We start from the raw sequence: 137,166 nt of genomic DNA on the forward strand, positions 1-137,166 counted from the left end.
CTGGAGAATGGCTGAGCCGGGGTGCATGGAAGAGGGAATCATTTTTCCCTGTTTGTGAGTAGAGGGACTTAACGGGGGAAGGAGGCGGAGGCTGTGTCATGGACGTGGGCCCTGGGAACATAAAAATCTGGGCCGTTACCACACCCGTGTGGCCTCTCGATGAAATGTTAAACACAGACTGCACCGATGGCCTGTGCTAGGAGCATTCAGGTCAGAGGTACTGACCTGAAGGTCATGGGTACTTATACACCTTACAAATATGAAGCAATGCTGCCTGCCTTTTGGGGTCGGGAGGGGAAGGGAAGCTTCTTTGAAAGCAGCAGGTCGCACAGGGCTTGTGCTGCCCTGGGTTTCGTACAGAAGTGTATTTATCGCAGTGTGGCCAGCAGAACACAATCTCCATCCACCACGAGTGGCAAAGCCGCTTCTTTTTCCCTTTGCTTTTGAACCCAAAGGGGTCGCTCATCCCATGCCAAGCAGCCCTTTGGCTCTCCGTCTCCTTCTTACACCACCGGGCCAACCTGGCACCCTGCGTGGCGTGGCTGCCCCCCTCGGGAGCTGCTTCCCCATAGCCCTGAGGGGGTCCCTGCCCCGCGGGGATCGCAGCAAGGAGCCCCTCGCCACCCTGGCGGTCCCCGGGGGGCCACCCCTGGCCCCGGCCATCTCGGCACAAGGAGCACAGAGGCCGCCAGGGGGCCCCCGAAGCCGCCATGGGGCGCCCGCTGCCCCCCGAGCCCGCGCCGGCCCTGAGGGAGCCGCCATGTCGGGCGGGGGGCTGAGGGGACAGGGCGGGGAGGGTGGCACAGGGAGCGGGGAGAGGGTCCCCCCGGTGCCTTCCTGACCGGCAGGACAGGGGGAGTGCCGAAGGGGAGGGTTAAATGAGGATACCGGGGTGCCTGAGTGCATGCCGATCTGCTTTGGAGCCATAAGATACCTCAGAGATACTGCCCTTTACAGAGACATTTTGGGTTCCCAGTGATGAGCTGTGTTAGGAAACAAACTGAGCCTCGTCTGGCCTGCCTGGGTGTCAAAGAAACACATACACATAAGTAAGACGTGCCCCCAGTAGCCGCTTACCTCCACATCACTTCATTGCCAGGACGTGATCAGCTAGGCTGGACGTCGTTTTTTACATTTTATCCTTAGGCTGCCCTTTCCAAGGGTTATCACCCTCCGTGGGGACCTGCAGCGCTGCAGACCCACAGAGCAGCGAGAAACTGGCATTAAACAAATAGGAATAGTTGTCTGGCATTAAACCCAGCAGCACCTGAAAGCAGAGCCCACCCCCAGCAGCATCCTGCTATTTGCTGGGAATCCGCAAGCTGTTTGATTCGCTGTTAAATCAATAAGGGGAGAGGGGGGTGTCTGCAAAATGTGTTCGGTGTCTGTGAGCTTAGCGGATAGTTTCGTGGTTCACATGGTGCTGGCTTGCAGGATTTAAACTGGAAAGGTCATTTTATGAAGTAGTAACTAGGTGTCAGGCTTGGGGAAACTAGGCAAGAGCAAGAAAGGCTTCGACCTTTCACTGGGTCTCACTAACCCGTAGCCCTTCAGCTCAAGGGGGCTGCAACCAGGCACGACCAGGAGGGATAGATATATGTTAGTGGAAGCTGTATGGCAACGTGCTTTCCCTTCTGACAGAAGGGAAATTTTATAAAGCCATTGACCTTGTCTGCAAGACATTTTCGCCTACTGTGTTCATTGCTGCTGGATGAGATTTTCAGAGCCATGCCAAGGGTGTATGTAGCTGTACATCTCCTGTGGAAACGGGTGGAATACGTCCATCTGGCGTTTCTTTTACAAGTTTCAGTCGCTGATCCTGTTCCTCGCTTCTTCGTCAGGGAAAAAGTCCGTCGCCCACTCTGCCACCGCGTGGGGGACTCGAGCAGTACAGCGCCAGGGAAGGGCACCCGAAACCCTGCATGGCAGGGGGGTAGCAGGGGATGGGAGGCCAAGAAGGCTCAGGTATAGCTGAGATGGGATGGATTTTTTCAGAGCTCCTGACAATTGCAGGTCTCTAAATCTGAAGAAAATAAAAATCCTTTTCTTAACTTTGCTTTCCTGTAAGAGGCTTTTCTAACTAGCTGAATACAAGCCTGGAAGAAAGGTGAACATTACTGTGCCCCTGGGCTTGGGCCTTGTAATTATGGCCCGTTTGGAGAGAAATCCTGACCCTTCCAGACAGATGGGCTATCTGCAAGTGTACCGATCAGACAACTGGGATGACTATCAGCAGACAGATCCATAAAAGCTTATGGGGAATAAATTTCAAGAAGTCATGATCAAAACTGTCAGGAGCCATAACTGCATCCAGATGGGGAATAGCTCAGAAGAACTTCCCATTGCCACATCAGAGATCTGGAAGCTTGGAAAATGTTGAAAGTTGACTGTAATATGAGGTTCAAAGCTAATAGGCTGGGTTGTCTGCAGTGTTGTATTATGGCTGTAATCTCAGCAACGCATCAGGCGCCCTGGCTGGCTGATAGGAAGCCTTCTACTCCAGAGGCAAGCTGATTCCTAGCCCTCCAACAACATGCAGAGTATTAGTGCTCATTGCTAGCCTCTCGCTCTTTCGCATCCAAACATTTGGAGTGCCAAATGCTTTGTCATGCATGATCTGTGAGACAGCTTGAGCCCCGTGACGGCATGCTTCCAGTCACATCTGATGAGCTATCCTCCAGATTTATGGCTTCTTCAGCAGAATCCAGCCTGATCCAAAGATGGCAGGAAGGTACCAGACAACAAATGGCATTGTTCAGCAGTGTTTCTCTGACTTTCTGATATTTTATCTTCTGCATGCTTGGCTGGCCGTGTACTGTCTGGCCCTGAGGGTGCTACCAGGTGCCCAGTCCTGCCCCAGCTGAGCTGCAGCTGTACTCATCTCATGTGCTGCTGGCCCTGGCTCACCCCCTCACCTGGCTGGGGCTGTCAATGGGTCCTTTTAGCAGCTCTGTCTCTGCTCACTGCCTTCAGACCCTGCAGGATGGCATCCGTGAGTGAGGGCACTGCCTGCACTGGGGTCACCCTTTCCTCCCAGCTCTCCATTATTTAGGGATCAGCTGGCCCATCCTGTTCCCTGGTAGATACCCTGAATAACAAAAGTCACAGCTAACATTAAAAAGTCCAGCAAATGACACCTTACATCAATAACAGACATTTGAGTAAAAGTCCAGCTATCTTTCCTGGCATGTGTTTTTTAGCTGAAAATACACCACAATTAGCACTCATGGGCTCTGCTGAGAGGTCTGCAGAGAGGTTGAGGGCTTACCAGACGTGGTGGCTAAATGCTTTATGAGGCAGAGTAACAGTACCAAACCAAGGAAGCTTCTACTGCTTTTGGCCAGGTTTGCTTGTCTCCAGAGTCATCAAACATCCCCTTTTGCAAGAGTTAATATGCAATTTAAAGTAAGATTTATGAAATCCTAGAAAAGTATATAGAGGTACACATTAGCAGTCATAACATGGTAATGAAAGGAAGTTGTGGTCTTCATGCAACATGGTTTTGGCTGGTTGGAATGGGAAACATAATATTCAAGTATCCTGAATTTAGTGCTAATATTTATGTGGAGCAGTTGAAAGACACATGAGAGTAGCCTCTAGTATTCAGAGGAACCTAAGTAAAACAGGCACAATGAGATCTTCCCACCCAATTTCCCAAGAGCCTTGCCTTTGCTGTTTGAAAGCGTATGCCCAGAGGTAACTATCAGTGTTGTTTCTGATAAGCATTGGGCTAAGGAAAGGCAGAACTTTCTACTTCCCTTTCTGGGTGACTTGGCAGGGTGTCTGCAGAAGAAATTTTAAAGTAAGGGCTCTTGCTGAACCCCTGATGCCCCTTGTCTGAAGCGCTGGTACAGATCAAATCCTCCAAAACAACATGCTGACACCCTACCAGCCAATACTGTAAGGCAGGTTGCATTTCTTTTAGTAGTCTTCTTTGGATGCTGTGTTTCATTGTCATGTTTAACTTGTAAGACTATTGTCTGTGCGTGAAAGCAGGTGTATATTCTTTGGCTTGACCTACGCCTTGCAAAAGAAGTTGTGCAGTAAAATATTAAATGAGTGTATTTTCTCAAGGCTACATGTTTTCACAGGAGAGAAGACATTTTTTTCTGGTAGGAAAAAAAAAAATCACCTCCTGCATACTGATATTTCATCCCTCTCTCGTTTAGATGTACCCCAATATATAGTTAACTAGGTATCTCAGAATTATTCATGCATTTATCTTCATTGCTCTCCTGGGCGTTAAATAGGCAAAAACTGTAATTTTAAATGCTGTAAATTCAGACAGCTGCATAATAACTAGGAGCAAATCTTGCCAGTGGCCAGAGCCATACTGGATGCAGGCCTGGGCAGCTCCTTCGTCGGGAGGTTGCAAAAGTGCTGAGGTTTCTACACGGAAATGCTGCTGACCTGAGCCACCTGTACAGCACCAGAAAGGGCCCCTGGCTGTGCAGCCCTGTTTGTAAATGTGTTGTCAGGAGACTTTTTTTGCCATTTGACAAACGTCAACTTTGCTTTAACAGAGGGCCTGAAGGAGAGAGCAATTGTCTCACTAGCTCAAGGAAATTAAAAAAAAAAAAACACAACTGAGGAGTCCTCCACTGACTTCTGGTAGAGACGAGGGGAGATAAATGAAACGAGCCGATGGGCAGGCCTGAGACATGTTTGTTTTGCATCTGTTATTTTATTATGTTTGGGAGGCATTTCTGGTAAAAAGAGGAGCCTAATTAAGTGGAGGAATGTTTGTAATCGTAACCAGGGATAGAAGTCAGAGCCAAGCAGCTACACTTCAGCGTCCCTGGGGTGCGTTGGTCACCCACACCAGGGCAATAGCTTCCAGAACTGGAATGCAAAAGTTGTAGCCTCAAAAAAATGAAACAGCAAACCAAAACCAAAAGGGCAGAGAGGCAAGTGAAAAAGGCTTTGATTTAAAGTTTTCTTTACAGGTTAATGCAGGGCAGAATCCGTTTAGGAGCCTTCTCCGAAGTGAGAGACAGGAATGGGGTGAAGGGTTTCCTGAATGCACATGGACAGGGGTAACCCAAGGTGTTGCATGCAGTCCAGCCCCAAGAGCTGGAAAAACAGACACTGTAAGCAACACCAGCTTGCAAAGTGAGTACTGACCAGAGGGAATGGAGCCCACAGCCTGGATCAGACTTTGCTGCTGAGCACGTTTTTACAGACATTGGGATATTACTGCAGGGGGGTGGGAAGCAACAGAGCCTCAGCATCTGAGAGCCTTTGAGAGCTGAGCTGACCAGCTTCACCAAAAAAAAAGGATAAATGTGAAATAGTAATACTACCATACCAGGAGCTAAATACTGTCTCTTACGCTGTTTATATACCTCTCTTTTCTCTCATTAATAAAGCATTATTTATGAAGTCAACTGACTCATGTTTGCAAATAAAGAGAATTAGCTCGCTGAGCACCAGAAAGTTGAGTTTTCATTTTTCCAAGCTTCTGGATGGGCATCTGAGTTTAGAAGTGACCCCTGGGATCTGAACTCAGCCCTTGCTGCCTGTCAAGCCCTGGCAGAAAGGTTATACAAGTAAATGAATTTTATCCTTCCTCTCCCTGCCCAAGGCCTCAAACAGCAGCTTCAGTTACATCCAGGCCGTGTGGTGTCCTGTCAAAACAATTCACTAGTCTCTTTCTTGTGGTTTCCTTAGCCAAAAGCACAGCCAAAACCTGTCCGTACTCAGATCTGACCATTCGCCCTAGCTTTTGTTTCAGGAGACTGCCAAAAAACAGGAGGCAGGATCACGCTGAAACGTTGGCTCACCTGAGGGAGTCACAAGTGGCAGATGAAAGGCTGACAAAAGAGCCACTGAAACCATTCGGAGGAAGATGGAGCCAGATGTGATGCTGTTTGTTTAGACTCAGCCTTGAACGAATTCTGAGTGAGGAGATTTAGGCAGGGTGAATTCTTCAGAATTAAGCTACGGGGTGTCCCTCCTCAAAGAGAACTGGGTCACGGGCATCCCCCAGGGTGGCTTAGCGGTCTTACCTTCAGCAAGAAGACCAGCCCTCTCCCCAGCTGTGTATTACAACACGGTTTTGGGGTGATGGTGTCAAAGAAGAGAGCTGTGCTCTGTTCCAAGCACTGCTCTCAGCCCTTTCTTCTTGTTTGGGGAACCTCACCTGGACTCCCCATTTCTTCCCCTGTGCCTCAGATGCTCCCCTGCCTGAGAGGGAAAAGCTACTGTTTGTGAAGTGGAGAAGCCCCATTAGACAGCGGGGGAACCCAGTAAGTGGACATAGGGAGTTAGGTACATGCATTCCTTGCAGTGCAGCCCCGTGCCTGGAACAAAAGGCAGACTTTTGCCCAGTCAAACGTCCGTGCTCACTCCAAGCTGCTTCTCTCTCCCCGGTGTAGTTCTGGGGCTCTTCCCCATGTTGCACTGCCTGCATGCTGGGGAAGTACAGCCCAGGGTGTGCTTTTAAGTTCAGACACCACTCTGCTACTGAGAATGCCCCCTGTAGCCTTTTCTCTGGCTTCAGGTGCCTCTGACACAGAGGAGGAAAGCTCTTGGCGATCCCTCCCTGCAAGCTGGGGCAAGCTCTTGAACCAGTGGCACACCGCTCCCGCCCCACCGCTGGCTGCCACAGTCGGGTGATTTAGCCCTGCTTCTGACAGATTTCATCTGGGCCCTTTTCACCCCCACCTCACGTTTCGATTCAGTCCCCAGGAGGCCATGACCGAGTTTGGAGGCTTTGCTATTTATCCAGCTCCTCGCTGTTTGCTGTGCTGGCAGCTGGCGTCACCGGCCTGTTTGAGATCTGGGCTTCCCAAGGAGTGCTCCCAATTCCTTTCTGCACCTTGACGATGCGAAGCCAGGAGATCAGCACTGCTAGCAGTGACCACGCTCGGTCCCAAAGTTTGCACACACGTTTGAGATTCTCCTGTTCAAGCAGCGATGACACCCGCTTAATGTGTTTGCTCAGGCAGAGAAAAGGCTTCTGACGTGGGCAACTCGGTTATTCGAGTCAAAGCAAACCACAGACAGCAGAAGAAGACGCGTGGCCAAATGTCAGAATGCAGGCTGCTGAAGTGGAGCTGGAGATGGCATTTGCTCTCCGGGTAATGAGGAAAGACCAAGTGTTTATAAGGCAGGGGACGGGGTGGTTAGCTTGGCCAGGGAGAACATGCACCTGAAGGAGTTCTGCCAAGCTTTGTAGAAAGGCACCCACCAGACAGTCTCAGGCACCCAGAAGATCCTGTTTGACCACAATGGCAAGCACTGTGCTGGCTGCTATCCTTATCGTTGTGGTCTTTTCAAATGCTTTTCTAGCAGCCGCTTCTCCTGCCATGCCTGCAAAGCCAAAGCTTCCAACAGGTAAGGGCTGCCTCAGTGCAGCATCCCGATGCCGTCCTGCCGTGCATCCCAGGCGCATGCCAGTCTCCTGTCGTGGGTGTAACTGTTTGGTGGGCTGGTTGGAAAGATGTAAATTCACAGACATAACTAAAAAAAAATTAAAAGAAGATTTTTGTATTATGATAGGGATAACTAAGATATGCAGTAAGATATTATCAGGTGGAGTAACCATAGCCCCACTGAGGAAACCAGCTTGCCAAAGATGCTACATTCCTTTTAATAAACCCTTCTTATTATTTAAGAATGCATATTTTTAATTTTAATCATGTGATTATTTACTATAATAATATAATTAATTATCTTTATTTTTAAAATATGTTCAAATAATATATTTTTGTTTTCTGTACTAATGCTGCGCACTTTACAGCTGACTGCCACTAAGCTGAGCTACACTAGAGACCTGTAATTTCAGTAAGTGCTATACTACCTTTTTGAGGTAGACATATATAACCAGGACAATTAGGTGTGAATGCAACCGGGCTGTCAGGATGTAGGTACTATTTTACACGTCCCATTTAAGATCATACCATTTCTTTTTCCTTTTTTGTTTCTCACAAACCAAGCTCAGAGGCAGATGTTGTTGGAGATCCCCGTAGCTGATCAACAAGAAAGGATCCTGAAATTTTTGTCAGCATTTGATCCACAAAAAAGTGCCAGTCCCATAGCAGACGCTAAAATCAGTGGAATCACAGGTAATCATCGAAAAAATATTTGCTCTGAAAATTTGCAAATCTGCTACTAGTTTTGCAAAGACAAAGTGTTTAAATAACTAATTCTGTGAATGACTTTTTCTATAATGCGTGTAAGAATCCTGTAACAAAAAGTGCCAGGTACCTTTATGAATGGGTTAAAAGTATTTTTAATTTATTTGACTGTTTTTGAGTGTGTTTTTCTAAGGAAAGGATAAGACTGGGAATTCTGTGTGTCTGTATATTGGGGCAGAGCTGTTTGGGAAGGAGAGGTGAAACAAGAAAACTGAAGGAAGCTTCAGCCTTGCACATATTCCCTAGCAAAATACCTTGATTTGATTTTAAAAGGAAATGACGACACTTACCTACTTCAAAGACTCTCCCCTAAAAGGTCTTGTAAGCATGCAAGTTTTCAGTGTGTTGGAGAAATCCAAAACTGGAAAGAAAAGCAAGCTGCAAAAAACTTACTGCAAGCTATGTCATTGCAGATGTTTCTGAGTATTTTAATGACACCTCATTTATTGATGTTGGTTTCTGTATATTTTACTTCTCATACAATTTGCAGTGTCATTCAACGCTAGTGACACAGCATGACTCAAATATTGAAGCGAGAATAATAACTGCAGGGCAGAGGTCACATTTCAACATAACTGGAAGCAAAAACACAGGCAGGAAGGTGGAGGGATTTAAACAAGAGGCAAACCCACAAGCCACAGAATTTCCCTTGACATTTATTTGGACCAGTCATCTTTTGCTTTCAAATCTGAGAGGAGATTCAGTTTCTCTTACTGACACTCGTAGGTCATGTTCTAGGTTTGTAGCCTGACTCACGTATACCATTGTTTCATGGTACCAGCGAGTGTTTCCTCAATGCATTCTACTGTGTCAGATCTACCATCTGCCTGGCTCAGATGTTAAACATGGATTTCACTTCAACCATTAACTTGGTGTAAGTTCAACCTCTGTCCATAGTCCTCGCATAAAACTTTTCCACAAAGTAACAGGGAAACCATTTTAACTTAATGAGAGCTGAAAGTGTGCAAATGGAAACAAAGAAGAGGATTTATGCGCACAGTTGATGCGAGCCTTATTGTTAACTGGGCATGTTAGAATGAAGAATGTAAGCCTGTGAGCACTGAACACTGCTCTAAATCATGGCGTGAACGTCCTGCTGTGAGAACCAGCATTGAATTTTACTTGTCCATAAACAATACAAATCCTGTGCAACAAAACCACCCAGCTAAGCCCAAACCAAAGAGAGAGACGTTGGCAGCTTTCTCGGGTCAAATTTAGTACACGTCTTGGTACTAGAGTCTTTTGTCTGAATTTTATGGCTTATCTTTAGGCATATAAAGAGCCTGTCCACTCTGCAGTCAGACAAATTAGGCTGTGGTGATCCTTGTCACTGCCAGAGCTGCTACATTGCCCAACAGGGTTTTCTGACAGATGTATTTATTGTGAGTGGGCAGCTCTGCCTGAACTGATGTGGGTTTCTGCTTGTGGGACACAGATTGTCTTGCAGGTGTTCTTGTACTAGGACAATTTCGGACTCTTCAGGGCATGGAACCACTTTCCTGGAGACTCAAGTCAGCCATGTGTATCTTGAAAGGCAACTTTTGCCTAAGTGAAAAAAGGGGTGAGATTTTACAGTAGCAAGGCAACTGATTCAGCACAGAAAAATACAGCTAGCACCCCTCCAGAGTTGTCCAGATGCTGGAGGTGATGTTCACCTTTGAGGGCTTCATGACAATGCTACATTTATGGAAAACTGAGCTCTGGGAAGAACCAACTCTGCTAATTTTCTGCATGGAAGCACCTCATCAAATGCTGACGTGCAGGGAGCAGAATCATCACCTTCCAGAACAGCTTCTAACTGTCTTCCCCTCTTGCATTTCAGCTTATGACAAGACACATGGAAAGAAAGTCGAAATGGTGAGAACAGGCAGCTGTGTGCTTCCCCTTATTTGTTCCTCTAGTTGTTGTCTAGTACCTGTACAGCTCTCGTCACTGTACGGTAAAGCAAGCTCTGCTGTGTTTTGTGTTCCCTGGATTGCTGGTGTTCTCAGTTTCTAAAGTCTGCCTAACTGACATTGTCCTACCTGTGTATTGTTTTGGACAGGGAGGTGTAAAGGAAGGTCCATCTGATCCTCTGGCTGAACTGAGAAAGGACCTCCCAGCAATAAGTCCTCTACAAGAGAAGAGCTTCTGGATGCCTGCACTGCCAACCTCCTGGAAAATTAAGAGAGGTGGGACTTAAAGAGTGATGCTGTACCTTGTCTATCTTGTTGCTGGGTCATTTTGGTACCATAGCTAGAGTTGCAGAAGGTGCTAGAAGTGCCTAACTAAAAAAAAAGTCTAGTGTAACCCATAGCTTGGTCACTCAGTTTCCCCTAAGATGTACCCACAGGTGAGAAATCAGTTCAGTCTCTAGAGCCATCCAAACTCTGGATTCATGCTAATCATGACAAGTGTTGATGATGCTCACAATAAAGAAGAATCTATCTGGGCCATGAAAACCACTGAACAGAGAGTAGATATTTTAGCCATTATCAAACTGAATCAGATCTGACCTTATATTACCAGAGAGAAGAGCTATACAGCTCCCCATGTTCTTATAACAAAATCTCTTTTGGAAAAGCTCTCCCATGCTTGGGCTTGGAGTGTGAGACCTCGTTTCACCACAGTTTGCCTCATGTCTCTGGACAAGAAACATTTTGTTTGTGGCTCCTTCAGTTCTGTGGGTATGATATGAGAATAACAGCCTTCCTTTTTGACAAGGGTGCTGTGGATGGGAGCATACTTCTGAGACAAACAAACTCCACAGCAATGGGAGTGACATAGAAATCTGTCTAGGAATTAAATATTTTGTCATTTTTGGCATGAAATCTTTGGAGATTGTTTTTTAAAATACATCTAACTTTTAACTGGCTTTCAAATATTTTAAAGTGACACCTCCACAAATGAGATGTTGTTTTTAATCCAGATGAATGATTTTGAATGAACCACCATTCGAATTTATAACAGAATTTCATGGCAAGTTCTTAAACTCAAGAGGGAAGAAGGATGTTCCATTTACAACTTCTCTCACCCCTGTTTTGGTCATGTAACTTCTCACAATATAAAGTGTGGTTCCTGAACACTTATAAGCATATTCTTAAGAGAGACAGATAGACACACAGAGTTTGCATTCTGTCACAAGTAGGAACGCAAAGCCTTTAGGGCACCGTGTATTGTGTGCATGTACAACATTGTTTATACAAGGTACGTGCAGTACAAACACTACCTATTACTCAGAAATAATATCTCCCTCCCCTTGTCTCAGTTTACCTTTTTTAAATTTCATTCTTTCATCTTCTTTTCTACTTCTCTCTCTTCTCCTTGTCCCTCCTGTTTCTTGAGCTTTGGATTTATATATGTGGTAGATGTATAAATCATTAATTTAGTACCTAACTAGCAGTTTATAGCCCTGAGTGGAAGTGAGAATCCCAAATCACATTTTTCTTTTCTATGATTAGTAATTAATGACTAGCCTTCTGCTTGTATCGAAAAGCATGCAAAACAGAAGAGGGAACATTTACCTCTTCAATCTCTCCCAATTTTTAAGTCAGCTCATTTTTTCCAAAGATGTAACCCATGATTTTTGAAGCTGAGAATGATAGCAGTAGATGTACTTCACTTCAACTTTGTATAACACACATCTGAAGTACTGGAAGATTTACAAGCCAAGCAACAAGCAAGGAAAGGCTGTATAAGCTCAAGTGAGCAGAGCTGTGTTTTGGAGCTTGTTATTTATTGATCGCTTTTTCTGCATGCTGGGTACCCCTCACAGTCCTGCCCAAAGCTGTCCTTGGGTGGAATCTCCTGACTCTGGTCCTCTTACAGTAGGGTTCAAGCACAGCAGCCGCCATTCACCTCACTTGCTCATAAAACTGTAGGGACAACTGAATCTGTAGTCACTCTGTCTGTATTTTTGTAGGACCTAGGATTGCATCTAGCTCGAGGTGTGCCCTCAGCCCCAGCTGGCATGAGACCTGCGTGAGCAGCTCCTCAGCATGCCTTAGGTAGAGACTCTGTGCTGCTTATGCCAGGGGCAAGAAACCCACTCCTTGAATGAGGAAAAGGAGGATGCAGACTAAAGCATTCCAGCGTCTTCCCACGTGTACCTAGGAACAACACTTAACTGGGTGAGAACCACCTTGCTGTGGTATTAGGGGTGTGTCTACCCAGTACAAGCAGGCTGTTGTGGATACCTCCACTCACCTTGTGAAGCAGCATGCCCTCACCTACACCATCAGCTTGGTGAAGAAAAAACAGGATAACTTGGGCTCCTGGGACAGCCGAACCAGGTTAGAGTGCCATCACACAAGCCTGAAGAGCCAAGGTGGCTAACCGGCTTCAGGAGGGTGCAGGAATGAGGGGTAGCAGATGTAGCTGCTCTCACCTCTTCAGAAGACACGGTGGAAGCCTGAGCTGGAAGTGCCACCCAACTGGCTGTGTTTCAGCAGACCGACTGGTTTATCAGTCCAGTGGTGCAGTTATCTGGGTGTGCTTTTGCTAAGGCACATGCTTTATCTAGAATGAGATGGCAGAGGGAGGGAGGAGGTGGGGACAGGCCTCCAGTTTAGCTCAAATTACATCCGCAGCGATGGGGGCTTTATCAGAAGAAATTTTGCTGATACCAGCAGAGGAGCAACCTTTAGAAGGAAGTGTACTGATGACAGGGTAGCACTTTGCACCTACACCACAAGGTGTTACAGCCAATATTCATACTCCACGGACATATCCTCGTCATCTTGCATCTTAGCTCAGCTATCCTTAGGCACTGAGGGGCTTGTGACTCTGTTATCTGCTACAGCACAGTTACGTGTGAGGCCCACAGAGCCTTGTGTCAGGGGAGTGACACACAGCATCCTCCTCACAACATGTGTAAGGTCTGGCTCCTTGCAATCTCTCCTGTGAGTATGGCTTCATTACCTGCAGCCATTTACAGCTATTTCAATGTCCTACAGAGGCATGATCTGGAAGAGCTGTCCTGTGGTTATTCCTACAGGCAAAGGAGTAGCAGGGTTTTCACCTTCAGAGACCCTTTCTCTTCGCTGCAGATCATTTGAGCAGAGTGAAACCTAGCAGCTTGGTGCTGATCCTAATGTTTTCAAAATAAAGAACAAGAAGCTGGATGAAAGCAACTTTTCAAGTATTTTTCAACAAAAGAAGAAACAGATTTGGTTTAGGTCTTGTTTTGCTTTTTAGTCTTGAGTTAAAAAACAAGGTTTGGTATTCTGTTGTTTCTTTTTATCTCTATTTCTTTTTTTCTCCTTTTCTCCAGCATTTCTACCTCTTCTTTTCCCCTTTCATCACTGAAGAAAAATAAAATAAAATAAAATAAAATAAAATAAAATAAAATAAAATAAAATAAAATAAAATAAAATAAAATAAAATAAAATAAAATAAAAGGGAATGATAGAAGGAAGAATTCCAAGAAAAATATATGCCCTCAGTTTTTAAAGGGAGAATTTTATTTTATTTATTTATTTTTTGTATTTCAGTTCGTTGGTTTGATTTAATCAAGAAGTTGGATAATTTTCAAATTTTGAAACAAGATTCGTGTTTCCTTTAGTTCATTTCCACAAGAGATCTTTTCTGTTTGCGTTCTGCTCATCAGTAAAAACTTCTTTATCAGTAAGAGTCCAATTTAGGCCAGGACCTGGAAAACACTTGCTCCTGCCCTCCTTTGCAGTTCCCTCATGAAGGAAAATTGAATGCTGATCTGAGCCATGTGTTAGGAAATCCACAAGGTTGCTTTACCCCACAGCTCAGAAGCAGGGCTACATTTGGACTCTGTCACCTGAGAAAACCAAGAGTATTTCAGGAATATGATGCCAGTTCAGTCTGCTGACTGGAGAATGTAGTAGTGAGCCACATGGTAAAGGTCTACTCTCCAAACCCAGCCATGTATGTAGGACATCTCACCAGGAAACTCAGTTTTTAGGGCAGCAGCTCCCATGTGTGAGCATGAAGGTCATGGTGAGTGTCTACAGAACCACTGTGAGCCTTTGGATAGCTTTTAAGGGTCCATGGGGTGCCTCTGGGGAGCTGAGAGCGACTAGGTGGTAACAGCACTTGGGGTGGCTGGTTTGGAGGGAAGTTTGCTAACCTAGTCAAAGTTCTACCACGCTTTGGGTAGTTTCTGTTGATTTGGCCTTTCAGGGTCATGCCTCACCTTAGCAGTTGATTACTGGTTCTTGACAGCTTAGAAATAACCAGCGGGTGTGGCTTTTAAGCTAAACTTCAGCCAGTTGTAAGGAGCTCATGAGAATTTGATGTTTGCTTATACTGAAACAAATAGCATGTTGATACGGCTGACGGATACCAACTTGCTTTCATGAGGTTTGGTTTTCAATTGCTTTGAAGCAATTTCAAAAATAGAATGCATTGGGGGAAATATGTTACAGTTAGTTACCCTACATTTGATTTTATTTCAGCTTGCTTTTGGAAATACTGCATTGAGCGCAAGTAGTGTTTAACCTTCAAGTTGACGGGTCATTCTGCAGGCTGTATCTAGGAAGCTGACAATGAAATCTTCAAAACCTGAAGAATTTTCTACGCGAGTGCCTGAAGAACAAATAATAAAGTAACTGCCTGAGTATATATGCCTTGCATATAATAGATGTTTAAAAGGGAAATGTAAACATTTGTATTTGAAATGATAAAATAATAAACAGATTTTGTACAAGCAACGCCACGGAGAAGACTACTTGTGCTAGTAAGCATTTGGAAATCAGTAGCTCTGTCTCCACAAACGTGCCTTAAACTAATGGAACATAATCTCAGCCCTGGCATGGGATCAGGCACTACAAATCTGTGTCTGGATATTTCATCCTTGTCCAAGCCACTCTGACAGGTGGTAATATTGTTAACACTGCAACTTGCTTTCTCTTGCTCTTTATCTCATCTAATTTATTCTCTGGCAAATTGTTTTTAAAAATATTTCTATGGCCTTTTAAGATAGAATAACTTGAATGTGGGAAAAGTCTTTTTCTTAAAACACGTTCTGTAAGAAGGTCTGGAATCAGACCCTCAAAACATGTAGTGGATATGGCTTCACGTGTCATGGGATTGTTCAGGCACTTTAGCTCACCCCATCCCAGGGCAAATGAGGTAAGTGCAGTTTTCTGATATGCTGGATCATTTCTGTGACATCTCTACCCACATTTTCTTCCTGTGTTGCCTGAAATACGCAAACACCAACCATAAGGTGCTGGTTTAGGTAGCACCATGTGCCCAGCAATACATTGTGGAAGGCTGGAGCCATTAACAGCTTTTGCATGACTAAGAGGAATAAGGAAACCACAAAACATCAGATTTCAAAACTTTCAGTGGCCACAAGCCTTCAATCAAATATCCTTCCAAACAACAACAGACTTGAAGGGGGAAAAACCCCTCTCCTGTTTGCATATATTTCACTCTTTTCTCTCACCAACGTCCAAGCATGATTTGGAGATAGGTGCCATACCCCACAACTAGTGTGACCACCCTCTTTCCAGAAGGCAAAAATGTGGATGTGAAGCAGATGTTGCTACATGCTCTCAGGGCCAGAGAATAGCCCAGGCTCTGTTTCATTTATTGATGGTAAACAGCCATAGCTGCATTTATACAGAGAAGTAAGAGGCCAGGAGCAAGCCTGCGTGCTTTGACCTATGCTAGAGGCACTGAGCAGCGTGGACAGCCTCTGGCTGCTTGGATTGTCCTAATTTGACCTTTCCCAAACCAAATCATTACACGTGTGGCCAGCCCCAACCAGAGGGGATGTGGTTTGTGCCTGGTGGCCCTGAGGTCAGGGATCATGCACTGGCCCTTGCTATGTTATTGAGCAGCGATGGGCACAGTCAGTTTGCATTGCTCCCTAGGTATGTGACTGCAGGTCTGTGACACAATTCCTCCAACACAAACCAAAGCTGGGCTACATTTTGCCTCTTAAAAAACAGGCCACTGCTGCAAAGCAACTCGTCAGCAAACTGCTAAGGAAATAAAGACAGAACACTGCTCAAATTATTTATGAATTTGTATATTTTCTATTTAAATTTGTAAGGCATATGAAAAGAGTATACAGATTTTATATTTTATATATATCATACGTATATATGTATGTATTTGGAAATACAAAGTAAGTTAGTAATATGTGATGAGTGACTGCTCAGCTACCGACCCCAGCATGTAAATTCACAATTGAGATTGGGAGGGGAAAGGTCTTGTGCCTGCTTTCTCTACAGAGAAGCTAAAGAAACCAGAGAAGTTAAAAATGTGTACTTAACACTGCTTACAAATAACTGTGATAGGACAACTGCCTAAGAACTGTGTAGTGTGAAAGAAGAAGCCACCCAGACACAATACACCTGACTCCTATTATTACCCTAAATAATGCATTATTAGAAAACAAGCATAGGTTTGACACGGGCAAAGATGAACGACTATTTTGTACCGGCCTTTTGTGGATATAGGTGCTACAGAGGCTACTTTTAGCCGTTTTCACATCTATTTTGTACATACAGGCAAAACCCATCAGAAGGAGACTTCCAGGTGACCTGTGACTACAGCACTGCACCCTCTTGCTGAGAGCCTGCTCAGCAGGAAGCAGCCGTGGATGTAAGTTTACACAGTCCACACATCTCCAGCAGTGTGCTCCCTGATGCCAGCCTGGAGGGTATTTCTCACCAGCACTGGTCACCACGAACGCAGACTCATGTGAGGCTGGAAGGGTTCCTCCAATCCATCCCCCACCCCAGGCAAGAGTCTCTCGTAGCTGAGAGACACCCCTCCGACCAGCTGGAAAGCTCTCAGCAAAAAGTCATCACAACTGCCTGAGAAAATCCAATACCCAGGAGCACAACCCAGAAAGGGAAGTGTAAAAGGACTAATCCTTCCTTACACCCTCACCTCCTCTGCTTTCAAAAACCAAAAGGGGGTCACAGAAGGCATCCAACACTAGTAGCAAGGGAAAGATGTTTGCTCTTGTGTCTTGTGACAACCAAATCTCTCCCTTATCAAGTATTTATTATCAGATAGTCCACAGGCCCGTGAGACTGTGTTCCCCTCTTTGTCTGGGAGCACGAGGAGTGGAGAAGTACGATGGGTTATGCAGCCCTGAGAAAGGATTTATTCATTTATTTGCTTTTTTTTTTTTTTAAATTAATTCTTTTCAATACCAAAGACAATTCAGGCAATCTGAGAACAAGTCGTTCTTTGCTGACCTGCCCTGCAGGTCTCTAGCACAGAGGAGAGGGCTTCTGGGAAGCCAGGTGTGGTCCCACCTCCAGGCTGGCCTTTCTCCTGGATTAACCAGGGTGCCGCCTGCCTGCCAGCTGCTGGCGCGCAGCCCTCCCAGGCTTGCGGGGAAGCAAACAGAAACCCTCCCAGTAACTGCAAAGTTTGGCAACAGCTGTGAAACACAGAACAGAGGCAGCAGTAACGACAGGTTAAATGTGTGTCAGAAACAGGGCTATTTTTTTCCTTAAAATTCAGTCATTTAGCGTAAGTCACTAGTCTGTAACATTGCTATAATTGTGTGACCTACTCTGTTTCCCTAAGCTCAACGAAGTATTGGCTGATGCCTTTAACCTGGAATGCAGAACACACATTCATGTGTACATACGTCTGTACAGACACACACACATATATATACAATTTAAGAATGAACAAATAATGCTACGCAATTATTATAAAAGATGGATTGGCCAATAACAGAACTTAAAATTACACTGCAGAATGTACGCTGGCTTTTTTCTTTTTTTTCCCCATCTTGGCTGGTGCCCATCTAAGTCTCCGTAGCAATGAAGAATGGAGACATCTTCTGTTTACTTCATTCTCTTTGCAACATCCAAATATGCATACTCAATTTCTTGATCCGCAGGACAAGTGTTTGTAAATTCATCTCTTGCATATGCATTGTTCAAGTATCTTGAAATCCCTGTCATTTCAGGTGGAAAATCAAAATTTCTGTATTTCTTTGCAACAACCTTTTATTAAAAAAAAAAAAAAAGAAAAAGAAAAATATTATTACACACATGATCTGCAAATAACTAAATCTACTCTTTGTGAACTTTTTTTTTTTTCTTTTCAGGATGCAACAGTGTCTTTATACAGTGTGGGAAGGGAAGGCAAGAGAGCTAACAATCTAACTCATTTAAAAGGATTTATTTCGTATAAATATGCAGAGCTATGTGGACCAGCAGACAACACCTGGAAGACATGCAGCATAAAATATCATAAACCTGAATCAACAGAGTAATCTTGCAGTAATAAACTTTCTCACACTTGGAAACTTTCACTGCAACGGAAAGGGAAAACTGGAATTACAATATTAGATTTCAAATGGCTGGGGAAAACTACTGGATGACACCTAATACCTCCTGGTGAGTCAGCAAGGATGGTTTGACATGCATCCTCCATCAGCCCTCACGGCAGTTCTCCTTGCAGTGGCTCTGCTGACCCCTGCTACCTCTCACGTGTCGCTTTATGCATGTGCCCGAGCTGTGATGGAGCAGGAAAGGCTTTCTCCCTTGCTGCTGTTGCTGGAATAGTTTCAACCAGGACACCTCTTGGGAAAGTTTTCACTTCTGGAGGTGTTTGAAAATGATTCAATCCACTCTAACAAAATAATAGTCAAGGAGGAAAGTTTCTGAAGTAACTTTATTTGCACAGAAACCAGGTAAGTTTCCAATGTGGCCATTTCCCTTTCAGAGGCTGGTTGGCTCTAGGGCAGCCTAGGGACAGGCGGTAACAATGCCCAGACATCTCAGTCACCAGGACTCTTAAAGGTGGGAGAGACAGAGTTAAATTTCAGCTTTTGCTGGCTTCTTGAATTAGCATAGACAAGATCATTTAAGCTTACTGGTCCATGGCACTTCGCGTGTGAAATGCAAACAGAAATACCTCCCTACAATGCTGAATATAGTACTCGTTTAATACTTGTGAGAGGCTTAGAGAGAGAAGTCACAGCCCAAATATGAAAGCAGATATTCTAGCTCGTCATCAATTTGAGGATCTGCCCAGCTGTGCTGTAATGAAACAGCCTTGTGTATTAGCACTCCAGCTACTGTGTGGCTTCAGAAAAGATACACAAATCTCTCTCTTTTAGAAAAGAACCTGAGCTTCTACGTTGCCCTTCTTTTCAGGAAGCTGAAAAGCAAATGCAAACCTTAATTATGTGGAGCTTTGGTAGGAGGTTGCAATCCGCTAAGGTGAGCTCATCTCCATCCAGGAATTTCCGGCTGGAAACAGTGATCTCCTCGGTGCTGTAAGCATCAATTTCATCAGGCAAGGGGCTATTTAAATAGTTGTCCAGCTTCCTCAGGGCCTTAAGCAAAGATTTTTCCAAATCTAGGTTAAGACAATAAAAAGGTCATTCAAGCCTGTACCAAGGTCTCTCTGACACCAAGCAGAAAGTCGACTCCTGCATCCTGTCTGCTGGCACCAGCCCAGCCCGCAGATACCCAGCCATGCCAACTCCTGCAATTCCTTTATCCTAAGCTTAAAACTTAATGCTGGGATAAGAGCTCTAAGGAGCTAAAGGGGAGTCTGAGAAAAACCAAACCGGGTCTGCGTTACCAGAAACAGCCAGGGTCAGCAAGGGCTGGCTGCAGTGTGCACAGGAGGGTGGTGCAGGAATGCATCTGCGGAGAGGGAGCTGGAGGACAGAGGAGATGAGTTACTGCATGTTTGTGAGGCTCTTGCTCTACAGAGGTGTGTGGCAAGGTAAAGCCACGGGGCTGGAGGCTTCAGCATTTACACCAATGGAGGAGAAAGGCAGCAGGAGGACAGCAGGTGGCAGACCTGAAGCCAGGGTCTCGGTTCCAGCAGGCTGTGCTCCCCAGGGGCATGGGAAGGTGCAGTGTTGTGGGCCTGGGAGCTCAACAAACCGGGAGGAGCTGGAGTCAGCACTCCCATGCCAACAGTGGTACCTGCCCAGTTTTGGGAATCCCCAGATAAGAGACTGAAAGGGCGCATGTTTCCAAAGCCTTCATGCTCTGGAAAAGGACTGCTTAACCTCAGATGTAACTGGCACGTCTGCAGCACGGTGTGCTGGAGTTGTACAACTCTACTTTCTCACGGTGGCTGCCAGGGCTAGTGGAAGGGCCATAGCACCTACTTTCATTAGCATCTTTTCTTGGGTTCTTTATGAAGGCAGAGAATTTTGCAAAGACGTCATTTCCTGCGGAGTTAGACTCGGGGTGTTTTGGTGCAAGTTTGGGATACCTGAGGAGTTAAAAGAAACAAGAGGAAGTTATGGACTAGCCTTTATTTTTATCACCACTAATTATTTCATATACTCTATTTAAAATGCAGCGTCGTAATATATGGCTACACAGGACTTTCAAAGGGAACCTCCCTAAGCTATAAACCAGTTAGCAAGTGTGAATTTCCACCCTATCTAAACGATGTGGCTCTCCTCCTTCTCCTGAGGCAGACGGGAGATGACTGTTTGTGCTGCAAACACCATCCAAGCAACCTGGTGCCTTTTCGAGGCTGCCTCCACCAGCGGTGAGGCTGAACGGAGCCTGGCTCCTGCCACAAGGAGGAGCGGAGGAAAAGTCCCTGCTAGCATCAGCTGCTGCTCCTCCCGGCCTCCTCGCCTGTCCTGCTCATGCATGAGCAAGCTTGGAGTGGCCGGGCCAGCTGCTCTTGTTGCCAAAGGCAGAGAGGAGGGAAAAAGTGCAAGGGAGCAGCTGTTCACGTAGTTTATGTCAGGTTTGGCTGCTCGAGACAGGAGCACTGCAGAGGGCAGCTGCTGTCCTGGGGGGCAGAAGGTGCCTGGGTGGGGGGCACGATGCTGCTGGTGGTGGGCTTGGGGAGAGGTGGGGATGGCTCCTTTAGTGGGAAGGACAGATAGAAAACCCAGCCACCAGCACACATGGAGATTATCCCACCCGAACGCTCAGAAAGAGCTCTGACATTCTTTGACCCAGGACTCCTGCAGCGCGGGAGGCTTTCACTGCTGCTTCCTTTTAGCTACCTGCTCCTGGTAAGCCGAATTATTTGTACAGTCTGAGGAGGGAAACCTCAAGCAAACACGAGTAGAGGAAAAGAGGTCAGGTTTCTGCAGCGGTATGCAGGTTTCTGCATATACTTGCTGCAGGAGGGCGGATTTCATGCCTTGGGAATGACTGTAGTGGCACAAGAGTAAACCCGGGGTGAAGGCAAAGGCAGTGAGAAGTGCACAGACGGCATCTCAGGGCTACCCCAGGACATCCACCGTGCACTGCCAGGCCTCCCCAGCTTTCACCCAGACCGGAGGCACCAGTCCTACCACACGTTGTCACAGCTGGGGCTACAAGAAGGAGAAGGGGACAGGAATACAGTACCGGGGCGGCGCTAGCTTTTCTTCCAAGAACTCCTCGATCTTATTGACATCAGTTTTGACTTCGCCGTCGAACGTCATGAAAGGGGGGTTCGTCCCTGGGGCAAGGTTCTGCAGGTCAGCAGGTTTCCTAGTGGGAGGAAGGAGGCTGGGTTAATTGCAGCGGGAACCATGCTTTCAACTCCTACACTTACTGCAATGAACTGCTTCGACTTCAGGTTAACAAGCTAATATATGTCTTGCAAAACACTACATGGCCAGCTGCCTCACAGCAGTGGTGTGAGGATCAGCTAGCCCTTATCTGAATGCTCCCTGAAATGCTACAAATTCAGGTTTGTGTTACAGAGACCTACTGCAAAAGAGATTCAAATCTCAAATGCTTCAAAGGAGTTGGTCCACTTCATATCAGTGAACCTGAAAGAGGCATCAGGCATACAGCCTGTTAGCACAACGCCGAGTCACAGCATAAGTAATGTGCACTAACTTGCGTGTGTGCACGCCAAATCAAAGACATTCTTCCTTGTAAATCACCATTTTGGTAAAGCTGTTCTGAAAATGAGAACTCGTATTATGATCTCACCTTTTCAAGTCCACAGTTGTGACATTAAATATGACACCCTTTAGCCACAGGATCATAAAGAGACGCTGAGAAAACGGGCAATTTCCAATACTTTCCCCATCACTGCCAGCCTACAATTACAAAAAAAAAAAAAAAAAAAAAAAAAGTATGCATACATCTGTGATAGCAAATTCTGATAACAGATGTAATAGGGAAGCAGAAAATGCAGATCTGGTCTAAGAACATATAGCATGTTACTCATGTCTGCTAATGCATATTTTCATGCAAAGTTTCTTTATATCCTTCTCCAAACATGCACGTAGGTATAATGAAGACTCCTGTCATCCTGGAGATGTATTTTTTCATTAAAGTGCATAATTATAGTGCCACAAGTTAGAAAACGAACTTGAAATTGCAGCAGTCCTTCCAGAGGAAATAGTCTCCACCTCATTTGTCGGTGTGAGCATAAATCTACCTGAGTCACTGCAAGATTAAAACAGGCTTAAATCAGTTTATGATCACAGGAAACAAGCGCAGAAAGATTTACCTGTGTAAATTGAGATGTAACGTCCAAAGCACTTAAGGGAATAAACAGAATAAATCAAATAATTAAGAGTTTCCAACTCAACAATCGCGGGGGCCCAGGGGAAGGAAAGGAAGCCGCCAAGCAGCCGACCCCGGGGGTCTCCACACTTTGCTGAACCGGGGGCTAGCGAAGCCCAAAGGCTGCACACCTCGGGCTGACACAGCATGGGGACGAGCACACCGTGGTGGCATGGGCCTTCTCCTCGCTACCAACCTGGGGCTTTAATGCCTCAGTGTGTCCCCAGCTGAGTCACGCAGCCGTGCCTGCCTCTCCCAGCCCTTTTTCGTTCCCCCTGTGTGTCATGGCACTGTGAGAGGTTTGCCAAGCTTGCATGGCTGCTGGGCACACCAGGCTTCACAACACGCTGCTGCTGGAGGAGCTTGGAGGCCTAGTCCTTACGCCTTTCGTACTGTCCTCCTGAAGTGCAGTTTAAAAAACCTAGCTTAAACATTAAGGGTACAGAAATAAAAATGCAAGCACATCATTTACTCAGTTAATAGGTTAGTTCACGAATGTTTGTTGACCATCTTTTATAACCAAACAACGCACAGACATGAAACCAGTTCTGCCTGCTCCTTCACCCCTCTCAATGCTATCAAATCAATCTCAAACATAGCAAAAAGCTTTCCACACACACACACACACACTGCTGCTGGATTGCTTCAGGCCCCTCACCTTCACGAAGAGCTCTATGTCTGGAAAGGAGCACCTGGTCTGGAGCAGGCAGATCTCTGCCCCGCAGCTCGCGGGATGCATGAGGAGCGATGCTCCCGCGGCTCGGCCCGCACAGTGGGTCGCCATTTCAGCCTGTGGGATCCTCCTCTGGTCACCCTCAGCCTCTGGTACTGCGACAACTGGCAGTTTTCTCAGCAACGAGAAACAAAATAGCCCATTGCCTCGCACGCTGCCAGAGAACAAAACCTTTTGGAAATGCTAAAACAGCTGGGCCACAGTGTTGGATGGGTCCTGTTTTGTAGGTGGCAAAAATGAAAGCTGGTCAAAAGCTACTATTGTGTTTTCCGTCCTACACGGAGCACTGCTTTCCAGCACTGCACAGCTCACAACAAGAACAACATTTGACTGAAAACTACTGTGCCCTTCTTCAGAAGGCCAGCAAGACCCCACAGTGCCTGCAGTGGTACCCCTACCTTCAGCCAGCAGAGGGGGGATATCATTTCAGAGCACTGCCATGACCCCTTCGCACAGTTCCTACAACAGTTTTGATATTTTTATTCATCCTTTGATAAGAAAAAAAATAAATTATCCCACCAGGGTTCGTGCAGCCTTCAGAAAACTTTCCAGAGGGCCATGTGGTCAAGGAGAGCTGTGTGACCAAGACTGGCAGTAGGTGAACTTTACCTGATCAGTTACTGTCTTCTGCTGGCCGTTAAATACTGAAATTTCCGCTCCCTCTAACTTTGCTGGAGCTAAGGAAACAAGCTTGTTGCTCTGCGTTGTCCCACATCACCTCGGTGAGACCAAATTTCAGGGAGTCGGACAGCAGCCCCAGCCTGCTTTTGTGGGGAAACATCCATGAGGTGCAGCCAGTGATGCAGACAGACACATTACCATGACAAATGCAGAAGCAAAGCCCTGAGTCCAGTTTGTCATTAACTGGAATGACAGAAAGGCCACCAGGAAGCTGAGGGACTGGCAGCCTTGGAGATGTTACAGAACCAACCTCCTGCCTTGCTTCTAAGTGCAAACTTGTTAACTTCCCTGCCTACGTGTGAAGAAAATTTACTACATTGCTTCAAGTTTTTCTATTTCACAGTGGATAAAACTAACAAAGCACTGAGGAACTGAATAAAACAAGGGATTAAGCACTGCTGATTACAGCAATGATAACTATAACCACCAAGACAATTGCTTGCTCATTTGGTACTTTCTGACTACTTCTGCAAGTTGGTTGTGATGGTGCTAAACACGCTGATGAAGTCCAACAGGCTGCTGATTTTCACATTTGGTGCTTTCCGTCCTCTCACGCTGCCCACAAGGGATGCTAACAGTGCACTGCTATCTTAGCTGTATTTTGTGCAGTGCAGGTACCACAGCCTCTAGTGAAGCACTGCTGGGTTTGCCCAGCTGTGCCATCTCCTGTGGTTATGGTAAGCACTTTGCTTTTACAGCGGAAAATAAATTCATAGAAATGATGATGTTTCCCCATTTCTGATGTGGCTGTGACACAGGGGTGTGTCCCCAAGGGTTGCTGTGTCCACACTGAGGATGGCAGGCAGATTTTTGTGAGCTGCTCAGTCAAAAGCCTCAGTTGCTGAAGTGCCATGGCAAGGGAGGCTGCAGACATTTGGGTAGGCACAGCTGGGAAGTTGGCATGTCACATCTGGCCTTTGGAAATTGAAATTCATTTAGTCCCAAGAGCCTTCAGTTCCAGGTACCAGGTGAAGGGAGGGCATATCTCTAGGCTCCAGCCCAGCCATGTCACAGCTGATGGGGAATACCTATCATTTTCTTTCAGTTCTACAGAGCTGGAGGCAAGTGACAGTAAGATTACAGTAGCCCACACAATAGCACAAGCAGTTATTAAACCTTTTCCTGCTGTAGCAGCAACAGGCAGTCTGAGATGACTGCAAGACCCTGAAAACTAAATCTGATTCAGAACCTGACACAGTTTGACCTGGCATCTCAAAGACACTACAATTTCCTATAACCTTAGCTGAAAGCCCAGAACATGAATATTTTGGCCCACTGAGGAAACTAGGGTGAATACAACTAGCTAAAATGACTTCAGATATGTCAACTTGCATTTGGAGCTACAACTCCTACTGGACAAAAAAGCACCAGAGACACATGCCAAAGGCGTTTGTTCAAGTTCCCAAAGAGAGAGTCTGCCACGTTGACTCAAAAATCATGAGTCAGGACACTGAAATAGCTTTATTGCCACCTATCAAGGAACACAACAATAGCTGAGCCATGCCATCATTGCACAATAATGTACTTTCCAACAAAGGGTGGCGGTGAGACAGGGTCAATATCTCACCTTGCAGGAACACGATACAGGAGTGGGTGCCCACAGATTAATACAAACAAGGCAACAGCACAGCTAGGAGCACTGCAGCCCCACAGCAAAACTCCATGAATTTTTCTCCACAACACAGTCAGGGATGCATTACTCTGTGCTAGGTCTACTACGGGATTTAATTACACTCCCCGACTGCTATGCTCTTGGATGACGCAGAGTGAAATCCTAACTCCAGCAAAGTCAGCAGGAGCCTGGCTGCTGTTTCAATGGACGACTGTGTTTCCAGACTGGTTATAACCTTAATAACCAGGCAAATGCCAGTGTAATTGCAGGTAATGCCACACATTTGCCTCCACATGCAACTGTTGTGACACTCTGCTAACATCCACATCCTGCTGGATTTGGGGCTATCCTGCTGCTTAAGCAGATGTCTAACCAGAGCCTAGAGTAAGTGGCATTTATGCTTTAATTGTGATCAGTCAGGAGGTCAACATGCCTTTTCGAGTAATGCTGAGATTTAATGAGTTCATTAATCAAACAATTATGACAGACATTGCTGCAGAGGAGAAAATTTCCAAGCTGTGCATAGCAGCTTTCATTCAGAGCCCTAGGCAGCAATTGTATATTGTAGCCGTATCAACTTATTACAGCTCTGCATAATCCCATAACCATGTGCCATTACTTAATGGGATTATTAGCTGACACTCCCTATTTTCATTCATTTTTCACTGTTTCACACTCTGTTGAGTCTTTTTTTTGTGTGTTGTGTTTGTTTTTGTTTGTTTTGCGTACTGAGTCTTACTCAAAGAAGCTGGGAAAGGGAAGAGCTCTCCACACCCTCCTTTTCCCCAAGCTTAAACCCTAAAATAGGAGCATCATCATGCCACAAGCTGATTTCCCTAGGCAGCAGGACCTCATGCAAAAAATATTAGAAAGAGTTGAAGAACTACACTACCTTGATCCAGCAGTTTTGCTTTTCTGAGCAGCCTTGAAAAGGTCACTTGCCTCTGCATCCTCCTCTTTATCAAGAGAATAATCACAGTGACTTTACCGAGAAGTCACACACAACGTCCTTCATAAACCAGTAGTTTGGGCCCTCCCTGAGCTGCAGTTGCTCTGCCCCTGGAGCTGCTGTAAGAATTCCTTTCCTAACAGTTTTTGTCCAAACATCTTGGGAACGATGGTTGTGAAGGTACTTCTATTGACCTCAAATGTCCTGTGCCTCCAAAATCTTGACGAGTGGAATTTGTTTTTCCTGGACTTTTTGTTTCCTGTTGAAGGTTAAGCATGGAAGAAACAGCTCAGAAGGAGCAGAGATGAGTTTTATTTTGCTTGTTTTTATATAACTCTATAATCCCTTTGAAGCTACAATAAAAAGGAGAACAGCGAGCAGAGCTTTTGTTTTCCCTGAAAGCTGAACTCCAACTCTATTTTTCCTTCTGCACGAGGGAGCTTCGTTACCCCTGGCCTGCAGTGATGCTGGCTGAGAAGCAGGCTCACCCAGCGAGCAGGGCAGGACCACCGCCAGCCAGGAGACATGGAGCTGTCTGCCTGGGGCCAGCGCCCCACATCTGCCCCTGCCCTCCCTGCCACAACTCCCCCGCATGTTTTTGGCCTCTAACCCCAGTTATCAGACAGTTCTGGATGCTCTTCCTTCTCATACCATGCTAACAACCCCCCTCTCCTTTTTCACAACACATTTGGTGTCCCCTCAAAGGATGAGAACCGGAGGCACCAGGCTCCAACTACAACGCGTTGGGCCCAGCGTGGGAAGCAGCTGTGAGGAGGGTGCGACCTCGGAGAACAACAGCCATTTAGCTTTAATTCCTTCCACAGACTCGCTTGTTCTGCCCTGGCAGGGATTAAGCGAGCCCAGCGCATTCCTAGGGCCGGCTCTTGGTCTGTGCTGAGCGCCGCCGTGCCAGCCTCACGGCCACGCTGTGCTGAGGGCTCTGCAGATGCAGTGGCAGGGCAGGCAAGGCCCCTGCCATGGCAAGCTCTGCCTCCCACCCTGCTGCACTGCCGGGACAGTGACTAACTTGGCTGCAGGACAGCCAAGGAGGAAGGGGAGGAGGAATGCCAGTGCTTTCTGCTCCTCCAGAGAGGAAATCCCACTGCCCGCTGGACCTCCATGGAGGGCCCGAGCCTGGGCAGAGCTTCAGGGCAGGGGCAAACATCCTTCCACTCGAGCTGCTCTGCTAACCTAAAACCTATTCACACCAAAGCACGGGTAGAAGCTGAAATCATCCACCTTTCTTTCCTTGTTTACACTGCTTCAAAGCAAGTCAACCTCTGATATCATCTCACATTATCCTGAACTGACAACACCCACTGTTGGTTAGGTCACCAAAGACCATTTGCAAGGCAACTTCACCAGCAGCGATGTCCACAGACCTTGGGAAACAAAGCTGCCCGGAGCACAGGCAGAAGGATGGAAGAAAGCAGTGTGACAAGGAAAGCAGCGAGACCATGCTCCCATACTCCCACTAGCGCAAGACCTGGCAATAACTACTGTGATACCTATAATACCTACTACAATACCCAGTACACAGGCTTGACTGCAGCGCAGCTTGCTACCATTTATCTAGAAGAAGAACCGGGTTGAGACATACCCATGTTTTGCTGTCATTCTGACAGATATATTGTTTTAATTTTTAAAAAGTGTATCTGCTCCTTGAGAGTACAAAGCATGGTTTCTGCTTTTGATGCCTGCTGCAGTAGTACTGCAATTCTGAAAAAGGCAACATTTGAAATATTGCTCTGGTAAGAGTGCCATAAAAGTACAGTTACAAGTCAGTCTGGTTCAAGTCTGAAGGCAACTCTAATACACTAAGGTAACACATACCATACACTGTGATGTGCACAGAAACACCACAGGCATGTCGTTTGGATAAGCTCGTGTTCAAACCAAAGTTTTTTGTGAGGAAGAGACAGATTACCTGGAATCTTCTCTATTTAAACACTGCGTTCACTTTGTGCCCCAGGGCTAGGGGACAAGCATCCAAACACTGAACTTTACAGAACTGTTTTGATGCCACCTACTAGACTTGAAATGAAAGTCTTGACTTGCTCTTGGAGCGATGAGGAGAAGCAGCAGCCTCAGACGTTGTTAGCACATCACCTCTGCAGCAAGATTCCTTGCTTTTTGCTTATGGCACTCTTGAGATCCCTTGAGATGCTGAAATCGTATTTGTACGATAAGTTTTAAAACAAAGCATCTGTAATTTAAAATAATTTCCATTGTAATAGGAAAAAATAAAACTTTTGCCGCTAATTATTCCAGTACTTTTAAATAGTCACGTAGCTCTGCCTATCTGCTATCCAACACTTAAAACGGATGTTTCCAGACATTGTTTAATTTCTCAACCAAATAGCAGAAATATGTGTATTTAAAGTGCAGCCATTAGTTGAAATTCCTGCACAAATTGTATTTTTGGTACTCACCAGGGTAGACTTGTGTGCGACATCCCCAACAGTGAAACTCAATGAGGAAGTTGTGTTAAACAGCAACTGGATGCTTTAGGAAAGAGACTTATTTCCCCTTTCCTTTCTCATTTAAGAGCAAAATGAGCATCTTCATTATCCAAAGTATGCCGTACTTTTTTTTTTTTTTTTTTTTAATAAATGTATCTTATTTTATATTTAGAAATATTATAGATGCGTATCTTTCATCTTGAACAGTATTACAGGGTTCAGACAACACACAACGTACTTAAAGGATTACAACCATGAATACGCAAGTTCAACAACACACTTTGTACTAAACCCTAATTAAGCTTTTGGGTTAAGGAGGCAACAGTAAGTGCAACTACAAGCGATCTGCTAAAAATAGCTTTGTTCTCCTTTTTTCTTTTTGTGCTATAGAAAGAAGAAAAAAAAAAAAAACACAACACACAGGATAAGGAGGGAGCAAGTAAAATAAGTAAAGCTTTCTCTAAAGAACAAAAGGGTGTTTTGATTTTCCCTATCGTCTTCTTCAGTGTTACTTGTGAGATCCCTTTTTCCTGCTGAAGCCTGCCCTGGCTGACTTAATTGCAGCAGGGAGCAAATATGAGTGTTCCCCTTCCAATACAAATGACTTCTAGTACTGCATCAGAAGAAGAGTGTTTGTTGTGAAGTCCACTTTGGCAGGTAGCATGGCCCATTTCCACGTGAGCAGGAATGATCCCCTTCTCAACCCACTGCCTTGCACAAGGTAGAACAATTTAGGGCTATGAAGACCATCAGAGATGCAGCCTTCAGCTAATTGTAAGACAAGACCCTGCTCTACACCACCCCCGGAGTGTGTGTTTGGGTGGTTCAAGATATCATAGTGAGATCGTTAAATGCAAGACAGAAATAATCCCCATGACCACCCATCCAAACTAAACCATGCTGACATGGGGCAATAAGATCCCACAGAGCAGGCAAAATTAGTAATTTGGACAACCAGCTTAAAAGCAGACCCTGTGGCCTCTAGAGGTCTTCCTCCTTCTCCCCTTTCTCCTACTTCTCTCTCAAATCACGCTCAGCCAGTGTATTTAGGTTTCCCTTTAATTTTTAAACAAGCAAATTGGCTGCAAATAGGGCAGGTCCTTTAAGTATTGTCTCTGCTAAACATCCTCTTGAATGACAACCTGAAGTGCAGCTAGCTACATAGGATCAAGAAGATTTAATTTTGTTGTCAGAATAAAGCAGTCTTTTTCATTTTAAGTCCTCTGCACTCAGCAGGGGAGGAGAAATGACAAAGTAAAGCATCAACTGACTTAACATCTCAATGATCCAGTCTGCTAATTGGCCCACTTTGGGAAGCGTTTGAATGTGTTAAAAAGGGTAGGTGACCAGATTAGCAAAATGCACAAACCCTGAAGACACTCCTAGACAGAACTGCAGGAAGGAAATCTGGAGGAGGAAGCAGCAATGTGGTAGGAGGCAGCTCTGGGCATCCAACTACTTGAGCTTCTACTACCCTGGAGGGAAGAGCCTGGTTTTGTCAGACATTAAACCCTCTCCATTCTGGTCAATGGATGCCACACACTACAGTGCAGAGAGTCCCATAGCATAGAACGTGGTATGATAAACCAAAACCCAAGTGTCTTCTAGAGCACCAACGCAGCTGAAGGTGATTTGAACCACTGGGTGTGCTGACTTCCCTATTCCCTCCCCCTCACAAAAATGAACACTTGCACTAGTCCAGGAGGGAGCCTTGAAGGTCCTGTCAGGCATTTCAACAAAACGTAAGGGTGAGTTTCAACCAGAAAGATGGTGGAGAACAATCTGATGATAAAACACAGCCTGCTGATGGAGCCCACTGCCCACCAGTGCTTTTTGGAATAGACACAATACCCCACAAGCTAATAACCCTGAGCACTGGGATAATGGAAAGGAAATAAAAAAGGGTATAAACTGTACAGCTGTTACATGCTAAAGCTGGAAGCCACCTCACACAGAGTCAGCCAGAAAAAAATAGGTCTGGTCAGTGGAGACAGAGAGAGTCACTCCTCAAGGCTGATTCATCCTGCCTGTCTCAAACACCCACCCACTTGGAATGACATGCCCTTTGGCAGCACTGCTTTCTCAAACTACAGCCCTAAACAGCCCCTTATAGTTTGGACATCTAATTTAACTTACATGAACTGAAATCCACTCTGAGACTACTTACCAGCTTCAGATAACTGCTGCTGCAATAGCAACACCAGAGCAAAATCACTGTTTTGTCTCAAGATGAGACTGCACCCCCTTCAAGAGGGGCTCAGACTTACTCTCCACTGGGACCTCAATGTTTCTTCACCCTCAGCATGGACATCACTCCAAGAACAGGACAATAGCAAGTGTCATTCATGCCACTGAACACATCTTAGTGATGATGTAGCTAACTCTAGGGCAATGATGGAAGGGAAAGCTACTGCTCAGTAAACAGCAGCTGTTATCCCAAAGAGCGTTTATATTCCAAAATAACTAAATGTTTCTTTGGAAATGGAAATAGATTGTGGCTATGGTATGTCTAATAGTGAGATCCAGCCTATCCAACTGGATGTCAGGCATGATAGGATGCTATTGGCAATGAAGTAAGTCCATGTATTAAGAACAGGCAGACAAGCAAACAATGCCAGAAGTTACCTTCTTCTGTGGAAGAAGAGAGCAGTTACTGCAAAATGCCATTTTATTTAAAGTGGATTGAGCAAATCACTGCAAATCTAAGTGCTGACACTGAATGTTTGATATACACTTACAACAATGGTGGACACATGGTAATACAGGCCAATATTTACCCACTGCCCAGGTAAGCCCAACTCAGAGGAAACAAGGAGCACTACTAAGATCCCATCAATAGCAACTGAAAATCCACACGTCAGCCCAGTAGTCACACACTGAGATGGCAAAAGGCAACAGAGTCTGAGTCTGCAAGGGGACACAAGCCTTGAGGCACCTCCAGGATCCAAACAAACCCCAGGATGGCTGCAGCAGCAGCGTCCTCACCAACAGCAAGCATGCCCAAGCAGCAACCCAGACCAGGAGGGCTCAGAAGGCTCACTATATAAAATGCTGTGTGGATGAAAGCTTTTACCCAAGGCTAGGCCAAAAAGAGACGCCAAGTGAAAAAGAATGAAAGGAAATGAGGGTAGGTGAAAGAAGGTAAAAGGAATTAACTTCTCACCCGCACAGCTCCAACCAACCGCAGGACGCAATTAAACTGGGTTTTGTTACCACAGAGCGTAAGCAGTAGGCTACAGATTGAGCCTACCTAGGAACAGGACAATTCAGATTTATACTTCTACTGTGTTTTTAATGATGCAGCTGTACATTAGTGATTAGCTAATTATGAGCTATCCAGCCATTATTACTGATAATACAGGATGGCTTGTGTCCTGGAGCAGGGCTCTTCTGGCATTAATGTGAGTTCGTGCTGAGCTCCACCTGCAAAAGCCATGAAAGCCTTCCTACCTCATATTTGAGCATCCAAAGCCTGGGCAAGGTTCATGTCTCATGGACTGGCTACCTGTTAGCATTTCATAACATCTAACAACAACGTCATTATTACGGCTCTTTTCCTTCTGTCAGGTTTCTGAAATCATAGTAGTTAGATCTTTCTTTCCTTCAGTATTTGCATTACTTTACTGACTTCTTTGTCTTATTGGATTTCCTAATTTAGGTACTTGGTAGGGCTCCTTCAGAATGAGCTTTCCAAAATGCCTTGCTTTTTGCTGGAAGTGGTTCTCTGAAGTCTTTTGGTCCCGAGTTCACGCTGAGGGATTAACGGTGCTCTGGAGTTTCTTAGCAGGGCATTTGCCTCCATCCTGCTTTTACGTAGCGAACAGCAGTCACAGCTTAAAGGGGCTGTATACATCAGGAAGCTCTAATCCTCTCTAGATGGCAGAAAGGAAAAGAGGTCTGAAATTGCTGCAATTTCCTTTGGTTTCTGTTCTCTCTTCCCCACTGTGTGCCAGCAGCCATTTTGGGACAGAGAAAGCCTCCATTATTCTAACTTTTAATACTTTATTTACTTACTCATGGTCCGCTGGTTAAGTAATTGCTGCTGAAATTAACTTAATTACTTAGTAAGTAATTAAATGCTTTTGATGCATAGACAGAAATTTTCCTTCATTAAGAAGTACCTTTGTGGCAATAAACTTTTTACCTTTGTCAAGTTGTTAGGAATAATTAGACCAATGTAACAGGTCTGAAAAACACTAAAAACAATGCAGCCCCCTTTTCCATTTTAATAACTGCATCTACAAAACTGATTAAGTGATAATGGAGGTATTAACCAAATTATATTTAAAAATAAATAGATTAAACAGAAGCTGTTTCAACTCAAAGGTTAACATTGTTCCAAGAAGTTACAGGCATCAATTTACAAGAACTTATAATGACAATAACTCCAGAACCACTATTAAGTACAGAATGTGCCACTCAATTTTAAGGAGCCAAATTATTAGACCTTTCATTATTACTGTTTTAGAAATGAAAGGCCTAAACTCATTCCTGTTATTTACATGAAACACTCACTTTTGATTTTGCTACTCACAAGCTGCCCAGTATATCTACCGAGCAGCAGGTCTGCCAGCACTCAGGCCTTCCAGTTCTGACCGAGTTCATAAATAAATGAACCATTAAACAATAATTCTGTAAAATAAACAACACAGGAGACTACAAATGAAAATTAAAATGCACATTATCCTGTGATACATTTATGGAGACTGTGCTTTTACTAATATTAACTCCTATTCAAATGAAAGGGTTTAAAGATTAAGCCTGTGTATGTATGCCTTCTTAGAAGGGGGAAGTATGAAACAATCCTGCAGTGTTCCTGCTAGCCTTGGACAGACCTGTAACGCTGTCAAAGGCATTTTCAACAGCAACTGTGGCTCTCTACAGGGCAGTGAGAGGCAGCCAACAGGTACACTCCAACAATTCCTAAAATCCAATGAAATTACATAGGAAAAATGCAAATTACGGATTTATTTCCTCATGTTTTACAGCTACCTGTGCCAGGTCTGCAAATAAAGCCACTGTGGTAGCCACGGCACTCAGCATAACCCGAGACAGTGTTGTGTCTGCTTTCGGGGTGAAACCACCAGCACGTCTTGTGAAGAGAAGGCAACTAACTAAACATAAAGGACGCCTGCACCTAGCTACCTGGAATCCACAGCACAGTAAGTGTGTTGTAACAGCACAAAAGCAAGCAGCAACCAGGAATCCACCACTTTGTTAGATCAACAAGGTAAAAATAAATAGGAACATTAATGTGTGACTAGCAAAGACTGAAAGTCTTGGGCTACAAATTAGTAGGGCTTAAATGAATCTTGCCCAATTTAGGAATAACATTATCCTACACAAGTAATTGTCATGTTGCATTAGCTATTCGTTATGTCTCATTCAGGATATCATTACTTTCAGTTATCATGTACTATAATAATGATGGTACTGAGTTATATGGGTATTACTTGTGTGGAGTGACTGAAATTTTTCAAAGCTTTGAAAGTAATTGTTGCCACTCCTCCTAAATGGAAACCGTCTCATTTTAATGGCAGATGTGACAAAACCTCCATTTATTTTTTTTAAACATTTTTACAAGCAAAAATAATAATAAAACGGGTGTTCTATTGAGAAGAGGTTTTAAGCAGGGGCAAAGGGCAGCAGCTGCAGGGGTGCCCCCATCCCATTTCCCTCTGAAGTGAGGAGAGGGAATTCCATCGTCTGTTAACCACAACAGAAACACACTGGGTAATTAATAACAACAAAAAAAAAAAATACACAGCCCTCAGAAAGATCACTCCTCCTAATCCTTGCCCACTCTCACTTTAAGATTCTTACCCATAGTTTCAAACAGCCCCAGTAGCATAAGAAAACTGGGGGCTTTGAACTGAAGGCAGGTGAGCACCTGAGCTGCTGAGCCCTGGAGAAGGCTGCCTGCCCACGGGCAGCAGCTGGCACCCTACACCTTATACCAAGCAGCTCAAGCCCAAATTTCTTCTTTTCTTGCTACGAGTTTTGCCTGCAGAGTTCTTTCTGTCTGCGTGTAACAGGAACACTACCAGGTCACAAGTACACAAGCAACAAACCAAATGCTCTTAGCTATTTATCCTGTTACAAGAATTATGTTTAAATACCTCAATGCTATTTCTAATCCGTATTTAATAACATGGCAAGATGCCGGTTGAACATTCTACATTGAGACAAAAATCTTATATCCTTTTTAAATTCTTACAGGGAATTACTGCAACAAAAGAGCATTATATTCTCAAACACATTATAGGTCTGGGAAAAACAGATTAACTGGTATTTCAGTGACACATCCTGTTTTACACTTCACTGTAGGATACTTACCAACACAGCCCTGCTTTTTCAATCTAAATGCAAAACACATACATACATACAAAGTATCTGTAATTTGTACTGTAAGCAAATAAGTAAATAAATAAGAAATAACCAAAACAAATAAGTTACTTTACGCAACTCGAGGAAGTAGGTGGATGAAGGCTTGGTGGAAAGTGCTTGAGAAAATAATTTTCCGCTGGTGTTCCTAATTCTGATGCTTAAACCAGAGGTGAAGGTGAAATGAGGGATTTATTTATGTGGTGTTTTCTTCCCTCTCCCCTCCCTTTTTAACAGTATTTTATGTTTTGGCCCAAGTAGAAAAATGATTCAAATGACCAGGTAAAATATTACATAGAAATGCCAGTTCCTGTGGAAACTGGCAAAACTGGGTCCCATAAGAGCAGCAAAACACTGGGCACCAGTAACAGCAAAAACGCAGGGGCTCCATCACAAGGACTAGACTCTGCTCCCTCCTTTCCCAGTAGAAACCCAAATTCAAAGCCTATCCTCATCCTGCTTTCCTTACCACCTCATTTCCATTCCCAGCCCTCTGGAAACTGTGAGAAACACAGCACTGCTAATCCAAATACAGTTTTTAAATGTATACTGCATGCACCATACTGCAAAACAATCAGCCCCAGTACCTACACAGTGCCTTGCTCTGAGGGATGTCAGCACACACCCCTACATTTTTAAGCCTTCAGGGCATATTCAGATCCTGTTCCAAGTTTTATCTCCCACCATTTTACTTTTTCAGCTCAGATTCAGTAATAGCTTTTAAAAGTAATTTCACAGAATTAATTACCACATAAATGTCAATGATTCTCCAAGGCACAAAGGACAGCTTTTCTGCAACCTGAGTAAATGGTTAACTATTCCATTTTAGTAATTTAGTAATAAAGGACATGCATTTGTGATTCCAATCCTTCTGCCATTTACTTCATTCCGTCACAATTATATTTCTAGTCTAAGTATTTAAATATATGTTGAAATTTCAGCATATGAAGAGGAAAAAAAGTGGGAAGTATCACCTTTGCACCTCTGCCTGTGTCCTTTCACAATAATCACCTCTCTAGGAGGGGAAAAAAAGGAGAAAGGTAACTCTTCCTACAAAGCCAGCCCCCTCACTGGGGCAAACACCACTTCATGTATCTCCTTTGTGCAGAGCTGCTCGAGAAGCATCATCCCAAGGATGGGCTCCCGCAGCCTTTTCAGACAGCACACAGCACAAGCTGCCACTGCTTGGTTTGCGAAGCTAAGGATTTTTATTAGGGAATTAAAACAATTTCCCTCAGCGCCCGTGTTATTGAAAGCAACTGTAATGTAATCACTCCTCTTGCTCAGTCTTTTATCAGTAAATAATCAGACACTGCAAATGGAAATGCATACAACTCCTTATCACTGCGTGACATTTTATTATCTGGGCAAGAAAATAATCATGCAACCTTCACACGGCATTGACTTACACCCCACGGTCGGAGCCCAAGGAGCGAGCAATTCCTTGCTTTTTAAAAGAGGCAGTAGGATCTGTTTTGGGTGAGAAACCAGGAAACTGAATGCAGTCAGTGATGGACCACGAGCAAGTCTGCTTGCTTCAGTTCCCCGTCTATAAAATATACAATATTTCCTTTTCCTGCCTTACTCCCTACTATTTCTGATGAGGAGGGTCTTTCTTCTGCAAAAAAAAAAAAAAAAAAAAAAAAAAAAAAAAAAAAAGCATACAACCACCAATTCAAAGTGACTTTATCTGAGATAAACGTCCTAAAAAAAGTGTAGCTGTATTAGTAATTTCCATTATCACTTCCCCTTAAATACATATATATATTTATTTTTTTAATAACCTTAAATATAACCTTGCATGGATCCATACAATAAATAGCACAAGGCTGTAAGAAAGGCCAAAGCACCAAGCAGGCAGCAAGAGAAGTCCCAAGCACGGAGGCATGATAGCACATCAGGCAGTGATCACCTCATTTCCAAAGAAGGGTGGAGCCATTTCACAGGATTTATGAGCCAAAGGCTCACTTTGACAATCAGGGACAAGGAAAACTTCCAGCTCTGCCCTGGTCCAGGAGACAGGTATCATCAGCCTTACTATGATGGCAAAGCTTAGGGAGAAGAGGCATGGCTGGATCTTGGGCAGCAGGCTTACCTCATCACAAATTTCTGCTGATTTCAGAGAACAAGAAATACAGGACGGACCTGTAGCCTGAATCAAGAAAAAGTGACCTCTGGCTAGCAAAAGGCTTAAGTGGCACGCGATTTTAAACCTATATTTAAAGAAAACACATGGTGAGGTACTTTACTGAACCAGTGTACTGAGAATAAATACAAATATGAAAAGATCTAGAAATGTAGCTTTGAATGCATTTTATTTTTTCAAGCTTTATATATATATATATATAAATAAAATATATATATTTTACATAAAGCAAACTTGCAAACAGCAGAGATCTGCAATTGCACTGAAAATAGATGCTTACAGCTTGTACGATATTATGCGCACATAAAGCTTCAGGATTTCAACACAGACAAAAAGGGGGCTCTAAGAAGTCTGGCTAGATCACACCATAAAAAAAAAATATCAAAAATTAGATGCAAAATCATAACTATGATCTGCTGGACTGTGTTTTTGTAGAACAGGATTTGTACTAAAAGTTGTAGACATGACTGCTCCGGCCAGCATATCTCCAAGAGCACGGTAGCAACAGGGATTTTGGTATGGTCTATTCTAAAGTCAGCAGCTCCAAGGATCTTTGTTTCTTTGCAGCAGCCTAAGCCCTACAAAGGTGACAACCCAAACTGCCAAAAAAGGAAAAGCATGAGAAGTAACTATGAGAAAGACTGAATTAGGAGAGTGTGCATAGCTCTTTTGGAGAAAGAAAAAAAAAAAAAAAAAAAAAAAGATTGATAATATTGCCTTTTTAACAAAAGTCTATGAAGCACAACTTTTACTGAAAGACTGCTGAACAAATACTCAGATCCCAGAAAAACAAGTGTAGGTGCACAGAGGGTAGACACAGTAAATGAAATGAAGAGTTGCGAAAGAAATTCATAATGTTGCGTCCTCTTAAGCTGCATCAGGGAACCCTGATTTGACACATTCCAGCTGGGAAATGAAAAGAAAAAGGTAACTGAGAAAAGGCAAATGCCCCTGGGAAGCCAGCCAGTTTCGTGCTTTGTAAGACACTCCCGGAAACAGCACCGCCCCGCGTGTGTTACCAAGCACACCTCCTGACCTGCGCTGGTACTTGGTGTACTGCTGGATATATTCAGAGTCAAAAATTGTCCTACAAACAGCAAACCAGCCAGCAACCGGGAAATTGGGACCGTTCTGGTTCGGCTTGGTCTCGGCCAGCTCCAGCCAGATGCTGCTTTCGGCACACCGTGCTCCTGCCCTGCTTCACCACACCGGCTTTCTTCCGAACCCCTTCTCCCTCTGGTTTTAGGATAGCTTTCCTTACTCCTCGGTTACAGAAGCTGACAGGTCCCATAGCCAGCTGTATCAAAAAGGATGGTGGGGGGGAAACAACGTAAAAGCTCCTGCTTTCTGAGGAAGGTGCACAAGATGCGGCTTGGGAAGGATGAGAACTGAGTGAGGAGAAAGCAGTGGGTGTGCTCATTGAGGAAAATAGGGCATGGTTTTGACAGAAGGTGAAAAGCTGGTAGGGATGGGAGGAAAGAAGGGAAGGAGCAGCAGTCTGGTTCTACTACTGCCCAAACCTCATCAAACGTTTCCCTGTTCATTACCCAGCAATTTATCTTACCGTAGCATTTCACCAGTCCAATGCAGTCATTTTTGGCAAGATTTGGGCAAAGGGCTCTTATCCCTTTGCTTGGATAAATATGCACCATCTCATTTTCCCCCAAAACCTCGTTTAATCCATAAATAAGGATGAAGCATAACTTCCCACATACACATCTTTACTTTCATCCTCCTGAGTCCATTTAAATCCTGACTTGCTACAGCGAATCTACATTAAGAAGGCAGTATTTTCTCCTTGATATTTTCACTTTGATAGAGGATATCAGCCATTCTCCTTATAAACAATACCTATCCAACTTACAGACTCATTACACTGATGAGCAAAAACCAAAATCTTAAGTACCTACTCAGTAATTATACTGTAACTGCTTACATCAGGTACAGAACAGAGTCTACTGAATGGGCATAAAGGCTATGATTTTTTTTCAGGGACCTGAGCTCCTGCTGTCTATGGACTTCTTGAGTTTTAGGACAGCCATTTTGTACTTTAAATTGAATTTATATATGAGCTACAGGTCCACCACATCACAGAAAATGGGGTTGGTTCTTCCCTAGCACATAACACACTGCCCCTCAAGTCGGATACGTCAACTGTGGTGCCTGGAGGCACGGATGGAGGCACTTGCTATTTCCTCTGTCTCCAGTCACGTCAAGGCTTCTGGCACTTTAACTTTCTGGTTTATCAGAAATTTTGATAATTCAGCACATCTCTAAGCGTGTTTGACTGACCCGACATATCTCAAGGAATGGTGCAAGGAAATTTGGTATCAGTGAAGTAACCTCACTCCCTGCTAGGGATAAAATAACTCTCTGAATGAAAATAAATGACTTTGATTTAGAGGCCAAGAATGTCACAAAAACTGGGTGAAGCTTATTACTTTTTGTTGGATAAAATCTATTACCTTAGGCTCAGGGGCAGCTTTTACTACAAAAAATTTAGCCCTGAAGCTAAACAAAAACTGTTTTGGAAGAGTAATCTCAGAGAAGACCTTGTGCTCAAGCCGGCTTGTCTGGTTGCTTGTGCTCAGCACTTACAGCAGAATTAGTATCCCCAGAAATCTTTGGCATGATGAAATCTGTAGTTGTGATTCTGGTGTTTAAGTTGTCTATCTGTAAGAAAATTTTAAATTGATTGGTAGATAAGCTTGCAGGTTTTTGGTGGTGGTGTTTTTTGTTCCTTTAATTTAGAAATAGACTCTTAAACCCTACATGGATTTTTAGATTGCTTAAAAATAACTGAATATTTCAATAAATTCAAATGGAAAGATAAATATATGTCATTTTTTGACAAATAAAGGGCTCTTGCCATGGAGTGGGGAAGGGGAAGAGAACATACACATGCTTACTCTTAGAAGACCAGTGTCCTACCCAACCAGAAAATATATCTGAATGCCCTTCGCAAACACTTGCCTTTGAAAGCCATCAAACATCACTATCTAAAGGAAACACACGGTACGTGCTGTTTCATGGGAAAGTGGAAATCAAATAAGTACCTGGAGAAATGCTTCGATACGGTGTTACCCTTACAGCCAAGGAGTCTTTTGCTGTTCAGCTTCATTAAAGGCATGGTCTGGTTGCCTAAAGACAAACAAGTATCTGCTGTCTTTGGGGATGCCTTACAGTAGCCTGTCTGGCACCTAGCTGCTGGTCCAGAAAGACATCGTCTTCCACAAAGGCTGCTAACCCTGCTAAGTGCTCTGGTATGAGATCTCTGCATTGAACTGTCCAAGTTCAAACTAAACAGCATCACATAGCAACCCAAATCAGCTTAAAAGCACAGTTCCCAACACCCATTCTTGTGGAGCTGGCAGGAACTTTACCGCCCACCTCGCAGGGGGAGGCACGGGACAGCACAATCGTCACGATATTCAAACATGCAGGCAAAATGGGAGCGAACCCATGCAAAGCAGCAGGAAGCAGGCAAGGAAAAGGCCTCCACAGTTGAAAGAACAAGCTCATGATCAGCAATGGTACAAACGGGAAGCAAATGCTGTGACTAGTCATCTCACAGTCGGATCTGAAAAAGACCCGCTTACTTTCTGACAGTGATGCTTCCGTTTGTTACTCTCAAAGCTTTATTACCGAAAGAGGAGCAAGAAATTTAATGTCAGCCACATCTGGTATAATGCTCCCTAGCAGGGAAACTGAGGATCATTTCAAAGTCACTATCACTTATATTTTTTTCTTCATTTTTCTCCTATTATGGGGCTTGCTTTTAACATTATTCTCTATTTGTGTTGTGCTATCACATGATGGCACAGACCTCCTATCTCAAGCACTGTGCGTGCAGGCACAGATAGCACACAGACAACATCTTGACCACTTACACATAAGCCAAAACTCAGCAGGCAGATGAGCAGAAATAGCGACAACAAAGGAACTAGGACCATATTTAACTGGACAGACAACAATCCCGCTATCTTGAACAGCCAAATCGCTGCCCAGTTCCTACGAGCAGAAAAATAGGGAGCAGAAGGGCGAAAGAGGTCAGCGGCACTTGCAAAGCAGAAGTGGGTGACAACACCTCAAAAGCATTTTGAAATAACAGACAGGCATGTAACACTGATTTAATAGAGCATGAGCAGCGGGGTGGCAGGTGTATTAGAAACATGCATGTGAAGGGAAGCATTTCAGGCTGGAAATTAACATTTGCATTCATTTTGGATCATCACCTCACTTCCTTAACTTTGGGGTTTTAGGAGTTGCTCAGGAAGGAGCATCACACCTGTGGACCAACTGCTGTGGTCAGGTATAAGGACACCAGAACAGACACATGCAATAGTTCATGCTGTCTCACTTTGGAAACCACTTTTCTTCTTTCTCCTGTCAAAATTCAGCAGCAGCTACTAAAGCATAATATTGTGCACATGCTCCTAAAACACTTCAAGCTAGTACAGAGAGTTTCCAGTCCTTTTATACCTCCTTTCCTTTTAGCAAAAGATGGTGAGAGCATCTCCAGGTGACAGCAAAAGCAGCAGGAATTCCCCCACAAAAGCATAAGAGAAAACTGCTTCCCATTTCCCAGCACTGACAGCCCTGCACATTTTGGTCAGCAGGGAGATGCTGAGCTCTCCCATAGGGTTTGTTTCTTTTTTTCCCTTAGATGTAACTGGAAAAAGCTTGTGCTGGTATTAAACTAAAAAAGTTTAGCTCCCAGATGAGGTAAAATTTTCAAACTTTGTGACACTTTTCCACATTAGAAAAATATCATTAGAAAAGCAGCTGCAGTGTTCTCAAGGCATCTGTGAGTTACTAATGCTACAGCAATCATGAAAATGCTCCTCTCGTTTTTGTTCATTCACAAATATTTATAAAAACATCCTTAATCCTAATTTTGGGGACTGCAGAGTCACAACATTTACTCTTATCCTTATCAGAGCCTGCTCTCTAATTTTGGCCATGTTCTCCATAAAGAGTGCACCCAGGTCCACCAGCACACACACAGCCATCATGACTTTCGCCCTCTGCCACGCACCAGCATTCACTGATGGGCATGCGGGTATGAAACAGGCACAAGGGCGATACGCAGGCGAGCACAAAGTCACTTCAGCCAGGCTGAGCAGTGGCAGCTCCTGCTGCTTGACACACAAGCACAGAGCTCAGCCCCTGCTACTGCCCAGAAAGGCACCTATATGCCACAGCATCCCAGCCTGGGCTCCAAGGGCTTGCCTAAACCAGGCAGCACGTTCACCAACATCAACCATCACCGTTACTCATTTTTCCAGTACATGAAAATGGCAGAAATTATTTTAAAGACCATCACAATTTATTTATTTTTGGTCTATTTTCCTCTAACCCTGTCCAGACACATGCAAATTGGACAACTGAAAGGGATGTAACGTTGCTGGGCACTTTATTGACCTTGTGAATCCCAAACTGTCCAGCCTGGGGGCAGAGGAGGCTCTCCCAGTCCACCAGAACTGAGATCTTTGTGTACCCTTTCCATTTAAACCTAAAGAAACCTCAAGTAACGCAGCACGGGGCTCAGCAGGGGAAACTCTGGGGGAAGCCACCTTGCAGTCAGGTCTGTGCCAGTGGGATCATGCAGTCCCACAGCTTGTGGGGCTGGGGATGAGGGCACCGTGACCGAGTGGGGAGCCTGGTCCTGTCCACACCAACGCACAGGAGGAACGAGGGGTCAGAGGCAGGTGTATTTAGGGCGTTCATCACCAAATCACCTTGCTCTGCCAGATTTAAACGCAGGAGCTGCCCGCGGGGTCCTGGTGAAGGGAAGGGTCACCAACCCTGCTGAGATGCACCCCACCAGCCCCCCACGCCCTACCTTGACGAAGAGGGAGATGTCGTGCTCCTGCTTCTCCTCCTCTTCTTCCTCCTGCTCCAGCGCTGCCGGTGAGCCCGTCCCATCCTCCTCATCCTCCGCGCGGCCCCGCACCCCGTTCAGCCGCAGCCCCGCCGCCTCCTCGCCGCCTCCCCCTGCCCCGGGGGCTTCGGCTCCGCTCCCAGCCTCCGGCCGGGGCTCAGCTCCGTCCTCGCCGTCCAGCCCCGCGCCCTCCGCCTCCCCGGGGCTCTCGGGAGCCTCCTCGGGCCCGGCCGGAGCCTCCCCGGGGCTCTCCCCCGACGGAGCCTCCTCCGCGGCCGCCTGGGGGCTCGCCCCCGACGGGGCTTCCTCCCGCTCCCCATCCTCGGGCTCCGGCCCTAGCGGGGCCTCGTCCCTCTCCTTCTCTTCGGGGGCTCCCCCCTGCACCTCCTCTCCCAAATCTCTCCCCGCCGCTTCCTCCTCGGGCTCCGTTCCCCCAGCCTCAGCCTCCAGCACCGCATCCTCGGAGCCCGGCCCCGTCGGGGCCGCCGCTGCCGCCTCTTCGGGGCCCGTGGGCAGCGGGGCCGCCTCCTCTGCCTCCTCCGCTGCCCCCTCGGCCAGCACCGAGCCCTCCGCTCCCCCCCCGGGCAGCGCAGCACCGTCCCCGACGGGCTCCGGCTCCTCTGCCCCCGACGGCGGCTGCTGCTCCTCGCCGGGGGTCTCCTCCCGTCCCCCGGGGGAGCCTCCCTCGGGGGGCTCCGCGCTCCCGGCCGGCTCCTGTCCCGCCCCGCCGTCGGGGGGGACACCCGGGGGTCCCTCGGAGGGCTCCGCAGCCCTTTCAGGGGGCAGCTCCGGCTTCCCCGCCGCCGCCGCGGCTTCCTCGCCGCCCCCTGGCCGCGGGAGGTCGCTCCCCGACGGCTGCCCCGGGCTCTCCGCCATGGCACCGGGACCGAGACCGGGACCGGGACGGTGCCGCCGAGCCTGGGAGCAGCGCCGGGCACCGGGGGGGGGCCGCGCCTGCGCTGCAGCCCCGGGGGCGGCCAGGGGGCGGCAGCCGCAGGTGTGTGCGCTCCTCCCCCGGCTTTCAGCCCTGCCCGCCCCGCTGAAACGCTCCGGGGATGCGGGGGGGACACGGGGCAGCGCTGCTGGCCGCCGCCCCAAAGCCGCCCCGACCCCATCCCGGGCATGGAGCCCATAGCTGGGGTGGCGGGCAGCTTGTCGCCCTCGAGGAGTGGCTAGTGGTGCTCGGTGAGCTGAAAACATCCCTCCTTTGCTACTGGTAGAGAAAAGAGGGGATGGGAAAGTTAGCAGAAAAGATTAAGGTAGCATCTTTAAAAAACGAGCTTCTGTGTACGTGTATCCAAAACCACGGCGTGGGGCTGAAGGCGGGATTTTGGAGTCGGCACACAGAAGATGCAGCCGACAGGAGGTGGGCAACGCTGTGAAATAAATAATTCAGTCAAATAAATGCTTGCTCTGATAAAAATAAGCAAGCAGGTAAATGAATAAATCCTCCTGCAACTGCTTTACATAGAAGCTATGCCGGCCCAGAGGCGATTTCCCAGCCAGACAAAAGAATGGGGAGATACAGACTGGCTTGCTGGGCAGCCGCGATCGGAGGGGGTGCTTCTTGGAGGTTTGGGCATTTTGGAATGAAAGCCTGGCCTTTGGCAATGGGCGTCTGGCAGCTGGACCCGTAATAAGGCAATTATTTCACTTCCCTGACATGAACAGAGACTGACACATCTCAGTCATCTCTATCGCTACCCAGATAATCCCGTGCCTGGATCTGCATCACTTCTCCAAGTCCCTCTGCTGGTCTCAGTTTCAGTTTTCGTTAAGGTATGAGCCTGACATGGGACTTGCATCATCATGCTGTCTGATGGAGCTACGTGAGCAGTGACTGTCTCTCCCCAGTACTCAATCCCTGGACAACACCAGTCCTCTGGTTTTGTCCATCACCTGCTCTGTGGCTCTAAATGCAAAATAAAATAAGGATTTCAATGGCAGCAAAAATAAAAAAAAAAAAAATCTGTCAGTGATAATTCCTGCCTCAGGAGTTGCTTACTGCTGCCTGCTCTGCTTATGCCATGACTTCCATGTGCCAGCAAGAGAGACAAAATAGGAAGAGTCGGGGGACAGGGTAAAGAGGGGCGAGGTGGGCATAGCTCAGAGAAGAGGCAGCCAGGTGGCACTTTTGGAAATATGCCATGAAAATTAGCTCTGTCCCAGCGAAGCCCCGGAGCTTCAGATCTCTGTTGCCCTGTGCTCTATGCATCCAACACTTCCCCTCTCAATTACTCAACAATTACTTAACAATTAATCTCCCCCGCTTCACACTCCTTTACGCTGTCTTCAAGCTCTTTATGTCCCATCTGTTTCTAAAACAGGCCCCCAGCTAATAAATATTATTTTCTCGGTTCAGCTCCAGCAAGGATTACTGCACACCTTCTTCGCCTAAAAGCTGAGTGCAGGCAATTAAATATCGCATATGTGAGACATTAGTGGACAGCACCAAGATCCCTTTACAGCCTGTTGGTGAACACGTTGCATCCCTGGGGGTTATCAATTAGGCTCTACTTGATTATTGTCACTTCCTCTCCTTCCCTGAATGTACAGTGAGTTGCGGATCCGGGTTACTGTTTTGCAGCCTAAAGGGAAAAAAATGCCTTTTGCATTACAAGGGAGCTGCCAAATACACAACTGCCAAATATTTAATGGTTCACCCTAACACAATGAGCAGAGAACTGGGGTAACGGAGCCAGCAAGGCGTTTTTGCTCACACAGCAGCCTGCTCTGCCTGTTTTCACTGCTGGCTCTGGCTGGGGTTGTGCTGTTTTGCCGGGTGGGCTCGTCCACATGTACCACGTTTCACAAGGGAAGATGTGCATCCCCAGGGCAAAACCTGTCTGCACAGAGGATTTGGATTCTGCTCATTTCTGCCAGATGCTGAGTAACCAATGTTGCACTGCACTCGGTAGGAAATACAGGTGAGTCCAGAAATGGGGTGTTAAAAATGGTGTTGGAAGACGATGATTTTTAGCACTTTCAAAATCCATTTATGTCTCTCTGTTCTTTCTGACACTGGTTCCTTAAGCTTTTGTCCAGAAGCCGATGGAGCTCTCTGCTGCTTTGTGCTCAGCAGGCTGCTCCGTCTGCCCCAGCAAAATTCAGAGCGGGAGACACCTCTCTGGAAATGGCAGCGGCGTGGTGTGTTCTGGGGGGATGCCATCTGCATGCTCTGAGCTTCCTGGCCCTAAGCTGCTTAGGGGCGATCGGCTCCCTCCCCAGCTGCTTACCCGCAGCCTGCTGGGGAAGGAGCTGGGTATTTATACGTGCAGGGGGGACAGCCTACATGCAGGGGCAGAGACAGCCTGCTGCTAATATTGCCACAAAACAAGCAGCGAGGCCAGCTGAACCCTCACCTTGCTGCTGACAGCATGTCTTGAGCAAACCCAGGACCTGCTCTCATTCTGGGCTACTTGGGGCCTCTGCCCATGTTTTGTTTGGGAAACCCCAGGCAAACTTATTTCACTGAACTCCTTCTCCCTCCTCACTTCCAATGCCTTTCAGCCATGGCCATGCCCGGCCTCATGTGCCATTACTTAGGGCATGCACACACCACTATTTAAAGGACCGTCACGATTTGCACGTGATTCAATAGGATTAGAGAAATGTTTAAAGCTAAGAGTCTTTGTGAGGATCTGGGTCTTATTAAGTAACTGTGATTTCATTATTGTCACCCGCATCGTTCCTCCTTCTGTTTTCTGACGCACTGACTGTGGCACTGGATTTGGGGTGTGAGTTTTCCAAAGTGATGAACTGTCCCAGCTTCAGCTAAATTTCTTCTGCTGAAGGCATCTGAAAACTAGTCAGTAAAATATAAGTTATTTGGAGAAGAAAATATGCCCTTACTTGTCTTGCAAAGCACCCGGGATGTATTACTGCCCCAAACTCAATGAATAGACTACATGTGGTATTCCTAAAGTTTCTGTTATAAATGCTACTTTTCTCACACTGTCCTGCTTTATGAAATGGTATATGAAGCCCTAACCAGATCCATCAGAACACTTAACCCAAAGTTTCTTCTAAAGTCCTCCTTCACTATTAATAACCTATCTAGAATTTCTTGACCTTTCTACTACTTTCATTCGTATTACATTAACCTGTTACTTATTCTATAGTTTCCTTTTTTATTATGACCAAAGTGTCTTGGAATAATTTCTTAGAATGTAATCCCTAATCATGATTCATTTGATCTTTTCATACTCTTTCTTGTGTTTTAAATTTCAGTTAACCTTTTATGGCTCTTAGCAGCTTTTTTCCCCATGTAAAACAGGATCACATTCTGTACAATTTCCACTTGCATTTGGCCTTTAATGGGTTCCTTCTTTGCAAATCTGAGAGTTGTTTTTTTTTTTTTTTTTTAATAATAATAGGTTTTAGAGTATTTATAGATTTGGGAATAAAACAGAATATTACAAAATACCAAGCTGATATAAAAGTAAGTTACATGTGCAATTGAGAGAGACACTTATCATGATTAGTGAACAGTAATTGCACATTGACTGTTACACTTACTGTTAAATTACTCTATTCATTAGAAAAACACATCTCATCTATATGTAGCTCTCTACAAATTAACGTATAGCTTTCACTTCAGCAGAATTTTCAGAAACGTTTTTATGCACTCTGATAGCCTTAAAAATATTTTTTCATATAATCAGGAAAGATTTTTTTTTGCTTTTGCAACCTTGTAGTGAGAAGAACAGGTGATCTCCAGAGGTCTTATTTTTCTTCTGCTTCATTCCAAAGTGGAATTCCCATGACATCTATGCAGCTTTTTAATTATTATTATTTATTTATTTATTTTAAAGGAATGTTTAGTGAAGCTGGTTTGGGCATTTAATCCCCTAAAAGCCATAATAAAGGGTAGAAAATCATAGAAAAAGACATGCACAATCTGCCTTGGGGCAGAATTACACACAGTTTGCTCTGTATGAGTCCCAGTCCATTTTTAACTAATATCCATTTTATTTGCATGCAGTAGTTTTGCCACAATCATTCTCTTCTTTTTCTTTTTTTCTTTTTTCTTTTTCTTGTTTTCCCCAAATTAGGGACTGAACCTCAATCTTTCTGCTAAAAAATTTGATATGAGTTTTGTTGTTATTGTATTGTATTTATTGTTTCTTTTCAGAAGTTCTTCCCCACAAAACCCATTTGTTCTACGGCACTTGTAACCGAGCTCTGCTGTAAATCAGTAACCAGGCTTCTTATTACCGATTGCTCCTGAAATAAATGGCTCATTTACCTCTACAATGTATTGCTCTTTTCTACCTAATTTGGGAGTCGACTTACTGGAGCACAGTTCAAAAATCAGTAAGAGGTACAGGGTAACCTGCTGCGATAGTATAACGAAGAGCACACCATTGTTAGATCTGGGGCACACCCAAAGGTGGCAGCGACCTTGGGAGTCGATCTGTGCCAGGCACGGTGCAAATCCAGGCACCTCACTGTCTCACCGAGGAAGGGTGGCAGGAAGGGAGCATAACGAACCAGGGGAGAAGAGGGAGATATGTGTGAAAGAGAAGAGATTGTGCTGATAGACATTTAACAAAGCAACTGATCTGAATCAGTTGAATGTGCTTTGCATTACCTACAGCTTCAAAGGCTCCCTAACAAGCCTTACCTCCTGCACTGCGGATTTGTTCGTAGCCTCCCCCCAACATCAAGGTAAAGAAGCCTTAGCTTCACTTCATTTATCTTATTTAATGACACTTTATTTGTATGTTTTTTTCTCTGCCCTGGGACAATTCCTACTCTTTCAAACACTAGTGGGACTGAAAAACACTCCAGCTGATTCTGCTTCTCTTTCAGGCAGAAGGAAAATAAAAACATTAAAATAACATTACACAGTGTTCTATAAAAAACATTACACAATGTGGGACAGGGAGGCTGTGGCCCTGCTTTCTCATTCTCACCACTGTGGTTTCAACCTGAAGAAGATCAGTCTGCACAAGTTAAAGAAGAAAAAATGAAAATGGATGGTGTGTTGTTACCTACTTTGGTGCTTAAAAGTTACTGGTGAATGCAGTGAACTAACGTACTGTCAGAAATAACTCCCTAGGTTGTGTTGTTAAAGATGTTTTGCTACGAGAGCCAGATTCAGACACTGCATGGTAGTGTCAGGAGCTTTGCAAGCAGCACTGATGGCATCCAGACCCTCATGGCCTGATGCTCTAGAAAAGGGGATCCTTTCCCAAGTCAAGGGAAGGAAAGGGAGCACGCTGAGGAGCACCACGGACCAGGCGTGAAACCCCTTCGGCAACCCCAAAAGGAGTTCTACCTCCTGAGAGATTTGCAGGGCTGGATCTGCTTAGCTGAGCAAGAAGAATAGTGAGGAGGGACTCCAATATAAAACACCAAGTACTGGGAGAGGTTTTTATTACAGCAAAGAAAAACATAGCAAGAACAAGCGGTTATGAGGGAGAATCAGGCAAGTTTAAGCTACAAATTAAACATACCTCCAACAGCATTTAACATCAGAACAAATTGTTATATAAGGGAACTTTCTTTACCTCTACTTTCTCCTTGGGGCATATGGTTTGCTCAAGCTGAACTTAAAGCAAAAGCAGTGAGGGTTTGTGTGCTTTATATGTTCGCTTTAACATAACTGGCTTGCTTTAACGAGGCTCAGATCTCACTCTGTCTGTGGGAGGCTGTTTGAAGGGGAACATGTCTATATATAAGAAAGTAACTGAGAGGGGCTGCTCAGCAGATAACGAGCGCTTGAAAGAAGTAAATTGGAGACTTCACTGAGGTGGATTTTAGCAAAACCTCCTAAAGAACATGGGCTCCAAGAGAGCTGCAGGAAATATGGGAGGTAAAGCTCATGAAGCAGTTTGTGAAGGAGCTGCCAATGAGTGTAAGATTCTCCTAGCTGTGGGGAGGAAGCAGCGATGGGCATTTCACTTCTGACAAATGAACTGGATTTGGAGCAAACAGACTGAAAAGTGACGGGCACACCTCAGGTATGAGGGATTGAGAACCCCTTCCTCCAACCTCACTGATAAAGAAGACCCCCACAAGTCAGTGTTGTTGGATCAGTTGAGCTTTTATGAAGTTCATATGATCTAACAAGGGAAATTAAGTAAATATATAAATACCACACACTGGTGTGTCATCCTTGACTGTGGGCAAATTGCGAATATGTATCAGGTTCTTTTGACCATGTTTTATATTCAATCAGGATGACTGGGTTGATTTGTACTTTGAAGTCTCTAGACACATTGGACATTTATTATTGTAAGTCTAGGTGGTTATTTGGACAAGGTTTAAGAAGTCAAGATTTTCAAAAACAAACATGAGCAAATAGCTGGTAGTACAAGTTTTTTAACGTCAGTGTAAGCAAGAAATTGAGGATATGGGCTTTTACTTTCAGGATACTTGCAGTATATGGGAGTAATAAAAAACATTTTAATGAAAATAAAACTGTGTTATTGATAGCCAAAATTAATGTTGAATATATATGCATATATTAGACATGGATACCATTTTTAAAGTCTACAGCCAATGAATGATTGCAGTATCATGTTGTGAATAGGCTTCTATCCAGGAAAAATAAATCTAAGTCTTCCAATGTACTGTCACTGACACCAATACCATGTGTTTAAACTGCTAACTACACCTGTCTATATGCAGCTGCTCAATAGGTGCAATGAAAATCTGCTCTGTGGAATATTAAACAAGCCAGTGGTTTGCATTAGTTTTCAGGAAGTAAAGTCACCCACAAGCCGCATGTTCAGTCCTTCTTCGAACAATCTGTTTTTTTTTTTTTTTTTTTTTTCTTTTTTCTTTTTTTCATGCTGGTTAGATAACTTCTGTTCACTTGAGAAGTGAGGATTTCATTATGCAGATACATGTAATAAAAATAGCCCTTTTGAGATGTTTTGGGCCTCTCTTTCTACCACTAGATGGTAGTGTGCGTTGTTTAAAACACCTGAACAGCACTGTTCAAGTGTATATTTAGTGATTTGTTCCAGGAACCTCTTTTTTTTTTTTTTTTTTTCCTGTGTGTAAAGAAATCACTACCATTAATCACTGTCACTCACATTAAATATGTGCTCCATTCTCAGGGTTGAGCATTGTGGTTAAGATCTCATTTCTCTTGGCCATATATTGCATTCTCTTCACACCTAACAGAAAGAGGGGAGGAATCCATCATTAAACATTAGGATTAGGGAGAGTGAGGTTTAATTTTTCTTCTGAAGTTCACAACTGAATTAATGATGGGGCGGTGGTGGTGGTCACTTCATATTGGTGTTTGCTGTATTTCTAGAATGCCGGCAATGCTTGCTTTCTCTGAATTGTCTGCCTGAACTTTTCATCTCTTTGGGCAGATAGGTCCTGAGACTGCAGTGCTTGGAACAATGTGATAGTGATCTCAGTTGAGCTTTGGGTGTTATTATGATACAAATATAATTAATGACTTATTTTCATCCACAAATCTGACACCTGGTTGCAATTACCAGCTGGTGGTGGTTTATGCCACTAGACCAGTAGTGGCCAGTTTTATGATTTTGAATGGCTTTCATAACAGTAAAATGGCAAGCGGCAATCACAGGAATTTGTTGCTGGCAGGTTTTGCTTCTTCTGTGAGAGCTTTTAAATACTTATAACAGAAGATTTTTGTTCAGGTTCCTCAGGTGAGGTTTCTGTAGAGGGCTAGGACTCTTGAAACAGAGAGTGCAGATACTTGCTCCTTTGAGAAGCTATCACTACTCACATCAGGAAGCAAATCTGAGAGCATAGAATAAGATTTAAAATTATATTAGCTTATCTAAAGGTTGAAATGTTAGCTCTAAAATGTTTCAGCAAGTTCATATACGTGACCTTTTCTATAAGATACCATTTGTTTGGATGTTTGTGAAAATATAAACAGACTTACATGACTTAGAGCAACCAGTCACGAAAATATGCTGTACGTAAGATGTGTCTCTCTCTGAGAAAGGCTTGAATGGATTACAACAGACAGATTACAGAGTCTGAAAAAAAAAAAATGTAGGAGGGAGGGAGAAGGCAAATGAGTATCTCTTTGCCTGGTATTTTTTGCCTTGTTGTATCCTGCAAGATCTCATTAAAATTGACTGAGACCAGTAATTCGTCATTTTAAAGTCCTTGATCTGTTGGGAAAAAAAAGTCAGCAATGCTAACTAAAGATAACAGTAGTTATCTCAAGTACAGGGGTTGTTGTCTCTGCTGTAAACTTTGCACAATGCAAATTAGTAGGTAGCACATAATTTTCAACCCTCAAAATTGTTTCTTCAGAGGTTCTTTACACCACCAAAATATTGCTGCATTTTGGAAGAAAAGATCAGTAAAAATATGTTACTTTGAACATCATTAAAAATATTTGCCATACCACATTTTAAATCATTTATTAATGTTGCTCAACAAGTGACCCATTGTAGTCTGTATCAATATGTTTATATGTTACAAAATCCAGTCCTGTGTGCGGCATGGTAATTTTTTTCCAAGTGCATGCTAACACATGTTATCTACAAAGATATAGTTTAAATTGCAGTCTAGAACACCAGACATTCTGAATTGAAACAGTTTTTTTTGAGCCTCTGGATAGATGACGCCTGCTGACAAGATCAGTGTGTGATGACATACTGCTTTCTAAGTCCTGGGACTGAGATGTAATATAAATGACAGGTGCTTCCTCACTCACGTCTGTGAGAAGTTTCTTGGAAATTGAACATGAGAATAGGATTAGCACCTCAGCTTGCTAAAAGTGGTGTTCTTGTGGTAGCCCTCTTTTGGTCTTGGTGAGAAAACAGCTTTTGGAGGGATTGCACTTCCCACTTTCAGACCTCCTGCTTTCTTACTCAGCCCTGTGGAGGTCGAAGATTGAGTTAGAATTTTGCCAGCTATCATCCAACATCTTTTCACTCCTTATTACCTTTAACTCTTCTGTGCTACTCTTCTACAAGGATAGGATATTTGGGGTTGATACATGAATATCACAGTAACTTCATATATATATATATATATATATATAAAAAAGCATGTCATATGAAGTTCACTCTAAGGTCTCACGCTAAAATGTGTTGCTGTATATACATGTATGTAAGAAAAGTGTTTGTCTAGGTCAGTTACGTTGGACTAAGCAGCTCAGCACAAATAGATAAGCTTTTGGCATCTGCAGAATGTCTGACACAAGCAGCTCCTTGAGCTTAGCTAAGAAAGGTGCAGCTGTCCCTTATAGACTTTCATCACTAGGGAAAAAAAAAAAAAAAAAAAGGCTTTAAGAATATAATATGCCTCCTTCAGGTCCAAGGTAAGGGAGAAGCGACAAAAACACCACACGACACAACTCTCCCAACAGGCTTTTTATTCCCCTTGACTCTGGAAAACCATGAAACCCTTTGCAGAACATCAGGAGCTACATCAGGCAGTTTTGGGGACAGACAAGAGAAACACGAGGCACTGAGCGGTGTCTTCCTAAACCACCCCTTTTTTATTCCCTTTTAACGCCCCTCAGGGCGGCGCTGCCCTCACTCAAGATGGCGCCGGGCAGCGCCGCGCTGCCGCGGGCCACCTGTTGCGGCAGCACCCGCCGCCTATAGGGCTTGCGCGCGGGGCGGGGGGGGGGGGGGGCAGGAAAGCGACGGTTAAACGGCCGCGGGGGGGGGACCAACGGCCGCCGCCTCAGCCGCGCTCCGCCCCACAGCGGGGGCTCCCCTCGCCGCCGGCCATGGAGAGCGGCAGCGGCGGGAGGGGCTCAGCGGAGCCGTCGCCCCGGGAAGGAGACGAAGAGGAGGAGGAGGAGGAAGAGGAGGCGCTGCCGGCCGAGGCGGCCTGGAGCTTGGTGGACGGCGCGATGGAGGCGGAGGCGCTGGCGGACCTGCCCACCGCCACCATCGCCTGCAACCTCGACCCGCGCGTCTTCCAGGAGGGGCCGTGCCGGGTGAGGGCCGCGCCGCCCCGGGGGGGGAGCGGGGAGGGACGGGGGAGGCAGCCCGAGGGGCGTGGGGCTGCCCTGAGGGCAGGGGGAGGGAGCGGCTGGGCAGCTGAGTGGGGCTGTGGTGCCCGGCTGGGCTTAAAAGGGCTGCACGCCGCTCTGACAGGGCAGGGCAGGGTGACAGCAGGTGTCGGAGGGATGTCACACGCTGCCTGAGACATCCAGGTCTAATAAATTGATATAAACGCTTCAGGATTGCTGCTCACCTCGTCCCTGGCTTTCCTGATGGAACTTGAATTCAAGTCGAGCTTGCCTCCCCTTACCTGTGGCACCGCTGCCCAGAATTAAAGAATGAGTGAAGCCAGCATTTCTCTCTCTTATTTTTACCCTCCTTTTTGCCATCAAGCTCCTACTTCCTTTGATACTGAAAGAGACGCTCATTTCTTAAAAAAAATCAAAATGAAACCTACTTGAAAAATTAGGCAATAAGCGTACTGGTTTAAAATCCTATTACAATAATCGGCTGTCTCTGTGAAAAACAATTTAGAGTAGATACAGCAGAGGTCCAACAGCTGAAGGCTACGAACAGTTGCAATGCATTAAAAATGAGCTGGAGGTTGGAGTACAATATAGCTGCACTATCTCTATTACTTTCTAAAATTATGTAACTTTTAACAGCAGTGTAATCCTGTATCACACAGGGCACCTGCTGCTAGGAAGGGAATGGCACCTTCACAGGGATTTACCCTCTCTAATTCAAGTTCACTCCAAATGTACTTAGCAAAACGTAATCAGTTCCAGTATCTTCAGTTGCTGGTGGTAATAGTATTTTTCGTAGGTGAATTCTATAACCTGAAAGGGTGTATTTTGAAAACACATATGCACATACATAAATGCACGATTACACAGAAGATTGGGAAGTGTCTAAACACTTAAGCCATTTTTCCGTCTTTCTGTTTTAATTCCAAAGGCTCTCAGTCTCCACATACTAAGCTTAGATCAGAACCAAGTCTTATGCATTACTGAAATGACAATCTTTTCTTATTCATTCTACTTATTTTTTCCTTGCCAAGAGTTGCAGCAGGTAGGAATGCAGATTAATTGCAAGTTTATTTCCTATTGTTTTAATTAATCGTCTTGGTGTAAATAAACTGTCTTGCCTTAAACAGGGATGACAGTATGCATGGTTACTGCAGCATAGCTGTTGCTCTTAATTCTTCTCTGCCTTAGGGATTTAATTTTATTTTGAACCTGAATTAATATGGTGTTTGTGCCCAACAGGGAAGAGGAATCTTTCTGGAAGTTTTATAAAGAACGTTGAGGCAGTTGGTAGGTGTACACAGACTTCTAATAGATTAAAGAACAGTTCTCTCTTGGCAAACTGGACCTCTGCCACTGAAGTGATTCACTGAAGAGAAGAGGTGACATGAGGCACTAAGGCTGGGATCCTGGTCTGCTTGGATTGGTGAAAGGTGGATTCATTGTGCTGCTGTTAGTTAATATGAGAAGAGTAAGGTTGTATTAAAATGCACCTTGTGTGCATGCATCCAGTTTTACATTAGGAGTTAGTAATTCTGGTACCCAAGAAAATGAAGGTGATTTTGATTTAGTATCTGCAACAAATTATAAGATGATAACCATACTATACTTAAGGAGCTATTTTTAAGAAAACTCAGTTTACAGAAAAGTCAAATTTGCTCTTAAAGGACTTGCAAGCAATTGCATTTAATTTATTCTGTCATAAAGGAATGAGTAAAGGTATTGTAAAATATAGCAAAATATAGACATATTATTTTTATAAATAATCTATTACTTTTGATGAGTTGAGTGTGTTTTTGAGAGTAAAAAGGTAAGAAATAAGGTGTATACAACAGTCTTAAAATACCTTTTCTGCAGAGTTGAGTTTCCTCTTCTCTTTGGTAGGCCCCTTTGTAATCCTGGATTGCCCTATTTGAGGAGGGCTGATCCAATCAAAGGTGAGATAGGAGACGGCTGCCAACTATTTCCATTTTGCCCTCCCTAGTCAGTGATTCCTGCTTGTGTCAAACTCCTTCCTCCTCAGCTAGGGGTGAGGTAGGGCTGTGGCTACAGCATTTCCTTAGATTACAGTTGCCACCAAACTGTTCAGGCAGAGATGTTTTTAAAAGTTAGAATGCTTGGAGCAGGTTCCCTAAAATCAGTGATTTGCTCTCAGAATGCGTCAATGGGCCAGGGTATTCTATTTATATTTGTGGGTTTTCTCTTTTGGTGTTCTTGCCATGTTGAAGTTTCACAGTTCCTCTGGTCAGAAAAGTATTGAAATAAACACTCAACAGTGAAATCTTTTTTTTTTTTTTTTTTTTTTTTTTAATGATAAGAGTGGCACAACAAAGATGAAAGTACAGAATTTTAAGACTTGGAAATGTTGTTTGTATGTCTTTGGCTTTGCTCTTTCTTTTTTTTTTTCAGTTGAAATCTGATTTTGTTTTTTTATTGGTTTTGATATAAATCTCTTTTAAAATATACCATCTTCTCAGGTAAGGTAATAGTACTAGTAAGTGATTCTTTCTTATGTGAATACAGCAGAAAATAAACTATCTGACGTTTTGGAAAGCCATCCATAAGGTATTTAAGTATCACTTCCAAAATCTTCCCTAGAATGCTGAAATACATACTCTCAGGCTTTTTCTAACTCCCAGTTGAAGAAATTCCTATAGACTCTGTATCCCCTTACCTCTGCCTTCACAGATGTGTATGGTAAATGATCTGAAGTAAAAACACTTCATCTGATCTTCAGGTTGGCTAATTACCTCAGAAACAAATTCTATTCTGACTTCCTGAAGTGTCTTGTACTCCTTCCCTTGGCTTTTTAGCAGTTCTAATATTGACTTTATGCTTGAGCAATTGTATTTTTTCTTAAAGTGATATTTATTCATGCAATATGTAGATGAGTTTGATCTGCTGTAAGTGTACTATTACTGATTTTAAAATGAGCCTGTGTACTCATTTTTAAAGTGTCAGTAGCTAATTACCAGAGCAAGCATTTTTTTTAATTTTCCCATTTCCATCTTCCTTAGCTGGTATTCAATTTTTTTGTCTTTTTTTTTGTGTGTGTGTGTCAGTGGAGGACACTTGGGTGTTTTAATAGGACTTCCACTGAGAAATAGCAAGTGCAGAAGGTAATAGCTTGCTTGTGTTTTGTAATCCTGGAGGGATGTGGCATACTTCACTGATGATTTTAAACTTCAGTGCACGGCCACCGGGGGGCTAAATAACTTCATTTATGCCCCAGTAGTCTCTTGCTAAGTAGGTTACCTGGGTCTGCACTGTCAGGTTTCCATTTCAGCTTAATTGTAGACAAGTATCACTCATTTAATTTGAGGGGATTAAAAGAGGAATGTAAAGTTTCTAGAAAGAACTCAGCTTTGGGCTACTGAGGAACTAGTTTTGGTGGGTTGTATTGTGGCATTTTTAATGGGGCAGGGACAGACTTTGGATACAGCTGTTTTCCTTAGGGCAGGTTGAACTCCTTGCATTACTTTAAGGTACCTATAATTGCCTTAGTCTACTAAATCTCCCAAGTTATTGCTAAGTAATGAATGTAGCAGGTTTCCCTTAATTAATGGAAAACCCGCATTCATAGATAACAGGCTGTTAAATCGCAATAATAGTTTTTCTCCAGAGCTTGCTAGAGAAAACTTCCCTGAAAGCTGAATTTTTTTTAAAGGAACTTAGCTTGATTGCTTTCCAGTGCATTAGTAGGAGGGAGCTGGTCTCCTGCTACCCTAGGAGAGCACATCTGAGTCCTCATGTAACCTCCAGTGGCGAGCACGGGTAGAACTGGCTGTGAAACAGCGCCTGATTATTTTAAATAAATCATAGTTGTGTTTGAAGATAAGGCCTGAAAAGGTCAGAATTCTCTGCGGTAGTATAACCAAGAGTAAAAACAGCAATGGCAGATATATTGCATCTTGTTAATGATTATCATAGCCTTAAAAGTCTAGTCTTCCTTTAGCTTTGTATAGGTTTAATATGGAAAAACTTGTTTGTGAATTGATCTGAAAATAAACTCATTGTTAAATGAGCCATGCCTCTGGAAACTTTTAATTGACTTTCAGCCTACTGAAATAATCATGAGATGTTGAATGTATTTTGTATTAAATACTTAAAGAATTACTTCTGCTTTACAGGAAGTTGGTCAAATTTCTCAGGAGTATTCACAAAACCTTCCTTACAGAATAGTGCTTGGGTTTTCTGGTAATCTCTTCCTGTCTCAGTCACATGCCTCATTAATCCTTTTACTTAAAGTTTGTCAATCCTCTTAGGTCACATTTAAAAAAAAAAAAAGCTTATATTTTTGTGACTACAGCACTGGTTTTGGTGAAACATTCCCTTAATGGGAACTGTATGAAATCCGTATTTTTCTGTGTGTGTTTTTGAAGTCTTTCATTCTTCCTGTGCTGGTGCTTTTCCTCAAATCACTTTTGTGACAATGTTTATAAATCTATTTTGTTGCTTTCCAAAAAAAAGCTAAGGGTTAAGATTGTTGTTCAAAATCCTATCCCAATGACATGTTTTTACATTGAACAGTGAAATGGCTAAGGATGGTTCAAAAAAACCCAAAATCTTCCAGCATGAAAATTCTTGCAGTAAAATTAAATTTTCAAAGTTATTTAGCTGTTGTACGTTGAGATGATAGAGGTTCCTTCTGCAGCTGTTAACAGGTTAAGGCAGACTTTTGAGTGACTTGCAGTCTGGAGACCATATAACTGTAGTGCTATGGCTGACGTAATAATTTCTGATGTTACAGTGGAGCATAATACCATGCTAATGCAGTTTTATGGCTTCTGGGATGCATCCAGTCAGCTAAGTGCATAGGCAGAACTTGTTCATATCTTGGCATCTGAGGACAAACGTGAACTCCTGAGAGTTATTGGGATGTCTCACCTCCACAGCTCCTGAGGGTCTTTGGAAAAACTGTGTCTAAAAAGCTGGCATACTTTATTCATAATATGAACATTTTATACTAAATGCATGGTCTGTATGGAAACTTTAGCAACAGTCATGAAGAAGTGGAATATTCAGTGTGTCTGTTTCGTTTAAGGCTGATGTCTTCGGTCTTCCCACTTGAGTAGCTTTTTCTGGCCTGTGAGCCCAGAGAAGGTTTTCTAGTTGCTCTTCTCAGTGCTCATGTGGGATGTTGCTTTCTTTGTCATCACAAAGACTATTTGAATAAATCACCTTTTGAGCTGAGTACTCTTCATCTTCAGCTGGCATAGAAGGGTCTGAAGAGACTATAAAGCATAAAGAAGTTTGCTCAAGCAGTCCTTGACTGCTTTTTTCATAGACTTGGACTTTGAGGCATTGAACAGCAATTTGGGTGGCTTCCTTCCATATTTATCTTTCTTGTGAAAGTTCAGATAAAGCCATGAAACAGCAGAAAGGGTGATTTCACAGGAGGAGGAAGAATTATTTTCATTTCTGTAGGTTTTTGTCCTCAAGGCATCTCTGAGTGCATCATACGTGAATACAAGTCAAAGTTTTAACATAAGTGAGTTACTAACAAGAAAGCCCTTGTGCTGCAGCTTTCTGTGTCATGGTCTTGAGAGGAGGGATTTGGGAGCAGTCTCAGTTCTATATCACACTGGGAACATTCTGTAGGTCTTCTAGGTCACATGGAAAGCATAAAATACTTACTTCTACATCCAAAGTCCTGGTACTAGTTAAGTCCTTAAAGTACAGAGATCATCCATTTTATTTCTACATATAAAAGGATTTGCACTGTTTGCTTGAAGAATGGGAAGTATGTCGCTTATATAATATGTTAAGGAAAGTCATACATACAGGGTGAAAATAAGGGTAAGCAACATTCAGATTTGGCATGTTTGGCTATAAATGGAAACAGTTTCAGTAATGCTGCCTGAGATGGCTGTTAAGTAGCTTAAAAATACTTTTGCAAAGTAAAAATAAATACTGTAAAATGGCCATTAATAGCATAGGTGTTGTAGGTAATAAAGAAAAAAATATTCCTGTATGATCTAATACTCTAATCATTAACCCCAGGTCATTAAAAAAGACTAGGAAAAATTTGTGATACAAGCTTAAAAGCTTTAATTTCCCTGGAGAATCTCATGGAAATTTGGAAGAGCTTTGTCTGGTTTAAATCACTGTGCTCCAGTCATACCAACAAGTCCAGTGTACATTAAAATGCTGTGGAGGAGATTTCCTTATGTTCTTTGTTATCTGTGTCTTTCAGGAACAAATTAAGGTCCGTTCTCCAGAAATACCAGCACAGATGTGCCCATGTAAAAATAACTACAGAATTTGGATGTGATGCAAACTCAAAACTCACTACAAAAACCTCTTGACATTATAATATTTGCTGGTGTAAGCATTAATGGTTATGTTAATTGGTAATGGCCAAACTGTCCTATGCAAAATAGGTTTAAAATGGTAATAAAAGATTTTTATTTTTTTTTGACAGCAGTCCTAGAGAAAGCTTAGGCCTCCAGTAGTTTGTCAGTGAAAATGGTTGTTCAGTTGGTCACATTCTGATTAAAAATGTTTGTAAATGTCTATTTTTTGTCTAATATTGGTCTTTTAGGGTCATAAGTTAGTGTCAGAACTGAAAATGAAAAAATGAGTAAAATATTTGAAAACAGGTACACTGTTAAACTCATATATAGCACATAATAGAAATAATGTTGTATTGTTTATTATAGTGAAAAAATACTGTAGATCCTCATGTGCATGCGTTGTTTTTATATTTTTAAATTTGTGTTCTAACAGGCAACTGGGATGCTAGGTAGCTTCAGGTGGGATTGGTTTGATTTTTAACTCTTGCTCTAAGCACTACCAGGTGTAAAGAGTGTTTCCATACTTTAAGCTTTACGTGGAGATGCTTCTCAAGTTAGTGAGGGGGGAAAACAAAATTGTTGCCATTACTGCATCTTCTGATTTAAAAAAAAAAAAATAAAAAAAAAAATCCATGAGCTGTTTGACACCAATGTGTCAAGTAAAACTGAATGTGAAAGAACGGTTTGTGAAGCTTGTTAATGTTTTCTGTGGATTACTTTATAAAAATATAAAAGTCCTATTTTTCAGTGAGACTTCAGATTGATGAAACACAAGTCTAAAAACCATGATGTGGAGATTCTGGGTTGTTGCGTTGTTTTTTGTTTTTTTTTTTTCCTCAAGACTTGATGCAACTGATGATAGTAGTACCTCAGAGATGGACCCAGCTGAGACTCTTGTCAGGAGCACAAGGACTTCACTTTGTCTGTGACAGAAGCTTTCTAGACACCTCTGGCCTGAAGCAACTAGGAATGGCTTTGTAATTAGTTACAGGTTTTTCCATTGAGATAGCCAGAATGTGCCCCCACCCCCAATGGAAACTGTATTTTTTAAGGCTATAGAGATCATTCATGCAGTATTAGTTATTGTAACTTGGTATTCCTGAAGGATTTGCAGGCTTGTTTAAAAAAAAGAAAACGTGGGCTCCATCAAATTCTGCAACCACAGTTTGAAGGGTAAAGGCTTCTTGTTTCCATGAGAGAGGGGAGGTGTGGGAGTGAGCCATCCTGTGGAATATTTCCAGTGTAGAACATATGCTGGAAATACATTAGTGAAGCTGAAATATCCAGCTGTCTTCAGTGAACCTGAAGTTGGGAATGGGGTCTCAAATACAGCTTTGTGTGTGTGTGTGTAATGCATAATTAAACTGGGGATCTCATTACCCTAGTATGTTAGGGAAGCCAGAAGCCTAACATTAAGAAAGGGGTGTTACAGATTCATGGGTGCCGTTGAGCACTGTGATTAGGGTATATCTTGATCCCCAAAGTTTGTGACTTGCTATGGCAATGATTAAGTGTGAGACGTTGATATTTACCTGCTCTTACACCTTCTTTCTCTTTCTGCAAGCAATTGTTACAGCCAGAGATAACTAGGAGGGCTTTCTTCTTACTTTATTAACTACATGAGTTACTTATTACTGGTACCACTCATAAAAGCAGAGTTATTGATACTTAGTGTGTGCACTGGATTTCATTTATTTTAAAAAATATTCTCATTGTCTAAGATAAACTTCACTTTGTAGATTCTCAGATAGTTCAGGAGCTAATAATTGGATTGGACACAGGTAATTGTTTTTCCTTTTTTTGAGGTTTTCTTTTCTGGAGTTATTTTGATGTTGGCAGACTTCCTGGAAGGAGAACATACTCCTAGCTACTGAGCTGAGTACATTGCAAACCTCATGAGTTGGATTTCAGTTGCTTGTTGTTCCTGAAGTACAAAAGATATTACAGAAGTACAAAAGCCACTAGAAACAGTGAGGCAATGTATCGTTCTGATGAAGCTGTGGTTTTAGGAGGGGTAACTGTGACCAAACTGCCCTATTAAGAGAATGAAGTCAGAGTTAAGAGTACTGTGATTACTTTTTCCTATCTGTATTTAGCGTGGCTGAAGGGTGTTTGACTGGATAAACTTGAGTCATTTGGCAGAACACTGGCAAGGAGAAAATTAAGGTGCTTTTGGCACTTCTGTCTTGAAAGCTACATTGTAGTTGGCCTATTGAGAAGCTGCAGAGAGCTCTCCTGAGGTATACATAGAAACTATCATAAAAGCTTAATGCTGTAATGGGTGTGCGTCCTGTATTTCAGCTGCAAATAGCTGCGCTGGATTGGATGTTAGCTTTGTGCAGAGATAATGGCGAGATAAGTATTGTTTGGTCACTGGATTTATTTGTGTATGTGCATCACATGCTTAATGATGATAATCTTGGTATCCTTAGAACAAAGTCAGACTTTGACAAGAAATACCTTTTTAAATGCTGTACAGGCGAGTAAAAGAATCACTTCTCTATTTCATCAATGAAAGAAAATATTCTGGAAGCTTCTGGGAAGGCTTGGACTTGCTTTCAAAACAAGGGACTGTCTGGATGCAAAGTACTTCTAAAGATTGGGCTGCTTTCCAAACAAATACTGGCTGAAAGGCATGGAAAATTGTTCTTTTTTTCTTTCATAGAGGTACTGTTTCCGTTCTCTGTAGAGATAGGAAGCTAATGTAACAGGGCTGGTGAACTGCCAGTAGACTCAAGTTGTATTGTTATAAGAAATTGGTTTTATCCTGTTTCTGATTTTGTAGGTGAAGAAGGTGTTCATAATCCATATGGTTAAATAAAAGACATTTGTGAGATAATTTATCAAGGCCCCATCCCTGGAAGTGTTCAAGGCCAGGCTGGATGGGGCTTTGGGCAACCTGGTCTGGTGGGAGGTGTCCCTGCCCATGGCAGGGGGGTTGGAACAATCTTTAAGGTCCCTTCCAACTCAAACCATTCTGTGAGAATAAGAAAAGGAGGGCAACCCAGCAAGTGTAGTTGTTGTTATGAATTGTATTAATGAACAACTTCCATCTATGAGAGAAATTTGATAATTTGTTAAGAACTGGTGGCTTTGCAGCAGTGAGTTGCCCATTGCTGCAGAAAGCTGAAGCTTCTTGTTGTCTAAAGTGGGAATATGTATGTGGTAGACTGGTTTGCCCAGTTTGGGGAGCAGGGTGAAATGAAACATGCAAAGAAAGAAAAGATGAGGTAAGAATTAGAATATGTACATCCTGCAGATTGGGATCTTATTAAAGAAGCGAAGTATTCTCACATCAAGCGGGACGTACATACTTGAAGGAATGTGCACAAAGCTTGTGTGCATGGCTTGTGTATGCTTGAAGGAATCAATGGGAACCCATTTAGTGGTGTTTGTCCAACTTCTGATGTATGTGGCTGCTTCTTTGCAGGATAGTTTTTTAATCAATTTCCTGTAGTTAGACTTCTTGGCACTTCGGCCGTATCACTTCAAGCTGATAGCAAAGATCTGTTGGCTAATGGAAATAGTGATTAAGGGCTTGAATTTTCCTGAGGCTCCAGGGTGATAGTGAAACAGCTGCTGTTGCAGGCAGTGGAAAGTATGAATAACTCTTGCCTGGGGTTGTATAACCAAAAGAATAATCGGATCAGAGACTAGGTTAAATCATTGTGACTTCTGACTGTTAAAAATGCTGTTAGCCATGTGTTCACGCCTCGTTACAACATATAATTTAACGACACTAAACAGAGCCCACCTATTAGGCATGAATAGATAGTCTTTGCATCGGGAGTCAGATACTTTCCACTTGAGAAATCGAGTGTGGGAGAAGGTCATTTTCCTGAGAGGTGTGTAATAACCTCAAACAAATTTTGAGTTTCTTTGGTATATGTCAAGCAAGTTTTAAAAGCGATATTAGTAACCTAGTCGATAGCAGATTAAGTGCATTAATTCTTGACAGGAGATGCTTGGGGGAGAAATTGTTCCCTAATTAACTACTTGAGATGCAGCTATGTCTCTTGTTTCTTCCTTGGGAAGCTGCCAAAATAAAAAACTGTGCTCTTATCAATACTGGAGTACAACGTTGAAGTTTTCATCTCCCCTGCTGAGAAAAAGTGAAAGCTACATACTTCCAAAGCTACAGGGGAAGCAGTCTTCTGAAATGCATGAACTGTATTTGTTTTTAGCAATGTTATTTGAAGCAGAAATTTATAAACAAAAGCTGTGGCCTTGAATATTCAGGAAGTCAAAACGGTTTCAGGAGTTATTTTCCGATAAGTCTTTTCCCCCTTCATCTAAAGCAGGTGTGTGTTTCCCATAAAAACAAAAGTAACATCCTAAAAGCTCTATTGTTAGGCACTGCAAAAGCTTTAAATGGCAGTGGTTTTTTGTTACCAGTAGTGTTTCAATAGCAAAATTACCATGAGGCATGAAAGGTTAGGTCAGATGGTCGAAGGTATTTTGCATGTTCTTATTGCCAAGATATTTCCATAAACAGTTGAAGTAATACAGCCCTTGTGTTGCTACCATATGCCTGCTGCAGTAAAAGGGTTAGTTACATAGGAAGCTTCACAAGCTTTGCAGACAGGCTATTTGGCTGGTAAAAAGCTGTAATCGACATTCAGTATGTTCAGAAATACAGGTTATATAACTTATCACACTCTGTAGCATGTCACTAACTTAACATGTCTGAGAAAATCAGAATATTAGACACTAAGCTTACCAAAAATGCATTTGATTTAAGATAAAAATCCAGCCTCTTCTGTGGCTCGTTCTGTTATCTTTATCAGAATATTTTAAAAATGCTTTTGAAACTTCTGGGTACGCTTAGTGTGTTCTTAGAAATACAATCGCTAATTGCAATTGTATTGTTCTTCTACTACCCACCCAGAACATTCTTTAAAAATATTTTGAAACCATCTTCCATTCTTCCTTCCCTGACTCCAGTGGAAAATTTCATTCTTCAAAGTTCACAAAATAGCAGCCTGCTTCTCAACAGCTCTGTGGTTTTCTAAAGACTCCTGAGTATAACCTTTTTCCCCTGACTCTTATTTTTCCCTTGTTCACAGAGAACATAGTAAAAGAGTGGGCAGATGAATGCTGTAGAATACATAACTTGTACTTGGCTTTGATAATATCTTTCATCTTTAAGTTAAACAAATACTGCTGTCTTTCTGTTAAAGTCCTTAAAGCCCTAGAATCCATGCTGTTTTCATATGGTTTAGTCCTCTTCTTCCCCCTACCTTCCTCCTAATTCAAGTAGTAGTTTTGGCATGGAAGTTACATCTTTTTTAATGTTAATGAGACTTCTCTGCTTAACTTTATTAAATATAATCAAGATTATGGTCTTCAGGGAGTATTACAGAGCTCACATAACTGGGGAGTGGAGGGGAGATAACTTCAGGGGGAAAAAAGATTTTATGGGACAAAACCTATTTTTACTTGTTGGAAGTGACAGCTTAAGACAGAAATAAGTGACTAAAATAACACTGAACACTTAAAAAAAAAAAAAATAAAAAAATCTTGAATTCAAGGTAACATATAGATTTAGCTTCACCTGTTAACAGTATTAGTCTTTTAAAGCATAAGTTGTTACTTAGGTAAAATCTGGCACGTGAAAGTGACAGAATTGTAAATATAAGGTATGTTAAGTGTATCAGAATGATAACTGACAACAGGCAGCAAAGAATACTTGTATAAACAGAAATGCTCCAAATGACAGCTAACTTCAATTTGCTACCTGAAAATTATCTTCTTACTACTACAATAATCCTCTGACCCCTTAGATGATGCAGTCCTGAAGGTGCATTTAAGGCCTAAAAGATAAGATATATATATTTGCTAGTCAAAGGGGATGAAATAGTATAAAATTCTGTGTAAGATTCTTAAATACTGATGAGAATCCATTTTTCCTTTCCATAATATGCAAAAGTTTAGGTATAACATAATGCCATATTAATTTTGAAGTATTTATCTCTGAAAATGTTCTGAACTAGCTTTTTACTTAAAAAGTGGAGTTTGTGTAATTAAAAATATTTCAGGGACCATCACATTATAGATTCTCACAGACAAAGTTGGTGTAGGAAGTAAATGGGAGTAGCGAACAGTCAAACCCAGCTGTAACTTTCAATGCAGAGACTGTGAAGAACCTCAGATGATGTGGCAGGGACCTGAATTGATGCTGTTGAATGTCCTTTGGTCTGGGAAGCTGATGACAACACTGGTATCTGTTTTGGTGGTGGGGAGTTCTTTCCCACAGTTAGTCAGCTATTGAAGCTATTTGTAGTAGATTTGGTCTCTTAATTGCCATGCTACGTAAAGAAGCATAAAGTTTATGATGCTTTAAAAAGTACAATCTAAAATCACTTAAATACAAATCCAAGATCACAGAAGAACCAGACAATGTAAGAGTTAACAACTGATCCCATAGTGGCTAATCATAAATTGAAAAACAGAAGTTACTTAAGTTTGTGAGTCTGTGCTGTCTTTGCTTCCATGTCTGTCTTTCACAGAGTAAGCCTAATTTAAATTCCAGAAGCTCAGTTTGAGACCTATGGTTTAACCATAATTGTTAGGAGTGTAGTTGCTCTGTCACTTAATCCTTAAATGTTGCCCAACTATTTTTACAGTAAATCTGTGCTTTAAAAAGGAGATAAAGGATCTCCTGAAAGCCAAGTAAAAGGAAAAACAAAAAACAGCTGCAAAACTTCAGCACACGATGTAGTACAAGTACTTAAACTCTCATTGGCTTGTGCTAACATAGCCCCTAAGCCCAGATTGTGTCAGGAAAGGATCCTGGGTCCCTTTCAGGCCCCCGATCACTGGGACAGCTCTCAAGCAGGAGAACCTGCTCTGTGTGGCACTGAGGATTTGATAGAGCACTGAATAATCTTTTTTTTTTTTTTTTCTTGGAAGGTCAGCCATGTTCTTCATGAGCAGTTGGACACTCCTAGTAGGAGAGAAGGCTGAGAAGTTTGTGTGATACCCCATGAGAATCTGGGGGAAATAGTACTTGGAACTGTAAATCTAATCGAGGTGCTTGAGCGGGTGCAGAGAAGGGCAACGAAGCTGGTGAGGGGCCTGGAGAACAAGTGCTACGAGGAGCGGCTGAGGGAGCTGGGCTTGTTCAGCCTGGAGAAGAGGAGGCTCAGGGGCGACCTTATCGCTCTCTATAGGTACCTCAAGGGAGGCTGTAGCGAGGTGGGGGTTGGCCTGTTCTCCCACGTGCCTGGTGACAGGACGAGGGGGAATGGGCTTAAGTTGAGCCAGGGGAGTTTTAGGTTAGATGTTAGGAAGAACTTCTTCACTGAAAGGGTTGTGAGGCATTGGAACAGGCTGCCCAGGGAAGTGGTGGAGTCACCATCCCTGGAGGTCTTTAAAAGACGTTTAGATGTAGAGCTTAGGGAAATGGTTTAGTGGGGACTGTTAGCATTAGGTCAGAGGTTGGGCTCGATGACCTTGAGGTCTCTTCCAACCTAGAAAATTCTGTGATTCTGTAATACCAAAGTATGACCACTGGGTAGTAAGTGCTATAAAAGGCTTAACATGGCAACCCAACCAAGTTATCCTAATTCTCCATTCTTGAAGAGGATAATCTTATTTTTTTATTTTTTTTTTAATAGATTGGATGTGGAACACCAAAGCTTATTTCTGAACAGACAGATCTGATTGCATTTATTTTATTGGAGCTTCATCCATCTCAGACAAAAGGAGTTGCTGTAATTGCTACATCCTGCACTTGTTATGTGGTTACAGGTGAAACAGCTCGCAGTGGAGGAATTTAAAAGAATTTTCCCTGGTTTAGCAGTGTGATGTTTTTTTTTTTTTCCTCCCTCTCCTATAAGGAAAATCATTAAAGATAAATCAGCTTGCAGTATAAAACTTTCCAGGGTATGTAACTAGTAGTTTCTGAGCCCTAGAACAGGCGGCAGACTTTCTTATAGCTGACAGTGTGGTATCTCTTGTAAATTCACAAGACAGTGGTTTCTTAAGAGAATTGCTAACATTTTTTCCCCCCACATCTTTTTTCCAACCCCTATCTGTGCTCATTATTGTTTAATCCCTCCTGCTTGTTTTAAGTATCACTTTATTGTGCTGACTGCTCTGGTGAGTACTTTGCATTGCATATTGTCTAATTTGAAGATTGTGTAATTATTTTGAATTTAAATCTACAAAAACTTTGTAACATTCAGGTTGCATAATGCAGAACTGGAAATGCTTGTAGGCTTACTGTTCTTGACAGCTTTTGAATGTCAGCTAAAATTTTCCTGGTTGGCTTTACAAACAACCAAGGTAGTGCTTTTCTTTAGAGGCTGTCAAAATTAAGTGACTTTGAGAAATGACCCATGCTTAAAAATAGCATTTATGAAACTGTGACTCCTAAAAGAGTATCTATTAATTGTGCACAAAGCAATTTAATGAAGAATGAGTACGTTAGGTGTTTTCACTCACAAATTGTGTGCAATAAAACACTTCATCTCCAAAAAAGCTTTTTGCACAAGTACTCCAATCAAAACAATTCATCTGGAAAAAGTGATAAGCCTTAGCTGTTCACATGGGACAGATGTCTTTATTTCTGTATTTATTGAAATGCTAAGTACGCAATCCTAGTCTTTCCTTCGACTAGGACTTTATTGTTGCAGTAACTTAATGAAGTTCCTCAGAAATACCTTGGAGAGTGGCAGTAATAGCAAACAGCCTAAGAATAGCTTAGGGCAGCACCCTGAAGGGAGCTGTCTGCCTTTCTTCCTTGGCCCGATAAAAGGCTTCATGGCTGTATTTTCCATAAAAGTGTTTGGGGAACTATGAAAGCAGGTAAACAACGAATTTCAAAGCAGTATAGAAACCTGAGGAGTTACCTCCATGTTGAATATCCTGCTGAAATTTCAATATTGTTTAACTTTCAGAGGGAAGTAAGTTTCCAGCACTATAAGATTATTCCTATTTTGATAGCACTTTTATTTAGATGGGTGGTATCGTGTGTTTCTAAAACTGATAAAAACGAATCAAGCTTAGAGCCTAAACATTTCTGCTAATTTCAAAGAAGGGCTTAATGGAAAGTCCGATGAAACCTGCCTGAAGCAAGTAGTGTAAAGTTCTCATAAAAATGAAATTTGTAAGTCAAACGCAAGCCAGAAGCAATGTGAGCAGTGCTGTGTCAGACTGTCTGGGAAGGGAGGAACTGGGTAATCGATTGTCCTGTTGCACAGTGGAGAATGTCTGGTGAGGAAAACCAACCTGTTGCACAGACACAGCAACCCACATCTAAATGGGAAACGAGGTTACATGTCATTTCACTATACGCAGGGCTTATCTGCATACTAAACAGAGCTACAGTCCCTTAAATTCCTTAATGATCATGGGAGAAGGTGAGGGTCCTGGGAACTACTTTGAAGGCACATTTGTTTAAGTAGTACCCTCCAGACTCAGGCTTGACCAGAGGAACCAGAACTTTGATCAGGTACTGAAGTCAGCCCCACTGGTGTGTAATGTGTTGAACTGACACCAGGAGGGATTTTAGGAACCAGTCTGGCAAGCAGCTTCAGAGAACTTGTAATTATTTTACAGTCCCTCTATGTAAACAAATTATTTGTAATCTTGTGACTTCCAAGAAAAGAACAAACTTGTGATTGAAGATGTGAGTATTCAGGGAGGCTCTTTCTAAATTTCCTTACAAAACAAAAAAGTTTCCTTGGGCATATGTGACTGGAGTTCCTGTAAATGAGATTAATTAAAATTGAGTGAAGTACATATACAATTTCTTATAACATTTTTGAAGAAAATAAGCATTTAGTTGTGCATTAAAATTATTTTAATCAAATTACTGCTATCCCCCTTCCTAGTTCCTCTAGGCAGGTCTCAGAGGGTTTTATAGGGAATGTTTCCACAGAGATACTCCTCTTAAGGGGCTGCACAAATTTACCTTCTTGTGCAACATCCTTTTCTCCTTAATCTTGAGAGAGGTCAGTGTTTGTAATTACCACACTTCTATATGGAAGTAAGAAAAAATATTGGGGAAACTTCAATATCTCTCGTGTGTGTCTATGGATTCGGGATTCACTTGTATGTACTCGACTCCTTGTTTTTTCCCTCCCACATGTACTGTGATAGAGGATAACGTGTCCTGCTGTTTAAACACAGCAGCCCTTGCTGGGTCAATGGAGATGGCATTAGGTCTCCTGACAGCTCTGTTCTTCTTTGAGGCTTTTTTTTTTTTTTTTTTTTTTTTTTTTTTTTTTTTTTGCAGGCACTGTTTGTATTTTCACTGGTACTGACCAGCCTCTGGCTTTTGAGGTTGCCCTGAAATCAACTGTCAACCTGTCTTCAGTCTTGCCTTCAGTGGTATTAAACAGTTAAATTCCTATTTATTGATAGTTTGTGTTCCACCCCCATCTCCCTGTAATTTTGGTGGTGACATCTAAATAGCGATAAATCCCTATTAAGAGGAGCTTACAGATAAGGACTTGATCCTCCTTTCATTTGGGAAAGTGGCAATGTTACGGCATTAACTTTAATTGGGAACAGAATTGGCATAAAATAGTGATGCCAGGATCAGGACAGGCAAGAGAGGATAAAATGTGCTATTAAAGGATGTACTAAGTCTGGTTACATGTATAAGTAGAACTGTGTGTAAGCCTAGAGTAACTTGTCAGAAAAACAAGTGCGTACACATTTCCTGTGAGAGCCGGCATCCTGGGTATAGGAGTGCTTGAGTTAACAAAAGTGTATTTGGTAGGATGAACTCATTAAAAAATGCTGTTTGCTTTTAAGGAGTCTTGAAAATCCACAAAATCCACAGTTAGAAACTAGACAATGAAAATACACTACTTTACATACTGTACAGACTTGGTGAAATGTTTTCCAGGAAAGCAGAGTACAGCCATGAATCACTTATGGAAAACCCAGTGGAATGAATTAGTCAAATAAATATTTGAGTGACCAGTCTTTGCCTTATGCTATCAGGAAATAGTGCAACTTTCCATGATTTTATACAAATCATGGGGCACAAATGAGAAGCTATAGTTAGAATAGCAAGCATTTAAAGTTTCTGCTCTTTGACTTTCTTATGGCATTTCTAAAAATGCTTATTTTGAACTAAACTTAGTATCAGGCAGAAGGTGTGGATATTTCTGAGAAATCTTCAAATATTTACAATGCTCAGAGAATTCCTCTACTTTCTTCCACAAACTTCCTTCTTTACCTGTGTTTCTCCATTGGCATAATTTAAGATGGGGGCCCACTGTTGCTCTCTCCCAAAACTGTTACTTATCTTCTCTCCTTAGGCTTTGAGGATAACAACTAAGCAAAGCCAAAATCTGTACAGTTGGAACAACCGTGGAAATGAAATCTTTCTTCCGCATCAGTACTCAACAAGTTTGATAACGTACCCTCACCTCCGAGTTGATTAGTGTTCTTAGTGCTGTTCAAAGAACCGTCTAAAATTAGCACCCTCATACTTTGTTGGCCAAAAGTTCCTCTGCTGGATGGTGGTGAATATTTGTCTTAATGTTATCACTGTAACTTTCAGCCAACTTCCACAGTCTTTCACCTGTGCACAGGCATCAAGCGTGTGAGTTTTCAGTTTTTGCCCTGGCAAGTGTGATCAGAACAGTGCTAGTGATTACAGCATTACAGTACCAAAAAGGGTATATCAGAAATGCCAGAAAAAAAGTGCACGTGGTGAGGAAGTACGGCTTTCAGGCTTCCTTGGAGCAAATCCTGCAGCAGGTTTTGTGACTGTGCTTACTGATCCACCCGCCTGTTGGGAGCTGCTGGTGTTGGGAAGGGAGTTGCTTGGAGTAACCAACACCTTTGCACAGGTGTGAAGCTGTGAGTGTTGGCTGACTGACAAGTCTCCCTCCTTGCTGCTTCCTCCAGCTTGACAAGAGCTGGTTCTGCCAAAGGTGATTGCATCCTAGTTCTTTCAGGGGGCTGCATGGGAATTGTTTGTTTTGTCAGCAGCATCTTGTGCCTGGATATATTCTTGGTTATTCCAGTTTGGCCTAGTGGAATATGTTCAGTGTCTTGTTGTTTAGTAAGTTAAAGCTGTTGTGTTAACTCTTGAGGTAAATACACCTGGAGAAATTTAATGATAAGAAAGTTAAATCCTTTTTCAGAGCCCTGTTAGCAGTGCAAGATAGCATTGCATTGAACACTGAAAACAAATTCCACCCTGTCTTTGTGTAGAGAAAAAAAAAAATTGATGCTATCACTGCACTTCTCCATCTATTTGGATTCTTTTTTTCTACTAAATTTTTGTATGCTTGACCAGATAGCCACTCCTAATTCTTTCTGTCCTTTCTGGCCTTTGTTCTTTTGTAAGACCCAAAGCACACACGCTATGCTAAATGCACTTTTCAGATCATCACTTACTCACTGTGCATCTCAGTCTTTATATGCAGTCTCAGCTCATTTTTGTTTCGAGCTCTGGAAACTCAACAAAAGACAAGACATTATTTTTTCCTGAGATAAACTTAGTGGTTTTACTTAATTTTTATAGTGTATGGATTAAAGAAGGCCCTAACGCTTGCAAATTCCTCTGTATACTAAGCACGTTACACAGATTGCAGAACAAATGTCTGTCTTACTCTGCATGTGTGTTCTTGGCTGTCACCTTCTACAAAGTTCTGAATCCTCCTGTCTTTGTGTGCCATGGCATACGCTGGTACTTGTTCTAGCTTGTCTGGAAGCTCACAAGAGCTGCCTGCTTGACTTGTGCCAAGCTGAATAGCTAACAACTAAGTTTTGCATGCTTCTTCCTTGGTCTTCCAGCTCTCTCCTGTCCCTGGTATTCACACACATCTTTTTTTATCACAAATGCTGTCCTTTAAGCCTTCATCCCTGTATCGTACTTGATTAAAACTTACTAGGAGGCTCAAGAGAGTCCGTTTATTTGACCTACTGTCTGATGACTTTGAGAAAACTCTCCCTATCAGTTTAAAGGACATGTTTCTTCTCTAGATTTGTCCTTGCGTGAAGGAACTCTGGAGGGGAAAAAAAAAGGCATTGTTTATTGTGTGTTTTTTTAAACCTTGAAAGATCATTCTTTAAAGGACTGAGTAATCTCCTGAGGAGATTATCCCTGAATGGTCTCTGAATATAGGGTTATAGACCCTTAGCAGTTTTCCTAGTGAATGTAGAGTACTCTTCAGAAATTCCTACCCTTTATGATGCTGTTTGCTAATGACTGTTTCCTGCTTTCCAGGTGAGAGCAAGCTTTGTGAACTTTCTGGTACCTCCTAGGTGTACAGCAGCCATAAATATTCCTTGCCCTGCTCTTCTGTTTCCCGAAGAGACACCAGCTACTTCAGACTACATGGTTTGTAGCTCCCAGGTGCTGGTTGGCTTTGAGGTGCAGATGAGTGGGATGGCATTCTGGTGCTGATCAGGCTTTTTGGCAGCCTTATGTGAACTGGTGATAACTGCATGTCCTGGTTGCTCAGTTCAGATTAACACCTTCATTCCATAAATATCACTTCAAAAACAAAGTAGGGGAGTTCTTGTAGATTTTTCTGTTGAAGGATCTGTTCTCTCCTCAGCAGGTTTATTCATGACCACTTCAGTGGTGCTGCACAGGAGTTAAAGCATTGGAATAGCTTGTTTGTATAAGCCATCCATATGGACTGACAGAATGCAACACAGATCTTATTTACTTCTGATTTTGTTTCTTATTCATTACAAATACTTTTTTCAATGAAACAAAATTAAACAGAAGTTGTTTATCTCAGAGTACTTGCTATGTATAAGATCCTAAGATACTTTTTTTTTTTTAATAAGTCCACTATTCTGTTCAGTCTTGCAGTTTTGCAGATTTTTAAATGTTAGTTTTCAGCACATCAAAGTCACTTTTCAAAGCAGAATAATGTTTTTAATATGAATAGCAAAATAGTTACCAGTGAATATATTGTATGAAAAATGTTTTTCTTTCAGAACAGTTGAATGAGGGCAAAATTGCAATCCATTTACAATGGATTGAGTAAATTCCTTGCAGGAGTACAAATAGGTTGCAAAAAGCTTTTAAATTTTGGAATATAGTTGCTATATTAAAGTTTTCGAAGTGAGTGTAGCTGGTTACTCAAGTACTCTGTTGTGGAATTTCCAAATTACGGCTTTTATGTTACCCGTCAGTGAACAGGAATTTAGTGTTTAATGATTGGAAATGGAAGTGTAAGTCATGGATTTTTCCAAGGAAGGAATAAGCACACTGTAGGTATTTATTTTTCTGATGGTTGGCTGGAAAACTGTCACACACTTGATCTGTAAATAGCCCCTCTGTGATACAGCACAGCTCTATATATTCTGTTTGAACATATGTAGGCTACAGAATGTAAGCATGACAATTCACGTATTTTAAGCTCCTCTTAAAAAATGTTGTAAGAGTCTATCCAGTTAAAACCACTACTCTCCTTCTTGGCAATGCTTTTGGAATCTGCGTTTAAATAAAAAAAAAAAAAAAGAACACATTAGTGGGTTATATGACTTTTTATTCTTCAGTGGAGCAACTGTGGAATGGATAGCTTCTGTGTGCAGACAAATGGCTGAATTCAGCACTTGGCCTTGTAGAAACCTTGCTGACGTCTATAGGTGATGCTCACTTCTGTGGTCAAAACTTTAGATTCATAGGTATAATGGCTTTCTGCTGGAAGGGCATACAGCTTCAGGGTACAATCTGTAGTTTCAGACTTCAAATGCATGCTTGTAATTCTTTTAAGAACTCATTTGAGTGGGATTTCTTCTTTATTCTCCTTTTGAAACAATAGAAATAGATGCGGGCAACCTTCGGTGGAATTTTCTTCTGCCACGTAACAAGTTATTGAATTAAAATCAAGAAAAGCAGTTAGTTGACAGGCATTCACTGAAGCCAGATTGGGTTGCAATTCACATATCTTTAAAAGGTAAAATTTTTAAATGAAGGGAGAAGAAAGAGTTGTTTCTTTCAAGAATTATTGATTAAACAGTATACAAAACTGTTTAAGATTTTGGAGATATTGAGGGGAGACTGATTGTTCCAAACTTCTCTCTGCAACTTTTAAATTCAAACAAAAGCACTCTAAAGGTAATCAGACTGTAGGCAAGCCAGTAGGCTACTTCATCAAATGTCATCAAAGAATAATAATAGCTCTTGAAGATTTTGCATCAGCTGTACTCCATCTGTGAGGGGGAGTATACATAATGACACCTGTGTATTATCTTTGGATGTAAGGCTATACCCAAATTCTCAACAATCCACAGGCATAGCACTGAGGAAACATCTTCATGATCCCTCTTCCCAGCTCACAGGTTGAATGGAGGTAGCACCTTGCTGTGTGGGGGGGGTGGGAGAGCAAACAGAATGCTGCTTGCAGCATGGCCCAAGCTGCCTTTTTGTACTTTCATTAGCCTTGGAGTATGTGCTTGGTTTTGGAGTATCGCCAGGCTGCAGAACTTATCGACTTCTTTTCAATAAGAAAATGCAGGTGGAACTGAAGTTAAAGCACTGTTTAACCAGCCATGGTGAACTGATTTGATCTCCCCAGTGTGATAATGGAAGTTTCATTGCAGCTTGAAAGGCCCGGTTCAGTTTGAGTGTCATCAGATAAGAATGACTGGGTTTTGTTTTCCACCATCAGATGTCACTTGTGAAATTTTCACTTAATATGTGGTAAGATATGTCATCTTGCAACATACTCTGAAATTGAGGAGTAAGGTAGTGGTGTAAGTCCTACTAAAACAGAGGTTGGTGGCATGCTATTAGCTTCCAAAATGATCAATAGAAATGACAACTGGCTTCAGAGTTTTCTTGCACTAAAGAACTTTGGAACTCTGTCCAACTAGTTGAGGAGAAATAGCCATCATAGAGATCCTTGCTCATTGGTTCAGAAACCACTAAAAAAGCTATCTGGCTGTGCCAGAACAGATTTGAAAACTAGATTCAGCCTTGGTTGCTCAAAGAAAAGTAGTTAGGCTTCTTAAATTGGTTTATCTGAAGCTTTAATATGCAGTGATTCATGCTTTATAATGGTAACTCTTGATTTAGATGTTGAGTAGGGAGAAAAAGATAAGCTGACAGATTCATTCCTTCTGCTTTTTCTCCTCAGTATTGACCTTTTGTGATTACCTCCTTCATTATATAGAATGTGCAAAGTGAGATAAAAATATCTTGGGTTCTTTGGTCTGTTTAGAAAAGTTTCAATGGATATCGTTGGATATTGCATCAGCAGTGCTATTGTCCTTGTCATCCTGATGTGGTGGTCAGTGTGTTTCGTAAAACCAGAGAGCCAGACAAATGTTCAATATTTTGTTCTTTTAAATATTGCTTGAGATCAAGATTTTATTCTGATGAATGTATTGTTGAAGAAAAAAACAACAAAAAAAAAAAAACACTAAAAGACCACCTTTGACATTTGAATCTGGATCATAGCTGCCCAATTATCTTAGGATTCAGTTTTTCAAAGTTCCTGTTTTTATAAGATATATCATGTTTTAATGTATTCATAAGTTTACTTATCCAAACAGAGTTGGGCTTTTAAAATCATAAATGAAATTGAGGTTTGGTATTCTGTTGGCAGTTTTCATTTATGCCTCTTCCAGCTCCAGGATGGTAGGCACATGCTACCAGGACACCTGGATGTTGGACAGCTTTGACCACACTGGCTTCAGTTTTATAGGGTTTGAGTAAAATATTCTGAGTTGTGGGACCAAGCTGTATTACTCTTGGATCCACTACTAGTATTTCCCCCCGTCTTCAGCGTGAGACGTTTGGAGAACCTGGTTCCTGCGTCTTTGGCTACCTCCTTTCTTTCTCATAAGCTGTCACAACTTGATTATCTATATGCATGAACTTCATTCCTCGTCACGTCTTGTCCTGGTTGCTGGTTTTACTTGCATCACTATCAAAATTTGCATATGTCAAGGCTAGCACTAAAGGTTCATTTCCTCAAAATTTGGTCTCTAGTATCTAAAAGCTAACTCGTTTGAAGGCTAATGTACAAGCCCAGCACCAAGATGCCCTCTAATGCCCCTCAGCTCACTCTGTTGCGTGGGTGACGTGTAGAGGCAGCATCAGAGTGCACCACTCCAGCTGTGGTTACTGTCAGGGTATGTTTGACATGTTTAAAGAATGCATGAATCCAACACTAAGCATGTGCCCTATCCCCTGGACCTCTCCCTCAACTGAATCTGGCTTATAAATAGCTTTACAGCTGTTCCATCTTTACAAAACAGAGCTCATCTTCAGAAGGTGCCCCCTCACAAGAAATAATGAACTGAAAACCTGTTTTTTTTTGTTTTAGTAGCTGACTTGTATAGCATGTCTGAAATAATTCAAGAGAGCACGAGACATCTTGCAAATGCACCTATCCATTAATTACTGTATCTCTTTTTCCCACACTAGTATTCAAATAAATAACCTTGAGAAGGACAGACTGATGATGGCTTTCCTATTTTTACTGGTAGGAAGAACACCTCGTGCTTCCTTTATTTCATAGTTACGTGGTACTTAGAGATATTACTTCATAAATTGGGGAATGGGGGGGCAGGTGGGTGGGCTTATTTTTACAAGCAACTTCCTACAGTTCTGCAGTAAATTGTTTACAGATGCTTTTCCTAGAGTATGCAAAAATGAACTTAAACAGATTGCTTTAAAAGCCCTTCTATTTCAGTTGATAACAGATGTAGATGATCTCTGGAGAATTTTCCTTTTCTTTTTTTTCTTTATCTCCACTCTGAGGAAAGGATTAATATAGATACCTATATTTATAGAAGCCTTCAAAAAGTTTAAGGAGAAAGGGAAGAGTAGTTTAAGGATTTCCTTCCCTTTCCATAGTTAGCTTTTTCTAGTGAAGCATGTGCATCACTTCCATGAGTTAGATTGTAGCATTGTCCCCACCACCATCTCTTCCCCTTGCTTTTGTACAGTTGGCACTCCATCCCCATCTGGCCATGGGAATGATTGTATTCACATTTGGCTTGGTTAAAGAAAGATTATCATGGTGGTCTTTCAATTGTCTTTTAACTTTGATTTTTTTTTTTTCTTTTATCACCCTATCTCCAAACATGGAATGGATTGGCCTGTAGTATTGCAGAACAGTCCTTCCTAGGCATTTTCATCCACTTCTAAGCAGCAGCTTGTCTTCATGAAGGTGTTTTTTGAAACCAGACTTTCTCTTGGTATGGGGAGGGGAGGAAGGCGGAGGCAGGGGATGATGGAAGAAGTCTTTATAATTGACCTCACAGTAACTTTTTCCTTCTTCTCAGCCCACCTGCCCAAATGCTGCAAAAGGACTTCTTGTTTCACAATACATTCTTTCTAGTGTATGGACTTAAAATGAGTGAGTTTGTGAATTTATACAGAATAAATTTGGAGAAATAGTGGAGTTCTCTGAAAACTCATTTTGATTGGCTTTTGTCCTTCTATAATTTTAGGTATGTAAAGTTGTTTGTCTTGATTTTTTTTTTATTTTTTTTTTTAAGCACATAATGATGCCGAATCTTCATAGCTTTTCTGCTTGCTTTTACGTAAGCTCTTCTTAACATTTTAAAAAATGGTCACTTGTCCCTCTGCTATGTTTTGCTGTTTGGAAGAAGAAAAGATTTTATTGGAACAGCTAAGTCCAAAACAGATACCACACCCCATGCATGTGGCCTTTGGTTTTTATTGTCAATTGAGCCTAGCCCTGTCTATCTGCGAGAAGTATCTACTGACACACCAAATACGCTGTTGATCATTGCATTGAACTAGTGCTCTTAGACAAGTTTTCAAGCTTAATTTCTGAAAAGTTGCTTTTTATATCTGGAAATATTGTCCAACAATTCAGTTTTATAGCCACTGAATATCTTTTTTTTAAAGACGTTCCTATATGGTGCTTGGCATAACTTGTAGTACAGACAAATAGGCTTTTCCCTTGTGTACCCGCCTGTATGGCATCAGATGCTTACATTTTAAAGCTGCATGGATTTTTGTCTCTACTTTTATGGCTGGAAATTGTGACTAAAATACTTGTTCGCATATGAAATAGTCAATGGTCATGTGTCTGCCGTTCCACATTATAAACAAAGTTAATGAGAGGAGTTGATGATGACAGTCTTAACTCCGTGCTTCATGCCCCTTTTTCCATTTTGTCATTGTGTGGGTGTTACCTTGACTTAACACACTGCACGTAGCTCTGTATAATTTGGAAAACCAGTCTGCGTACTTGCATTGCTCTGCTCTCTGATTTCTTTACTGTAAATACATTTGCAGATGTTCTTGTACAGCTTATTCTCTGATACCAAAGACTTGTTTTTTACTTGCGGAGGACTTCTCTGCTAAATGTACTAACACACTGTGTATACTTCCTTGTAATATCTTTTTGATAATCTTAGGAATGAGCAGAACAATGAGTGCTCAGCTCCACAAAAGAAGAAGAAACTGTCCATTAACCTTTTCAGCTGTATGATAACTCTCCCATATGCTCCCTGCCTTTCTCATACGTTGTATTTGTGTTTCTGATCGGTATTCCCCTGGCTTGAAAGAAGATTGTACAGCTATGTTGAGGGCTGTGTTACTGCCTGACTGCATAAGGAGGTGTGCAGCCATTTCACTGTTCTGCATTGGGTGTGAAGGTTGTCTGTCTCCCAGTGCCCAGCCTAATGTGAAGATTTTAAGGAGAAAAAGCAACAAGTGTGACTGATCTGCCAGTTGTTTTCACTTGATAATAAATCTCACCAGACTTGCAAAAATAATGTCCATTTTTTCCTTTGTCTTCATGTGGGGGGAGATCTTTTTTTGTTCAGAGGGGAGAGGTTGGATTCTTTTTCATTTTGACTAGTAAAATGTGGCTGTGTTACTGTACGGATATTTTAAGTCAAGTGACCTAACTCACTGCCCTCACTCGGCTTTTTGAGTGAGTCTGTTGACGTTGTGACTTCCCTTGCTCATCGAGTAAGCTTCCAAGCAAGCCAACCAAAAAAAAAAAGCACAACACAAAAAGCCTCTACAGCAAAACAACCTACCTCTTGAATCCCAAGGGCAGGAACTGAAGTTTTTCTAACAATAGAGAATGTTACTGTTTCCTGACTGCTCTGTTAGTTTGTGGAGCACCCTAAAAGGTAGTTGAGAAAAACACACAGTCAAGGACGTGTGCTCACTACTTCTTTCAATGGGTCTCATTTTGAGACTTAAACTTTTTGGTTTTGCCTGAATGAATTTTCAAGTCAACCTGAGATTAGTGTTAAGTTGCAGAAAGCATCACTTAGTAAATTTTCACATTCTTTCCTTCAGCACAGCTGTCACATGCTGATATCTAGATGTCCTGCTCCTGCATTGGCAAAACAGTGTAGGCTAGTAGGTCAGTCTGCTCTGCGTGCACTAACACACACCTGAAGTTTAACTTCCTAAACCTAGACATGCATGGGTAGGTCTGGAAGTTGTTTGTAGCTTACTGTCTGCCCCCCCTTCTCCTTTCCCAACCACTAGGAAAAAGAAACCAGTAAGCATGATTATTCATTCTAGATAACTTCAAGGTGTTTATCCCTGCCCTAAATAAGGGCAAAGGCAAGATAATTAATGTGAAGACAGAAATAGAAACTGTATCTTTGATAGCAGAAGATCAGCAAGCATATATAGTGGGAGTGCAGGGACTCCAAAAGGAGCACCCGCCAAGGGTAATTGTAGAAGTATGCCAGTGATGAGAGAGAAGAATGGACTCCGTTCTGATTTATAGCTCTTACAGTGGTTGTTTTAATAACTTACAGAATTACCAACATGCTTCGCTTCATCTTAATTTTCTTTCTTGGTTTGTTAGCTTTGATGTAGATAGATATTGACAACATAATCATTTTTTTGTGAATTGCCTTTTTTCTGCTTCTGCGGTCTCATTTCCTCCGCTGTGCCTTACCTATCTTATTGCAAGTAGAGATTAAATTATAGAGTAAGTAATGACGCTTGATCATTTTGTGTTCGCACTGTTCCAAATGTCCATTTGACTCCTTATTCTTCCTTTCCCTCTCCCCAGAAAAGCAACCTCAAAGGGGTCTGTTAAATTTCTGCCTGGGACGTGCTACTAATGGAGCATCTGTCAGGAGCTATTGAGGTTAGGGAATATTTAGTGAGCAACTCCTCTGCAATTTTTAGAGGCAGAGCTCAAATCTTAAAAATGAAGCTCCAGAATCCGTACCCTTCAACAGAAAGGTGAACTGTGAGAAACAAGGTCAACTGTGTTGTCACCTCACCTGAATCTTACTCATGTAGTTTCTCGTAGCTGAGTTCAGCAGCATCCTATTGCACTGAAGAAGTATCAGCCATTGTTACCCAGATGAAGGCATAGATCTTTAAGCAGGTCATCTCCTTACCCTTGGTCTCTTTTCCGTGTCATGTGGTCAGTAGGGAGTCTCAAAGAAAGAGAGAAGCAGCAAACTCTCTGAAGATGAGAGAGGAGGGAAAAAAAAAAAGCCTACTCTGATAGTATCAGAATGATGAATCCACGGTGCTGATTGTCATGCAGTGTTCTTGTTCCAGGTAGTTCATTGTGACTAGCAAACGTTACAGGGCTTGATCACCACAGAAGAAACATTGCAACACTGGCAGAATTTTGTAATAGCGCTTTTGTAACTTTGGCTTCTACAACAGATCTCAGGGGTCTCAACTTAGTGCTGCTGTGTTGTTTAATTGAATGAAATGGGTACTGAGAGTGAGAATATGCTTCTTTTTTTTTTTTTTTTTCTTTGAATGAAGGAACCCTTTTGTTTTGTTTTTAAGCATTCAAGGTAATTTATTTAATCCAATAATTGAAACATTGTAGACTGCACTGTTCTAACAAAGCATAGCATTAAGGGTATTAGGTTTTACTTCACAGTGTTCTTTTTCAGGTTACTGGTTCTGTTTATTCTGTATTGTGAACGGGGCTTCAATGTGTAGTCATTATCAATTTTTTTTAACCTGAGTTGTATCTTTGAGTGACTGGTGACACCACCTTACCAAAAAGTAATAATAACAACGCATAAGTGGGGCAGACTACAACTGGCTTATTTTCTTTGCTCTTGAAACTGATAAAGTAAAATTCTACTGTGTATCAGTGGAAGAGCCAATGTTTATTTTAAATTCAGTGAAAAGTGTGAAAAACTTGTCTTCTGAGATGTTACATGTTCTCGGAACTGGTTGGTGTCTTTAGAGCCAGCACAGTAATACCAGTAATGGTCCTGTTTCAAACAATAAAGTTAGATCTGAAAAATGGCTGTAGGAAGACTTGTGAAGTCATTTTCCATGCACCTTATCCCTCGGTAAGATATAAGTGCCCTTGAGGATAATAGCAATCAAGTGTTTTCATTCTTTGTGGGATTTGGACCTAAATGTAAGTTGAGTTACAAAGGGATTTACGTACCTAGAACCTACCTGCCCTACTTTAAGCTGAGTCCAAAATAGGGCTTTAGCAGACCTTTACAACCACTGGGCTGATAGGAAGCTTTGACATGCTCAGCTATATAAAGGTGTGCAGCGAGGTTGCCAGAGGCTTCGTTCTGTTGGGTAGCTGGAGAACAGCCTCATGTGTCGGCCCTGTGAGGCTTTAGGAGCAACATCCTTTCCACCTGTCACCCACAAGTCACCCAGGTAGCCTCAGAGTGCACCAGGTGACTCTGACTCAGCAGCAGGTTATAGGGGGACCTTTACTTTCTTATCAGTAGCTGTAGCATTCACATAGGATGTGGGAAGCCAGTTTTCAGTTTCCATTTGTGCCCAAATGATTCATGGCCATGCTTTCCAGGTGAGCATCCAGACCACTGGCCCACAGAGTCATACTTGGCGCTTCCACTTCCGAAGTCTTTCAGACGCTTGATGACCTGACACTTGATGACCTAATTCTAGGGCAAGAGCAGGATCCAAGACATACCCTGCATGATTTTCCATGTTAGCTCAGGTGGTTTGCTGCTCAGCATGATGGCTTTTTATGAGTATCTGCCTTCCTGGGTGCAGGCAGTGATCCTGAGAACTCAAACCAGTTCTTGCCGTATATGTGCCAAGTGAAACCTCAGAAGTATTTGGTTGATACTGCAGTTCCTGCCCAACGCTCACCAGAAGGGATGCGGCACTGGTTGCTTCTCCCACCCTTTCTGTCCTTCAGGCACTTGGTACGCTAGGTGCTCCTGGAGCGATGGAGCCTTGTTATCTGCTACTTCCTTCTAGGCATTGAGTTTAATCACACTGACAGCATCTACACCAGTTGTCGCGTTGTCCTTCCAACCAGCTCTTTTACTGGAGCGGAGCTTATTTTAAAGTACCTTCAAGCAGAGGTACTAGGAAGTAGGTCTTGAGTGGTCTTTCACACTAAAGCAATTTATATGCCAAGGTAACTTTGCAGCAGCAGAGAGTTTGACTACTAAATGGGAATTTGTGCCTGTGGCACAGTCGGCATCCTTAACTTCCAGCAAGCAAGTAGAGCCTATGGAAATCAAGAAGGCTATTGATGTGAATAGTTACACAGGATTAAACACTTATGAAGTAAGGGTTTCAATTAATGACTGTTTATTGTTTGTGAGAGTTTCATAAAAATTGATGATTCTGTGATAGCCTCATTTTATAGTCAAATGAACTAAACGCACTTAGAAATTTGACTTCATTATGAATTTTGATCTCAAGCTGTGTGGGAAGTTTCCAAGTAGTCTGGAAATTCATTAAGCTTCAGCTTAAATGTAATGAATTACTTTAAAATGGTAATGATATTTTTTTTTTGTGAATTGTTTTTGATACTTCTTGGGAAATGTTCTGAAACTAGGATACAAATCCACGAACCAGTCCACGTTCAAAACTGTAGGTTTCATAGCTCGTCACTGCCATTGATAGTTCAGGTTGTCTCTTAAAACCCTGCCAGTCAATTTCTGATGAAGCTGTGTTTATTTAAATAAATAAAGAAGTTTGCTTATGGGGCTCATGCTGGGTTCTTAATGAAGTGGGGATGGAAGTTAAATCCATCTAGTTGCATTGGAGAAAGCTTCAAAATGAATTCTCACTGTGATGGGAAAAAAGTATTTTCATAGATCAATGCCTCTTACTCTCCAAATTTCAGCCTGTGTATTTTTTCCAAAAAATTACTGAAAGCTATTGACCTGAGGGATTTGTTTTCCGTTCCAAAGTCTTGAAATTTTCCTCCTGGCTAATTACAGCCTATTACTCTAGACTTTGGTCCTTTAGCAGTAACATTTTCCATCTTAAGATGGGTTGTCCCATTCCAGTGAAGAGCATGTTGTCTGAGTGCTGAATGGAATTACTACCAGTGGAAACTATGCTGCAAGAGGCTTGATAAAGCAGCTGCTGTGCAAACCTCAGCTGCTTTTTCCATCCTCCCGAGCGCTGGTAATTAGCATAGGGAAGCTGACTAATGTGCTGACGTCACCTCTTTCCAGTAGAAGCTTACATTTTGTTCCTGACTGCCTCAAAGCATGCAGGACTTTGTTCAGGAATTCGCTGTCACATACAGGATGCTCTGAAACCTTTCCTTTTTTCTTTCTTTTTTTTTTTTTTTTTTTTTCTCTGAGGGGCCGGACTTGTTTCCCTTATAAACACTGCCTGCAGAGCCAGCGGCTTCCTTAAAAGTAATTGGTTTCTGCTGGACGGCAAGTATCGCCTTAGCGAAGCACAAAATGCATTTTAGAAATTTTAACTACAGTTTTAGTTCTCTGATTGCCTGTGTGGCAGATAGCGATGTCTTCAATCAAGCAGAAACAAGGGTATGCTTTATCTTTTGCTTTATTTATACAGACTGCTGGGATGTTAAAAGTCTAGAGGTGCTGTACAAAACTGTTCAGAATACAGCTTACCTCGGTAGCTTCTTGACTTACAAGGAAAAGCCAGTTTAATGTGAAGGTGTTGGGTCTTACAGGTCTGCAGCAGTACGCTCTGATGTGAATGAATCTCACTGTGGAAATAGTTAGATCTTAAGCTATGTGTTTCTGGAAAAAGATCAGAAGTTTACCTTGGATGTTTCTTGTCTCTGTAGCGTATTCTTCACTTTCATGCATGTTTTCAGCAATGTTGAGATTATAATTTTGGTAGTAAGATTCTTGTAACTTATACTATATACCTTTTTTGGTAGTTTTGTTGTTTGTTTTTTTTTTTGGTTGGCTCTATAGTTGTTAATAACAATGTTAGAACTGTAAGTTCTCTCAGATTTGTATTTCCCTGATTAGAATTAGTATTGTGTAAGTAATCCAGTCCTGATACAGGCAGTTGTTGATTGCTAAGATCCCTGAAGTACAAAAATAATACTTTGTTCGTTATCATACTGTTACCGTGATATTTATGACCTATGTAATTTGCGCACACAAAAAACTACAGATATTGCACAACTCTTGCGGGCACTCTGAGTTTAAATGTTGAATGTGAACTTTGAAATGCAATTCAGCATGGATTTCTTTTTTTTTTTCATATGACACATGACTAAGACTTTTACAAATGCAGGCTTAGTTTTCATGGTTTCATCCAGCTTTCTTTCCAGTACAGTAGGCTAACAAATACAGGCTTCTGTGCAGAGGGTTCTGTTCTTGTCTCAGATTTCATTTTGAAGCTTAGATGTGGCTCAGCAAGAAGCAGGACAGCAGTGGTTTTGAAATATCTTTGAAATATACTGGTTACATATATAGCTGACAAGTTTGTGAAACAGCTCTTCAGAAAGGAAAATAAAATTTTGAAGTAATCACTGCTGCCTTAGATAATCTCTGTTGCTTTCCCTACTAATGCAAAATTAGCATAAAAAAATGCATGCAGTTCTATATATCTCCATATTTTTACTTCATATTCAGCTTCCAGTAAATTTTGATGAAGATATCTGAAATACTAGCATGCTTGGTCTGTCTCCATCTCTGAAATAAGGCTTGTAACTGATTACTGTGTCCTAATGTGAGCCTGAAACACTTTGCAAGAGCATGCTGACTTCACAGCTTCCTGCTTTTTCTCTTCCTTTTCTCTGGTGTCCTCAAGTAAGAGTGCAAGTACACTTTATTTAGAAATAAAAAATAATAATAATAAAAAAAAATCTGTCTGGTTTGCGTAGATGCCCCAGGACCACAAACATTAAATGCATCATGGAGATTACCAGCTGTTGGTAAATGTGCTTTAGTCTTTTCACACAGTCAGGGCAGCAAAGTAACTCAGCTGCAGATCTATGAAGGTATGAGGCTTTGGTCCAGTTCCTACACTTACCACACGGTCAAAACAGAAAGTGTGTCAAAGGCCTTTCAGAAGCTATATGGTTAGTGCTTAGGGCTTTTTAGAAGAGCCAGTGGGAGCCTTCTTAGAATTCAGTTCCAGAAACAAGAGGCTATTAAAGTAGTGTTCAGTAATATATTTTCTTACCATGCATTTTCCTAAGTGAAAGTAGCAGCTATTAAAAAAGGCGATGTTCATGAACTTTATTATGCATGCTGAGTCACTGAAGAAAATTGCTTTTAACTTGCAAATAAGCTTTTTTCATTTTTCTCTATTAAAACTGTTGTGTTGGTTTCCTTGAAAATTACTCACTTAGACAAAGGCATGCTTGGCATACTTTTTTTTAAGGCCTTTGGTTATTAATTTTGTAAAACAAGCGTTTCTTTTCAGTATCGTACCAACACCATTAACTAATATTTCTATGTCATCTAATCAGATGCTTCTTGTTGATAACTTTGCTGATTAAGATGTAAAAAGCTTCCATAGAGGAAAAAAGAACAAACAAGTAATAGGTTAGAAAAGTTTTAAAATAAATAAAAAGATACCTGAGCTATAATGAATACGCCAGTACTCAAGTGTTGATCTCCCCCTCCTGACAACTGTAATTTCTGTATTTCTTTAGAGAAAATATACAGTGCTGTGTTGACTTTATTTGGTCCTTTCTTTTCAGGCCAAATTTGAGTCGCTGTTTAGAACATACGACAGAGATATCACCTTTCAGTATTTTAAGAGCTTCAAAAGAGTACGAATAAATTTCAGTAACCCTTTATCTGCGGCAGATGCTAGAGTCCAGCTGCACAAGACAGAATTCCTTGGAAAGGAAATAAAACTGTATTTTGCTCAGGTAGGTCTCTGTGATTATTCTTGCAAGGTACTAAAGTGTAACTTATTAGTGGTAAGCTTCCACAGGTCTCCTGTCATGCTAATGAACACTTACTTTTTCATTTTGGTTAGAGAATCACAGGTTGGTCCAAAGCTACACGTATGTGGAGGCTCTTGCATATTTTGCATGTCTCCTTTTGTATTGCTTAGATTCCTTTGGGGAAAGAGTAGATGATAGTGATCAACATAGTCAAAGATAGAATTTACGGGGTGGGGAAAGCCAAGCGTGTTGGCCAGCAGTACGCACACAGAAGAAAAGAATGCTCAAACGGTATGTGCGGGACCCCGAAGTGTAGCAGTATGTGCTCAGGACTCTAGCACGCGTTTGTACTTGAAGTTTGCCATCAGTGGAGCTCTCTAGCTAGCTAGCTTCTCCTGCTAAAGATATTAAACTGCCGCAGATTCTGGTAATCTGGGTGCTTTTTGGTAGCTATGGTGTGTATTCCTTCATAAACTCAACGGGAAAATTAATCTCTGTGTCTGTTTCAGATGTCAATAGGGACAGTCCTGAAGGAGCCAGTTTATTTATATACCTTCTAGAATTCTCACCACTCTCGCTTGTGGTAATAAGTTTCAACACCATTTGTCATTAGACCTTAAAACCCATATCTAGCTTCTTCCTACTTCAGTATGTTAAGGACAGATATTTTCTGGTGAAATTTATGTAGAACTCCATAACGAGAAAATGTAGACGTACACACCTCATTGCATGTTTCATCAGAGTTAATGGATGTGGTGGCTCGTCTGTATTTTGTATACGGGGTCTTTCAGATAGCTCTCTCCAATAATACTGTTACATGCTGCCACCTTCAGTGCCTGCTACAGCATAACATCTAGCTGATGTTAAAATTCCTCATTAATGATGAATTCATCAATAATAGTGAAATAACTTTATTTTTTTAATGCTTATTTTTTTCAGACTTTGCACATTGGAAGCTCACATTTGGCACCACCAAATCCAGACAAACAGTTTTTGATTTCACCTCCTGCCTCTCCACCTGTTGGTTGGAAGCAAGTAGAAGATGCTACTCCAGTGATTAACTATGACCTTTTATATGCTATCTCCAAGTTAGGACCAGGTAAACAGGATTAGAAACACCCAAGTTTTGCTCAAGTAATACACCTTTTCAACTGAATTTCTATAATTTTTCAAATGAATTACTGTTCACCAATTAAATTCATAGTATCAGAAAAAGTAAGCTATGCTTTCTTACACGCACAGTAACTCCACAGGATCATTTGAAGGGTCCAGGCCTCAACAATATGATGTTTTGTGATCTATAGAGAACATGAATGTTGCTTCAAAAATACTAGCTTGTTCACCAGAATTTTCACGAAGTAGTTTCCTAAAAATAGAGGAAGTTGAGTAGTGGTATGCCTTCTGCAGAGACAGGAAAGTCCTGTTTCAGATGAGGACATTAAAACAGTTAACAGTTACGTAGCTCTGAACTAGAATTACCTCCATGCACTCTGAGATAGCAGTATGTGTAGGTGGAAGACTATCTCAGTGTCAAGCCGGTTTGAGGCACTAATTTTCTTGTGGAATTAAGAGGAAGAAGTTTCTGCCACTCCCAACTCCTTGGTATTTTCATCTTTTGCAGTTTACTCAGTTATTGGCAGCTTTGAGGTTGCTTCAGCCTGGGAAGGAAAAATTTCCATCCCTCTCTGTCCAAATTAGAGGAGATAACAAGAATGCACACTTATTGTTTATTACCATTCATTTCTAGTGGTATCTTGTCAGTTGCTTGTCGTTTCAGCTGTGTAGGCTGTTGATGCATCTATTTATTAAAAATACATAGCACCACAGATAGGAGAAACAGTTCTACCTGGTCTGTTTTAAACAATACTACTTTGATACAAAGTTCCATTAAACTGAACTAACTCGTATTTTAAGCATGCTTCATGGATTGATATGATCTCATTCCTTGATGTCATTTTATATCTCAGTTAAAACAACTTAATGAGAGTTAATGCAAATTTAATTTTCCACAATTTACAGGTTGTGACTCTGACTTAACCTGTTTGCAACTGTCCTATTAGGTTTAGGAGAGAGAACAAATGAATATATTTAGTAGCAGCATCAAAGAGAACATAAACTGTAGTCTGATTTATTTGGCTGTAATATGTTTACATATCTGCTTGCCTACCAGCTTAGGGAACTTTTATTACATCAGTAGGAAGGGAGTGGAAAAGGGAAAAGGTAGAGGAGAATTTCTACCTCCTCATGTATCAACTATGCAGTAGTATGTTATGGTTGTCTGTGTAACAGCTTATGGCCAACTGTATGCTGGTGAAATCCTCATTTCCTAATGAAAATAATATGTGTCTCAGACGACTAGTGAATTACTCCTACCTGTGAAAATTCATACCTTGCAGTCTGTGGAGGGATAAATATCTATGATTATGCTAGGATAAAAATTGGGGTGAATTACTGTAAGTTTTTAATCAATACTATATTTCATATAGTATGTGAATGATGGGACAATTTATAGGAAACAATTTATAGGAAAAATACTACAGTTAAAATGAAGGTATAAAATAGTGCCAAAATCATTTGTTTATCCAGAAGTGTGTAAACTAAACAGATAAGCCTGATTAGGTCTTTGAAACCATTAATCGAGAATACTCCTGACATAGTAAATATTTTTGTCAAAGACTTTATTTTCCTGAAATCAGTTTTTGAAACAAAAGTCCCATAAGATTACGTTCATTGGAATAAAAGTTGTTTTGGATGAAGGACTTGGAATAAGTAGTGTTACTGCTGCTGATCCTGTGAAAGCTCAGAGCTTGCTTGGTGGGTGCTGGTTTCTTAGCTATAAACTTTCCTTTAAATTGTATCCATACCAAAAATAAATCTCTATGTTTTAAATACTTAAAAGTTTACTAAGTAAAAGCTGGTGGTGTTTCCCCTGCAAGTTCTGTTATTAAGATGCCCTACAGTAAGGTTATTGGCAGATCTGCAATCCCTTTCTCCATGAGATTTTTCACATACGTAGTGAATGTTAAGCCCTATAAAACTCTACCTATTTTCTGTAAGGTTTATTGAAACATGGGCTTAATGACTCAGTACCAAGGAGCCAGGTGCAAGCAAGGGTTACTTAAGCACAGTGGTTTGCATGTTTTAGAAGAATTGTAGGCAAGAGCCTTTTCCTCTGTGGAACTGCTGCTCTTGCCAGTTCCTGCTCCTAAAGTGCTCTGCGAAACAGAGCAGAGACCACTTTAGAGCTTTGGCAGGCTAGGGCGTGCAGCTTGTCACAGGTGTTAGCTCTCAGACAGCTGATCACTGAAGTGGTCTTAGAGAAGACTGTTTTCTCCACTGAGAGGTAAAGAGTATAAAGTAACATGGAAAAAAAAAAAAAAAAAAAAAAACATAAGGAGAGCTCATCAGGTAGAATGTGGTAGAAAGAAATAGTTTGGTTTTCCTGATCTAACATAAGACTAAAATTATTTAACATCTGGTTAGATTTAAAAGCAATTATTAACCTTGTGGTAAAACCAGAGTTCAAATCAGTGGTCAACCAAATTTGTCATAGTACCTCTGCACCCAGACTGTATTATAATCTTCATGTTTCACCTTGTATGTGCGTGATGCTTGCTGTCTAGCTCTTGCTCCACAGAATGCCAGAACAGTTTTAAAACACCTCTGTGCGAGGTGGGTAAAAGTGCATCCAGCTTTCTTAACAGTGAAAGCTTTGGAAGGAAAGGAAGATCCTGTGGTTTTATCATCATTGAGGAAAAATAAGTCTGCATGGTACAGTGAATGGATAGTCTTTCACAGAATCACACAGAATCACAGAATTTGTATGCTTTAAAATGACAAAACAAAAACCGCACACCAGGAAGTCTTATGACAGCTCACATAGAACGCTTTCTTAAATGCCTAGGGTAACTTACTTACTTTCTCATGTAAGAAAGTAGCTGAGCACTGTTGCTTTGGAAATAATACTTAAATACTTCTGGATGGTGAATATGATGGTTCGCAATGCACCTGCCTGTGACATCTGATGCTTTGTGACATCAGGCTTTTAGTCATCAACATATTATACAAGTAGCATTAAAAAGAACAAGTCTTTTCTTTTTAGTCATTTCTTTCATACTTTTCTACAAAATAGATCATTTTTAACCACTTCTGCTAATATTTTAATTTCCAGGAGAAAAGTATGAGCTACATGCTGCAACTGACACTACCCCTAGCGTTGTTGTCCACGTCTGTGAGAGCGACCAGGAAAACGATGTGGAAGAAGAAACAAAGAAACCCAAACCAAAAATAATTCAGACAAGAAGGCCGGATTATACCCCTGCCCATTTAAGTTGAACTGCCATAGTATTTTAACGGTTACAAGTAGGTGTGTTCAAGGGAAACATTTACTATGGAAACGGCAGGTCACAGGTTTGGTGGCAACAGCAGCAGTTGTAGTAGGAGAAATTCCAATGTAAGTTTGCTCAGAAAAAAATACAGGAATTTTCATCCTTGTTTTTGATGCTGCAGGTCGATAGATGTCATGGGTGTATTCCCTGATCACTGGGAATGAAGACAGGCAGAAGACGACATTTTGAGACCTAACAAGACAAACTGTGGGTTTATTTTTTGGGGGTACTGTAAGCTTTTACGTTATAAAGCAACAGGGGGAAGCTTTCTTTGTTCTTTCTCTAATAAATCCTCAAACTAATAGGCTAGTCAATGTGTGGCATACGTAGCGATAACAGAGGTGGTTTTAAAGATAAGACATTGGGAATTGTAAACCTTTTTCTTGTAATAGATTTTGTGCATGTGTATTCTTGGTCTTCTAAAAGTAACTTTGCATTATTTTCTATAGTTTCTCACGTTTTTGGAAATCTGGGAAATTGTTTAAAGTATTTATTATCTCAGCATCCCGGACTTACTACTAGATATGTATATACATATATATTTATATTTGTTTTTATTGGCACTCAGTTTTCAGCAGGCATACAATTGGCACCCTACCTTGGTGCTATGTAACTTGTGCTATTACGATTTTACTCTTTTAAATGCCGATGTAGGATTTTGTCTGGCAAAGTTATAGAAAAAATGTGCAATAGGAAAGTTGTTTAAACAAGTTGATTTTAAATTATTTAAACTTAAATAATTTATATCTTCAATAGCATTTGTTCAGTAATCTCAACTTTCTCATTTGGAAAAAAAAAAAAGTATTCTTAAATGTATAAATAAAGCTAATGTTGCATATTCACAGCAATGTACTTTTCCAGTGAAAAAAATGATAATGAATGGAGAGTAATGAGAGCGCTGCTCAATATGTGAATCTGCATTGCTGTGAACAAAGGTCTAACAGTGATAGAAAAATTGCACACACTGTGTAGAACAGTGAAGCGAGATGGAGTGCCTTTTCCTCATTCATTCCTGATGTGAACTGTTCTACAAGCTGCACACTTGTATCTTTTTCTACTGGCTTTCTATGTTGGTAAGAATATACTTTCTTAGCTTTGCTTCCAAAATAAGCTGGTATTTAGAAATGCTTAATGCCAAGTAACGATGCATACTTAAGTAATGGGTATACATGGGAGAAGCTTTTTTTATATGTTAGTGTTTAAAGACAGTAGCTTATCACATACAAGTTTGGTGGAAGAAAGATGGCAGAAGTGTATTTTCTTATTTGTTTTTTAAAACTGAGATCTTCACTTTGAAATGGGTTTCAGTAATTTTTTTTAAAGACAATAACTGATACCTGTGGGCAAATATCACTTACAATTTTTAGGGGACATTTGAGGGTTTCCGACACGTTTCTAAAATTCAAAAGTTTGCTTCTGTCATTTTATTTTTGCCACAGTTGGTCTGAGGATGAGTTTTGTAGCTGGAGTTAATGTTAAAAAAAAAAAAAATCCATTCAGTGCCATTTGAAGCAAACATTAATTTAAATACCCAGGTTCACACCTCATTTTTAAAATAAAATATTAGTGAAGCAAGTTGCATAATGAAGCCATTCCAAGCTGTGGTGCAGTGTAAACATGGTTTATTGAAGGCATGTCATTATACTAAGTAAAACAGAGATTGATATCCTGTGACCAAAGATAAGAGGAATATATTAAACTTTTAGTTATGACCTTGTTCTGAGTGTTTCAGTTCGCAGGGCATACCGAACACTGACAATTGGTGTCTATCTTGGACCTAACTCAAGTGGCACACTCTCCAACTTAAGGTGCTTAAGGTTATTTTGTTTTTTTTTAAGGTATAACAATCAGCTGGGTACATGTACTGCCTATTAACACCCCAAAATAAATAAAATGGAGAGGAAACTTTGTAAGCTTGCCACAACTGTCTTTAAGCCTTCCCAAGATTTTTTTCCATGTTTCTAAAATTACTACTGGGCTTAGGGTGTTTTACATCATACAGTTTGAAATTGTTGAAATCATTTTTGTCCTATTTCCATCTTTATATGATTACCAGTGAAAGTATTAGTTTTGCATTAGCAACTTAGTTGCTGCTCTGCTTTGTAGCAATACAAAGAAAGCAGTGCTGATTTTCAAGTAAAAGTGAAGAAAGATAAACAAAAACATGATTTTCCCAGTTTATTACACTGCCATCCGCCTCATAAAGCGGGCACTGGGAACCATGGACGGAAGACTTGGGATGGCTACCCTTCTGATGGTGATTGTAAACAAAGATGGTGAGACAGTAACTTGCCTGTTTTTTCTGGTTCTGTATCTCGGCTTGTGCCACCTCCTGTTATCATTACTACAGTATATTGCTTGCTCTGTTTTTTTTAAACATTCAAATGAATGCTTAGTTGGTATTTTATACAATTGTATAGTATGGGGCATATTTAAATTAAAATATTTTGTCTTCTTGTAAATGTTGTGGTGTTTCTCCATGAAACTATTTGAAGATTTTGCACTAAAACATAAACTTAAAGCTTCCAAACACTGTTGATTTGAATAAGGTTAGAATATTAGAATATTGTTCCGTCCTTATCAACAAAATGGATTTATTCACAGTGAAACTCTTCACAGCCTTTTGCTTAAGTGACTTTTGTGATCTCAGTGCAAGTCTGAGGATATACTAGTAAATTAAGTGGTCCAAAATATTCCACTTAAAAACTGATTCTTCTGTGCCTAAAGTTGATGTGCTTCCTAATAACGATATTGATGTTTTACTGTTCTATAATAATCCCTCTGTGGTCATATTATCATTACCAGTTTTCTTCTACAGCATGAATAATTCTATTTTTAAAGCTCTTGGAATATGAAAATATAAATATTTCTTGGGCTTTACCTGGTAATCCTACATCTCTGAGTTGCAAAACGTTATACAAAAATGAATTGAAGGTTTCACTCAATGAAACAGAAATCCTCTCATGGCAGAAAGGAGTTATTGATATTAATGCTGGTCATTCTTCTCAATACTTATGACTGGGAAGTATTGATGTTTTTAAGTAATTGTCCTATACATGGGAATGGTTTGAAGTAGCAGTTCTGTTGCTTATTAATAGCAGGCCCATCCAGGGGAATTCCTGTGTAGGCTAACAGGCATAACTTGATCCTTAAGTGATCTAACAGAGAATACAAGGTATTGTGCAATTTCAAGCAACAGTAATTGAACCATCCTATTTTACACAGAAAATCTCTAATTTCATTTTTTTTTTTTAGATGTTCAACTCACTGTTTTATTACTTGCATTCTGCATAAGGATAGCGTCCATGATCTTATAAATGTGGAAGTAATCCCTAGTTGTCATTTATCAAGACTTGTCAGTTTAGCGATGCACGTTGCTATTATCAGGTTCTGTGTTTATGCATGCATTACTATGTTAATGACCTTACCAAGGTGAATTCAACTACATGTAAGACTGAAGTTTGTTTCTAATCAGGGTGTTGTTTCTCAGAGCAGCAGTAAGTGTAGTAGCTTTGATATTTGAAATACTGGACAAGTGTATTAGTTGTTCATGTGTAGTCCAGACTTGTCAAGGGTGGGGAAGGAATGAACTCGAGCAACTCTCTCATACCATTTTAACAGTTGCAGCATGGGTTTTCCCCTAGGCATAATCACCTGCCTAGTCAAGTTTTGTTTTGTCACACTAGAAAGAACGTCTTGGGGGAAGACCAATTCTTAACTTGAAACTGTGATTTGTATCTGTAAAGCTTGCTTGCTAGCTGTGGTATGTCCAGAGCCATCTCCCACTTCCAAACATGCTGTGGTAGCGAGGGGTGGGCCTTTACTCTAGGCTTGGCCAAGTTCAGAAATTCGCTCAGTAGGCTTAGCTGTTGCACTTTGTCTATCATCTTTGCTTTTATCCTGGATTATGTCCAATGCGCCTTTGAAGCATTTTACAGAAAATTATACCCACTTAACGCTTTCATTAATTCATGTTTTTAACACTTTTATTAATCCATGCTTGGATGTCTAAAAACAAGACTACAGAAGAACCAATAATAATGAAGACAAAATATTCCCCAAGATGCTGTACTCTACCATGAGAAAGCAAGACCAGAAAAGTGACTCAGTTGATAAGTAGTCAATGGGATGGATCTGGCAGGACTGGATTTCTCTTCTCTGACAAAATTTCCATTGATAAGTAATAACTATTCCACTTGAAACCTTTTGTCATTTACCTAGTCTGTGCTTATGTGCATGAATTGCAGCATCTCTGTCACCTTGCTTGTTGTTTTTTTTAGTAGCTGGCAGTTCTTTTTTAGTGTGATACTCTGAGGTATGAAAAAAAAAAAAAAAAGATAGGAGTTTTAGCCTGAAAGATTCAATAGGTGGAGAAATGCTTAAAGTGGCACTTCATCACTTCTTGCAGTTGTGTTGTCACCCGTTCTCTTTGGGACTTTCTCCCTCTGAAAGCCCAGCCCAAGAAGCTGCAGTTCTTCCTAACGTTGTTTCTTGCTCTCAACCACCTTTCTCAAGATGGCATTCCCTGTGTCTCCAAAACACTGAGGGTCTCTGGGTACTTAAAAGGATTTCCTGGGTCTTTCTGAAACACTTTGTTCTGTTTTGAAATCTTTCTTCTACTACACATCTTTTTTGTCCTTCTGCCTACATATTGGAGTTGACTGTACTATCTACCAACCAGGGCCGCTACCTCCTTGGATTTTACGTGTGACTTTGTACCTGCCTTCGTATTCAGTGTATATGTTTTTTTTGCCACAGGTATGCGCCAGGAACTTATTTTATTTGCAGTTTCATTACTGATACGTCCCACTTGCATGAACTTTTCCAACATTCACCTGATGCCCAAGGTGTCTTGTCTTTAGTTAATCCTAATGAAATTGTATCTGTTTTTCTGTCTGATCTGTGTTGCATGTCTACCACTGTCATTTATACATGTTTAACCTTTATTTCTTTTACTGCTGTAAGTTGTTGTGCTCTGTTCTGGTGCTGTGCATCTGTAACTCTGGCCAGCCATAATCAATTCCCAGGATCACATACCTTCAGTAATTATGTAGGCGTGGAAAAAAGGCAGATTCCCATGGGTGCAATTCTGGCTGCTTGGTGCTGTTGTCAAAATCTCTGAAAACTTCGATGTTTTTTGCCCTACTGGTACCACTTCACAAGTCCAGTGAAGAGAAGCTTGTTCAAAGATAAACAAATGTTCAAAGAGCTCTAGAGTATAGACAGGCTTTTGACTCATAGCTCTTCTCTTTTTCCTTCTCTCTCTCTCTCTCTCTCTCTTTCTCTCTCTCTCTCTCTCTCTCTCTCTTTCTCTCTCTTTCCAGCTTTAATTTCCTTTTTAACTTGTTACAGTTTTTAGTCAAAGTAGACTCTTTACATAATGCTCTACTCTGAGTCTTTGCATCTGATATTGAGGATTTCTGTGGGTAACCAGTCACAACTCAGTTGTTTCCATATTTATTTTCTTGAGTGCCCCAGACCCTCACTGCTTTAGTTAAAAGTTTTACCAAAAGGGGCTTAGTAAGCTACTGCAGATCTCTGGAGAAAGAAACAGAAAATGTCTGTCTTTTCTTTTAGTGCTACCTAGAGTTACGTCTCTCCCCTAAAGTGTCAAAGATGAGAACTCACTGAATATTTGGAGCTACTCCAGTATAGGAATACTGGAGAGGAAAATCTGTCCTTAAGTGTCATTCAGGTAGACATCACCATTATTTCACTTGAATTTCCTTTAAGGGAGTGTGTTGAGGTGCCAAGGGATGCCGCTAGATCCATGCCTGTTCTGGAGCTCCTCTTGGAGTTCTCTGTCTCTGTGCATTGAAGTGGTTCAAAGTTTATCCTGTGGCCTCTGCTAAAATCCTTTTGCTGCTTTCCTCTCTCCCTTATGCTAAGCTTGTGTCCCCTGATTCTTAAGATATTTTAAACTTATTATTTGGTAGTTCTTCTAAAGCTATAAAATGCATCCTTCAAATCCTAAAAAGCTTAAATTGATTTGGTGAAATCACCTTCATGTTGTTTCCTTACAGTGTCCATCTCGACAGGAAAATTCAGTGAAATAGTAAATTATCAGAATTATTTTCAAACAATTTTTTTTGTTGTTTGAAAAATTATTGAAATTCAATATTTAGGATAACAGAGTTGGATTTAAATGGGGCATTCACTAGGGATCTCTTGGAAAATAAGGAATTTATCTTGTATATTCTCTAAAAAGAGGTTCTGAATCTGTTTTGGTTTAATTTCCAAGATGCGTTTTTTTGGGTTGCCTCTCTATTCCTTTCTTTTCTGTTCACTTTTTTGCATGCTGTGTGATTTCAGTAAGAACTTGGATCCTAACCTGCATGTAGTTCTCAACAGAATTTTGCATATGCATTTGGGGGAGGGTGGAGTAGGGGGAAACTTGGATGATTAGAGCCTTAAAGCGTAATCAAGTTGTAGTTTAATTTAGACGAATTGAAAGAGGTACGTGGAGGTGCCCAATAGGTGGAGCTAAACATCAAGCAATGCCATTGCGTACTACTGGATAAAATTAAACTAAAAACTCACCTCCAGAAAAGGCCCCCACCATGGCAGCAGATGTGGAAAAGAAGTAACTTCATTACTGGGCTGTGAAAGTACACTGCTCCTTATCTCTGATCCCTTTGGGATGTTGCTTGAAATGTTTCTGTGGTGTATAAAAATTTTTGTAGTGAAATACTTTTAAAGATAAATGTGGTAAATTGCAGTGTGGCACACCTGGTTCCCTGGTGACTTCATTGATACCACTCATGACAAATAGTTCACATAGGCAAAGTGTTTAAATCAGACTCCTAAGAAACCCTAATCCTAAGAAATCCTAATCCTAAGCAATCAGGTGAGAGCAGGTTACCTACTGGAAGTTAGCTAGCCATTAATTCAGCTTGTTAGAAAGCCACAGGGATGCAGCACAGGTTTTGAAGGAATTCATATCATTTATGCACTTTGTGCTTTCTAGAGATTAAACAGCACCAAGTGTACACACCAAGGATGCCATATATCGAGGCAAGGTTGCTTCCAGCACTTGAGTAACTTTGTGCATCTCTGTATGGGTGTCTGTGTATGCAAGTAAGCATGCAGACCGTAAAATGGGATTAGTCCAGGTGATGAAGCATTTTGTATGTTGGCTGTTCATGCTGCGGTGTTGCAGTTCCTGTGGAGAGAAGCTTGTCCCTACAGGGAAAGAGAGCAGAAGTAATTACTGCAATGCACACAACAAGAAAAATGAGTTGTAAAAGGCTAGCGTGCATTGCAGGCTTGCAGAGATGGTTAAAGCTTCTAGCTTTAAAGATTTCTTTGCATTAAGACTTTTCAAACTAGTGTTAATCCAATTCCCCTATTTAAGTGAGCCATCTCAAAGGAATTGTAACCAGCAGTGAAGCTGTGTGTTAAAAGTGGGGTGTGATTTTATACCAGAGGATAGAAACAGCCTGGGATGTAGTTCTGTAGGGGTTGCTTTATCATTCTCCCTGCTGGCTGCCCTGGCTGAGCTTTGTGCCATGTAAATGAGTAAAAATCGCTAGTGTTACCTACTGCTAGTTGTGTTTAAGTTATTCTAACAAAAAACTCCAAAAGATTTTTGTCAACTTTTCTTAATACTGCTTGCTTTGAACAGGCACAAAGAACACATACGTGTGTCCAGTCAGTTTTCACTGTAAAAGATGAAGTTCAAATACTAGTTTATATATATCAAGTGTTGCTAATTCACAGGTTGTATTTAATTTAGCTCATCCAAAAGCATTTCTTAATGTGAGTTACAGCCAGACTAATGCAAAAAGCAGCAGTTACACGAAGCGCTTTTAACAGCAATGTGGATTTTTTGGCTTTTCCCAGTATTGGAGTTGAATGGTGTTGGGTTGTTATAAATAAAATAACGATCAATGTATTGAATTTTATGAAAGCTGCAGAAATACATGACTTGGCATAAAAGACAGCTGTGTACCCTAACCCTTTATACCTCTTGTTTTTCCCCTCCTAAGGTTTTGCCCATACTGTAATGAGGAGTTTGGTAATGCCAGCCTGGCGGGGCTTGAAGCAGCAAGAAGTGACTGAAATGGTTCAGGTGCTGAAGTACCTCTGGGTAGAAAGCCAGGGTGTTTACCACTGGTTTGGTTGGTGCCTCTTGCTCAGTGAGGACAAACAGATCAACAGTCAGCTGGCACTTCAGTGAAAATCTGTGGAGGCAGCTTGTTTATTCCTCTAGAAAGTGACAGATCTTTTGGTGGTTTTGGTGTCTTCTCGGTATCCTCGGATATCCCACATCCTGTTCAAATGTTCCTAAAAATGCTGTTTCTGATCTTTTCAGGGTTGCAGAAGCTGTCAGACGGTGAACTAAATGCTGCGTGGAATTTTTTGTTCAGCCATGTAATAACTTCTCAAACTTACCTTTTAAATGATTTGTGTGTACTTCGTACCTCATTCAAAGAAAGGAGAGCATGCAATGAGAATATGCACGCCAGCATATCTCCTGTGAGAGGGAATTACAGCATCTTCCTTGTTCTGATGCTGAAGGTCAAACCGATTGCATGTCGTAACACGTACTATTCTGGCTGAAGGCAAATGGCCTTGTTCGTGTTGAAGGACACTTGGAAGGAGTTCTATTTTTGTAAAGGAAAAAAAGTGCTGCAGGGAGAAGTCTTGCCTGTGATTGCTTTTCCATTCTGCATAAGGTGGCTCTTTCTGAAACAAGGTAGCTGCCCATGCTGTCTTAAGAAGCATATCTAAGTGCATCTTAGATAGATTGGAGTTAGGCTTGTATTTCCTCAGCCATACAAAGAAGTTCATTTAAAGAGATGAAAAAGGTTTTCAAGAAGAGTTTTTGCGTGCTGCAGTCCATTCCTCCAGATGCTATTTTTCCATGAGATTTCCTACTTTGAGATTTTAGGAGGAACAGGTGGTGGTCAGACTGAGACAGAGGGAAGAGAGGGAGCATAATGTGGTAGGAAAAGTTGGAGGGGGAACCTAAAGAAATACTAGGAGCAGGTGAGCTGATTTCAGTAGCTGTCAGTAGTGTCTGCTGCTGTTTCACTGCAGTGTCTGAGATGGTTTTATCATATGTGACCTGATCCAAGACACTGCAAGGCACTGTATGGGGAGAGGAGAGAGCAGGGCTGGTGCAGTGTCCCTCTGTCTAGTCTGGTTCCTCAATGAGCAGCCAAGTGTCTCAGGTTATGTGCTGGCATCTGTCACTCACTTCTGCCTGTGTCCCAGGCAGGATGGCCAGCAGCAACCGCAGCTGTTTTTCTTGGTGGTGAGAGGCTCACCTCAGCCCGGAGCGTGAGGCAGCCAGAGGCCTGCCCTGGCTAGTGCCAAGCCTGCATGGAGTCACGGGGGAAAGGAGAGGCAGAGGAGATTCCTGAGGCTGAACTGGGAGTCTGGGTATGGGAAGGAAGGGAGACAGGGAACCAGAGTTTGACCTGGGTATCAGAGCAAGCTCGGCTCAGATTTCGTCTCCCTCTACTCCTCAATGCCCTCATGTATGTCTCCTCACTGTGGAGGCAGCAGTCCTCCAGGTTCTTCGTACCCACTTGCAGTACAGAGACTGCCACGCTGGTCCTCCTTGCAAGAGCTCCAATTCCAGCAGCTGTCTCTTCCTGGCAAAAGAGCACATCTCCTTCCTCTCCCAAAACATGCTCCACAGCACCAGATTCCTCATGCAATGCCAAGTGCCTCCCAGCTTCCTACCTTCCTCCTTGTTTCTGAGGTTTGCAGCGAGGAAGCCTCTACTTCCTCATGCTCCAGTGGCACACGTGCAATCCGCTGACCTCGCTTCACCACCTGAACGTGAACCAAGTGGACAGATCAAGTGACCTTTCCAGTCGTGGTGCTGCTCAGGGTCTGTCCCTCAAGGTTCAGCCAAGCACAGCCATGGTATATTAAAAAGTACAAGCATGTGTAATTTCTTCACCTATTTTTAGTTTTAAGGACTCAGTTGTTTTCTGGGAATTTTTGTTTTAAGACGACAATTCAGTCTGATAGCTGGTACATATGTTCTGCTGTCATGTGCATGTTCTAGAGTGTAAAGCTGAGCTTATCCAAAGGACCAGGTCAGAGGATGTTGCCACATCTGAGGAAGCGTGCTCAGATGCAGCGTGCTCACAAAGGGCAGGGGAATGCTAACCAAGCTGTGCTGCAGGACTAGGAGAAAGAGCGAGGGCTTTTACCACCTCAGATCCCATAAGGAAAAGTGAGATGAAAAATCTACAGTCTCATGAAAATAATGTGGTTTATGCTCCTTGAAATCTTCAAGAAGGGAGAAGGGACTTTTATCAGACAGCAAGGTCTTGGATTCGTTTGGGTGACTCCCGGCAAGGTACTCGGCTTGAAGTCTCAGCTGTACAATACAATACCCCAAGCAATTTGATGTGTTACCATGAGTTTTCGAGGTACCTTCAGCTCTGTATACTCTCTCCTTCCAGGGTAACATTACAGAATGGAAACTTTGACACAACCTTAATTACAGGCTAGTGCTGCTGTAATATAGCTCCTGTAGGTAGGTCAAAAAGCTTCCCGAGTGTAGCGCGGTGTCCTGGTACGCGCTTCCTGAGGAGCAGCTCTGATGGCTAGCTGCTGAGTAAGGAGAGTGTTAAGCAGTCAAAATCGTTACATGAGATTAAAAAGAAGGTGCATCGCATTACGCTGCTAATCCCTCTGCCAAATTGTGCTGTGTGGGAGAGACATTTAGCCAGAACTTTCCATGCGTTGTCAGCCTGTGGAATCATGCAGGAAATGAATAGTGCTGTGTTTGGGGGAGGGCTTGCTGGCTGGTAGTAAATACCCAATCCTTCTCCATAGAGCACAATGAACTAGCTCACCCACGTGTCCTAGAACCTCCTTCTGTTCCCAAGGGTTTCCAAAATAGCACTGCTCAGTGCTTGATCCTTGTCTCCCTTATGTGACCGATATGTTGCTGGAGACATTTTGGGACTCGCTTTATGCACAGCCCGGTTTCTATGCCAGAACGTCAATAAGGAAGCAAGGTGTTGCTGTGTTGTTGTAGGGGTTTGTTGCTCATCAGGTATTAGGGTTGTTGAGAGCTGTGGAAGATGCGTGGGCTGTGTGGAGGAGGGAAGAAGAACCGCTCGGATTAACAGCTGTGATTAATTGTTGTTCGCAGTGACGCATACGCTTTGCAAACACCAGGCTCACGGAGGCTTCTGCCTCATGAATCTTCCTCATGAATCCCTGTCTGGTACCTATCGTGAATGGATCTTCTGGTTAGGCCTCTCCTAACCAGGTCTTTAAAGGGCTTTTCAGATTCAGACTCCGGTTTAAAAGTTGGGCCCTATTCTAACTTGCATTTGAACCAGTCTAAATCCCACTGTTGTGCCACTTGGTGCAGGCTGGACTGCAAGAGGTGGTGGAAAAAGAAAGAATTACAGTCTGGTAGAGGATGCCAGAGCTGTTCCTTTTAGCTGCAGTGGATGCCTTCCCTGCTCAGCCGAGGCATGCAGAATAGCTTGCACATCTAAACAGCTGCTGGCAGAAAAAGAAATGCTCTGGAGAGGCACATTTGCTCTGTTACCTGCTCATTACAGCCAGAAGGTAGCCAGAGGTGCTGCCTCCTGGTACCTGGGGTGAGAGGGAGGTGAGCAGGCTGCCGCTTTGCAGGTGTTAGTCAACCCCAGCCCTTGTAAAAGCAAGCGCTTCCGCAGCTGACACTGCAAAATCACCAAGCCTGGATCTGGAAATTGAGGTTTCTGCCGATGACACCACAGTTTGGCTGGCTGTAAGGCTGCTTGGTATCTGCAGATGCTAGCTATTTTGCTTCCAGACTTCTCAATTTCCCCGTGCTCCACTTGATTGCGCGTTGCCAGATGGCGCAGCAAGTCCTGCACCAGCTCCGCAAACAAACCCCACAAAGAGGGCTGCAGACAGGAAGCGTGTGGAGAATTTATACTGCAGATATCTTGAGGTCTGGCCAGGTACGGGAAACTTCCAAGAGAAGATGATAAATAATGGCTGGATGCAGGAGAGATGCCTACAGTGCCTCTAATGAGGGCAAAGGAATAAAGAACATTTTATTTATCATAGAAAATCGACGTGGCACAGAAAATGCACATGGCAAATATCCTACGTTCCTGGAACACTTCTGTCATTTTGTGGGTTTTTTTTTTTTGGTTGTGGATTTTTGTGTTTTCTTTGAGTACCAAAATATCCAATTGTAAAGTGGATATCCACAGGAAAGTGAGCTTCCTTTGCTCTGTGCCTTGTGGAACAGATGGTTTTAAACATCTATTACAGGTAAAGATGACATTTGGCAGTGGTGAAGCTTTTAAAGTGCTTTTCAAGGAACGTGGTAGACAATGCAGGGTGATGTTTTGAGACATGTACAAGGTCTGTTCACAGAGGTCCAGATTCTTTTCGACCTCTGTGTCACATCCAATGCAGCAGTAATACTTTTGGGGAGCATCCTAAACGCATTAGAAATGTGACTGCATTAAACACCTGAGCTCACCCGCTGTTGAATCGTGTCAGCACTGGCTGTCGTGGTGACACAACCAGCTGGCTCTGTCCTAGGTCAGCCTTTGCATCTGGGTGAGGTCCAAACCTGCGGGCGTGTGAGCATCCAGCCTCCCATGATATCTTTTCCTTTATCAGCAAGTCAGCTGCCCGTGTCGTGCCTCTTAAAACGGGCATCAAAGCTCTACGTGGTGCGGCAGATGGATCCTCGAGCACAAACAGCTGCTCTCAGATTTTCTTTTTCCATTATCTCCCAAGCAAGAACATAACTTTCCCGCTGGGGAGGTGGGAGGAAGGGGGAGGGTCTGTGCGCTTTCCCAGGCCCCTGGCACGTTCGGACTCCCCAGCTAGCACTATTAACCCAGCAGGCATCAAGCGCTTACAACTGGAAGCCACCCTCAGAGCTGCTGACAAAAGATTTTCAGGTGGTAGAGGCTGAACTCGGCTGCTTGAAAGCCTTTTAACTAACTCGCAGATCCAGAACGGCAAAGTGTTATTCCCTGCCATTCCCTGCTAGTGCAAATCCAATTGCATGATTATTAAAACTAGCATTAAAAAAAAAAAAAAAAAAAAAAAAAGATACTTGGACAATTTCATCTGAAGATTTTCCAATGGGGTAAAATCCATTTCCTTTGTTCCTCAGCATCTCAAAGGGCCAGGACTCGTTCCACACAATTTACCCCCCCACACACACACACATCAGTCTTCAGCTGCAGTGTCCTTGCTGCCAGGTGAAGGAGCGTACTGCAAGCATCTTAATGGCTATTACCCCTTTTCTTTGATTCTCTTCTTCCTTCTCTTTATCATTACTTGTTGGTACACAAAATGGAGCAGAAGAGATGTCTCCATGCCTGTGCAACCACAGAAAATGGTGATGGATGCATGCTTGAAGTCCTTGTGCTCTGAATCAACATATTTCTACTGATTTATTGTCAGTTAACAGGACATTATCAAACAAACTGAAACACCAGGGGATTTTTTTCATTGGTGGCAGAACAGTAAGCTTTTGTGTTTGGTTTGCTCTGGGTGGAGTGGGGGGAGAGCATGGGAGGGAAAGCACTCTTTCCTCTTTTCAGCTGAGGAAAAAAAAAAAAAAAATTATTTGCACTCACCTTGCTCCAAACCCAGATTGCTTTGTTGGCCAATTGCTGTTTGGGCAGGTAGGTAAACTCAAACCCACCCTGTGAAAGAAATGTAGGAAAGCTTTGGTTTGACACATCTGAGCAGATGCTTTCCAGAGCACATGGTGGTGCTCTGCGAGGAGCAGGGCCGGGGGCAGCCTGTGAGCTCCCCCGGGGGCTGGCTGCTGGGGCTGTGCGAGGTGCTTGCTGAGGGAGTCATGCCTGATGGCATCTGGCACAGGCACCCAGCTCTGCTTTTGGAAAAAAAATATTTTTAAAAACACATCAATTTTTATATTTTGCAGACAACTGGATTGTGCAAGTTTGATGTGAAAGGCTCTTCTTTTTTTGGAGGTACTTCAGCACCTAGTGTCTTGCCTGGCTTTCCTCTTATATAAACAGAGCAAGAGGATTGTGTCTGGCCAGAAACTTTGGCCATGCTGTTTCCCCTTGCCTGGCAGTTGCTTTTGCCTTGCCTGTGACCTTTATGTCAGTGGGAGTCATGCCTACCAGCAGCAAGGTGCCTCTCACTGGGCCTGTGCTGAATGCAGCCAGTCAGAAATGAAACCCGCGTAAACATATCTGTGCTTCGAATGCATTTTTATAACCTGTAAATTTGATGATGGCTGTGCAGCAGGAACCTTTACGCAGGAGGCTGAGTCGCGTGGAGGTGCCCGGGCAGAGCTGCAGCAGTGCAGGGTGGTGGGAGATGTTAGGGGATGCTGTTCTCTCACTATCAGGAGCCTCTTCAAACACGGAGTATTAGTGCAAAGAGAGCATCTGTGGCCTCATCTGTGCCTGGATTTGGTCTTAGCCTTTCTATAGCCCTAAACAGATGACCTAAGACCTGTTTGTTCCTCCTCAGTATCCTGTGGTTCAGCTTTAAAAACACAGTATGCAGAAAAGTGATTTCAGAAGCAAGCTAAAAGACTGATTTTGTACTACTGCAATGACAAAATGGTGTTGTCGCTTGTGTTGTCACTCCCTGACACGTAGTTAGTTTCTTGTTTGGTTAGTTGCGAGGGTTTTTTTCAGCTGTCATTTGTGGTGATGTTGTTTCCTACATGTGTAAATATTTGCAAGGCGGTTTGACATGGATCATGGTTTAAGAGAGAAAAAGCTTATGGGGAAAAAAGAAAGTGCACAAATAACCCAAACTGCCTCTGAACAAATATATGAAAATTTGTAGACATCTGTTCTTTCCCCCAAGGTCTGTATGCCCCCCTCACCAGTGAGCCCTGAGCAACAGTGGGGCTGCTCTGCTGCTGCCTGGGCGCAGAGCGCTTGGCACCAGGAGCTCAGGGTCCAGCACCCATAGGGAGATGTGGGGCTCCTGGAGGCTGGGGGGTTTCAAGAACAGATCCACATGCTGGAAGGGAGCAGGGAATCCATCTGGGGCAGCTCCTGTTCACTGAGCAGGTCTCCAGTGGAGAGGAGGCACCCTGCACAGCAGCAGAGATGGGGTGCATCATGTCCATGGGGCGCCTGGCCCAGGGGGACACTGGTCCCTCTTGAGTATTTGGGTGCTTTCATTAAAAGGAAAAGCAGAAGTATCTTGGTTATTTTTCCATTTGCCAGGCATGTGCTTGCCCGGTTATTTTTATCAGAAGGGGCAGGCTCAATTTCAGATTTGTTTCTTGTTGGCTTTGAGCAATTTTGATGTCCTTGTTCATTCACTAGTGTGACAGCAGCATTCGGACCCCCAGCACCTATTGATATAATGATGCAGATGGGATTAAAAGAAAATGAACCATAGGAAAATGTCCCTCTTCTGTAGAAACCTGAGTGAGTCTTGAGCCAGCAATGTAGCATTGAGATGAAATCAGGTGTAAAAGGTGAAATCAGGAGTAAACAAAATTATTGGTTTTATGCTACGAAACACAAAGATGTTAAAGACACACTTTGCTAGAGCAGAGCTAAGTAGAGGAGAGTTGCAACCAGACAGCATCTGCATCAACTATGAAAAGGATTCAAGTATTCATCCACCTCCCAGCTGTGGTCATGGCAAGCCCCTCATTATTCCCGCTGCTGCAACACGAGTAAGCAGCTAAAAACAGCCAGGCAAGGGGCAATGCCCAGCAAACATTTTTCTCCTCCCAACACCACTTGGTGAGCCCTGCTGCTTCTGGCGCCGGCCAGGAGGGATACGGGCTCCCAAAGGATCTGGGGAGCAGTGGCTGGGGTGTTGTGGGAAGGGGCAGAAGCTCAGGCAGCTGGGGACTCAGCCTGTGATGCATTACAATACTCAGACCAAAGACTTTTCGTTCGGGAAAAGTACCCAAGAGTAAGAAGCTAAAGTTTTTGAATAGTTTCCGGAGATCCTCACTGACCAGGATGTGCATACGACACTTGCAGGTAGTGAATCATTGGTGGTTATAGTTCTGTACAAACAAGAACCTCACTTTATTTATTTATTTTTTAAACATTTAGGGTAAAAGATGGCACTAACTGGAGCTTTTTGACATGAGTGTTGCTGGTCATAACACCAGAAAAAAACAATATCCTCTCGGTGAGATCTACTGGAAACTATTTGGATGGTACGTTTGTTGCATTAATACAGTTTGAGTAATGGATAGTGTTTGGAAACAAAACTTTCCAAACGAAGGGAATGATGTACTATATCTGGTGCAGGAGCTGAACAACAGGAATTCACATTTTCCATTTCCTGGTGCAGAACAAACAAAGTAGGCTTAAAATTAGTAAATCTGTTAGTCACTGCGTTATGAATGGCACGGTCGAGTAAAGCCACGGCTTGGGGAAAATGTTTGCTATAGCTACATTTCTAAATAAAACGGGCCTGCTGCTTGGCACGTGGCACACCTTAGCAGGATGGAGCATTTGACATCTCACATCTGAGCATCTTCATGACAGGGGTGTGTTTAGGATCAGGCTTCGCGGGGCTGGGATGCACCTCACAAGGCTCTGTGGGCTGCTGCTTGCCACAGCTCGACGGGAAGCAACAAGCCAACAGCTCCCACCCTGGGCTCCACTGCCACGGTGGCTTTTTCAAAACCCTTGTGTTGCGTAGCACTTTGGGATTTCAGTAAAGGAAGTAAGTTTGTGTCTTCCAAAGCAGTTTGGTCTAGATCTGAGCTTTATTTTTAGCTATATTCTCTTCATTTAATGGCCGTACCTATTCTAGGGACATTTACTGTTCAATAACAAGAAGATACATGCTCAACCAGGAGGATTTAATGAACCCCATCCTTTTTACAACTGTTTTGGTTAAAGTCACCTCACCGTTCGTTGAGGTGATGCTCTCCCCAGGCTGTGGCCGAGCACTGCTTTTCCCAGGTGCCACAAAAAGCGTGAACAGCTGAAGTCACTTCTGCCAGCCCCAGGTCAGAAGCAGAGAGGGCTTCAGCCCTGCTGCTGGCTGAGAAAGAATGGAAATTATGAGCTTAGCAATAGTCCCTTATTTAAAGCAAGAGGAATGTGTGACAGCCTGAATTAAGGAGGGACAGTTTCGCTCCGTGTCTAGCCTATTGTTACGAGTGGGAGGGAATTCAAAAAACCGAGCAGGCTTGTTTGCTTAGGAGGGAAAGAAAGAAATGCCTGAAGTAATGCAAATATGCAGTGTGGGGAAAAAATGCCTGCATATGCACAATTAAAGCGTGAGTGTATAAAGGCAGACACAAACCCCAGGGCAGGAGAGGAGCAGGGGCAGGCAGTGCCCTTCATTCAGCAGCTCCAGCAACAAGCCAGCCACCCTTCTGGAGGCACAAAATTTCTGCTCTCTGCACGTGTGTTTGAGCTGGGTGCACTGGAACTTCTTAGGGGTGGAAGTTGTGTGAGTGGGGGAAGCAGGACCTCTACGGTCTAACAAGGACCCTCCTCAGGAATGGCAGCGGAAGCGAACTTTTGCTCTCTTGCCAGTCCAGGAGCCGGTGGTGTGGAGTAAAAATGTTTCATGGCCCTTAGGAAGCCACCAGGTTATGTGGGTATGCCTTTTGTAATCATGACTGTCAGCCCGTCCCGTGCACAAACCACTTTGAGAACCTGCGTCCTTTTCCTGAGCCTTCTGCTGAACCTGCACTGCTGGTGTGCTTCTGCCTCCCTCTTTCTTTTATGTCTGCACAAAACAAAAACTAACCAAAATAAATCCCCAACCACACACACGTGCATGCACGCACAAAGCCAAAACCAACCAAAAACCAGGCCAACATGCTAAGGGGCTGGCTTTTAAGGCTGATGGTGTAGATATTGAGAATCATTAGACCTTTTATTTCAGGGGACTGGCACGAAACTCTTGGGCTATGTTTCAGTATCGCTCCTCCCCATTGCTGCCTTTGACCACTAACCACGCGGACTGTTGGTTTTTGTGTTCTTCATTTCTGCCTTTTTCAGCAGCCTCGGGCTCACATCTCCTGATCGCCGGCAATAAAAGTTGGAGTGCGGCGCTGACAGCGTATCTACCACAATTAATCTCTTTCCGCACGCATTCGAGGTTTGCTTTCAGCAATGTCATTAGGTGGAGCTGCAGCCTCTGGCACTTCTTGGGAGCTCCATCTCTGTCATTCATTAAACGCGCTGAAGAGGGACGGTAACCTCAAGACAGATTAATTATCATCATTGCTTCCAAGTATATCGTGCCCAAACTCTATGAGAGGTTTTCTAGGTAACTGAAAAATGAGGTCCCTGCAACGAGGAAGCTGCAATTAAAACTCGCGGTGCTGATGTAGGAAAGGAAGAGAGGGAGTTGCCTCAAAGAACGGAGCGGTGGAGTTTGCGTTGAGCTTCATTTCGCTGCTCTCCTCCTCACCCTGTATCGCAGGCCCTGCTCTGAGGTAAGGAGTTAAGTGCTGACAAAGTACATTTGCATAACGTGGGCCCATGGCAAGTTTAGTTAAGCTTGCAGGTAGGCTCCTTCCATCCCACGCCAGCACAGCCAGCTCCTAACCCCCACGCGTCATTGACCTGCGTTCCTGCATCCATGGGCAGCTGGGGAGGCTCACTCCAGGTAGGGAATAACCAAGAGATGATTTTATTTGAAATAGAGGAGAATTAGTTGGTGATTTTGGTAAAGACAGGATTTCATGTCCATCAGTCCTGTGGCTTCTTTACAACTACCTGAAAGGAGGCTGCAGCAAGGGGGCTGTTGGTCTCTTTTTTTCTTGGGTGAAAAGTGATGAGACAAGGAAAGGGTCTCATACTGTGCTGGGGAGGTTTAGGTTGGATATCGGGAAGGATCTCTTCCCAAGGAGGGTGGTCAAGCATTGGAACGGGCTGCCCTCAGAAATGCTAGAGTCCCCATCCCTGGAGGTATTTAGAAGGTGTGTGGACATGGCACTTAAAGACATGGTCTGGTAGGATGGTGAAAATTTTGGTGATCTTGCAGGTCTTTTCCAGCCTAGATGATCCTGCGATGCTGTGCTTTTCCTCCAGACCGGAGAACAAAATGTCAGCAGCTGTGTTAACACCGCTGGGTATGGCAGGGACGGGCACTGTGTAAGATGCTGTGGCCCAACACATGCTGCAGTAGTGTTGCAGTCCTAGAAAAATTTGTGGTCTCCATCTTATTGTTTGCAATGCCTTTGTGGTCCAGAGGCACTGCACTTACTGCATCAGCGTGCTCAGCACAAAGCTGAAATGTCCCAACGGAAGTATGCCTAGTCGATGCTACCTCTGTGTTTGTTTTCCTGCAGACATTGTAGTTAGGGAAATGTGCAGATTTTTATTTTTATTTTTATTTTTATTTTTATTTTTATTTTTATTTTTATTTTTATTTTTATTTTTATTTTTATTTTTATTTTTATTTTTATTTTTATTTTTATTATTATTTTTTTTTAATGTGTTCTTAGTTTGTGCAGGTCACTATTGTTTCTAATTTCAGCAAGATGCAGGGGATCATTTAACAGCGTGTGGCTCTGTGCAAGGAGTGCCTGCTGCAGCTGAGGGGCTGTACCAAGGGATGCATAGCTTGACACCAATTTCTCACCAATTTTCCCTAAATGCCTGCTCTGACCACTGTAAGGCAAAATACCGGGTTAAAAGAAATGACCAGTTATGGCTGTTCGTAGGAGCTGGTCAATGTTTCCTGGAAGAAATGATTCACAGCTGGCCTTTGCTTCAAGGCATTTCAGATGCTGTGTGCCCTGTCAGATGTTCATGTCTTCTGAGTCAGCCCACACCCTTTTGCTTTTTCTTCTGTGAAATGTGTGGCAAAGTGAAGAGGAACCTGGCAGAAAGTGCTCCAGGTGGAGCAACACCACTCTCATGTTGCCTTTTTCTGTACTTTCTGTTCCCAAGCCCCAGGACTTTTATTTCCTTCTACTTGGTTGTGATCACAGAAGAAAGATATCCCACATACGCTCATGTGCTAACCAAAGAATGATTTACTCTTTGGATTATAAAGCTACAAACAAGTTGTTGCATAGCCCAAACAGCTACCTGATATTCAGGGCTAGGTGGGATCCTTCCAATCAAAGAAAAACTGGGCGTTGTGGTTCATGCTTGCTTTGTCTGGTTAGGTTGCAAATATCAAAAGCTTTCCTCCTTGAACCGCAGAGGTGCTCAGCAGCAGGCAGTTTGCTTGCTCACCATGCCCACATCGAGCTCCCCCTTCCCTCTCACCTCATGGCATTGGGGGAGCCCCATGCCTGTGCTTGCATAGGGGACACTTCTCTTGCAAACCACCAACCACCTTCACGAGTCTCTTCAACCTTTCTGCTTCTGGTGAAGACCTCGGATAGGCTGCCAGGGCATAGCTGGAGAAAGTGTGGCCAGCTATGGGTCAGTGAACCAGAAGCACAAAGCATCTCAGGGCTCCTGAAGGGCAGCAGTGTGTTCACACTGCCCGCATCTGCTGTTTGCTCAAGGGAGAAAAAAAGACCACAGCGGGGAGATCTGTGTGCCTGCTTCTGCGGAAAAGCTTATCTATACCTGCTGCAAAACACACTTCTTCTTTAAAAGGATAAAAGAAGAAAAAAAGAGTCCGGAATAGCTCTGCCTTTGAAAGCCTTCCTTGATAATGCAGGCAACGCTGGGCCTTACATTACCTGCAAGCGCAGGGAGCTGTGGGTGGCATGTGTGAGGACATAGCTTCAATTATTTTATCTAAATGACTGGAAAGGTATTTTGCTTTTTTGCTTCTCAGGATGCAAGGTTTCCCTTCCCCCATGACCTGGCTCCTTTTCTGAATGAGTGCATTTTTGAGAATGCCTTTCCTAGCACATGGAGGAGCCTCCTCTCACGACCTTAACCTAGCAATTTAGTGCAAATTCTTGTGAGATTGGAAGGGGCGTTTGAACAGCTATTTCTTTCTGTACCATTAGAGGATCTTTGATCTTGCTTTCTGCTGGCAGTGCTGACAGCAAAACTGGTTTCTGAGCATAAAACATCTCTGCTTTTTGGTGTACGGGGAGACCTGTTGATAAAAGCATGGGTATAAAATGCTCTGTGACGTGGCCGGATTCAGAGGAGGAAAAGCCAAAGGTTCAAGAGCATCGAAGGAGAACAATGCAAACCTGTGAGGTTTTCAATGCTTCAAACATCAGGAGGAAGAATAAGGCTCCAACAGTGCGGGGATTCTGTTGTGGCTTCCAAAAATCCTTCCTCGTGGATCACTGCCAATACAAACCCTCCTCTGCCCACAGGCATTTGGGTGTGCAAGACTGGCTTTGCTTGGAGATCCTACCATTAATGACTGAACTTTTGAATACTGGGGTGTCCAGAGTGTAACTTTTGGGTTTTGCCACCTGATTGAGCCAGGATTGTGGTTTGCCAGTTTTTTTTCCTGACCCTACCACAAGGTGGGATAAGCAGCAATGTCCCCTGTCCAGTCATCTGCTCTCATCTCTACTTGGTATGTCCTGAAGCCTTCATTGGATATGTGCACACTCTTCAGAGACGTGCCTTTTTTCTTTCTTAACGAAATCTGACATGAATTTCGACTTCTGTGCACTACAAAGGAGGAGAAAGTTTACAGTATTTTCCGCTCACTAATTAGTGTTAGCATGACACCGGCATCAAAGTGTGGAGGTCTGCGGTGCTTTTCCACTGCGCCGTTTTATGGACACTTTGCTCATAATGCTTTATTTTTTATGAGTATATAGCTTTTGTACTTCTACCTGGTGTAAGTGAGAACTTCAGGCAGCATCTTTAAATCCTCCCTCAAAACGCCCAAAGTGCTATTTAGCTGTACTTTGCTCGGATTGATCCTTTATTTTGAAAGATGTGTGTAGCTTCACTTTCTTTATGCCTACACAGCAAACAGGAACCTCATCCCAGGCAGACAACCTGAGGAAAAAGACGTGGAGAGCCTCTTGCACACATGGCTCCTCCTGGCTGCACCTGGGACCTCCCTGCTCTCCCCCTGCCCTTTCTTGACAGTGGTTGAGAAAAGAAGGGCTTTTGGGGCTGTGATCCCAACCAAAGCTGTCACCCAGCTGGGCACTGGATCCTGAGGTGCCCAGCCTTGCCTGGTGGCTTCCCAAGGAGATCACCCACTATCCAGGGCAGCACCCCACAGGCTGCCTGGGCTGTGCCTGCACAGCTCCAAGACTTCTTAGATTCATTGCACAAAAGGAGGAAAATGGCTTTCTTTTTCCCTCTTTTTGTGCAAGGAGAGGGCTTCCTACACCCTTAAGACTTTGTACCACGTATGTGGGGTCAGACAGGCACACTCCTTTTCTGCAGGGTGGCTGCAGGTTGGCAGCAGCAGGGCACCAACATGCTGCGGGCTGGTCCCGGGGGGGGATGTGAGCCCCTTCTGGGGCACCTGAGCACCTTGAGTAAGGCCAGCACAAGCGAGGAAGTGAGGCAGCAACTAACCTTTTAAATTTTATTTTTTTCTTTTTTTTTTTTCTTTTTTTTTTCTTTTTTTTTTTTTTTAAATTGCAACTTTGGATGGGTTTGGACAACGTGTTAAGATTGACTTGGAAACCCTTGAGAGGGCCTCAATGAGCAAATGAGTTTAAATGAGCAAATATTCTGAGGGAGGCAAAAGTGAGCAAATTCTACAGAGGAATTACATGGGGTTTGTTGTTTTCTGTCTCAAAGATGCAGAGGAAAACAGAGAGCCCCTATATAAATGACGATTTCACCCATGCAAACAGCATTTTTAAAACACCTTTTCATAGGAATGAGCATTTGTAGGGGAGCCTGGTGTGTAATGGAAAAAAAAAAAAAAACTGTTTTTTATTTACCAGACTCAATCTATTTGTGGAAAAATTATTCACAGTCTGTTTAAAAAGAAAAGGAATGAAATATTTGGTAAGCAACTCACCCTGCTGCTGGATGCCAGCATGCCAGTGGCTGTTGAGTTGTATCCAGGTGTTTGTCTGGCACCAAGCAGGGACAAGGGGCAGATTGCCCAAACTGCTGTCTTTGGAAAGGAGTAGGAACTGCCACACAGGTCCTGCTGGAGCTGATAGCCACAGCCAGGAGCCATGATCTGGAGTGTATGTGAATTTGTAGCTGACGATGCAGCCTTCTCACAGCACTTGGTGCATGGTTGGAAGAACAAACTGCAGCATGGGTCACCACTAAACCCAATTTTCCCTGTCTGGTCATTAAAGCAGTGATTGCTTGCTGATTGGGGATGACTCATCTGAATCATCACCATAAAAATGTAATGCTCCAGCCTCTGTGCCTCTACTGGCATCCAGGAATTACTCTTCAGTGCAAGGGAATTGAAATTAACCTTGTTGTGGGGGTTGGAAGCCTCTCCATCCAGTGCTTTTTCCAAACGCTGCAGGTGTCAGCACATTTTTAATATGACATCGTGGGGTTTTATGGTCAAAATTGTGTTTGGTTGGCAGGCTGCAAATTGCAAGCCTGCTTCTGCAGCCGGTGCAAGGCCACGCTCTGCTGCAGCTGCACCGCTTGGCGCTGCTCCTGCTTCTACAGCCAAGGGCAACTCCGCATCGCTGCTGTGTGATAGCAGAGGTCGTGCACACATAGGGGCAGCAGGTGGCCCACGGCCTGGCTTTTGGGAGTTGGACGCACTCGAGTTAGTGCTGGGATTGCAGCGATTGAATTAGTGTCGCTCTCTTGGCCAGGCTCGCTGAATGTGGCGTGCAATTCTGGGTACTTTAGTTGTTGAGTTTACAACCTAGCTTCACTTACGGAAAGCTCATGCTGTGGTTTTCCTGGAAACCCGTCCTTTGCATGATGACTTGGATCACCCCCATTCAAAGTCACTTCCACAACGTTTGGGCTGAATCAGAGGCCCCCAGAGGGGCCAGCCAAGACCCTTTGGACCCATCAGGGCCAGCCAAGACCCAACAGGGCCATTTGGTGGGAAGGTCTTCCAGGAACAGGGGAAGAGCTGGAGCCCTGGTTGTCCTCTCCTTGCCTCGGCCAGCCATGAGGAAGCAGAGGGGAGCTGAGCCCAGCTCAGGTCACTGCAGGACCAGAGGAGACCAAAGGCACCTTCTGAATTACTCAGTGCCCTTTCATATCTTCTCAGGGCCTTGACAGGCAGCCCAGAAATGCTCTGAAAATTAGTTTGCACAGCTTTCCAGTGATTTCCCCTGGTTTTGAGGGATTAACAAGGTACATATGGGAAACTGCCAAAGATAATGATCTCTGGGACGGCAATATGTTAGACCTTATCTCTTAATGTGCGAGAGCCACAGCAGCAACCTTTCTAAGAAAGAGCGAAGAGTCATTGAAAGAATAAACTATTTTCTCTACTCTCCACACCTTCTTCAGCATTTATTTCCTGAAAACAACACTGAGACCAATTTATAAAATTTCCCTCCCACCACCAGACAGATGGATTCAGATCTGCAACCTCCTGTGCTTGTGAAATGTCCCTTATCACCTTCCAGAGCTGACACGCGTTCGCTTTCTGACAGATCCAGTCACTCCACATGTCATCATTACGGTGAAGAAAATGAAACCTAGGGCTAGTGATAGATCCAGGAGGGCAAAGGAACGTCTTGCCCGGAGTGGTTTTGTGGCTTTGAGCCTAGCCCTTGTATATTGCCTTTGTTAAATTAAAAAAACAGTAATCTCCCTCTCAGGTCTAACCAAAGTCAAATAGAAGTTACGTGGATGTGATTTTTAAAAAATAATGAACTAATGGAGTTGGTTTTGTGAAACAAAGACATAGTCCCCCTCTCCATTGTAGCAGAGCCAGGGGTTGATGGAGGAAGCGAGGTCCCACACAGACCTTGAGCTGTGTTCACATGTTTTAGCTTGGGGTTGGCAGATGCTGCCCTAGCATGGACCAGGCACTCTCCATGACCTCTTGTCCTTCGTGCCAGCAAGGGAAATAACAAGGAATGGGGCTGCTGTTGCTAAGCCTGGTCTCAAAATGCCTCCCCTGCATCCCGGCAGCTCCCTCTCCGAAAGGAAGGTCAGGGCTGCCAGCCCACACTGAGGCATCCTCTTTCCCAACACATTCCTGGTCATTCAGCCATGGGAAGAGGAAGTGAAGTGATCTCATTTTATCCCAAATTTCCCCCGTGAAGAGGAAGCAGGGCCCCGCTGCTTGCTCCCTGCTGTCACCGATGATGCGCGCTCTCCTCTTCCTGCCCCATCTCCTGCTGGGCCCTCTCCAGCTTGGGGTGGGTTTCAGTGCCCTCACACCAACCAGGAGCCGAGTGGGGCAGGGGCAGGACCCTGCCCTCAGCAGCCGCAGACACAGTGCCCTAACCCTATTTTCAATTCTTCTGCATCGTCAGAGGATTTGACCGATTTATTTATCAAGCAGTGCACTGCTTCCCTAATTAGCCACTGCCCACCCTTACAGCATCTCCTTTTAACAACCTGCTTCTTTACTGGGATACAGCAATACCCCAGGCAGTGCAAGCACAAGCTACACCCCACACCCCTCTAAAAAAAAACGAATGAAGCTCCTGAAAGCAGATGCACAGCCCTGGGGAAGCTGTGTCTGTGCTATCCACACCACCAGCACCCTCCGCATGTGTTTTAAATTCAGCTACCCTACACAGCTAACAAATTCACTTTATAGCTTCCAAGTGTGCAGTAATAAACCTCCCTTTGGCTCTTCCCCAACGGAAAGCAGCTCTTTTCGGGTGATGGGTAGGGGTCAGCCGATGCCCCTCGGAGCCAGCTGTGGCTGAAGGTGCAGCCCTGGGAATGCCTCCCCTTGAGCTGCCTCCCCTGCGCCCCTCAGCAGCACCCACCAGGGCTGGGTGCCCCCCGCAGGTGCCCCCCAGCACCTCCCAGCCCCGCGCCCTTGGCCAGGACGGTGCCCGCACCCTGCAGCAGGAGGCCGGCTCCCAGCACCCACGCCACGGGCTCCTGCCCTCCCCCAGCCCGGTGAGCCTGGGTGTTTTCCTGTTCGCCTCTTACCTTTTGCACTGATCCCGGGGACGGCGGGGACAGTGACGGCTGGGCTGCTGTCCCTGCAGGAGCCAGGAGCCAGCCTCTGCCTGCAGACACCCCAGAGGCACCAGCCCAGGGGTTCCCCAGGGCTCCCACCTTCCCCTTTCTCCTTCCCCACGAGGGCTGGAGCCCTGCACCCAGCTGAGCTGAGCTGCCAGGTCTGTACGGGGCTGGGGACGAGGGCATGGGGTGGTGGAAAGCAGAGAGGCTCCAAGGGGCATGCCGTAGGGCTGAGTGATGAAGGAGAAGAGGCAGCAGGGGTTTTGCCTGCCGGTTTCTGTTTGCTGTTACAGCCCTGCCGGTGTTTGCTTGCTCTGCTGGGCTGGGTGCGAGCCCAGGACAGCCGCATCTGGGAGGATAAACTTCACTGCTTGTTGTTTGGGGCGGATGCTGGGTTTTCCACCCAGGAATTGTGTGGTATGTACACAGTCTGTGTAAGGGGTCTGGGCTTCTCCCCAGTGCTTTGGGAAAGAAATGATTGCACCCAGCACGTGGGTGCTGCATTTTAGAGTGATGCTTTCTGAAGAGCAATTATAAGTGCATTAAAGTGCATTTTGAAGTGGTGCTCAGGCAGGTCGTGATGGATGTCCTGAGAACTGGTCTGGAGTGGCTACAGAGGTGTTAGAGAAAGCTGGGGGTTGCAGGAGGTGCGTGCATCTTGTGGATACCTGCAAATCCATCCTCACAACCCTGCCTGCTCTCTTGTACCATCTCAGATAGGCTTGCAGTGCTGTACTCTTGCACCAATTTCCAGGAGCTGGAGGGAGGAAACGGGTCTCTCTTGTGCAATGCTCTGGCCTCCAGAAAGTTAGTTGTCTGACCTACCCATCCCTGTAATGAACAGGCAGGGAAATGAGCCGGGGAGGTCAGTAGCTCCATTGCTTTATAATGCCGGAGAAGCTTTATAATTGCTTTGCAGTGCTGGGAGGTGGGCAACGTGCTGTGCTAGCTTTTGCTGCTAGTGTAGTACAGGCTTTTCTGTGCGTTATCAGCTCCTGACAAGCTGCTTCTGCAGTATATTTTAAAGGTAGATGTGCCTCTGGAGTCCCTTGGTTAGTGATGTTCTTGACAGCAAGGGGAGAAAGATTGCTGGAGACATTTGCTTGGCACAAATTATAATAGAGGTCTTTTGATTTATGAGAGCTGAGGAAACGGTAACAGGGGAAGAGCATCTGCCATTTAACATCCACCTCTGTCTGCGTAAGGAATATCACATTTTAACCTCGGCGGGGAAGAGAAGGACCACTCGCCAAGGCGAATCAACTTGCCCACACAGTGTTGGAGGACAAAACTCCCGCTGGGCTGAGTCACGTCACCGAGGTACACGACATGACAGAAAATCTCCTCTTTACTTTTCAAGCCCTAGCGGTCCGCTGGGGCCCGCCGAAGCTCAGCTGCTGGGAGCCAGCCCCGGGCGAAGCCAAGGGGGCTGCAGCTGGCATCCCCGGGCTCCAGCTGGGCTGGGAGCACCCTGTCCACGCACAGTGGCAGCCGGGCTGGGGCAGCAGGCTGCAGCCTGCCTTTCAGCACGCAGACCCGCTCCCTTCTGCCTCTGTTGGGAGCCCGCCAGATGCAAGCCAGTTCTGATGTTTGCAATGTAGGTAGACAGGAGCGATAAGTGCCAGATGCTCGGCAGCTGCTAATTGCTCTGCTTGAACTCGAGTGTCAGCCTGCAGCTCTGCAGCGGCACCCCCGTCACCACGCCGCCTCCTCAGCAGCGGGGACGCAGCTGCCACAGCTCCAGCTGCTCGGCTGTGAGCACTTGGATGTTCAAGAGATCAAGATGTGGGAGTCAGTCTGTCGTAGCATCGTCATACTGGAGAGATGTGGCCTCGGTTGTGCGCAGGGACAGCCTCTGGGCTGGCAGGGAGATGTGATGTGAGTGGGGCCTTCCCATGCTTACCCACAGACCTCCATCCTCTGGCTGCACAGCATGTCCTGCTTCGTGGCTCCAAGAGTAGCTGGGTCTTCCTGGGGCTCAGCCATCTCAGCCCACCACCACAAGCATCCTTTTAAGCCAAAGAGCCCTGGTGTAAGACCTCCGAGAGGTCTCCGTTCCCTTCTCTCTCCTGCACCCCACAACTCTTGCCCAAGCCAAAGGTATTTGGGCGAGCAGCAGGTGCTCCTGTAGGAAGGGTGGGAGGTGCCGAGGGGATGACCAGCGTGAGCAGACTCTGGTGTGCTTGGGCATGAGCAGAGTGGGACCTGATCCCAGCCAGCAGACAGAGAAAGCAAACGCTGTCATAGAATCTTTCAATTTTCACTGAAATTGGATTGAATGCATGGTTATACACCTGCTGAGATCCTGTTCATTTATAAGCAATATTTTAAAATGCTTTGGAAGGGGCGATTAAGCTACCTTCAGATACTTCTCCTTTGTCCACTGATTGTAGAAACTGCAGGCCATCCCCATCTAGCCAGGGACATGTATGGTCTAGACCTGTCTCCTAGACCCCTGTTTTTGGTCACTCCTCAAATGCAGAAACCTGCCTTTGGCATCTTGCCTGATGTCCTAAACCCACCCTTTCCATGGAGATGTGACTCGGAGGAGGTCTTTCTCCATCTCTCACCATCTGCACGACTGAGAAATTTTGGATTTGGACAGAAACTTGCACTGACACCTCCTGCTTTGGAGGTAAATATATGACCTGTATTTAGTGTAACGGATAGAAAAGCAGCAGTGCACCTGGGAGCAGGATGTGGCTTAGCCTGTTATGAACCTTAGGGAATTCCCTCTGAATCGCTGCCCAGTGAAAAAGTTGCTGAACTGTTAACATGTTTGCTCCGGGCAATTTTTAACACCAGGTAGTGAACTGGCACTGCTCGGTGCTTGTACCCCAGGCAGATAGGAGAGGTGCCACACACCCTGCCACACACTGAAAGCTCCCGGTGGGTGATGTTGGATGGGGACCACCAACCCAGGGGGATTACAGGAGTGCAAACCAGCTCTGACAGATCTTGGGGTAGGCACAATTTTCACAATTTTATTCGGATGAACCTCAAAGAAGCCACAGAAGGGGACTGGGACAATGATGGTAATTTGTAGCTCATCAATATACACCTGGGGAGAGTGGAGAACAGAGATTTTGGGGGACTGTGAAATGTTATCATCTGTTATGGGATAGACCAGTGACACAGGCAGCTCTTCTCAGTCCTGTGCAGTACAGCTCTAAGCCAGCCCCAGAATGGATTTCAGGATTTCAGTGGAGTTGAACAAGGCTCGTGTGGTGACGGGTGAGCCCTTTATGCTTGCTGAGATTTCAGGAGGCACTTTCCTCCCCGGGGACCAGAGTGTGCCTCTTCCCCCGCTTCGCCTCTCCTGTTATCACTGTCCAATGTGGTTATGGAAATGGGGCCGGTCCTGCACAGGCAAAGTTATTGCAACGAGTTGTTAGCAGTTTTCCATTTTACAGTGTTGACACGTTCTACACAGATAGGAGGAGTAATCTCAGATAAAAGTTTAAGCTTCTTTTTCTCTTCCTTTCCCTTTTAAAGGATCTGAAAGCAGCTGTGAAATGTGAATAGATTTTAACTATTGAGCTCAGGCTGCCAAGATGTTATTTCCTGTAGCTTTGACTCATGCAACTGCAGAAATGAGTTGGATCAGAATATTGTTTTGTATGGGGGAATTTGTCTCCCTTTGCCACCCCCAGGCTCAGCTCTATTTAAAACCAAAATACCAAGGCATATTCCCCTGTGTGCTCATTTTTCCTGCTGGCAAGGCACCTTATGGCAGGAACTGCTTGGAGTGGTGTGAATCTTTGCCCGCAGGAGCCTCATCTGGGCTCACCTACTCACCAAGGGAAGGAGTCTGACTTCAGCTGGTGTGGGCTGATGCCACTCGTATCCCCCAGGACTGCATGCTGAGGAGAGCAGAGCTTTCACCATAGAACATACATATAATCTTGGGCTGAGCATCTGATTTTCAATGAGACCCAGCTGCAAATCCATGACCGCACAGCTCGGAGGTCTGGTAAAATGGTTCAGACAAATCTGGAGCTAAAATCAGCATAGGCGGTTGCATTAGCAGTTAATTTATACAATTGTTTGGTCATATTCATGTCTGAACTGATGGCATGCTTCGTTTGGTCACAGTGACACAGAACGGAGTAAATTACTACTCTCCATGTGAATGACAGGAGGTCACAGGACCAGTGTCCCTTTCTTGCTTCCTCTAACTCCGCATCTCCCTCAATTTATGCTATTGCGAGGTGCAGACAATTCAGAGAAGCCTCCAGACACATCATATCCACTGCAGTGTCATTACCGGCAGCTGGAGGCTGTGTGCATAGCGAAACTCCCTCTTGCACAGAGGTCCTGCACAATATCTTTGCATCATTAATGTTGGGTGTAATTGCTGCCTGGGTCTTTTGGTGGCTTTCTGCCCGAGGGTTCATTTTGTTCTTGATGTATTATAAATGAATATAATACATTATATTCATTATATTCATATATTACATATAGTACTTCTTTAAAAAAATAAAAAAGGAAACAAAAAGGGTAAGCATGCTGGAGAAGCTTTTGCTAGCATGCTGGCCTGCTGTCACAGATTTAAAACTGTAGAAAGCACTGACAGCCATCTTAAGTTATTACAAGATTGCTGTCACAGAAGTCACCTTGAATAACAGTACCTTATTCAGACATGCTATGGGCGAAAGCAGAAAGAAACTGTTGTCTTAATTTTCTAGGGATATTTAAATTAAGCATTGTAGTGAGGTTGTCAGTCATGTTACCTGGCTGCTCAGGCTTTGGGACTGCAGCGCTGATAGGGTTGCTCTTGTTAAAAGATTCACAGCTGGCACTGAAAGGGGAAAAGGACCCACAGAGCATCATGGCTAGGAGGCTTTGTGTGTCCAGGTGCCTCTTGCTGTAGCCATCTCCTGACACATTCCTGATCCGCAGCGATGCTGGTGGAAGTCATCCTAACTTGTCAATAACACAGGTTGCACAGCAATTCGGTTTGGAGGAGAAAGCCATGAACTAACTGGGCCTCTCTGCCCGTGAGAGGGAGGACAGAGGGAGATGCTTTTCCTTTCCAGTCAACAAAAGCCACTGCTGGGCATGCAGTTGATACATACTCCCTGTGCACCCCTTTCCTTGGGCAAATGGGGAGTTGCATTAAATAAGCTTGGGATATATTTCTGTCAGGTGTTTGTTTGCTCAGTCTTTGCGTGGTGTATATTGTTATGAGGGCTGCAGAAGAAAGGCAAGGCTCCTTAGCAGGGGTGGACATGAGGTGCTCACTGCAGGAACTGAGTTATTTCCACTGCAGATGAGGGACAGAGGTTTTGTTTCCAGATTCAGTCCTTAAGCTGCAGGTAGAGGAGAGAGGGCCGAAGGAAGCCACGATAACAATCTTCGAAGCTAGAAGCAGTTGTTGGGGTGTGGGAGGGAGACACTCCTCGTGCCTGTAGGCCTCAGGGGACAAGTCATGGGCTGTAAGGACAAGTGGGTAGGCCTGGGCTGGGGGCCTGGATGAGTGGCCAGCGGCTGGGGTGGAGAAGCACTGCAGCAGTGTCTGTGGAGACTGAGGACATCACACTGTGGAGGGTTTCTAAGACAAATATTTGCAAGGGATGGACTCGTCGTCGCTGGCCTTGCTTGGCAGGAGGAGGTGAGCAGGACCTTGCAGCCCCCACCAGCCATCCTGCCTCTGTGTGTGCCCTCAGAAAGCTTCCTTGGGGGGGAGGGCAGTAAGGGGCACAGAGGAAACTGTGTCTTGTCTGATGGCATGTCCCTGGTTTTCTTATTTTCTAGAAAAACTACAGCTAAGAAGGAAAGAAGTGCGAAGGACAGAAGAAAAAAAAAGATGTTGGTGTTGTCTAACAACACAGCCATGAGCTCCCTCTTCACCAATCTGCTTCAAGACCAACTGGAGCAGACCAATAGTTCTGTCCCATCTCAGGTTAGCAGTGCCAGCGGCAGCCTTGAAATCATCTATGTGCTGATGATGGTCGGCCTCTTTGGCTTCTTCACAGTGGGAGTCATGGTGACCAACATCCGCGCCAGGAGGCTGGAGGACTCCCGCGACCCCTACAACATGTACATCGCAACAGACATTTGGCACAAGAAGGACCAGGAGTATTTCCAAGCCAAGCTCATAGAAAATTACAAGCTGTGCTGTGTCTTTGAAAACCAGCTGGCCGTGGAGCAGCCGAGCGCGCAGATTCCTGAGGTGAAATGTTCCTAGCAAAATGGGAGAAAGGACTGAACTTTGCATGGGGACAACCCAAGCGACACCTGCTATGAACCAGGCTAGCTGCCTTGACACCTGCAGAGCCACAGGTGCTGGCCTAGGTTAGGCTGATCAACTGTGAACTCACGGTGAAGCTGATGGGTTTGTGATGGACCTAGTGCTGCAAAAGTGCTCAACCACCTTCTTAGAGCCACTGTAAGGTCAACGAAGAGGGGACACAGTCGATAGGAGTATTGTGGGCTCATCAACTTCACCTAGTGAAAAATGTAAATGTTGGTGTTGCCAGCATGAATGCTTGCAGTAGTCAGTGTATTAAAACCAATGTGGATGAAGCACAAGCTAGAGGCTTTAACAGCCAAGTATGGTTTAGGCAATTATTTTCAAGTGCGACCATTGTCTTCCAGGAAGAAGTAGCAGAAATATTTCCTTTGTATTTTTGTCCAGTGTAGAATAATCATTATATGCATTGTACAGCGTTGTGGATGACCCGTGTCTCTGAGAATCATTTGCATCTTTGAGATAAGATTTTAGAAAAAGATTTATTATTTTTTTTTCTAAAAACAATTTTTGTGGAATAATGCAGACTTCAGAAGGAATTTTTTAGTGACTGTCCCTACTTCCCATCAGGTCCACCAGAGCAGCCTTGCAGACTACTTGGGTTTTTCCTGCTTGTGAATTGAGGTTGGTTTTAGCAGCAATATCCACCCTTGTACAAGGACTCAGTAACATACAGGCTCAAGTGTCTTGATCACATTTGATTATTGCACAAGACCTAAGTACTAGCCCTTGATTGGAAAGTGAGTTTTCACACTGTGAAGAGTAGTTTCCCCAAATCTCTGCTATTTAATCACTGGTGCAACTTATGTGACTGCTTAACTTGAAACCTGTGAGACGTACCTCTAGCTCCCTAGACCAGCCCCCACTCAGCACAGCTGTTTATTTCTTGCAGTATCTGACGTGAGGTCCGTGCCAAGGAGGTTTTCCTGTCCATGGCCTCTGCATGCTCTCCTTCCATGGGCTGTGACCACAGAGCTGCAAGGGGAAGGCAGCAGATGAACTCAACTGCTGTGGCAGCAGGTATCAGCTGTCTCTGCTAACAGGCAGAAATACATCTCCCCTGGACGTTGCATTGCTCAAAATAGCAACCCAGCCAGCTTGAAGCCTGTTTTCTTGTTTGGGATCAAAGAAGCAACGTCTGGGCAGGAGGGGACTTTTATTTCTGCTCTGTAGATACACATCCCATTTTTAGCTACTGGAGAGTGAGAAGAATTGGGAAAGGCTTGAAAGAAAGTCATGCAGAGCAACCACTTCAAAGGCAAGGCGAGGGCCGAGCAGGGACAGATCACTACCCAAGTATTTGGACAGGCAGGGGATGCAAGTCAGAGCATATTCCCTTTCCATGCATAGGTGCTTCTTTAGCACTGCACTTTCATTAAAGTAGTATTCCAGCAATGTTTGTGTTCCCAGAATACTTGAACTTAGAACAATTAAAAACACAGCGTATTTTTAAAAATATATTTATGTGGTGCCTACCATTGAGCTGAGGGCAAGGTGAATGTTTTAAGTGCCTTGAACAGCTTGGAAAATCTCCATCAGCTTAATTCTCTGAGTCACTTTTTCCTCTGGAGGAATGTAGATCAAAGCCAGGCTTTGGAAAAACGTTGATTTCTTGGCTTGGGCATTGTTCTTTTTTGTTCTCACCATGCAGCCTGTATATTGCTTGCATTTCCCTCCCCCCTGTGAGGGTATAAATGCTCTTTCTTGTTGGCTCTCCAGGTGCAGGCCTGTGCAGCATTGATGAGAATGTTCAAACTTGCATTAAAAATGGCCTCCATTACTTTAAAACCTTGAACATTAAGCATTTCAAAAGGGCTACCTCCTACAGCTCCCCTTCCACTTCAGGTGCTTTCAGGCATTTTGTGCCAAGGCACTTGTTGGTCACCTTATTTTTGTAGCTCTGGTGCAGTTATTTGTGACAAGGATGATTGACAGCATCACTTAACTTCTATCTTTTCTTTTCTTTTCTTTTCTTTTCTTTTCTTTTCTTTTCTTTTCTTTTCTTTTCTTTTCTTTTCTTTTCTTTTCTTTTCTTTTCTTTTCAGTTTCATTTTTTCTTTTTTTTTTTTTTTTTCTTCTCTGCCATTTTATTTATTATAATAAGAGGGGAACAATTATGCCTTAGTCATAGCATTTTCCTATGTAACCAGGTTACAAATCACCTTTCAGTGCCAGTTATAGATTCCTTCCATGGACTTTCACATTACCTTTCAATCTTTTCGCTTGTCCTTTCTCCCATATGTTTTCCACTTGCACAAAACAATAAAATATTAATTACAGACTGCACTTGTGGCCTCCAATGTTTTTTATCCTGATCTTTTTCACAAGCTCACAGAAAGAGCACCAATACTACTTGATGGGCACCCATTCACCCAACCCATTTCTACACCCTACACCTACACAAGGTCCAGACCTGTGTGCTGGAATCTCTCCTAGTACACCTAGATCTGGAGAAACACCAAAATGTCAGGGACAAATTCCTCACCTCACATGAACTCCCACGGTTTGCAATACCCAGGACAAGCTTCGCTTCAGTGTTAGGTGCAGCAATCCTGGCAGCAGCCCTTGGTCATGCATTGCACACAGCTGCAGCACCTCCACATTGTAGGTGGAGGATCTCATGGGCAGGAATGAGGGACAACCTGGGGGCGGTGACCTGTCCCGGGGGGACCTGAGTTCAGGTACCCTCCCAGAAATGACATCCAGCCTGGCAAAATGGGAGTAACAGCTCTGGGGTATGAGTCCCCCCAGCAAGGGAGAGGTTGCCTCCCTGCTGGAGCATCCTGGGATGCTTTGTTGAGGCAGATTTTTAAGGCTAGAAAGGATCATTTTGATCACAGAGAGATATGAGTACATATCATGAGATCTTAAGGGTTCAAGTCAGCCAGGTCTCTTTCTTTACTCTCCTTGAAAAAGGCTCTAAAATCCCTTTCTCGATTATGTAATAACAATGTTGTAGATGTGAAGTGTGAGCCAAACTACATAATCTTTCAGGGCTTCTACACAATTGCCACTTCCTTTGTCATTACAATTGACTAATGCTGGAGGGTTGACACAGGGCCTGTCTCCAGCTTCATGTAACAGGAGAGAGAGCATCGGCTGGACAAGGAGTGCCTAGAAATGTGTGGTTAGTTCACTCACAAATCACCTTTGCCATACACAAAAGGCCAGCAGCAAACCTGTTGCATAATTATCAGCACACAGCAATCACATTTTCTGATTTCCTCCTTGTTGGGGAGAAGGAAGAAGCTTAAAGTTATTAGGCAAACACTGTATTTTCTTTGGCCCCAAATTCCAAAGATTTTACTCAGAGGACATAAAATACCTTGGGAAACTGTCAGAGGTTCATTTTTCTCAAGTCTTCAATATCCCCAGCTTCATCATCTGTGTCTTATTCCAGTTGGTAGCTTTGCTGCTGGTTGGCCTAATGAACGTACCTCTGGGCACCTCCAGGTATTGCTCTCTGGCTACTCATGTTTTATACAAATGGCACTATGTAGAAATGTTAACATTACATAGAAAAAAGGCATGCTGAATCTAAGCCCTACATTGTTAACAGAGATGTGATGGTAATGCACAAAGGTCTCAACCAAAGTCAAAGCCTTCATATGCAGGTATTTTGAGAAGTTTTGTAGAGTTGCAGACTAATCTGGAAGTTGTGTCTTACAAAAGCTACACGTATAAAATATTTATGAATAACTGCGGTAAAGCGCAAATGTGGACAAGATTCTGCAGTGTACCTCTGGGAGGGGCAGGTCAGTCTTCACACTTTGGGGGAAGAATCATAGAATAATTAAGGTTGGAAAAGACATACAGGGTCATCTGGTCCAACCAATATTGCCCCCTAAACCCTGTCCCTAAGCACCACGTCCAACGTTTCCTTGAACACCCCCAGGGACTGTGACTCCACCACCTCCCTGGGCAACCTGTTCCAATGCCTGACTGCTCTTTCTGAGCAGAAATCTCTCCTCACTTCCAACCTGAACCTTCCATGGTGCAACTTGAGGCCATTCCCTCTAGTCCTATCACTAGTTATCTGTGAGAAGAGGCTGACCCCCAGCTCCACACACCTTCCTTTCAGGCAGTTGTACAGAGCAATAAGGTCTCCTCTGAGCTTTTTTTTTTTTCTTTTTTTTTTCTTTTTTTTTTTCTCCAGACTAAACACCCCCATTTCCCTCAGCCACTCCTCACAGGACTTGTGCTTCAGGCCCTTCACCAGCTCCGTAGCCCTTCTCTGGACATGTTCCAGTGCCTCAATGTCCTTCTTGTACCAAGGAGCCCAAAGCTGAACACAGTACTCGAGGAGCTCCCGGGCAGTTTTTCACAAGGTTGTGTGGCCACTGGATGGTGGGTGGCCAAGGCATCCCTCTTCTCCCTTTTACTGCCTGCCTTGGAAACCTGTCCATGTTGCCCAGGCTCTGGTCAAGACCGTGACTGCTGCAGCTTTCAAACACACCCAGCAGAAATCCTTAGCGGCAGTATGGGAGATCAGACCCTTGGTGCTAAGAACTCCATTTGGAAAATACTTCACAGTGAAAGGCAGCCTGAGTGTGCAAGTTTGAAGTGAGCTCCCCCCACCTCACTTTATAGTTATCAGTGTTATCTTTATTTGCAGTCGGTTGGGTCAGACCTGCTACACCGGGAAACATGCACAAAGACTAGTAGGAGGAAGCCGATAAAAATAGAAGATACAAGCAATCAGAAGTAAGCAAGTAAGCAGGTTCTTTACAGCTGATAACTGGAATTATCTTATATCATATTTCTATGGCATCCTGTTTCATTTTTACACGTCGTTATCGGTAAGCCAAACTCACTCCCTAATCTCCTTACCCAGCCAGAGCCATCAGCTACGCCTGTGAAACCTCCACGAAGCCTTTCTCAAGCAATTGCTCAAGGGACCAGCACAAACGCGATTGCTTGTCAGAGGAGGCTGTGAAAGGTCACGCTGCATTTCACCAGTGACACACGCAAGACTCTGTTCCCTGAGACCAAAGATGTCCTGTCCTCTTAGCTGACCTCGTGGACAGGTTCAAGCAGAGGAACAGTCCTAGGAAACTGCCTTCACATGGCAAGAAGCAAAGGCACATGCCATGCCAGAATGCTCAAGCAAATTACTTAATTCTTGTTCTAGGTTGTTCTAGTGCAGGACTTGCAAGGGCATTTTTTTTTTCTCAAGCCATCCTTCAACAGCATTTATGGATGTCCTTCAGATAAAAGAAAAGGGAAGATGCATATGATAAATGGAAAATGCATGATACTAAATCCAGAAGTGAGCACAGTGACCCTATGATCTGATTTAGCAGAAGAAAGGCCAAAGACTCTAATGCAATACTTTCTCCAGCAGGCCCAGAGTTTCTGTTTGGGCAAGAGTGCATTATTGTCAAATGTACACCCAGGCTTGCTGAAATAATTCCTCTTCTCAGTCCACAAAATCCACACATTGGGTCAGGGTTCACCAACCTTCCAAGACCAAGAGCTGAGGAAAATAAAATGTGACTCCTTAATGTGAGAGCACTTACTCTAAAAAATGCTTAATTCAGTATTGCTGTGGTGAATATGTTAGCAGTTACATGGCAAGTGCACCACACAATCCTAAACACAGCTGGCCTTTACAGAAATATGTTGATTTTGGCTAAGGCCTGGTTGGATTCCCAGTATGTTATAGTTCTGGTTATTAATTTTTTATTTTTTTATTTTTATATATATGCAGTAGCTTTCTTACTTTTATATGAGCAAAACATGACTTATAAGTGTGAACATAAGCATTCATTCTGATTTGATCCCAAGGATCAGGGAGGGACTCAGCAGAGCACAGTTACTTGATGTGGAGGTCCTGCTCCTCTGCGGGACGCTACCCCATCAGCACTATTACTTCTGCCTTCTCACACTGCACTATTCTCCCTTCTGCAGGGTTTCTGTCTATAACACAACCTCTGGCCTTCAGACCTCTCTCCCCAGCCTCCCAAAAGCTCACAGGTCCTTGCCCAGCAGAAATGAGCATAACCCCTCCGCCTTGGCCAAAGGGGGCTGTATCAGCGCAGAATCTAACCCATTGTTCCCAGAATCTTAGCTCCTATTTCCTTTTTCCTCACGGCCTCCAGCTTCAAGTGGCAGGGTAATTTGTCTGGGGAACAGTTGATTCAGCAGCTGTTCTGGTTCATTGTTGTGCACATAAGCCTCAAACCTGTGGTTTTTATTCAGACCCATGGCAAAAGCAGGTGTAGGGACCTCCAATCTGATGGAACTTTTTGCCCTAGCTGTATTTTCTCAAGCATTTAGTATCCGCTTCTCACCTAACAATGCAAAACAAATCTGGGAAAAGAGTGCAAACAATAATCTCATACCAAGTTTGCACCTGCAGAGCAGATCCCTTCTCCGGGCTGCTTGAGCCAAGCTCTCCCCGTAGGTGCCTCTGCAGCTCCACTCCCATAAGTTCAGTTCCCTGACCCTGAGCTGCACGCAGAGAGCAGAGGAATAAAACACAAAATCCTTTCCATCCTTATACCATTTTCCACCTTAATATGCACGAGTTGTGGTGCAACAATGGAATAGTCATTGGTTAGCCACCCTCTACAAGCCAGGGAGCCACAGAGATTTACCTTCAGACAGCCCGTGGCAGGGTTTACACCTAAAATAAACTACCTGCTCTACTTTGATTTATTTTCTCTCCCTCCTAAAAAAAAGTAAAATCTCTCACCTTAGCAGCAATACTCCAATAGACTGTCCATCCAAATCCTGACACTGAGAAAGGGATTGCAGCAGAATGAAAAATGTAAGTGGAATAAAAATAAGCAGATGAGGAATGTACTGCTTCATGCTAATCAAAGTTTTTAGTGGTGATGACGAGCTCACTGCAGAACAGGGGCAATAGCAAAAGGACTTTCTTCCTTTACAGCAGATTATTTAATTCAATATGTGCAAAAATGTGTAATTTAATATTATTAAATATAATAATAATATATTATTAGTCATTAGCACCTTTTCTTTTGGATTTCTTACTCCTGATCTCTGTTCATAGAAATCACCAATGTGCAGAAATTGCCAGCCCCCTTGAAGCTATACCCAGGCACAAAGAATGTCAAATAGCCAAGCTGTGCTTGCTGGGGCTCAGGGGGACAAGCAGGAGCAGTGGCTGCCTTCAAATGATATTTGCTGTGTGTTCTCTGACGTAAAGAAAAACTTCTGCAGGTACTTTCAGGTCCTATGCCACAAAACTTGCCTCGATAGATCTTTTCCCAGATGTTCATTTTAGAAACCAAACTTCCAGAAGTGTTGCTGTGAAAGGACACTTCTCTGCACGCTGGGCACCAGCTGCTGAGCACCGAGGTTTGGTGTGGCAAACACAACACTTCCCTTCTCACATGTTCCCTGAGCACCCACACATACCACTACCTGGGGGAGGGCAGGAGTAGGTAGATAGCTGGTCTGGCTGCTGGAGCAGATCTTCTGATTTTAGATGAGGATATTTTTCCTCTTTCCTACTGCGTCTGTACAGAGCACCCTTCATCTCAAGGACAGGCTGTCCCAGCTCAGATTTCTGTCCTATTTTCTTCCTGTTTCCCACGTACCTCCAGGGGAATATGACTACATCTGCCGTGGCTATGTGGGGCAGCTCATTTCCCCAGAGACCCTCCTGGCTAGGCTTGGGTGGGAGTAGAGCTAACAGCAATGTCTCTGCTGGTGTCAGTACTGTCTGTCATTGGGAGCAGCAGGAGTGGGATGTCACCCTCCGATTTGGATTCACCAGGGTCAAAGACAAGGGCATCACCTTATCTTGCGGTCACCAGGCCTGCAAGGGAGCTGGTCTGAAGAAAGGTGTTACATGGTGAAAACTGATACCTCATGATCTGCTGGCATAAAGGAACAAACAGAGCTACCTTGCCATGGTGTGCATTACACATTTTGCAGCACAGCCCCTGGATGCCACGTCAAAACTGCATTAACAGCAGAGGGAAGTGCTGGGCAAGTTAAAAGGCAGTAAATCCACCCAACGGCTGCTCACAGGGACCAGCAGCCACACAGAAACCCCAGACCTGCTGCCCAGCTCTCTCCTTAAGACAGCCAGGACCTGAGTCACTGAGAGATCTTGCTTCCTTCCTCCATCTCCAGGCAACTTCCCTCTTCCCTCTCAAGATTTCTTCAATGAGAACTCACAGGTGATGCATTACCCTGCCTCCTCTTTATTTTTCCTCTTTAGTTATCCACAGGAGCAGTTGGCACTTTGGGGAACCTGCAGAGAACTAAGCAGTCTGTGAAAACTTAAAGAAGGGATAAAAGGGATGTTGCAACCTGGCTGTGGTTTTATTGGATTTGTTTGTTGTTTTATAAGATGTTACAGTCTCCATTCAACAAAGCAAGTGAGCACGCACCTACAGCAGGGACCAGACCAGCGTGCACCAGTCGGTACCTTGCTGCACAAGTGCACACTCGCTGCCTCTTCTGAAGAAACATTAAACCCCGTGGTAGGTGCTCAGTCTGACACGTTTTATCTGGAGATCTTCAGAGGAGGGGGAAGAGGAAATGAGCAATTACAACGGCTGGGACAACATGGGACAACCTGTCAAACTGCCTGCTCTTCTGCCATTGTGTGTGCCCTCACCCAGGGTGCCTCACAAAATCATGGCCCTACACAAACGCTCCTCCTCTGCTGGCACCTCCTTCTTCCATTTTGGGGACATTATGGACAGATGGTTGCTCCCAGCTATTGGTTTAAGAAGTGTCCAACTCAAGGTCAATATTGAAGAAGCTCATCATAACAATGGTTCAGAAATAAAGCCCTGACTGCTGGTAATGCAGCAAAAAGGGTAACCACACCACCATGGCTACATCCCTCCTACTGGCCACATTCACAGGGCAGCAAAACTGATTTATCTCCCCTTGCTGTAAGTCCCCTCCCCTTCCATGCAACCTGATGGTTAGGTGCAATCAGGAGTGAAGCATGGAAGAAAAAAAAGGTCTTTGTGAACTTTCATGGGCATTATCAGCATTCACCACAGGTGGTGCTGCTCTTCAGCATCCCGCTGTGCTTGGGTTTCCTCCTCTAGCTCTTCTCCTCCTGTGGGAAGGACACTGCTGTCTTCTGGTGTCACCGACAGCCAGCAGCCACCGCCGCGGGCTGGCTCGGGTTGTCCCAGGGTGATGTTGTCTCAGCAAGAGCGCCTTAATGTGTAGACTGTGGTGGAAACAGGATATGAAGCACAGGATGGGAGTGGCAATTGCTTTTATTGCTGTCCCGAAGGTGATACTACTCAAATCGTATTACCATGTGTTTGGGATGGGAGCCAAAAACGTGAACATTGGACCACAATAAACGTGGATCTTTTTTGCTTCCCAGGCACAATTATAGGGCAATAGCTAGAATTTTACTGCTAGTATGTGAGTCACAAGTGGCAAAACCTAGATGTGGTTCTGAGACAACCGGCTCCTGAAGTGGTTACAACTGCACAGAGACCGCATGTGGAGTGAGTCAAGTGATGAAGTGCAGATAGGTCAGCACTGCCTTGCAACACTGCTGTCTGAAGCACGCTCCGCTGTGAGAGGACGGGCCTCCGCGGCCCTGGCTGCGATGGCTGCCTCCCAGGGACGTGTGGTGCTCAGGCAAAATTAGGAAATGAGATTTCCTGGCAGAGGAAGGGCCTGAGAAGAGTGAGGGAGCCACAAAGGATGTGGAGGCACTGCTGCATTGGAGCATGGAGAAAGCGAAAAGCTTAGAACAATCAGACAATAAATACTGGAAAGGCTAAAATAAATAAACAAATAAACAAAAGGAAGAAAGTAAAGAAACAAAAGGGAATCTAAACTTCTCTGTCTGAGACTTTTGTCATTAGAATCACTCATAAGGCAGTCTGCCTAATAACATCATTTTTGCAGTCTGACTCACACTGCGTATCTCACAGACAGCAGGAGGCCCTTTCTTTCTCCCGATGTGTTCACTGTGCAGACAGCTATCCAGGGTTTGCTCCTGTTTCTGAGGAGGGACACCTAAAGATCCTGTAGGAAAAATAAAAAATAATAATAATAAAAAAGTTTTAAGGGAGTGAGCCATGCAACTGCCATGCAGTGCTTGGGCACAAAGCAGAAACTCCTGAGCACACATGCCAGCACCATGCTGCTTTCCCTTAGCCCCTGTATATGAGGAGGGCTGCAACAGTGCTTTGCATCAACACTCAAGAGTTCGGACAAGCTTTTTCTCACACCTACACTTGGGCATGGAGAGAGAGAAACAGGTCACCAGAGAGCCAGGACTAGCCCAAGGCCTATTGCTGCAACAGCAAAATGAAAGCTCTGGCTCATCCTCAGCAGCAGAGGCTTGGGCAATGCGATTCGTGACATGCTGTGACCCGTGCGAGAGGCTGCATGTGCTGCCTTGTGCTGGGGGCATTACCTGCAGCCCCCCCTCAGTGCTGTGCCTGCTGAAGGGCCTGGAAGGCCCCTGCTCAGCACCAGCAAGGAAGCCTTGGCCACCACCAAGAGGAAGCTGGGAGGAGGACACAGCAGATGATAGCCCTGTCCAAGAAGGGTCTTTGGAATGTTTTTTCCACGTAAAGTAGCTCTGTCCTCTAACAAATCCTCCTCAGCCTCTGGCCAGTAGTAACCCCAAGGAGGGCTGATGAGAAAGACACACACCTAGGCCTCCCAGTCTTGGGGATGGTTCATTCCTAGAGCAAATACCTGCCAGGGCATGACCCAGATTTTTTTGGAGGAAGTCACAAGGCTTGCATGCAAGGCACCACATGGGGTTGAGGTCCACAGTACCCCACTGTCCTCGATGACCGGTGTGGTCTGTCTGCAGGACTCAGCCACGTGAGGAAGGCTCCGTTGCTCATCTTAGATCCAGACATTCCTTCATCCCACTTCCTCTAAGGCAGGCAGGTCTCTCTGGCTCAACAGGAAACGTTGCTTGAAGACATGATCCACTTTATTTCCCCAACGGGAATGAGAGCATGGAAAACAAGCTCGCACATTGCAGAGGAAAGTGTGCATGGGAAATGTTTTGAGTCTGAAGCTCATCTGGGCTCGTCCAGGTGCTTCAATAGCATGCTGAATCTTTCATTCCTGACTTGTTCCTACCCATTGGATTTTAAAGACATGTCTGCCTGTCTTGGTAATGTGCTCCCAGGTGTCCATGGCTCCTGGTAGCAGAGAGCACAGAGACTGGTTCAATTTCCACCAGCCTCTGAATCCCCCTCCAGGGTTTTGATTCTCACTGTAGAGTTGGTGACACTAAAATTCAGGAACAGTGCACAAATACGATTAAAGTAGCCTTGATAATTTCTATTGTTTTCTTACATTGTCTTTAAAGAAAAATGAAACTTCAATAATTAAGTTGGGCCCGTGTGAACCTAATGAGGTTCAACAAGGCCAAGTGCAAGGTGCTGCACCTGGGTCAGAGCAATCCCAGGCATGAGCATAGACTGGGAGAGGAACTCATTGAGAGCAGCCCTGCAGAGAAGGACTTGGGGGTTCTGGTGGATGAAAAGCTCAACACAAGCCAGCACTGTGTGCTTGCCACCCAGAAGGCCAGCTGCATCCTGGGCTGCATCAACAGAGGGGTGACCAACAGGGCAAGGGAGGTGATTGTCCCCCTCTGCTAAGCCCGTGTGCTGATATGCCTTGGCCTACCTCCCGTAAAGATGATGGAAATATCCCATCTTATTCAAGGGTCCATATACCTTCACTGAAAGACTGTCAGAAATAATTATTCAGGCCCTTTTGCTGTGTTTCTGCTCCAAACCCATTCCCTCCTCCTTCATACCTTTCAAAAAGAAAGGTGCTGCCTGGCCCCAGCACAGACTTCTATGGCTGTGGGTGGAGGAAGGAGGTTGTCACCATTAGGCAGGTGCTGAGTGCTTGTTCCTGCTCAAGGGACAGGGCTGAGGCTGCCCACCTCTTGCCATCCACCACCACAATGGGATCCAGCATTCCCACAACTTCCGTTCTTCCCCTTACCTAAACATTAAGGCTACCCCAGCCCCTTCATTATCTTTATAGAGAATTGTGTCTGAATGCTTCCTCCAGGTGATGTGGGATCATTACCGTCCTGCTTTGGGAAGGACAAGAAGGGATCCCACATCCTTTTGCCCTGGTATGATTGATGGGGGAGTCCAACTTACAGCACTTTTACTGTTGTCACATCAGAGGCTGACACTAATCACAGTCATTAGAAAGCAAGACCTTCTTGAGGGCAAGTTGTGCTGAGAGATGGACTCATCAGCATTTGGGGCTACCTGTCTCTCCCCATTGAGCAAGGAAGCTCCAGAGTCCCAGGCAGTGAAGCAAACCCCAAACAGCAAACTTTGTTGTATGCTTGAGGCTGTCCCACTCATGCTCTCACATTGTTCAGGGCATCAGATGGACTTAATCACCAATGGGACTGGACTACTATCAGTGTTTATACTTATATATTTCCATTTGATTTTGTTTTCAAGAAAAAGGGACATCAAATCTAGGGAAGAGTAAAGAAAGGAGACTTTTGCTTCACCATACTCTAGCTAGAGGTTGGGACACAGCCAGCCTGCGTCTGTCTCAGCCTGGTGCAAGGCAGTACAGACAGGCCTGTGGGTGTTTTGTGCTCTCCACGGGCTTTTGTCTCATGGATGGCTCATGGCTTTAGACCAGTAATGCTCTCTGTACCACATTTCACTCCTGGAGATGGCAGTTAGCTGTGCAACATCCCTGCAGTTCGGCAGCAGAGCAGGTTATGCATGGATGGGGGGAAGCACATGAGGGACCTTCCATAAACTCTCTTTCTCCATCAGCTTTGCTGCCTGGGAGCCTTCAGATCTGCTTTTCTCCAACCAGTAGCTCTCTGCTTCTGATTTTCTTCCTATTTGTGTCTCTACATTTGTTAGCCAGAAGTGCAGCTCATCTAATGAGCTGCTGATGCTTTCAGAGCAGCGTGAGTTATCCAGTGAAGATTAAACTTGGAAGGAAAAAAAAAAAAAAAAA

At 43.5% G+C, this 137,166-nt stretch overlaps 3 protein-coding genes across 4 annotated transcripts; 2 read left to right on the forward strand and 1 right to left on the reverse strand.

Annotated features, from left to right (window-relative positions):
* Positions 1–16,160: 16,160 nt before the first annotated feature.
* On the reverse strand, positions 16,161–44,309 carry CLIC6 (chloride intracellular channel 6; the record flags this gene model as incomplete). Its single annotated transcript, XM_084291179.1, has 6 exons — positions 16,161–18,079; positions 19,261–19,442; positions 20,212–20,318; positions 21,425–21,550; positions 22,001–22,110; positions 43,395–44,309. 6 exons carry the CDS (start codon positions 44,307–44,309, stop codon positions 17,918–17,920), a joined length of 1,602 nt encoding a protein of 533 aa, XP_084147305.1. The 3' UTR covers positions 16,161–17,917.
* Positions 44,310–54,063: 9,754 nt separating this feature from the next.
* On the forward strand, positions 54,064–94,535 carry RCAN1 (regulator of calcineurin 1). 2 transcript variants are annotated; one of them, XM_084306077.1, is made up of 4 exons: positions 54,064–54,342; positions 87,494–87,667; positions 88,625–88,784; positions 91,857–94,535. In XM_084306077.1, the coding sequence occupies exons 1-4, from the start codon at positions 54,130–54,132 to the stop codon at positions 92,018–92,020; spliced, it is 711 nt and encodes a 236-aa protein (XP_084162203.1). In that variant the 5' UTR covers positions 54,064–54,129; the 3' UTR covers positions 92,021–94,535. The 2 variants fall into 2 exon arrangements, with proteins under 2 accessions (XP_084162203.1, XP_084162204.1); XM_084306078.1 differs by lacking the exon at positions 54,064–54,342 and adding an exon at positions 85,088–85,346.
* Positions 94,536–123,774: 29,239 nt separating this feature from the next.
* KCNE1 (potassium voltage-gated channel subfamily E regulatory subunit 1) lies at positions 123,775–124,155 on the forward strand (the record flags this gene model as incomplete). The annotated part of the gene is made up of 1 exon (XM_084289158.1): positions 123,775–124,155. One exon carries the CDS (start codon positions 123,775–123,777, stop codon positions 124,153–124,155), a length of 381 nt encoding a protein of 126 aa, XP_084145284.1.
* Positions 124,156–137,166: the final 13,011 nt, after the last annotated feature.

Source organism: Netta rufina (assembly GCF_964035555.1).
Source record: "Netta rufina genome assembly, chromosome: 1".
NCBI classification, from domain to species: domain Eukaryota; kingdom Metazoa; phylum Chordata; class Aves; order Anseriformes; family Anatidae; genus Netta; species Netta rufina.

Excerpts from the sequence above, each read along its gene's own strand:
- RCAN1 (XM_084306077.1), top strand. The coding sequence starts at position 54,130 with ATGGAGAGCGGCAGCGGCGGGAGGGGCTCAGCGGAGCCGTCGCCCCGG. Across the intron at positions 54,343-87,493 it reads TCCAGGAGGGGCCGTGCCGG|GCCAAATTTGAGTCGCTGTT; the intron begins GTGAGGGCCGCG and ends CTTTCTTTTCAG. Across the intron at positions 88,785-91,856 it reads TATCTCCAAGTTAGGACCAG|GAGAAAAGTATGAGCTACAT; the intron begins GTAAACAGGATT and ends TTTAATTTCCAG.